This window comes from Cyclopterus lumpus, chromosome 8, assembly GCF_009769545.1.
Source record: "Cyclopterus lumpus isolate fCycLum1 chromosome 8, fCycLum1.pri, whole genome shotgun sequence".
NCBI lineage: Eukaryota > Metazoa > Chordata > Actinopteri > Perciformes > Cyclopteridae > Cyclopterus > Cyclopterus lumpus.
Genome location: NC_046973.1, coordinates 21,584,421 through 21,704,420, shown reverse-complemented (window position 1 = coordinate 21,704,420; position 120,000 = coordinate 21,584,421). Strand labels below are relative to the sequence as shown.

General features: G+C 44.9%; 12 protein-coding genes and 1 non-coding gene across 21 annotated transcripts in view; 3 read left to right on the top strand and 10 right to left on the bottom strand.

Annotated features, from left to right (window-relative positions):
- Positions 1-1,215: 1,215 nt before the first annotated feature.
- Positions 1,216-10,973, bottom strand: cacng4b (calcium channel, voltage-dependent, gamma subunit 4b). The gene is made up of 4 exons (XM_034539683.1): positions 10,673-10,973; positions 2,987-3,070; positions 2,013-2,153; positions 1,216-1,742 (listed from the first exon to the last, which is right to left on the bottom strand). The coding sequence occupies exons 1-4, from the start codon at positions 10,887-10,889 to the stop codon at positions 1,216-1,218; spliced, it is 969 nt and encodes a 322-aa protein (XP_034395574.1). The 5' UTR covers positions 10,890-10,973.
- A 1,672-nt stretch (positions 10,974-12,645) lies between these two features.
- On the top strand, positions 12,646-15,420 carry zgc:161969 (uncharacterized protein LOC569044 homolog). The gene is made up of 2 exons (XM_034539367.1): positions 12,646-13,039; positions 13,327-15,420. The coding sequence occupies exons 1-2, from the start codon at positions 12,824-12,826 to the stop codon at positions 15,037-15,039; spliced, it is 1,929 nt and encodes a 642-aa protein (XP_034395258.1). The 5' UTR covers positions 12,646-12,823; the 3' UTR covers positions 15,040-15,420.
- Positions 15,421-17,014: 1,594 nt separating this feature from the next.
- aimp2 (aminoacyl tRNA synthetase complex interacting multifunctional protein 2) lies at positions 17,015-20,814 on the bottom strand. Of its 2 annotated transcripts, none has more exons than XM_034539369.1 (4): positions 20,539-20,814; positions 19,094-19,312; positions 18,441-18,675; positions 17,015-17,879 (listed from the first exon to the last, which is right to left on the bottom strand). In XM_034539369.1, the coding sequence occupies exons 1-4, from the start codon at positions 20,551-20,553 to the stop codon at positions 17,491-17,493; spliced, it is 858 nt and encodes a 285-aa protein (XP_034395260.1). In that variant the 5' UTR covers positions 20,554-20,814; the 3' UTR covers positions 17,015-17,490. The 2 variants fall into 2 exon arrangements, with proteins under 2 accessions (XP_034395260.1, XP_034395259.1); XM_034539368.1 differs by having other exon boundaries at positions 20,425-20,808.
- Positions 20,815-25,816: 5,002 nt separating this feature from the next.
- Positions 25,817-27,282, bottom strand: pvalb8 (parvalbumin 8). Its single transcript, XM_034538932.1, has 4 exons — positions 27,222-27,282; positions 26,591-26,723; positions 26,202-26,311; positions 25,817-25,842 (listed from the first exon to the last, which is right to left on the bottom strand). The coding sequence occupies exons 1-4, from the start codon at positions 27,280-27,282 to the stop codon at positions 25,817-25,819; spliced, it is 330 nt and encodes a 109-aa protein (XP_034394823.1).
- Positions 27,283-29,002: 1,720 nt separating this feature from the next.
- On the bottom strand, positions 29,003-29,074 carry trnaq-cug. Its single transcript has one exon. It is a non-coding gene; the product is annotated as a tRNA-Gln (tRNA).
- Positions 29,075-30,526: 1,452 nt separating this feature from the next.
- Positions 30,527-31,344, bottom strand: LOC117734690 (parvalbumin beta-like). The gene is made up of 4 exons (XM_034538931.1): positions 31,281-31,344; positions 31,056-31,188; positions 30,655-30,764; positions 30,527-30,552 (listed from the first exon to the last, which is right to left on the bottom strand). The coding sequence occupies exons 1-4, from the start codon at positions 31,342-31,344 to the stop codon at positions 30,527-30,529; spliced, it is 333 nt and encodes a 110-aa protein (XP_034394822.1).
- Positions 31,345-33,574: 2,230 nt separating this feature from the next.
- On the bottom strand, positions 33,575-34,700 carry LOC117735456 (parvalbumin beta-like). The gene is made up of 4 exons (XM_034540092.1): positions 34,640-34,700; positions 34,281-34,413; positions 33,877-33,986; positions 33,575-33,600 (listed from the first exon to the last, which is right to left on the bottom strand). The coding sequence occupies exons 1-4, from the start codon at positions 34,698-34,700 to the stop codon at positions 33,575-33,577; spliced, it is 330 nt and encodes a 109-aa protein (XP_034395983.1).
- Positions 34,701-37,345: 2,645 nt separating this feature from the next.
- pvalb5 (parvalbumin 5) lies at positions 37,346-39,980 on the bottom strand. Its single transcript, XM_034540091.1, has 5 exons — positions 39,873-39,980; positions 39,318-39,394; positions 38,226-38,358; positions 37,855-37,964; positions 37,346-37,631 (listed from the first exon to the last, which is right to left on the bottom strand). The coding sequence occupies exons 2-5, from the start codon at positions 39,376-39,378 to the stop codon at positions 37,609-37,611; spliced, it is 327 nt and encodes a 108-aa protein (XP_034395982.1). The 5' UTR covers positions 39,379-39,394; positions 39,873-39,980; the 3' UTR covers positions 37,346-37,608.
- A 1,102-nt stretch (positions 39,981-41,082) lies between these two features.
- Positions 41,083-61,749, top strand: lmtk2 (lemur tyrosine kinase 2). Of its 3 annotated transcripts, none has more exons than XM_034539686.1 (15): positions 41,083-41,132; positions 41,479-41,631; positions 47,750-47,883; positions 48,042-48,195; positions 48,276-48,352; positions 48,721-48,839; positions 49,381-49,468; positions 53,212-53,342; positions 54,813-54,897; positions 56,051-56,172; positions 56,656-56,805; positions 56,920-59,953; positions 60,042-60,171; positions 60,267-60,518; positions 61,084-61,446. In XM_034539686.1, exons 2-15 carry the CDS (start codon positions 41,529-41,531, stop codon positions 61,110-61,112), a joined length of 4,608 nt encoding a protein of 1,535 aa, XP_034395577.1. In that variant the 5' UTR covers positions 41,083-41,132; positions 41,479-41,528; the 3' UTR covers positions 61,113-61,446. The 3 variants fall into 3 exon arrangements, with proteins under 3 accessions (XP_034395577.1, XP_034395578.1, XP_034395576.1); XM_034539687.1 differs by having other exon boundaries at positions 41,097-41,354; XM_034539685.1 differs by having other exon boundaries at positions 41,097-41,631; positions 61,084-61,749.
- Positions 61,674-74,497, bottom strand: tecpr1b (tectonin beta-propeller repeat containing 1b). 4 transcript variants are annotated; one of them, XM_034539689.1, is made up of 25 exons: positions 74,361-74,497; positions 72,243-72,475; positions 71,986-72,165; positions 71,722-71,844; positions 71,515-71,637; positions 70,858-71,032; positions 70,373-70,473; positions 70,196-70,297; positions 69,401-69,528; positions 68,720-69,294; positions 68,397-68,503; positions 68,140-68,295; positions 67,913-68,062; positions 67,630-67,787; positions 67,345-67,448; positions 66,229-66,322; positions 66,032-66,128; positions 65,877-65,956; positions 65,743-65,799; positions 65,482-65,656; positions 65,141-65,276; positions 64,912-65,004; positions 64,729-64,835; positions 64,486-64,605; positions 61,674-64,074 (listed from the first exon to the last, which is right to left on the bottom strand). In XM_034539689.1, exons 1-25 carry the CDS (start codon positions 74,491-74,493, stop codon positions 63,952-63,954), a joined length of 3,630 nt encoding a protein of 1,209 aa, XP_034395580.1. In that variant the 5' UTR covers positions 74,494-74,497; the 3' UTR covers positions 61,674-63,951. The 4 variants fall into 4 exon arrangements, 3 of the variants coding, with proteins under 3 accessions (XP_034395580.1, XP_034395581.1, XP_034395582.1); XM_034539690.1 differs by lacking the exon at positions 74,361-74,497 and adding an exon at positions 73,095-73,490; XM_034539691.1 differs by lacking the exon at positions 74,361-74,497 and adding an exon at positions 72,571-72,836.
- A 103-nt stretch (positions 74,498-74,600) lies between these two features.
- bri3 (brain protein I3) lies at positions 74,601-78,583 on the top strand. The gene is made up of 3 exons (XM_034539684.1): positions 74,601-75,132; positions 75,853-75,961; positions 77,420-78,583. Exons 1-3 carry the CDS (start codon positions 74,982-74,984, stop codon positions 77,550-77,552), a joined length of 393 nt encoding a protein of 130 aa, XP_034395575.1. The 5' UTR covers positions 74,601-74,981; the 3' UTR covers positions 77,553-78,583.
- A 151-nt stretch (positions 78,584-78,734) lies between these two features.
- Positions 78,735-101,509, bottom strand: baiap2l1b (BAR/IMD domain containing adaptor protein 2 like 1b). 3 transcript variants are annotated; one of them, XM_034539545.1, is made up of 14 exons: positions 101,174-101,509; positions 99,619-99,694; positions 99,324-99,410; positions 94,082-94,143; positions 92,831-92,902; positions 92,136-92,270; positions 87,729-87,881; positions 87,048-87,203; positions 86,097-86,211; positions 85,482-85,686; positions 83,216-83,278; positions 82,443-82,656; positions 79,653-79,699; positions 78,735-79,560 (listed from the first exon to the last, which is right to left on the bottom strand). In XM_034539545.1, exons 1-14 carry the CDS (start codon positions 101,222-101,224, stop codon positions 79,488-79,490), a joined length of 1,509 nt encoding a protein of 502 aa, XP_034395436.1. In that variant the 5' UTR covers positions 101,225-101,509; the 3' UTR covers positions 78,735-79,487. The 3 variants fall into 3 exon arrangements, with proteins under 3 accessions (XP_034395436.1, XP_034395437.1, XP_034395438.1); XM_034539546.1 differs by lacking the exons at positions 99,619-99,694; positions 101,174-101,509 and adding an exon at positions 99,509-99,617; XM_034539547.1 differs by lacking the exons at positions 94,082-94,143; positions 99,619-99,694; positions 101,174-101,509.
- An 11,041-nt stretch (positions 101,510-112,550) lies between these two features.
- Positions 112,551-120,000, bottom strand: part of nptx2a (neuronal pentraxin 2a) — an 11,568-nt gene continuing 4,118 nt past the window's right edge. Inside the window, exons 3-6 of the mRNA XM_034539470.1 lie at positions 118,909-119,155; positions 117,904-118,148; positions 115,249-115,428; positions 112,551-114,632 (exon numbers count right to left, since the gene is read on the bottom strand). Of these exons, the coding sequence (XP_034395361.1) occupies positions 114,405-114,632; positions 115,249-115,428; positions 117,904-118,148; positions 118,909-119,155 (900 nt within the window). The 3' untranslated portion in view covers positions 112,551-114,404. The remainder of the gene's footprint in view (positions 114,633-115,248; positions 115,429-117,903; positions 118,149-118,908; positions 119,156-120,000) is intronic.

Below are 120,000 nucleotides of genomic sequence, written 5' to 3'. Positions count from 1 at the left end.
CAGTGCGTTTACCTGGATACGTCCAATGACCACCAAGGCGTTATTATTAAGACATTGTTCAGTAAAATGCTTTGAATCCTCTGTTGCACATTCAATGTTATTTTTATTGTATTTTGATCGACAACTTTACATTACAAACAAACACATTTGGATTTTTTTCACCAAATTGTCCTATAAGTGTTAGACCGACACTTAGAATGGATCATATTGGTGGCTTTCTTCTACATGAGCTTAGCCAATGATATGAAGACTCCAATGAGATATCAAACATACACTAAATACAATCAAATACGACTCTGTGGTTGAGCTCACACACACACGCACACACACACACACACACACACACACATACACACACTCTAAAAAACACACACACACACACACACACACACACACACACACACACACACACACACACACACACACACACACACACAGTGTCCTGACCTGTGCCGTTTTCACAGTTCTGAGCATCTGCTCGTCTCTCGTGACAGGAACACACACACTGTCACATCAATCCGGTGGGCTGTGATGGAAGGATGGCCAACTGATATGGAAGTGAATAAAAGGGCCCATTGAAGAACACAGACATTTGGTTTCGACTGATAAATGTCAAAGAGGAATAAGGATGAGACAACTTGTACAAACCGCTCAAATACTAAACATTCAATACATTACAACTCATCCATTTGACACTGACTCCCAAACCACCTTTAGAAATGGAGCTTGTCTAAAGGCCATACGTTACTCTACAGGACATTAGAGTATAAGGCAAGACCAGTTATGAGGACACAATACTAACTTTGGAGAAGGGTCCACAATGTCAATACAAACATACAAATGCAACACTTTCAAGTTGAAGAGTACATTTAATTTAGCACCGTGTTGAATCATTTACAGGTAGATTACTGCTGATTGGCAGTAACAATGTTTAGTGACCGTGACACAAACAAGGGTTTGAATCACAGACAATGAAACTCTAGTCTGCGTTGATGATCTCTAAAAGCAGATAAATGGTTCTCAGGTTATGATAATCGGCTCATCTTCCATCCAGCAGAGTGTCCTCTCTTCTCCTTTCAGGTCCTTTCAACAAGGACAGCCTCTCCTAAAGCTGTGCCTCTAAGACGGCGGGCAGCCGGGCTGCAACAGGTTAGCCCACTGCTCTCTCGTCCTTCATGTTCCTCCGCCTCCAGGTGAGAGAACCTCTTACGTGCCTCACACTGGCGTGGTCCTGCGATTCACCCCGTCCTTTAAATCATTGGGGAAACAGTTATGGACCTGGAGGAACTCAGCAGCCCCGTCGTGTTCGGGGCTGTACCTGTTCTCCGTCACACTATCCCTCGCCAGGGCGTACATGGACAGCTCGTCCAGGGGCCCGCTAGACGATGGCCCCCCCTTCAGACAGGCCACCGGCGAGTTCCCTCGCGATGCCTCCGTCGAATGAGAGCTGGCCTGCGATGTCCGCCGGCGGTACCGGAAGCTGGGTATCCTGGAGTACGGCGAAGAGGAAGAGAGTGAACGGATGAACTCGCGCCGCGCCTGCCAGCGAACCTCCTTGTTTTTCTCAATGTAGATGTTGATGGCGAGAACAGCGACCGTTTCGGCCACAATGAAGGAGAGGGCGCCAAAGTAGAAGGACCAGCCGTAGGAGTAAGTGTACTTCCTGTCGTCGTCGCGTTTATCACTGGGGTCTCCCGCATTGCTGGAGATGTAGACGATGATGCCAATTATGTTGCTCAGACCTGAGAAACAGAAACGATGAATGGAAAAGGGAGAAGGGATGGCGCGGATGAAATAGTGTGGACAAAACTGAAAATGTCATCTATGACTTTACCGATAACAATGATGTCACTCATCACCACAAGACCCTTAACAACGGGTGTCCTGATCGCTTGTGTGTGATGAATGGAGATCCTGACCTTTACGGGGGAATGAAAGTCATCTTCATGATTGCATAGGCTTTGATGAAGTATATTAAGTAATCACAGGCGCCACGTCAACATGCGGCTCACCTGCAGCTACAAAGAGAATGCCGGCGCTGAGGAGGACAGTGTTGGTCTTGTTGTAGACTCGGCCCGCCCCGACACACAGCCCACCGAGCATCAACAGGATGGTGCTGAGGATGGGGAACACGCTGGATGCGCGGACTATCCCTGCAGGGACGGAGGACATGATTAACAACTGGGTTAACACAATTCATTAACCAATGTTTGATAGCACAATAAAGAGACCGGTTAATAAAAGATTAATACAAATGAATGAATCAATGCATCACCCAATGGATCAAATTGTGAAGCAATTCATAGACATCAAAATACAACAATAATAGATTGACAGCTAAATCTCATTTTAATTATTTAATCTGTGGTTATTTCATCGTTTATACTTTGTGGCTTCGACTTGTGGCTGCAGGATGCAGCGAGAGCAGAAAATAATCACTGTGTCATTTTACACATTTCCAAGGATGGATGAGCGTACTCAATTGTAAAGTCTTTTGTTAAGTCTTTGTTCTTCTCCACATATGAGGCAGATTCTGAATGATTGACGATCCCCATGTTATATCAAGCTAATCAAGATCTATGTGGGATCTTTGTTAATGCCATTTGTAATCAGCTCTCACTAAAAAACCTTGACATTTTACAAGCAGCAGAATGTTTTAATCTGGTTTTAACAAGGATTTAACATGCCTGTCACCACAGTCCATCTCAGGGAGAGCTCACAATATGCTTCATGTAAAACACATTCGGGGAAAATGCAAATAAGCTGCTGATTCTGCACCAAGTATGAAAGTAAACTTAAAACTGCTTTAAAATCATTTGCAAGAAAAGTCCGACATCCAGACAGTCAATAGAAAATAAATACTGAATGCCTTTGTTCTGCATTTCATCAATCTCTGTATAAAGAAGTATTGTCCGTGAAGTCAATGAACTTCATGCATGCCCTTAAAAATAAAGGCCAGAAAAAGAGGACGACTGGGAGCACTTACGCAGCAGGTATTCAGAGCTGTCGGTGTCGTAGTCGTTGTCATCAGGGAAATGGTTTATTCTGTAACAGCTGCCCTGATTGATGCCTGCGAGACAAGAGAAAGTCTCCATGTTAATGATGAATTACAGTCCCTGAGGGGGTATAACAGTCTGATATACAGTATGTGATGTTTAGGAGGCCCGTTCAAACAAAGTTAAACCGGATTTATTTTACGCTTTGGGGTTTGACTTTGATGTGAATCCATCAAACTCCAGTTCAGTTGGTTAAAGTGTGTTGAGTCAGAGCCACATTGCTCTCCACCAAACGACCTCAATGTGTTAAACTCTGGAGTAAGACGCCTCCATCCTCTTGTCTCTGATGAAAGAGGAAGGACGGGGAAAAAACTATACGTTATTCATTTATAGTGTGCTTATCAAAACAAAGTATAAAGTGCTTCACAGAGAGAACAAATAATAATACCAAACTCAGACGGCCTTATTTCCTCGGACAGGTCGTTCCAGAACCTCAGGGTCCAGGCTGCAAAAGCTCTGTTTGCAACCTGGAAACAGAGCCCTTCAGATTACTTTAACTTTGTCTTCTGTTCAGCCAACAAGTGCTATTTATACTGTTAACACAGAGGAAATACATTGTTTGCTCTTTGTTTCTAAAACCTCTTATAGCTTTTGTTATAAACTGGATCCATAAATGTAGCACACAAATTAAACATACGGTATTCTCTCGATCTCATTCAGCTCCCCAAGTTTCTTTCCCCTCAAACCATAATTCAAAAGTACTTTCAGTTTTTAAAGGCTGGTCAGACATGGATTTGTGTTAATAGCTAAAGATCACAATGCACACACATTGTCGGAGGAAAGCCAACGTGAGGAGGGGAGCGTGTTTCAGGGATCAGTGTTCACGCTTTACGGTGGTGGGGATAAGACTGCGTTGCCCAGAGGGATTTGATGGTTGGTGGCGCGTGTCCAAATCCAGCTCAGGTGAATAGTTTCAGGAACAAGAAGCCAATTTGAACAACAACAGACCAGCTGGTGGAATCTCTTAATGCCGAGGTGAGCGAGAACGGGGGAAACGGAGAGCAGGGTGAGAGAAGCATGTCTGTAATTGTGCAGGATTATAAACAGCTTGTCTAGTGAGAGGGTTGGGCGTTCGGCTAATGGATGTTCAGTGCAGTGACGCTGGGAGCGCTTTGTCTCTTTCAGCGTTTGGGCTGTGAATGACCTCACCACTTGAGTTATTCTGCAAACTGCACCCACAGAATCAAATGTGGGCTTAATTTGCATATTTTAACAGTAGTATATCTATGTTTTTGTGTGCTTATCTTTGCATTCGTCTGCATTCTCGGAGTAGGGAATAGCAAGGTACCATTCATTATAGTTACTGTTGCTATGCCTGTCAAGCATGTGGTGGTCACAGCTCATAATGCACTTCACAATGACAACTGTGCCACTTTACCACTGTCTCAATCAAGTTTAGACTCAAATGCAGAAAACCTGACGAGGAGGCAGCTCACAGAGTTGAATGTACAGCAGCGAGTCCGAAAACAAGCTGGGAACAGAAGAACTCACACTAGGATGAACAAAGCCAATGACCTAACACTGAAAGGGGGCAACCACACCGATTAAATACACAAGGTGAACAGGGTGATTACACACAGGTGCAACCAATCAGAGCAGGGCAGACAATCAAACCGCCGGGAACACACAAAGACAAGGAAGTAGAACCAGGCATGAAAACAAGGGCACTGTAAACGGACTAAATCCCAGGACAACCACTTATTAATGTTTTAAGCAACTTGATTTAAAAATCAAAAGGTGGACAAAAGCAGTTGTAGCTAGCCTGCTAATTAGGCTCATGTTAGCTGCATGTAGCTAGCCTGCTAATTGGCCTAATGTTAGCTGCATGAGTTGATTTAATATTGCATCTCCCTGCATGCTTACTGTTTTCGCTAGCTGACTCGTATTTAAATAAATTGTACTTAACGGCTACATACTGTATATTGTGCTGAACAGACTGAGGTTAAAGCTGCATGAACCATAAAGAACCAAACACCTGGCCGTGTAGTGTTACTTCGTCATAAGTGCAAGAAGAAAATGTACGAAAATGTTTCTTTTAATTTTGATAAACCTGTTTGGCTGCTTTACTTTTAGTCATAAACAAGCCATTTTTTGGTAATGACTTAAAGTCAGCCAGACAAAATGCAGAAGACGTTGGGCAGACAAAGACACTTTTTAAACAGTTTTTTACCATCGTGTTTTAGATTTTGGGAGGAAGCCCACTGCACATTAACTACCTCATGAAGAAGTCTATGATTGGATCTCTGTTGCTGAGCTCAGCAAACAGTCAATAGGCTGAACCTCAGTTAAGCTTTGCCTTTCTCTGTAAGACGTTTATCACATCTCAAACAAAGGCCCCTTTTCATCTCTCATGGCCTAACAGGCAGATTGGTGCTGACCGACCACGTATAAATGTCAACCATCCCATTAACTGACTGTGCTGGTGGCCGACTCCATTTCCCAGGTGCCCAAGGGTCAACAGCCATCATCGTCTGGGCCCCGGCTTTTAAGGGCATACTTGCCATTAACTAGGTCTGCTGCTTTATAAGGGACATCAAATTAATTAACGTAAAATCAGTCGGTGCAATGGAGCACAAGTTTCTGTGTCTAGTGGGGAGAAGAACAAAAGACGGTATTTTAAGCAGCGATGTGAGACTTTGTGCCTTGTGAGAAAACCATCACATACAGCTCTTGTGGTTAGATCAAGAACTGTGAAGATATTAAAGACACCTTGGCTGTTCTGTTTATTACTGTAACAACTCATCTGCAGCACCAGAGCTTGTTGTGGATTTTATACAAAAACACATCTTTCACTGTGAAGCTTTTAATTTTGACAATATTTTCTCTGAGTTCAGACCTCAGCCAGTCTGACGCCTCGGTCTTGTCTTCTGTGTGTGTGCGTGCGTGTGTGTGTACGTGCGTGTGTGTGTGTGTGTGTGTGTGTGTACGTGCGTGCCTGCGTGTGTGTGTGTGTACGTGCGTGCGTGTGTGTGTGTGTACGTGTGTGCGTGCGTGTGTGTGTACGTGCGTGCGTGCGTGTGTGTGTGTGTACGTGCGTGTGTGTGTGTGTGTACGTGCGTGCGTGCGTGTGTGTGTGTGTACGTGCGTGCGTGCATGTGTGTGTACGTGCGTGCGTTCGTGTGTGTGTACGTGCGTGCGTGTGTGTGTACGTGCGTGTGTGTGTGCGTACGTGCGTGCGTGCGTGCGTGTGTACGTGCGTGCGTTCGTGTGTGTGTACGTGCGTGCGTGTGTGTGTACGTGCGTGTGTGTGTGCGTACGTGCGTGCGTGCGTGCGTGCGTGCGTGCGTGCGTGCGTGTGTACGTGCGTGCGTTCGTGTGTGTGTACGTGCGTGCGTTCGTGTGTGTGTACGTGCGTGCGTGTGTGTGTACGTGCGTGTGTGTGCGTGCGTGCGTGCGTGCGTGCGTGCATGCGTGTGTGTGTACGTGCGTGCGTTCGTGTGTGTGTACGTGCGTGCGTGTGTGTGTACGTGCGTGTGTGTGTGCGTACGTGCGTGCGTGCGTGCGTGCGTGCGTGCGTGTGTGTGTACGTGCGTGCGTTCGTGTGTGTGTACGTGCGTGCGTTCGTGTGTGTGTACGTGCGTGCGTGCGTGTGTGTGTACGTGCGTGCGTTCGTGTGTGTGTACGTGCGTGCGTTCGTGTGTGTGTACGTGCGTGCGTGTGTGCTGTAAGCTGGTTGCTTCATGAAATGAAATAAAGTCTGAATAGTGGAGGAGGGAGGAAGTGGAGTTTAAACGCGGGACGAAGGTACAAGGAAATGAAACAACAGAAGTGCAGGGAACAGAGGAATGATGGGGATGAAATAAAAGATAGGAGGATGCATTAAAGGAGGGACTCAGTCAGAGCCGGGGATCAACGGAAGCAACGAGTGATAAAGGGCAACATGGGTTTTAAAACGTTGTGCAATAAAGGTCGGAGGACATTTGTGCAACGTAAAGACAAGAGAAGGTTTGCCAGACAGGCACACAGCTGGTCATCGGATTTATACCAAGAGTGCTTATCCACAAATCTGGAGGATGTTACAAGGTGGCTGTGTTGAGACCAAATTGAGAATCAATCTTACATATAGTCAACACATTACATGGGAACTAATGGGTTCCCTGGGCCTGACTGGAGTTGAAAAGCCCCATGCTGAGCATCTCCTCCTCTTCTCCATGGCAACCCGTTAGCCTTTAATAAGTTTATTTACATAAACAATCTCCAACGATGTTTCTGACGTCGTCATTGTATTTTGATCCCCACCCTTTCACACTCAACAGCACATGTAACCACGCAGTCAACATCCAAACACACACTGACACACACACACAAACTGTCCTGGGAGCAGCTGTGGTGCCACCGGCAAAAGGATGATGGACGTCTTCATTATTTTTGTATTAACGCTGCTCAGCCAATAAGGGAGCTGCCTCAGCGGAATACACCAATAGCATTGTCTCGACTCGGGTGTCTTTCCAGTTTTCACACTTCAGTAGCTCTTTAATAGATTGATGAATAAGCCAATCAAAAGTGACTTGAATATTGTATTTCACTAGAACCGTGTAGCTTACAGTGGGTGATGCCCTTTGAATAACGACATCACAGATTTACAGCCAAAAAGGAGCAGCACGCACCATGTTCTGCTTTGTTCTTATGCTCGCTGCTTGACGGAGGTTTACAGCAGGTGGGATAAGAGCACTGCTACTCAGGCTTGATATCACAAAGTCTTAGTGACACATGCCTTTATTACTTCTTTGGGACCAGGGAAGGCCAGGATGGAGTATGAAAGCAATGTGTAATGAAACAAAACCCTCCAAATTTCCGCCCAAGTTGGACAAGTTGGTTAATTAAACTGTCACCGAGCAGCGATTTCTCCAGACACGGCTCTGCCTGTGTCAGAGCCGTGGAGTTTGCTCGCTTTCCTTCTCCTGCCATGTCCCCTGTGGGTCTCTCTGTGTTTGTGCGTGTGGTTCCTGTCAAGCCATCTACCTGGATCTGTGTTCACCTGCACAGCCGCCAGCTATCAGCTCATCACCTCGACAGGGTTTCACTCCCGGCACTGTGAGCCAAACTGGTACAGGCAGAAAGAGGAGAACTTGAAAAAGTCTTGATGGGAAAACAACGTTTAGAACAAAAGGCAAACAAAGCAAAGTACTGGCCAGGGATAAACTGGTAAAAAACACAAGGAAATCAAAGGAAGCGCAGAGAGACTGAGTAAACCATGAAGGGAGAGCGATAACGAGGGACACGTGCAAACAATCAGGGCGGGGCAGACTTTACGAAGGCTGGAAACCAACAAGGGCGATTATGTGAAATGAGACTCAAAGGGGAGCAGACACAAATAAAATAGGATATAATAATTGGAAACAAGGAAAACACATGACAGGTTGGGCTAGTTTCTTATTTCCAGTCTCATTCTGGTATTATAACATTGCCAGCAAATAAATCCCTGTTGCATATAAATGTAAAAAAAGTACTCCAAGTGTAATTAAAGAGGACAAGGGAAATTTAAGGCCTCAAAATATGTTTTTTTAAAGGGTATTGAGGTTCATTAAAAGAAAGTAGATACAAGGAGATGCAAGAATGATGAGAAAGGAGGAGGTCAGTCTATAAAGACATGAGAAGAGAGAGTGCACCCCAAGCAGAGTGACAAGGTGGACGTCGGGCCCTGCTGGCTAATTAGTCGCTTTAATTACAGACTCGTGGAGCATAGTGGGAATGACAAAGTGACCCCCTCCCCCCTCCACAGCCCCTAAAGAAAACCCTCCTCTCAGACACACTTCCACTGTCCCCTGTGCATCGCCAGCTGGGATGTTTACTGTAAATATGTACTATACTTACGAGTCTCCATGACAACAGAACCACCGTCCACCAGTTTGTGTTTTTAAGCAGAGGCACAGAAGTGCAATTATTAATCCTGGACAGAGTTGTATGATGGGCTGGCCTTTGAAATTGGCAAATTATAAATTAAAAAAGAAGTCTCAACCTCATTAACATCGACTCACTCTCTTATGTCATTAATCCACTTTCATTATTACAGCGAAGCACTGATGAAATCTTGCTTGACATAATTGTTGGTTGGCATTTCAAATTTATTTTCATTTCTTGGAGTCCTTATCAGAGGATGCATGTCCATATTTAACACTGCGGTCTGTCCACATTAAACAGGCGCCCGGCTAAGCATGACTCTCAGTAAATTGCAAGTGTCATAACACACCAGGATGTACTTTACATGTGTCTAAAGCGTCCATCTTCACCACAGGACAAGCAAAAACAGTTTAATCATTGATGACTGCTCCCTGTGTGTGGGCTCTGATGACATTACGCCTTAAAAAAAGGAATGAAGATGAGCTCATCCACAAAATCAACTGCAAATATTAAAGGCACCTGATGTGACATTTAAACTGATTTTTAGAACGGCAATTAAAGTATTTAGTGTCCAGGCAAAATGTTCTTCTTCTTCATGTGAGTCAAAGTAAATATGAAACCAGCTGTTAAACAAGACATATTTAGATACCTTTTTTAAATGATTACAAATATTAAAACATTATTAAAAACTCTGACTATATCCACACAAAAGACACGACGGTGTTGACTGCAATGATGATCCAGATATGACAACAAGGCTGTGTGTCACTGTCATAGCAGCTCTGTTGAGGCTGCACACCTCCTTCTGGAGATATGGCCAAATGCCTTCTGTAACTAAAGATAAAAGCATGTTTTTAGATAGAGTTTCACATGACATGCACTTATTGGCATGCACAAATATATTTCGAAGCCAAACTAAATGGGTTGCGGCTGCATTGCATTGCTATAAGGCTGTACATCACATCAACAGGGCATTTGAAAGTATGCTACATTTCTTCGGTTGTTCTGTATTTTCAAAACATCTCTAGACCAATTTTGAAGATGTGTCTTATTTTGTGCGTTCTAATTTATTGGCAACACCTGTTTCCATCAATGTCTGCGTTCTGACATGAAATCCATCCAGTCATCGAATAACTCATAACCGAGGTGAGAAGTCAAGGGGTGGCCGGCAGGAATGGGTCGATGGAAGAGTGTCTATGACGTCACGGTCAGCTTTTCAAACACCAAATTCTTTAAATGGTTCAAAAACACTCCAAATGGACGCAAATATAACATTGGGGATGTTTACGTACATTTCTATAACAATTAGATTTTCCATTTGCTTGGACATGACGTGAACTCCGAGTCATCTATTTTTAAAACCCCGGGCATGTTTCCATAGCAATTTCAGGGATGTTGCCAAGCAACAGCATCGATACAAAGACATGAATGGAAGTAGAAGACCGGCTTCGATGTGAATGGGCTCAGACGCGCCGGCTCAGACTGTAAGCAGCCGTGTTTATTGTGTCCTTGTTCATCTGCTACTTCATGGTGTTGAATGCGCTTTCTCCATCTGACCAATAACCTCTAAAAAAGTTTCAAACGTGTGATTATTTTCCGGTTGTGTTCTCAAGTCCCGATTGAGACATTGGGCGTGCGTAAAGGGAATAAGAAGACTCCTCCTCGAAAAAAGAGAAAAGAGGAACTATTTGTAGGAAAAGAATAAGGAAGCGTGCAATATATGTTAAATGTCCATGCCGAGCCACGGCGCAAGGGTACACTTGGAGCAGGCTTACCTTCAATACAGCAGATCCTCCACAGCCCAGAGTGGGTGAGATCGCCCTTCTTGGTTTTGGGCTGCGTCTCCTCCGTGGAGGCATTGGTGCTGTTGCAGATGTACGCTCGCGAATAAAGCCAGTAGTCCGTGCCGATGGCTATGGTCATCAGGCTGAAGGCAGCAAAAGCCCCCACGGTGGCCAGCAGCGTCTGAACCCCCCGGTCACACCAACCCATGGCGCTTCATACTCGGCCACTCTCACCGGTCAACATGCGCGTCGGGGCGCCGATGCTTTGGTCATACTTGTCGGTTTTGAGTGGGTCCACTCTCTCTCTGCTCCTCCGCTACCGGTTGCCCAGAAAAAGAAGAAGCAGGAATGTTGTCTGAAACGCTCACCTGGTGCTCCGACTGGCTGCAGCTGTGACTGTGAGAGAACACCAGTCGTGCCCTGCACTCCAGAGGCTGCAAAGGGGGTTGAAGCGCGCAGGACAGCACGAGCGCAACACTTGAAACTTCTTCCCCACTTGAATCTTCTGTTTCGACCCTTTTATCTGTCTCAAAACTCTTTTCTCTGTGCGTACTCAGACTGCGCGCTGTTCAAAAATACGTCAGTGGCTCCGAAGTGAGACCCCTCCCTCACCAAATGTTACCAATGGAGGTGCTGTTGATTAAAGAAAGAAAGAACAATCACTGTGACATTACCATTTAAAATGGAACCACTAGATGGGGGTCGGGTGGGACATGATAGGGGTTGACCCAACGGTGCTCCCCTGCTGAACAGAGCATTACAAAGGCCGCTGTTATCACACACTGTGCATCACTCAGGATCATCTGATTTCCCAAGAATAAACCAGGAGAGGATGCTGAAAGTAAATAATGATGCATAGAAAGACAGCTCAGGTGTGCATGGCAATGTGTGTCTCATAGAGCAAAATAAAATATATAAAGTAAAGTGAATAACGTGGCATACAATTTTGAGGGGAAATATCAGTAGTGAGGAAAATATATAGCATGAATAACTTGCCAAGTCTCCATGTCTCACACTAATTATTTATCCTGCTAGCTGACAAATTGGTTTATTAAACATACAAAAGAAACACCATTCATGCCAACCGGATTACAGACATGCGAAATGCATCTCTGAGCCAGATGGAAGGTGTTCAACTCGGGGAAACACTTTATTGGATAGATTCGACTGGCAAGGTGCCTCTGGCTGAAACCTCTCCTGATGGTATTGCCAGCCTGGTTTCTGTGGAATCTGACCAACAGGCTGGTTAATTTCACTCTGCAGTCTATCTAAGAATTGGCTAAATGTTGTGTTTGTCAAATTAGTGTAAATGTGTCAGCATTCAAAAATCAAACCACTGAGGACACCTGATAGGCCCTTATAATACAGGTAAACTAGTCTTAGCCGGTTCCCACATACGTGATGAATGAATGAGCAATACAAGTCAGTTCTAAAGATATTTTAAAACACACGAAAATACTCGACTTGGAATAAAAGTGTGTGTGTTATTTTCTGCAATAACGTTTGATTACCGTGTTACAGATTCTTAAAATGATATCCGCTTCTCCCCCATTGAGTAACTATTTGTTTCAACATGTTTAACTAAATAGACACAAGAAGTCTCCTACTTCTATTTTCAGCCCATTTTCAGTGTGTGTGTCCTGCAAACCCATCGTCTATACTGGACATGATTGGACCTTTTTTTCATTTTTCTGTATTTAAAAATGAAATATACAACTGTGATAGATAATGAACAGTAATATTACTTTGATTCATTTGTTCTGCTTTTTGTGATCGTTTCTCAAACGGTCTTTTATTTGAATTAAAACTGACTGCATGTTTTTGATTCATCAATTAAAACGTCGTGACTTCCGCTGCCCTGATGGTGGCGCCAGAGGAGAGGACCGTGACGTCATGGGCAGAGCGCCCGTGTGCGCGACACGCATGCGCCTCGCTCCTCTGTGGCAATGGGTTTTGCACGCTCTCAATGCGCATGTGCGGAAGTGAGCGGCTACGACGGTGTCCGCTCCCCGTGCGCTGACTGGGCCACATCTGAACAAAGGCCTGCCCCTTTTCACAGGACTTCTACCGCCATCGTTACTTTACGTGTAATCACGATTACTAAATTGGATTACGATACTTTTATTATATTTCGCGACATCGATGACATTACAGATAATGTCCGAGATGGATGTCGCTCACCATGAAAGCAGCGGCGAGATCAAATCGGCCATGCACACTTGGCGTTATCGCCACCATTTCACGTACAAGGCAGATCAAGGGAAGAATATCATCGTGCAGTGTAATCTATGTCTGCCGAGGGTGAATCTGCTTTCCACGTCGAAAACCTCCACGTCAAACCTAAAGAAGCATTTAGACGTAAGTGGCACTAATTCATTCCCCCGTGATGCCGTCCCGTTACCGGGAGGTTGATGCTTGAGAGAGGCGATGAGTGAATACCTCGAGATACATAACGTTACATTGTAGCTGTTGATGAGCAACTCGTGGCTGGAGGCTGTGCGTGTTCTGCTGAAGGAGAGCATTCATAACAAGTGGCATTTTGAGTGTTATCTTTGCATGTTGAGTTTATAAACTAATGGAAACTCAGAACACCTCCAACAAATAACATGACCCCCCCCCCCCCCCCTCGCGTTTCTGTCCTGCAGAGAACCCACCTGGGCTGTGAAGCCAGGCCGGATGTCAAGAGGGGGAGGAAGAAAGAGGAGCACAACGGTGAGGAAAGTAGGCACTGCCAACTGAAAAAGCTTAAAGCGGAAATCATCTCCAAGTGCATGACCCAAGCAAAGATCGACGAGCTGATTTTCAACTTCATTGTGGAGGATTGCCAGTCGTTTTATGTGCTGGAGCAACCGGGCTTCAGGAAGCTGGTATCGGGCTTAACTGAGGGGTTAAAGTCCATGGACAGGGTGACCTTGTTTACAAAGGTGGACCAGGGTTTCTCCAGGATGCGGGAGGAGCTGATGGCGAAGCTGAGCAGCATCCAGTACGTGTGCACCACGGCTGACATCTGGACGGCCAACAACAGGAGCTTCTTCGGGATGACCTGCCACTGGATCGACCGACACACCCTGGAAAGGAAATCCGCCGCTCTGGGGTTCTCGCGGCTGCAGGGCCGGATCACGCACGACACCATCGCCGGACGGATACACGACATCCACGTGGCGTTCAACATCGAAAGCAAAGTTCAGACCACAGTCACGGACAACGGCAGCCCCTTCATCAGCGTCTTCAAGGAGTTCGCCGTGGAAGGCCCAGAGAGCGAGGATGACATCGGGTTCTACGAGAACGTGAGCGCCGTCCTCGAGGGGGAGCCGGAGCAGGACATGCTCCTGTTTCTGCCCACCGTGCAGCGCTGTGCGTCTCACACCCTGGAGCTGATCGTCACTGAGGACTTCTGGCAGGCTGTGTCACAGGGGCCCATGTGCCAGCTGCATTACAGCACAATGGCCAAGGTGTACTCCCTGTGGAGCAAATGCCACCATCTCCAGGTGGGCATGGATGCAGCCGAGGAGATAGGAAAGATGGCCCTGGTGGTGCCCGCTGTCATACGCTGGAACGTGGAGTACTGCGCTGTGCAGAAGATCGTCTCTCTCACGGAGCGGGAGCTGACCGAGCTGTGTGCCCGCCTGGAGGTCCCGCGCCTGCAGCAGGAGGAGATGGCCTTCCTCAAAGAGTACGTGACTGTGTTCCACCCGCTCGCTTTCGCACTGGAACTTTTCCAAGCGGAGCAGAAGTGTTACCTGGGTCTGGTCATCCCGACCGTGCTCAGTCTGAAGAACAAGTTAAACGAGCAGAAGGATTCGGCGACTTACTTCGGCGACGTCATCGGCGCCATCGCGGTGGCCATCGACGTGCGGTTCCAGGAGCTGTTTACCAGCACGGAGGCGAAAATTGCAACAGCGACAACGCCGCAGTTTCGTTTGTGGTGGATGGCCGCCTCCGACAGGGAAGAGATGTGCTCCCTGCTGGCCACGGAGGCGTCCCAGATAGACCCCGGCAGCATAACCGAGGCAAACCCCAGCCGGAATGTGACGACCATCGAGTCCGAAGACGACTTCTTCAGCTACGGGTCCGTGAAGCCCGCCATTCAGATCCAGCAGCGGGGGGTGATGGACGAGATCCGCAAGTACGTCGAAGGAACGGGGAAGAGCCTCGAGTGCCTTCAGGACTTCCCCAGAATGAAGCATCTTTTCCTTAAATACAACACCACGCTGCCGTCCACGGCCCCCGTCCAGCGTCTCTTCAGTCAGAAAGGAAACCTGGTCACCTCACAGAGAAACTTCCTGACTGACGACTACTTTGAGCGCATTCAGCTTTTGAGATACAACAGTCACGTGTGTACTTTGCTCACTGAGTGAAGCCTTTTAATTCATGCAGAATCCAACCATACTTAAACCATGACCGTGAGCAATATTTTACTTCAGACAATTTAGCCCGTATGTGTTAATATTCTTCCCTTATCTTATAGCATATATCTACGATTCCTGAATGGCTAAATGGAAATACCTTAATTGACAATCATGGACAATGACATTCGAGGACTGCATAAACTAACAAAAGCATCTTTCTATCTGTGCTATTGTTATGATTTGAAGTAGCCACAGGGTTAAACTGAAGTGATTTTGCCTTTCAGTTGAATTAGTTTTTTCTACAGGTGCTCAATGAGAATGCATCTCCTGTCTGTATGTTTTATATCATATATAAAGAGACATGGAATGAGCCTTGTTTTGTCTGCGTCTTTTTTTTTACTGATTACTGTTTCAAAGAAGCCGTTGTCTGTTTGAGGAAGACGCAACGCACCCCAACATCAATGCTTCCAGTGCTGCAGAGTCCCGAGTGTGTTCACGTGTGGTCAGACAGCTGCCTGGAGACCAACAGGAGGCGGTGAGAGCATCCAGACACATGAGGGCCCAGCTGTCCAAAACACGACACTTCTGAAGATGACCACCCAGATGGAGTATGTAACGGCCTGAGATTTGCCTTTTCTTCTTTTCAGCATCATTCCATGTATGCATCTTTATGTGTGTATTTATTCAAGTTTCTTTCTTACCAGAGAGATTGAGGCAGAGGTTTAAAACTCCCCGGCTCGTCTCCTGGAGAGACGGGGTACTGACGTTCTATTCAACAACCCGTCGGCTGATTACGGGAAACAGCAGCTGGAACTACTGGTTGCAGAGAAAGGAAGCAGTCAGTGTGTCCAGCTGAAGGACTGCTGCAGCATTACAGTACGATACAGACATCAACCAGCTCACAACTGAGTGGGCATTTTCGATGGAAATTGCACAATGCTCAACCGGTTAAGAGAAAGGGAAATAAACACACTAACTGCTGGATGATGAAATCACATTCAAGGTGAAAATTACTTTTAGGTCGTGCATGCAAACATATTTTACAGCTGAGAAAAATAATCTGGCTAATTGTGTTGGAAAATGAGAATTCTTCAATATCCTCAAGCTTTCATTTTTCCATATTACAATTAGAAAACCGCTCTGTTACCATTAGCATGTAAAATATGCTTTTTGTAAGTTGATATCTGCAATCCTGTTGTGTTCTTCCATTGTTTTATAGGAAATAAAGTTAGACCAATACAGGATTTTTGAGACAATACCGATATGGAAATCTGTATTTAAATAATCCAACAACAAATTACAATACAGTATGGTCAATGAGCAATACTGAGCTCTTACAATTGTAATCATTCATAATACATTTTAGAAAGATGTACAGAATCGGTCCACATTCTACCACAGGGACATCAGAGCGTTACTTTCCCCGGGTGAAAGCCTGTAGCCTTCATATGGATTCTGCCTGATAAAAGGTCTGAGCTAATATAGTGATGCAGGATTCTTTGGTTATTTTTGCATGATAAAGGTCTCCTAACATTTCTGGTCTGACATACGTATGCAGATATAATAATATCTCTGTACCGAGCGAATATAGTCTGATGTATGTCAGGCTCTTATATGAAAGCTCGGTTTAAAACTTTGAGCTTAATATTCACCATTTTCAGTCATACATATTCAGTTAAAAGATTTGGACATCGACCCATAATTCCATATCTTTGCATTTGCTTGAGCCTCCTCTTTGCTGTGTTAATGTGTAATTTAGTCAAGGGGTTCCCTACCTTCCACTCCTTGTATGGTGGGACGAGGTGCAGCTCTCTGGCTGGATCAGCAGGGGAATCAAGTTACTGAATGACTACATTATGTTCAAACTATATATGAAAATCTGCCACCTGTTGGACACAGAGGTGCACTTCAGCAAACGACACGTGTAGTATTCTTTAGGAAATGTACTATGAAAGTAATAATAAAACAAAACCCCAGGATCCAGTTCAAAGTTTGATCCAAAGTGGAAGTTTTATTGATTGAAAATAAAACAACAGTGCAAAGTATTACCCAAGAAAACACCTAGTAATACCTGTCACCACACACATTTAGATCAGGATCATGTTAGGCACAAAGTGGGCGGAAAGTGTACCGAGTGTTTTACTTCCGTCAGCAACTTTTATTTAATCCACCACCAAGCCCTTGTCTTTACAGTCCTCCCATGCTTCCTACCTTAAAAAAAATACCCTTAGAATCCCTTTGTTATACAAAAGCAACATGGCAGAGACACATATGTTACTCTGATCGTCAACCATAACGCTTTTACTGAGTCTTTGTCAGTTCAGTGATATATTACAGTAAGGAGGAAAGCATTAGAGGGTCTTCCAGACATGGCTGGGATATTTTAATATTCTAATGCCTTTCTCTCACTTTGCTCGGGTAAGACCCCCTTCTGGTCTCTGGTCCCGCAACAGCCCCCAGTCACTTCAGGAATAGCTTGGCAGGGCTGAAGTGGCCCAGGTTCTCACAGGACTTGATCCAGCGCTGGACATTGGTGGGAGTAGAGGAGGCGGGGCCGCTTTGCAGCACGCAGCAATAGCAGGCAATGTCGGCCAGGGAGAACTCCGGCCCGGCCAGCCAGGGGCTGCGGCCCAGAGCTGAGTTAAGGGCCCGCAGGACAGCAGCCCGCTCCTTGGCACTGCCCTCTGCCAGCTGGAAGAAAGCCATGTCCACCCAGCTGTCCACCAGTGTGGCCACAGCGGGGTCACTGGGGTAAGGAGACAGGAGCTTGAAGAGGAAGCGCGCCACGTTGGCCTCACCCTCGACGGGACACATGTTCTGGACACTGAACTTCATCTGCAGTTTGGGGACTGAATTGTGAAAAGGACAAACATGTTTGCTGGTAAACAAGGACAGAAGCATTTACCCTGCCCAGACCATGTCAATATGTTATTAATAACATGAACACATTCAAATATATTCAATATATATAATGAATTAAATCACTTACAGTAAAACAACCGAGTCCCTACTCAAAAGGCTTCATGCAGTTGTTGGTTAGCTGTGATTATTTCAGCAGGGTGAAAGGTATTTGTTTTATAATTCAACCACCGACACACTTTCACAAAACATTTCACCTAAATTGTCCAGCATTGTTGTGGAGCACCTTTCTAGTTCAATAGTTATTCCACTTAGCCAAAACAGCTCGGGTCCGATTGTGGCTGTAGGACCTTTGCTTCATGTCATACAACTCTTTCTCCTCCTTTTCTAGTCTGCCTCTACGCTGTCATCTGTCTAATAAAAGTCGAAGAAAATAAATGTTTAAAAAACTAAACCAGCAGTTTTTGTTTATCAGAGCTGCGTGGCACCAGCACATAAACCTGGTTTAGGTATAGTATGGACACTGTTTGTTTCCATTGACTATTAATTACCATCTTTCCATATGAGTGTGAAGCCCAGCTGGAACATCTGGCGGGCATAGCTGTCTGCATGGCGTGGGCCGAGGCAGGACAGGAGCTGTGGCGGCACACTGGCAGCTGAGGAGTGGACGTGGACGGTGGAGAGCACTCGATAGCGCTGACACAGCACACTATGGAGCACCAGCAGGGTCAGAGGGGGATGTGCCGGGTTGGCGTTTATGACGATGTCTCGGAGAGCACCGAGATCCTTGTGACATGAACAAGATAACAAAGTAAATAGGTGAAGCATATAATATCATAATAAATAAATATAGTATAACAATATGTATCTTGTCTAACTAGTATAATGCAGCATGCACAAACAGGCTATAATCAGTCCGCACCATTCATATGTGCTTCAAGTCAAATTCCAATACAAACAGGTTGTACAGGTTAGCATGGTTAGCATATTAACTTCTAATGACAGGTGTGATGGGTGTGGGAAGGAACACATCTATAGGCTGCTGCCACAGAGAAAGTCAAAGTACGTCAGTTGCAAGCAACTCTGGTTCTGTCAGTAAATGTTTCATGAAGGACATCATTTGAGAATAATAATGACATCACTAATAAACACTGTCCAGTTTACTGGATGCAGAGCTCACTAATGTTGATGCCCAGATTCCCACCTTGCCCATTAGCGTGTCCAGGTCTGTGACGCCTTTGAAGGTTGTGGAGGTGGGGCTTTGGGATGAGAGGCTGCTGCTGACTGTCAGGTCCAGATCGGCATCTGGGGTGGTCACCGTCTTGGCCAGACCCTCCACCGCTGCTTTCAGCTCATACAGCTTTCTCATGATCTCATCCTGTCGGGCCTCCAGAGCTTTGACTGCAGGGTCCACTTCGCCATTCTGGAGGAGACAGAAAGAGTCGCTCACTTTTGCTGAAACCACAAACGGGAATTTGATGGTGGAAGCATTCACTGTTTTTAAAAATTTGAGCACAATCCTGCAGCAGTTTTACAAGCTGGGTGTTAGCTGGTGTCCCAACATTCAAATGCCCTTGCACAGATCACAGAAGCAGTATTGAGAACATATTTAACATATCCCAGGTCTAGGATGTCAGATTGGGTTATACAGGCTACTGGTAACTTGTGCCACGTCTACCCCAGATGAAAGTTTACACTGAACAAATACACTGCAGGGTTAGAGGAAGTACCCACATACAAGAACAAAAGCATCACTATCAGACTGTAAACATATTACTTGCGTATCAAATGTAAATGTACTCATGCACTTTGATTTACAGTATTAATATTGCTGATGCCGTTATGTGTAAGTAGCATTTTACTGTAGTAATTGTATACAACGTTACCATCTGTTATCTAATTTAACCTATAACAATAAATCATATTGTATGTTCATTACAATGCTTGTAGTAAGTAACCATTCATAGCGGTCACATTAATGCATATTAAAGTATAAAACATCGCGCTAGGTTAAATTTAAGTGGGGCGAGAGTAGCAAATGGCATGAAATTGAAATACCTAAACCTAAGACAACTGTATTCAGGTAATGTACCAGAAAACAAGATGACAGATCTTTGGATTGAATTTAGCAGCAATGGGCTTCATGCCATCATGATGTGCACTCAGTATTATTAACAACGACGATGGACTGATGTACTCTAACATATTAATAAACTAAGACTATATTAACCGTTACACCTCTGAACAGTGGAGACGTGCAGTTGTTGCATCAGCCAGAACTGAGATGGCTCATTTTCTGTCCTAGCTAGCTTGGTCAAAGTAAGCTAGCTTGGTCAAAGTAAGCTAGCTTGGTCAAAGTAAGCTAGCTTGGTCAAAGTAAGCTAGCTTGGTCAAAGTAAGCTACAACACCGCGCGAGACGCGCATGCGTCACTGCGCGAGGAATAAAAAACAATTGCGGGCAACAACGAGAGCAAAATACAACCAGTTGAAAAAAATAAAAATAAACCTCGTCGAAATGAAAACGGTTAAGTTACCTGGAGCGCGTGCTCGGACGTGCTGCTGCCCCCTTGCTGCGCGTGGACATTTGGTAACCTGTACATGCAGGTTGGTAACTCGGTCTCCATGTGGCTCCCGCAGACGGGCTTTACCTGGTACATGGGCATGATGGAGGGCCGCTGGTGCTCCGTCAGACACTGGAATCAAACACCGACGCAGACGTGTCCTCGAGCCGCGGTGTTGACAGGCAGCAGCAGCAGGAGCGGCGGCGACCGACGCTCGCGTTCACACCGGAAGGAAGGAGGCCGCGGTGACCTCACATCCGGTGAAAGTAAAACGCGGTTGCGAGTCGTTACACGGATTCGTTTGGGACTCGACAATGAAAGCACAATTCCTATCATGCATCGTTTTAATGTTCACACGGTGGCGTGAAGACAGTTACATCACGCGCAGACACATTGGTCGCTGCACGTGCACTAGAGGGCGCTACAGTATAACTGCTCACAGTGCGGCAGAGGAGTTGGTCACCTGGCTGAACGAAGGCAGTGACGTTTAATGGGTGGAGTTATGCATATTGCCTGGTCCTTGCAGGTGGTCCGTTTAGCTTTCAGCACAATGGACAATATATACTTTTTATAGATTATTTTTCTATTTTAGCATCAAGCTTTTGATGAACCATTTTATGAGCAGGCCTTGACCTTTTACCACATGTGACAGTGAACATGACTGTCCTGTTGTTTTCCATGCAACTCACAAAGACCTTCTATATAAAACTACTAATATTTCAGTCCAAAAACTTAAGTAAATACATCAAAATATGTTTATTTGTATGTATTTATGTGATATGTAGTCTAGTCATTTTAGTGTCGCTGCTTTAGGGGCATATTAGGAGAAATATAAGTGAGAGATATAAAAAGAAAATCTGATATACATTACTGTAGTCTACGGCAGTTAATATGTAGTAGTTTTGTACTTTGTGACTCATGCAGTCTGTCTGCTTGTTGTTTTCTTGTGTCTCGCCTGACCTCAACATCACTCTAATCTCTCGGGTTCAAGTAGATAGACAACGTTTTTTTTAGATGTGACCGCTTCGGTTCTACAGCAGTCAACCTGTAACACAGAACAAAATCAATTAGCTCAGTCTCGCCTGTGTTATTCAATCACAAGGGATTGAATCAAACCTGACAGCTCTGCGGATCTGATGGCCAGAGTAAGACCTGGGAAAGAAACTGAGACTACGGAGGGAGCTGAGACCTGTTCACAGTCTCTAAATCATGTAGGAACAAGGGACGTGGAGTCAGTCCTGTCTGGCTGTAGGTAACAAGGGTGTAGGTTGGCCTTGTAGGTGCTGTCAGTCTTACTGGGTCACTGACATAGATAAACAGTGTGTGAACTGATGCAACGAATACTTTACGTAAAGAGTTGACGACAGGCCTTCGAGGAATACAGTTAGTCATTTTGGGAAATACACATATTTTCTCTCTGGCAGATGGTTGCATAATATAACTGATTCCATTAAATATGAAGCTAGCCAGGATCCGGTTAGCTTAGCTTAGCACAAAGACTGGAAACAGGGGGAAACAGCTAGCCTTGCTCTGTCCAAAAGTAGAAGAAATGCCGGCCTATACCAGCACCTCTAAAGTTTAGCACACTATATCTGGTTTGTTTAACTTTGTAGTTTTACAGGTTTTATGGGCCAAACTATTTCTCAGCTGGGATTCATAAGTTCCTGGAGTTTTCTTCTGGTTACCATGAAAGCTTTACGCTCGGAAATACTCCCAACTGGTCAAACGTTTGCTTTGTACACATTGTATGTGGTACACAGGTTCAGTGCCATTATTAATTACATCTCATTAACTTGAGCATTAATATCACAGTTAAGATGACTGTATATATGAAGTATGTGTTTACTGACCAAACTCCACGAGACACAAACATCTAACCATCTTATCTTATTGTGCCTTCTCATTTCGAAAAGTCAGCAAAGTACCCGTCTACCTCTCCATGACAGCCATTACTCAGTCTGAGGGTGAGTCAGCACATGTGACAGCTGTTCAGGGGTTTAGGCAGGGTGTGGCTTTTAGTTGCACACTGAAGTCTAGTGAATAGATGTATATATATATATATATATATATATATATATATATATATATATATGCAGGGTAGCAATAGATTTCTAGAAATCGCCTTCCCCGAAGGCGCTGTGTGTATCAGGGGTGGCCATTGATATGTGCACGGCCTATCATTCATTAATGAAGGGAAGACATCATAGGTAGAGGCTTAGGACTCATGCTTGTTGGGGAACAGAGGCAGTGCTGTCATCTCCTGCATTATGGATGGAGTTCCTGCACAGAGCTCACAAAGCCCATTCAGTCATCCTAACACGGCAGGTAAATCTTTCACGACGTTCCTCCCTGTTCAGACTATCCGGTAGCAACATCTCGAATACCTCCAGGCTCCAAAAGACTGGGAGTGAGTCACAATATGACGAGTGTTTATCACAGCAGATGCTGGACGCACAGCGGACGTCCACATGGCTCAACTCCCTTTTACCATGTTTGCTTGAGCACTTTCATTTGTTATCAGTTGAAGGTGAGGTGCACATTAAAGTTTCACACAGACTTAATCAGTAAGCTGAGCCGGACACTCCTTTCTTGATATGAGTTTTTGGTGACAATGAAGCGAGGACATTAATTATTGAAGAGAGAAGCAGGCAAGGCCCATGTGTCCATCCTCAAGTGGTCATCCAGACCAGTTTCATGGTACAGCATTAGCAGTCCCACAAGAAGGTACAATATAAAAGTAGTTATGTTCTAGTCAAGTTCAAGTAAGTTAATCGTTAAGTTTGCTGGCTTACTTTATTTCTTCTTCATCCTTTGTTACCTAATGCTGCATCCTAACATTTCAAGGTGAGTACTACTGCTGCTACTACTGTGGCCACTACCACTTCTACTATGACCTGAACCACTGAATGCAGCCCTGTTGACATTTACATTGGAGTTTTGTAACCTTAATTCTGAAATGCAAAATAACCCCCTCTCTGATCATATAGATGGTGTAGAATAGATTAGTTGTAGGGTAAGGAATATTCTCCATCTCCAAAATATATTTTCATGGAATGAACCCCAGAACATGTACTTGGATTATATTGCTTGAAGTTACACTTGATTACAACAATGTCTGTTAGGCCATTTTATTCAGCTTTCAAGGAACTCAGCTTTTAATGTGTGTTACATCTTAATTGTTGTTTCAGCCCATGACAGATGATAGAGACATCTTATTGTGAAAGAATATCAACACCTCCTTAATGTCCAACTTTCAGTCCAATGTGAGCAAACTGTTTTGCTCTTATTGTCAGACCCCCAGGCCTGTTGGACATTGTTGGCCTGTCAGAGCGCCGCTGTCCTGGAGAGAGACGGAGCGAGCTTTCCCTCGCCCTTGAGCCTTGAGTCCAGGTGATCTGCTTGTCACATTATCTTGTCCTGCTGACCCGCCGCAGCACATCCAGCAGTCGGTGTCGACCTGTTGGCTCACATTTCCTTCCTGTTTACCACTCGCTTCTCTTCTCTGCTCCATTGGGTGTCCAGTGGCTTGTGTTACCTACTGGCTTCCCCAACCTTGTCCCACTTTCAACCATGTAACCCCCCCCCCCCCTGTTCTTTCTCACTCCTCCACCCCATGTCTGCAGATGATGAGAATCAGAAACTGGTAGCAGCAGATATGGATACATGTAATGTCAATGTCCTTTTGTCCTGATAGACAACTTTGTGTCCTGTTGACAGCCGTGTGGAGGCTACAGATGTGCTCGACATTTTGGATTGAGCACTTTTAAGTCTTTTAGTTACATGGCTGTACTTTGATTGCAAAATACTTAACAATGTACACAAATTACATGTTTATTTCATATAATAGATTTTTTTTCTTCTTTAATCTTAACATGTTAAATTGCGTATGAATCAACATGGCTTTATCACATTTATATCACTTCATCGTGACAGTGAAATGTATTATATCCAGTATAAGGACACACAGGCCGTATGGACCTGGCTGAATAAGCAACACTATCATTATTACAGCACACCATGCTAATATCAGGGTATGCCCCATAGCTCTGAGTAGCAGGTGTCTGCTGTAATAGGCAGGTTCCCCCTGTAATATACAGGTCATTGAAATGACACAAAGATGGCACCATTGTATCTTGGCGCCTCTAGTGGGTGGGTAAATAGGCCAGTAGTTGTTAATGTTAATCTCATGAATCCTGTAAATGCAGTGCATGAACAAGCGGCGTGCTATTTAAAGTCTCTCGGAGGGAGGATGCGGAGCTGTTCGATGGTCCGTCTTCTGTCCGAGAGTTTAATAATTATTTTTTTTAATATCCTGGGCAAGCTCTCCTGAGCTATCAAGGCAAACCTGGCAAACGAGTACATGTAAGGCTAACAACCAAAGCTATGGCCTTCTGAAGAGTTCATCTTCTTCTGTGCATCACACACATGTACACCCTCACACTGGTGCATATATTAACAACCACCCTGATGTGGGCTTATGTGCTTCTTTGGGATTATGTGGGCTCGCATGTCACACCGTCTGTGTCTGATCTCATATTTGATTTTTTCTAATTCATTGGGATGTGTGTGTGTGTGTGTGTGTTTTGTTTCTCTAGCCTGAGACACACCCAGGTTCAGATGGGTTTATTTACATAGCTGAGGTCAGGTGTCACTCGATCCAGCCGCGGTGACACTCAGGTGGTCATCAAGGTCACCTCCTCTGCTATTTCCCTGTGCTAGCTCTATGAATCTATCCACTCTCACACACAGACACACACACATACACACACCTGTACTGTATATACACCTCGATAAGAATGTTTCACTTCTCATATCAATCACGCTTTGTGGCGTTAAGTGAAGATATAAGGACACCACAGAACTGTAAAGAAAATGGCCTGGCTGTGTGTTTGTTTTGGGCACATCTGGATCAGTATGTGGATATACGGATTCCCACTTCATAAAAGTTAATTAAACAGTCTTGTGCATATGGAACAATTCAACACCCTTGACTACATACTAGTATTTCTCTTGCCATGCCACAGTGTCACCTCAAAGCACACAGAAGACATACAGAAACACACAAAGATGTTGAATAGAAATAATGAAAAATAGCCACAAGATTTGGATTTTATTCTTTTATTTTCTCAGTAATTTGGTACATTTTACATTTTATTTGGGGAATACAGCTTCATGATATGTTTAAAACGAATGAAAAAAAAAGAAGAAGAAATTCAAGTAATGGTGTGAATGTGGATGACTGTGGACCGGAACGAGTCTTGAATAGAGATTCAAAAGGTTTTAACTAACCAGATGGAAAATTATAAATCAAATTAAGTGAGCCCTTGAAGCAGTGTGGGGGGTTAAGGGGGGTCAGTCCCGTAGTTTAAGACAAGACCATGGCCTGGAACTCTGTGGAGAAAAGAAACACAACGTATATGACCCCTCAGAGAGCATGGCGCTGCTCTCAGGTTAACAGCATTACATCACACATGTTCAATAGAAACATTCTTGGAGTGTCAGTTTTTAGTACCCGTGGAATAGAAAAGAAGTGTATTGTGACTTGGAGCGGATATTTATGATGGCTGCTTGTCTGATTCTATTACTAGAATATATAACTGTCTCTCTTTCAAGCACCCTGAAAACACTTTGATTCAATCGGCATTTTATTGAAAAGGGTAAAGTGTGTAGCATTGTTTCCTAAGCACAATCACACAAACACACACGCATATCTTAATATAATAATATGAAATAGGTGCGGATCCACTCACCGTCCGCTCCAATCCGGCCGTCACTATCGTCATCAGCAGCGCACAGGAACTCCTTCGTCTCCTTGTCTGTCAGAATGCGCGCCCCAGGGGAAAACCTCTGGAGGAAAAACCTGCCGCACACAGGGACACAAGTTAGAGGTAACAACAGCCACGAGGCCAGATACGAGGAGCTAACACTGAGGCCCAATCTGCTGCTGCACAGCCAGAGAATACAACTCATCAATCCCCCGTTCAGCCCTGTAAATGGTGTGATGGACGGCCACACCCTTCACCAAAATGTGATTCTTTTCCACGAAGACATCTAAACTCTACTCTTCATTTTAGGATCCTTTGCATCCCGGGCACAAAATATAAATGTCTATAGTTGGTGAACCGGCTACTTCACTCACTTGAGCTCTTCCTCCTCAACAAAACCACTGCCATCATTGTCCAGGATCCCGAAAACATTCTTCACCTCCTGGGGGCTCTTCTTGGTGAGGCCACACAACTGGAAAAACTTCCTGGGGCAGAAGGAGTCCGGTGCTGGGGGACAATAGAGAGAGCAGAGTCAGGAATTATAAGATTTAATGTTGGTTCACTCAACTAGAATTAAGGCAAAGTCCCCCAGAACATCAGCAAAACCTCAAGGAATGTTAATGAGTGGAAACAAGACCATGACTGACGTGGTATTGTGAAGTGTGAAGTGAGATACATAGTATGGAGAAAATATTGCTCCTGAATCCGTGTTTTTAAAGGTTTGAGATGCACATTTTGAAGAGTCTTTGTCCTCCAGTGTTAATACTAACAGGGTCGTATAGTCTCTCTTTAGCTCGTGGCTTGTGCCCCATTGATGCTCAAGAAATCTATTCAGCTGCATCTCAGGTTATACTGTACTTCATTTTAATTGTCTACATTTTGAAGTCTTCCAGTTGGCTATCAAGTAGAGTGAACCGTATTGACTGAAGAGACTCCAGTAGAAAGTCTGTAGAAGAAAAAAGATCTAACGAAGAGAGCAATAGTGATATTGGTGGAAGACGATACCTTGGCAGTCCTTGATAGCACTGTCGATGTCATCAGCGGAAAGGATGGATGAGAGCGACATTTTATTCCTGTAGGAGGAACAACCATGGTGAATTATTAACATATTAACACACACAGGTACAGACGCAAACCCTCTCACTTGACACTGATGGAGAGCAAAATGTGTCCGGGTGTCAACACACTGACACTGAGAAGTCAGTGGCCATTCAAAGGCAGCATGCACATTAATCTTTCTTCTCTGTCCAATAATGTCTCATCCAAAGGATTCAAAATGATAGAAATAACTTTCATGGAAATGCAATAGTTTCACCCGCCGCCTGTCTTCTCAACAGCTCTGAATACACAGGAGCCAGAAAATCCACATCTGCAAAGTCTCTGAAAGCAAACAAAAGCCACTTCCCATCAGAGGCTCTCTGGATCCACACAGCAACCTACCGTGTTCAGGGGGTTCTCGTCCGGTCGGTGATCCAGCAGAGAGGTAAGCTATGTGGTGCCTGCCGTACGTCAAGGAGGATTTATATAGGTCTGACTGCACTGACAAAAGGGATTGCTTGAGTTACCTGTCTATGGATCAAATTCTAACTGCCCGCCCCTGATCCAATTTCCCAGCTAACTAATTAACCTTTACTATTTATAACGCCCAGGGGCAGAGAGACCGGACCGTGGAAATCTGTAGCACCCTTGGAAATTGCAAATTAAGTTAAAAAGCGTGTTCTTCACCTCATCCACCACTCCCTCTTCTTATCCCTGTGCCCCTCCTCCTCTCACCTCTAGAATTATACAGTACAGTAAATGCAGGGAGGCTGTAATGTAACTACAATCTCTCTCTCTCCTTTTCTCCCTCTCTTGCTGTTTCTGCCCCCCTCCTCTCCATCACCCCGCCCCACCCTTACCCTTTCATGCAGATATCCATTTACAGGCAGCAGTCCCAAAACGAGCACATCTGAGCCACATCCCACTGCTTCTATCTATCTAGTGAGTTATGGGAAATAAAATGTCAACTGACATTTTTTCATGACATATTTGTTTTGCAGAGCAGTGTCTCACTGTAGCGTCTCACATTAATGCATTCTGTGGTTTTCACCTGTCCAGATCTGTCTGGACACAATAACAATTGTTTAGTTGCTCAGACGCAGATTATTTCCAATCAAAACTGAAATAACACTAAACACACAGAACTGCTTTATAACCTTCTCACTCTCTCAAACTGACAGGGGGACGGCCTCGCTAAATTGCTTTGTCAACTGTGCTGATTAAGGGACCCGAGGTCACCCTCTGCTGTCGGTGTGCATCCTGCCTCAATGGTGTTGATGATGCATAATGTCCCAGGTATCCACACGCACCATTTAAACAGAGGTAAAGCAGTCAGAGGTCACTCAGGGCTGAGCACTGGCTTCATTTCTACTGGAGATGGAGAAACCATCCACTTTGTTTTTCCCTTTGTCCGCCCAATTGGTCCAGTTGCAAAATGACCAGGTTGACTCTTCCGAGGGCATCGTGGCCCCGAGCGGACACATGCAGGGTCATTAAGCACATTCCAGACGGGGTGTTCACTGCAGCAGCACGAGCACACACACACACACACACACACACACGCACAAACACACTACATACGCACGCGCACACACACACGCACACGCACACGCACACGCACACACACACAGGCACAAGCGCACGCGCACGCACACACAGGAACATGTTATTTATTTCCATGATGTATAGTTAGTTGTACGAAGAGTTTATGAGTGAACATTCGTGAAATTCTTCATAAGAAAGAAAACAGGTCCCACCGAGATTTGAACTCGGATCGCTGGATTCAGAGTCCAGAGTGCTAACCATTACACCATGGCACCGGCGGTGCTTAGGGCTCGAAGGAGCAGTCACTTGATAGCTCATTATATCCCTGAAGTCTTTTAAAGGCACAGTAGCCCCCCGGCCGGCGTCTTCAATTTGGAAGTCTTTCGGCGCGTGCCCGTGTCTCGGCGCGTGCCCGTGTCTTGTGGAGCCCACGCGACCTGTTGGCAAGTCCACTCATGAAACTCTTAAACACGATTTAAAGGTCTGAGCGCAGAAAACTACATTATTCGGAAATCAGTTGTCTTATGAGTGATACACGACCGTGTTTCGGACGTGTATCACTCCCTGTCTTCTTGTATCTCCGGTAGTTTGTCATTGCATGGCCAGCCTTCCTAAACCGAATTGTGGCCCCTCAACAAGTGATGTGTGGAGGTCTTATTGAAGGTGGACTCCTGGTCCTCAATCTTCTCCTCCAGAATATGTGTGAAAAAGAGCCTGAGGGTCGACGCCTTACTGTTACTGGGTATTCATTTAAATGGGAGAATGTTTTTTTACGAGCATTATAGTCTCACAATCAATATTGGAATCATGTGTTCTTAATCACTTTTCAAATTAGATTATAATATTTTTTACTGCAGTTTTTGGTCCCAAATAATGAGCATTAATAAAATAAACGTTAGACTGGAATGAACTATAATATATATATATATATATATTCTTTGTTGTTATTATTTTGTCACATGCATGATGAGTTTCCTCACGAGCCAGCCTTGAGGTGAGAAACGTAAATGTCCAAACAGCTGTCGTGTTTTATTGACAGATCATTTGTGTCTGTCCCAACTTTTAATGACGTAACTCCATCTAGTGGCTGCAGGATGGAGCTGCAAGTTTGTGCGTGTGTGTGTGTGTGTGTGTGTGTGTGTGTGTGTGTGTGTGTGTGTGTGTGTGTGTGTGTGCGTGTTTGGTTTGTAAGTGAGTGAGATAATTCAGTAATCTATTATCACCAGTTTGTAAGTTAATTTCTATTGCTTTTCTTTACCTCTATCACTATTACAGCTACATGTGTATGTATATGCCCTATATCATGCCAAAAAAAGCTCATTGAGATTTAGAGAGAGAGAGAGAGAGAGAGAGAGGATGTGAATATATTTGCCCTGTTGAGTTTATATGTACTCCTTTTTTTTAGGAATTGAAAAGAAACAAATCTGTAAGTAAGTCAGTAAGACCGCAGTAAAAGAATATTTATTCTTTTGTTTACCGTTTGTACCTGGAAAGTGCATCATAGATTTGACAGTATAAGCAAAATTCATATTTAAGACATGAACACAGCTGAGCGACATTCAAAAACATCATTTTTGGACAATGTGTTGCATAGGAGGAAACGTCTCTTAAGCAAATGTATAAAAATCCTTTATATTCAGATGAAAACGGGGGGGGGGGGGGGGGGGGGGGGGTCGACGTGGGCTTTGTTGTTCCATCAGAGCAGGTGTTGTTGGTCAGTTGCCACTTTATTGTTTAACCATGTCAGCGAACTCTGTGGAGACACAAGAAAACACAGTTTGGCATCTATTTTCCTGCAGAAAAAACCAACCAACCAAAGAATGATGTAACCACTTGGCGTGGGAAGAGTCCGTACCGTCACAGCCAATCTTGCCGTCACCGTCGGAGTCGCCGGCCTTCAGGAATTCCATGGTCTCGGCGTCTGTCAGTGCGCGTGCACCTGCCTTGAAGGTCTGCAGGAACAGCCTGCACACACAGTCGGTGGTTAGTTCTCAGACCCCAGCTCCCATTGGCTGAGACACACTTCATGTTACATATTGAAAGCATTAGATATAAATAGAAGGCTTATGTAGTGGCTGAAGATAGTTTGGCCCTGTGGTTTTACACTCATTCAGTCCCCATACCCTGAAGAACAATTCACCTATAACCTCCATCATTAACTTCATTATTGCTTCACGCAGATGTATCAAAACAGAAGATGCAAGAATGTGATTTGTGGACATGTGTGTCGGACAAAGGAAGTGGCGAGTGTCTTACTTCAGCTCTTCCTCCTCAATGAAGCCACTGTTGTCCTGGTCAACGATGAAGAAGGCCTTCTTGACCTCCTCAGCAGACTTGCTGGACAGGCCGCACGTGTGGAAGAACGCCTTGTGCTTGAATGTGCCGGCGTCTGAAATGAATGCAGGTTGTTACTGAAGTCACGTACAGAAGCACAGTGATGCTCCAAACAGGGAGCGCTGCAAGTGCAACTCGAAGAGTCACCTTTGCACCCTTCCAGGGCTTTAGCGACATCGGGATCCTTCAGTCCTACACTTGCGAAGGCCATTATGATCTGCAGAAATCAGGTAAAGGTGGTTATTATCTTTCTAAAGTTGGACACATTGTGCGATTATTTTTTCAGAATCAGTAATCAATCGCATTAAATGGACATGAATGGACATCTCACTATCATTAAAACAACAGAGCAGCACTATTTGCACAATAGTTCTGTTATTGGTGCCAAGTGGAACAGAAATATATTTTAAATGGAAATATTTCAAATTTCAAAAGTGAAATTAGTCAGTCCCTTTCTTTGTGTGAGTGGTATGATGTTGCATTTCCCAATCCGGTTCAGGAGGCTGAGATTAACACGTGTGCCCTACTGCAACTCTACGGATGCTGGGAGGTCTGACCGGTAATCCATGTGTTCATGCACACGACGCTCAAGAAAAGCCCCAAAAACTCTGCAGTGCAAAGTCCAAATGTAAATCAATGTTTTCTGAAGCAATACGGGATGCTGAGGCTCTGTCTGCAAGGATCCCATGTTTATTTTCCATTTTCATTTAAACTCACCTTTCTGGTGTCTGGCTTTGTAGACTACAGATGAAACAGTAAGGACTCGAGTCGGCTGCAGTGATCTTCCCCGCGCTCCCGATGACCTTTTTATAGTTTCACTCCATCGAAATCTGAGGCATAAGATAACTGACACCGCAGAGAAGGGGGTGGCGAGGATTCGTCCTGCAGCCAGTCTATTTTAAGTTTCACAAATGAAGACGCTTAAAAGGTGCGTTTGAAGAAGTCTTTAATGTCCCCTCAACGCTAAGAATAGGCGTGTGCACTGCTGAGGAGGACAAACTGAAAATGTTGCTGCCAACACACAACAGTAGGCTATTCAAGAGTATAAGAGTGTGCATTAGGGCGGCCGCGAGGTGGTTGTTTCGCCTCTTTTGGTGTGACATTGTTGATTTTGGAAGGCATCGACTATTGTATTGATGACTTCATGAGAGGAAAAGCCTTTCTTTCATACTTATGTATTAGATTTAAGTCTTGAAAATGTATAGTTTCTTCTCTATGTTTGACATACATGATATTGTCCACCTGAGAGTGACCTATTCACAGCCACAATGTGTCATTCTAGTATTTTCAAGTAATTTGTGTCTACTTACAATCAAATAAAGCAAATTACTGACATGATTATTGTGCATGAAGACAGTTAGCACTGTCACAATCAGTCACATTTTGGCTGGAAAGTCAACAATGCATTTATTGTTGTCCAGATTAGTCAAGATGGACTGAATGATATTTTCATCCCTGTTGTTTGTAAATCAATGCAGCCTCCCATTTGTGTTATTCTAGGAGCTCAATATGTTTAAAGCACACGGGAATGCTCATGCAGGTGACATATCTTTTGTAATATCCGAACAAGGTAGAGGACAGAAGTTGAAGGATATTCTGAATGATGCATCTTGACACTTCTATCGCTTGTAATGCTGAGAATATCTTTCACCCATAGGTGGCAGCATAGGGTTAAGGGGTTACATATTGCTGATTTGTAGTTCCCTTAGCACTCACAAGTGTACTTTGTTTTAAATCTGACTTATAACCTATTTGAATTCATTTGTATGCTAACACGTGGATTTAGAATATGTCCCAAATATAGGTGGCACATTCTAAACACTACGAGAAAACTGACTGAATTGAAAAGGAACCCCTCAGCTCACTGAAGATGTGCGTCAATGCAGCAGATTCAAAAGTTCCTGCCGACGTAACCGTGGCTGTTAATAGGCCTCCTGTTGCCACAGCACATCATCTAATTGTCTACTCAGCACTGGGTGTAGAAAAAGACCTTGGAAGAGACCTCCTCATTACACCATGGGTGACCGGTATCCATTGCAAACCTCCCTGGATCCAGGAAGTATTTGAGCAGAGAGGGCTATTCCCAATGTGTCTGCCAGCTTGAGCACAGCTATCCTCCCCATCCCATGAGCCATGATCAAAACAGGCTCAACGCACAGTGCAAAGACGACTGACCTGAAGCAGCTGACGTTAGACCAACAGAGTATTTATTCCTGGTTTTTCACTCTTCCTCAAAAGTGTAGATGGTGTTGTACAGTTTGTAAGTCATTTTCAGATCATTTGAGTAACATTCACAGTAAAACATGCATTCCATGTTGAGAAATAATCCGCAGGCAACTCATAAATAAGATATAAAAAAATGTTCTTTCAGCTGGTGGTGACGGAATCTTGCAAGGAGTTCGCAGTTCCATGAAAAGAAGGGGATCTTGGGTAGTGGGAAGTTATGCCTTCACAAGAAGAGCGAACTCTGTGAAAGGAGAATGAAACTGCCGTTAGCAGTGAGCAGAGTGCCATCATGCTGGGACGAGCTCGGCTAATTGGACCCACTTTCTGACCACGGCGTTGATGTATGTGAATGGATATTGAATATTTAACTGCAATACAGATACATTGAGAGTCCATTGCCAATAAGTATCAGAATTGACCTTGCATGCATTTGCTGTGTTCTGCTATACGTTCAATATATGTAGAAAGTTGTAAAAAAGATGTAAAAAAGATGTACAAAAACAGAAGGAAGTCTTACCATCGACTCCGATCTTGCCATCACCATCCTCGTCACCGGCGGCGAGGAAAGCCTTGGTCTCCTTCTCAGTGAGAGATCTGGCTCCAGCAGAGAAGTTCTGCAGGAACAACCTGACGGTGGACAAAACATGAGCATCTCAGACTATATTGATTGAATGGACATCACTGTGCAGAATGAGGATCATTTAAGATGCTTCATAAAACCTGCAGGCTTCATTAAACGTGACATTTCTATAGTTTCTTTATTTTAGTTGGAGCTGCACATTAAAGCCAAACTAAGGCAAAATGTCCAAAATTAAAATAAAGAGTAAAGTTGTCCCTTGATTATTTTTCCTAAAAATCTAAAATACAGTACAGTAATATTGCATCTTGTTTGATTAAGTGAGAGTTGCTTGAGTGTCCTACTTCAGCTCTTCCTCCTCAATGAAGCCGCTGTTGTCCTGGTCGATGATGTAGAAAGCCTTCTTCACCTCCTCGGCAGACTTGCCGGCCATGCCGCATGCCTTGAAGAACTTCTTGTGGTCAAAGGAATCAGCAGCTGGAACACATTTTAACACCACATTAGCACCGTGCCAAGCAGCTGCTCAGTTATTAGGATAACTGTGTCTGGCAGTTATCTGTAGATAGATATCAATTGATATCATTTGTTTGTTTTTTAATCAACTTTGCATTTGCAGGGAGAATTCATAATTTCCAGGTAATAATAGTACGGATGAAGTGAGTGTGTTAACTGAATAATCTACTTTGAGTTAATGAAGTCTCACCTGCACAGCCGTCCAGAGCGGCTTTGACTTCGGCTTCAACGAGGACACCAGCGAAGGCCATTTCTTTATTCTGTGGGAGGAAAGAAGAATCAGAGTGTATAAGCATCACAAATCCCACACAGCAGTCATGTCATTGCATTGCAAATGTCCTTCTTTAAAGCAATAACTACTGATATCGTGTACTTAGGTGGTTCTCCTATTCAGAGGGCCTGAGATACAGAACCCTCAGAGATATTCAGAGGGGTTGTGAGCCTGAAATCATGAACTTCTCAGTATTAAACGAGGCTATTCCTCCTCTTGCTTCAAGACATGAGCGATGCAGTAACACTGTCTTAAAGAATCTAGAAACATACACATGTCCAAAGCCTCTTGTTTGTTTTAGTCGCTAATTATATTTATTTATGATAATTCATTTGGCAAAAGCTGCCCTGAGTGTCACCGCTTGTCACGCAGGCCCGGCCGTGTTGACCCACGCTGCTATGACACCAAATAGAACTCCCGCTGAGAGGCATGTCACGCACCATGATTCACGGCACACATGCATGCTGCAGCTGGGGAGACGCAGTGACGTCACACGCGTTCTTTCTTTCTTTTTTTTGGTGGTTCATCTGGTTAAAAGACAATCGCGCAATTATTATCCACAAACGCTGATCCGTTGAAAACCACATGGCCACACTGGGCCTCCTTTTCGCATGGATTGAGTCGTCCTGTGGTCCGTGTAGGTTCTTTTCTATGTTGGTTCCATGTCTCTCTAAAGTTATAGTCCAAGAGGTTCTCCTCGTCTCAATCCCTTTCCTCCCGTAAAGAAGTCAGCGTGGCCATCGAAGGGTCACGTCCCACTCACCTTTGGGTTGCGTTGAGGCGAGTGAAAACCAGGCAGGACTCGAGAGTGAATGTCTCCCGCAGCTAGCCATGCTTATATATCCTTGAGCAACACCATTTACAGAGATTTGAGTCTCAGTATCGGGTACCAAGATGCATGGGTTTCGAAAAAAATGTGTCAAGTAGTCTCAACCTATTTTTAGGTGAACAAATGAGGATGCTACCATGTGTGCTGAGGCCTATAGCGTGGACGTGTGGAAACCCGAGCAGGCCTGCAGGACACGATGCCTCCATGGCCTCAAGCATTCGACATGTTGATTCTGATGCTGTGCATTTAATGTGAGAGTATAAATGAAATGAATGTGTGAGAGTGGCTATCTAGGCCAAGGGTCATATTCCTGAGGAAAGCACTTGGAGCCAGATGCCACATGAATGAGCTCCAAGGGCTGCCAGTTGGAACTGGCTACTCAGAGGTTGTAAATATATGTGGAAGGACTGCTTGTACTGCCTCAAAGGTTGTTGGGTTTTATCTCATGTCTGATACTAGATGTCACTCTGGGATCGACTGCTTGTAAGACTTCTGTGGAATCAGTACAAATGTTGCCATATAGCCATTCATATGCATTTGCGTCGAACATAATACCATATTACCTTATTTTATCTTTACCAGTAATATTTGAAACTCATGCATGCAATGTCTGTGGCAGTCTGCTCAGTAAGGAATCTACGTCATTGCTTGTCTATTATAGTTAGTATGAATTATTGGAGTCAGGCTTTTGATTCTTTCATCTGAAGCCTCTGAGCTGGTCTCATATGATACATATATGTGCTGTACTGTAACATTAACTAGCTCATACAGCTACTTAAAATACAGGCTACTATATATTTCCATATGGTCCATCTGAACTCTGCAGTGGGTCGAGTTTCAAGCGAGTGGCCAAGCGGGTCTTTGGGGCCTGCACCACCGTGCATGTCCTTAGTGGGCAATGCATCCGGCAATCAGACTATTATTTCTGTGCCGTGTGTTTGCGTGAGGAAAAGTGTAACAAGTTATGTTATATGTTATGTTATATTGGCATTATACTGGTTTAACTCTGACGTGATGCCATGGCACACAACTCACATATTAATAACTGTATAAATGCAGATATAAACGTCCCCTTTTCTCAATGTTTTTGTCAGCCACGTGCAACTAATGGGTTTGTGTTTGTGCCCTTCATGACCTCTTTAAGAAACGTTCAAGCGAGACTGTTAACCAGTAGGCCATTTAAACCTCAATCCCTCGATTTCTTAATTAACCATAATTAAGATGGTTATTTCTACCTGTGTCTCGAGGAATTCAAAATCAGTCCAGCAGAAGGCAGTGCTAATCCTAATCAGGAAATAGTGGTGAATTTCTTTGGAAAAGCCCATGTGTCTGAACATTTGAAGAGGGGTGCCATCATCTTTTCCAAAGTGGGGGTATTGGTGAAGTGTTCAATAATCCCACTATCAGAGGTTCTAGGTTATACGATTATCTGCAGCACTGAATCAGAAAAGGCCGTTTTGACTTGTTATAGAAGGGAAAACACAGATATATAAATAGCGGAGTCAATGAGCACTCAGAAAACATTTTCCTGAATAGTTCTTGTTTGATTCCTGCTCATAAACTAAATGGTAATCATTATTTAATGATGCTATGTCTTTGCACAAGATAATTTGTTCAGAAAGTCTTAGTTTATCATATAGAAAACCTTAAGGGATGCAGGGACTTCACATGGATATGTTGATTTAAATCCTAAATTCCTTGGATGCCATTGCAGTAGTTTAAGTTGTAATGTTAAGGACTGTGAGACATGTCATGCAATATCCATTTCAGGGGAAAAAGAGCAGTACACAGTGATATCAGATCTTAAATACATTTATTAACCCATTCCAGGTAACTGATTGATTAAACACACACACACAAACACACACTATAACATCCATCTTAAGCCGTCTGTCCACCAAACATCTGTCTTGGATCACATCAACAGGGAGAGCAGCAGGCAGGTAGAGAATATCCAAGGTTTCTGGTCTCTGCATAAATCAATCTGGAAAATCTGGATTTTCATACCAAACCCATTCACTTAAAATAGGGAAAAACAACACAAAGATGTTTATCCTCTTTATTCCAGGATGTCACAGAACTCTGCGGGGGAGAACAATGTATTCAGTCAGATATTCCTATTAAGCACAACATTGTTCTCCACACAAGTCATTGTATAACAATATTACGGTTAAGCACGATAGCTAAACAATCAACTCATTATTTGGTGTATAATTTTATACTGTTTTTATGTGTGCTTTTTTACAGACTGCCGTTTCAGCACTAAGTAACGGACAGCTCTTTCAGATGTTTTACATGCACCGACCTTCCATTCCGATCTTGCCATCTCCATCCTTATCGCCCGCAGCCATCAGAGCTTTGGTCTCAGCCACAGTCAACTCTCTCGCCCCCGGAGAGAAATTCTGAAGGAACAGCCTGATGGGTGCGCAGAAAATATGAGAGAAAAGTTGAGGCTCATATCATCATTGACTATATATTTTCTGATGCCATTTTCTACCCTGCAGGCCTTTCTGACCAATCCCCCTTCCCATCACTCACTCACAAGCCCTCCCCCTCATATATTACTAAATTCATTCATACAGAGACGTCTGCATGTGGGCCAACACGCACAAACACACGCACATCCGTATCCTTGCTCAAGCCCGTAAACCCCACACAGACACACGCTGTCCTTACTTGAGCTCCTCCCCCTCAATGTATCCACTCTTGTCTTGGTCCAGGACCATAAACACTTTATTTCTATCTGCCTCGGAGGAGCTGGTCAGTCCCACTTGAGCAAAGAACGACTTGAAGTCAAATGTGCCTGGAGCTGCATAGGAGAGAGAGGAAGTGAGCAAAAAGAGAGTAAGACAGATGTGGAAGTGAGAGTTCTCAGTGTGACAAGAACACAGGAATGGTGAGGAAGTGAATAGAGATGTCGCATGGACTCATCCGCTCAGATGACTTTGATTCTCCCACCGATGACATTTACCAATACACACCCTATAGGCTTTGTCATTATGCCATTGAAACATTCAAAACACACTGAATATCGCCCATAAGCCCCTTTTTATTCAGTTGTTTGGAGAGCCAATTCTCATCTAGGATGAGTTACCCTCAAGTACATCACAATCATTCACTGAATAAGACTTACAGCGACAGAATGAGAGATTAGAAGATTACAAAATATTCATCTTCTAATAAAAGACAGGAAATCGTAAAACAATAAAAAAGAATCCCTAACCCGAAGATAATTTGTCTGATATGCCCACTTTAATAAAAACATTTTAGTCCTTGAAATTAATCGTAGAAATACTATCTCCTTACAAACATTCACAAGAATTAGACAAAGCTTGCATGTTATTTTGCCTGAATCATTGCTAACAGGGGGGTTCTCTTGAAAAAAGGACTGACATGTGGTTTTCATCTGAGGGTTTGTGCTGTGTCTGCGTTGTCATGCACACATAGAGATGAATGACTAAGTGCTTTGGGAAGTGAGGGCTGTCTCGCTTGTGTGATTTGGTCCTCTCTTTGTGAATGCTCAACGTTAAAAACACTTTGGTATCTGGGTGGTGACTGCTCTCCTGCTACATGGCTGCCTGGTTACCTGCAGGCTTCCTGTCCCCACTGTGAGCAACGCCTCATGGTCTCCCCAGTGGGACTGCATGGGTTCTCACCAACACACTCTGCAATATGTGTGTGGATTTATATTCACTAAGTGTAAAGTATGTGTTCTTGTGTTAACGTGTGTGTCTCTCTGCGTGCAAGCGCGCACACTGTCTGACTCACCTTGACAAGCCTGGACCGCAGCCTCGATGTCCTCGTCGCTCAGTATCCCTGAAAATGCCATGGTGCTCTGTAGCTGCCTGAGGGGGGTTAACACACATGTATGGAGGAAATGCAAGGTGACAGTCAATAAAACAGACTCTGTCAGATAGAAATGTGTGGATTAAAGCACAATCATTCCTCAATGAGTACTCTTTATACACAAAAACTAATGTGCTGAGTTGTACCTTTATCAGTAGGACTGTGCTATATTGACAGCACGGTACAGACAGATTAACAAAAGATTTCACCCAGAGAGAAACGTTTTCTTTTATCATATTGACATGATTTAAATCATATGAGAATGGTTTGATGACCCACGCTTTGTTTTACTAAATGAAGGAGAAAGTAGTTGCAACTGGAAGGAGCAAACAAAAAGATTTTAACTTCCTTTAATAAAACATATGACCCACTATTTTAAATCAGAGATGCTTCAAGGCACAAAATCACACATAACCGCCAGCAATCATCACACAAACCATTGCCGAGCACATCATTTGCAAAAAGCTTGATACTCACCGTTCCTCGGGTCAGGTTTGTACTGTCTCAGCCTTTGATGGCAGATCGTTGCTTCTCTTGCTTTGCTTGCCACCAACACTCTTTTGCTGCTTCGTGATCCGGAGTGCAAGAAGCAACGTATCTGTCCTCAAACCCACGGAGATTTCCCCCACGCCACACAATGCCTCCTCCTCCTTCATCAGTTAATCAGAGCAGATCTTTTCCTCACTCCAATTGTTGTGTAAACTTGCAGGCACAGTAAATAACAATGACACTCCAGTCTGATAATAATCAATCATAAATATTAATGTATTTTAACTAGTGACATTTTTTTCATATAATATTCAACTATCTACTGCCTTCGCTGCTATTGCTACAACTAATGCTTATACTATTGTTTATATTAATATTAATAAGGAATAATATTATATAATACAGAGGCAAGTTTACTCAGGTAAAGCAAAATCTTTCATGAGATGAATGTCATAATTCAATATCGGCTGTTTAGATTTAATTTGAGACATATTTATGATCATTTAAAAAAAAATAATAATAAAGATAATTTGTAAACAGATGAATATGCCGCTGTCATATTGTAAGTCTTAGCTATAAATAACAAAGGGGAAATATGTGATATTGTCTTGTTAACACATACAGAGTATTACAATAATTCAATCTGGTGATATATTATTTATTAAGATTTTATCACAGCTTGTAAACAAATCTATTACCATGTGCTACGGCTTGAAAGTAATTAAAAAGAAGAAAAACAAGATACGTAGAGGAATAGTCTTTAAATGAGATAAATAACAAGTTTACTTTTCAAGAGCATCATTCCTATATTGCTAGCTATTAAAACCAAAATAGAGTTTAATTTATGTTTATGCTGAGTATTTCACAATGTTTCCTGGTAAATCTTACGCCCAGCAACATGAAAGAATGAAAATGAAAAGCAATCCTCAAGATATAGTTAATGGTCCATGCACTCCATTACTGTCACAACCTATTAAATGCTGCTAGGCAGTTTATGGTTGGCCATAAATCCAAAAATAAACATATATTGTAGAGAAATCATTATTGCGTGCCTCACATGGTAGGCAAGTGACTGGATGCATAAAGCTCTCTTCAGCTTTCATACACAGCACTAAGCTCGAAGCGGATTGGCTCTGCCTGTTTCACGCGAAGGTATTCTTCATCGTGATTGGCTTGATCGCTTGTCAATCATTTGAGGTTTTACGCCTCATTTCGTGATGTGACGTTGTACAGGAACATGGCGCTTTGGTGGGTAGCTGTTTCATGACAGTCGGGGCTCTTGTCTAATTGATCTGTGTTAACTTAAATATCACGAAGCTATAGACATCAAATATGAGACGTCGTCACGGCCGAGCGCGCAGCTGCTCTCCGTGGACACCGGGACACTAACGTCTCGTAGCGGTGTTTGCTGTCGTCAGCTGAAACTGTTAGCATTGGCATGCTAGCTAAAGCTAGTTAGCTGGTGTGACAGTAAGTAGCTAACGTTAAACATAATATAATATAATGCTTGTTTATGTAGCCCACGCTGACGTTACACTGGCTATCAATGATTAGAATACGCGGTTGGGTATCAACACAGACATTTATTGTTCAGGACGACGATTCCAAATAGCTAACATTTGTGTTAGCTAAGCCAAGAGGAGGATGAGGAGCCGCCACGGATATGTGTTGTTGCTGGTCGGTGGGATTCTCCTGTCGGCAGTCTGGCTGTCGGAAGCTGCCCCTCTTCAATTTCCCCACAAATCAGGTGAGCTGGCTGGCTGTGGAGCTGAGACACAGCTATTGTGTGTTCACTCACTACTCCTGTCTATGTAGCTGCTGAGCTAGCAAGTGTTTCTGCTAATCAGTAGCTAAAAGCTAACAACACAACAACTTGGCTGCATTTCCTGTTAAAGACTTTCAGTGCACGTAGCTACATTTGTACTGACTGTTATTGTTTATTTGATAACACGATGTTTCTGTCTTCATGGACTGGTGCATATTTTAATAATGTTTATAATGTAAAAGTAACAACATGTCATCGTTAAAACACTCACACCACTTTACAGTTGTCCTGAAACTGAACTCAGAAGATACTAATTAATCTAGTCTAGTTTAATTCTGACTGATGTTTATCTCAAATGAGTTTACCTCCAGGGAACAGTAATGTGTGTGAGTTAATATAGTACAGCCTTGGTAATCTGTCAGTGGGGTTGGTCCAGCCATTGACATTTAACCAGGTTTATGGGACAATAGACTGGATGTTGGCTTACCAGCATGGAAACACTGTTTCCTCATCACAGGTTGGGTCACAGGTGTGACCATTTTATTCTTTGTGGATGATTCAAAGTGTAGTCATGGAAGAAAACGGTTTGACATAGTTTAATATGCCAGTGTGATAAAACACTTCACAAGTTGATTCAGAGACTGTTGTTCACGACAGAGTTGCAGAACCAGGAGGAAATTGAATGTATGAAGCAATTTAATCTGTTTTGTAATTGATAGTTGACCAACCCAAAACTAATTTGTGACAGTAATGATGATCTTAGTATTTTGTCATTTATACGCATACATTTCGTTACATCTTCTCAGACATCTCAGACAAGAAATGGTACAGTAAAGTAAGAAGATGAATCAACCACACAAATAGTCACCTGTTGCAACCTTATGTTGCAGATGCCAAACATCCACTTAGACACAGGGATGTTTTAGCATGTCACTCTTTTTGTTGTCGCAGCTTTTCAAAGCAAGATGCTCAGTCAGTCAACGTGCTTCCTCGTGATGCATTAAAAGTTGAAGATGTAAATTTAATGCTCTCAGGGTTGGTAATGTGTAACCTTAACACATTCCAATCTTATCGGCACCAGTTAATGATTTGCAACAGTGTTGTTTGCTAATTATTCTACAGCTTGCCAGAAAGTTATGTTGCAATTATACAAGTATGCTTTTATTACAACCTGTACTTTGCCCCACTTCCTCAATCTTTATTTTCCAGTGTGTCCAGATGTGATACAGTTTTAGATTGTTATTATAGAGTGGGAGTGAGATCCCACTTGTAAGAACAGTAACTGGAAAGTCACTTGCAAAGCTGGTCTTTCTTTGACATGTGCTGTTTACACACTTCCTACATGAGTAAAGGTAGATAGTTAAGCTTTAATGGAAGTGTCAATGTTTGAACTGCAGTAACCGCCATGTGACAGTGGCCTGTTTGGTCTGTTAGTCAAGGTGGACGCTTTGGCCGTAACCTTCCAGTACATTGCTTTCATTGTGATGCAGTGATAACCACCCCAGGCTGTTGGGGATGCTGCTTTTACATGCTGTCTATGAAGTGATATTTCTATTGTTTTGACAGTGGAAAAAGGACTAATTTAAAATGACAACACACGCTTATCCAATATGGATTCCTACCCGGGCAGCCACAAGTGTTGGCTCTGCATTTGATTGATGAGGCGTAGTGCTTCTTATAACAGCCAGACAAATCCTAGTAAAATCCAAACATGCCAGCCAGACAGTGTCATCCCTCATCCTCTACATAACTGAAACATCCACTTGTGCACACTGGTGGGTACAATTTGCAAAAATGGGTCAGCTCCTCCTCTGAGTGAATGCCTCCTGAAATATGCAGTGGAACCGAAATAAGATCTGGCAGCTCCCTGCCGTATTGGTCCCAAAAACCAGTTGAGTAATTTGGTGGGGCCTGCCAAGTTATAATATGAACCCATGACTCAGATAAGGCCTAACCGAGGAGAACTGATCCCATGCAGCACTGCCGTGACCCAGCTACTGTGTTTTCTATCTGACTGCTGCTGCAGCCTCTCTGGGTGTCCTGCACTGCCTGGAACCCTGTTGCCCCGTTGCCCCGTTGCCCCGTTGACCTGTTGACCTGTTGCCCCGTTGCCCCGTTGCCCCGTTGCCCCGTTGCCCCGTTGACCCGTTGCCCCGTTGCCCCGTTGCTCTGTTGCTCTGTTGCTCTGTTGCTCTGTTGCCCCGTTGCCCCGTTGCTCTGTTGCTCTGTTGCCCCGTTGCCCCGTTGCCCCGTTGCCCCGTTGCCCTGTTGCCCTGTTGCTCTGTTGCCCCGTTGCCCCGTTGCCCCGTTGACCCGTTGCCCCGTTGCTCTGTTGCTCTGTTGCTCTGTTGCCCCGTTGACCCGTTGCCCCGTTGCCCCGTTGCCCCGTTGCCCCGTTGCCCTGTTGCCCTGTTGCCCTGTTGCCCCGTTGCCCCGTTGACCCGTTGACCCGTTGCCCCGTTGACCCGTTGCCCCGTTGCCCCGTTGACCCGTTGCTCTGTTGCTCTGTTGCTCTGTTGCCCCGTTGACCCGTTGCCCTGTTGCTCTGTTGCCCCGTTGACCTGTTGACCCGTTGACCTGTTGCCCTGTTGCCCCGTTGACCCGTTGCCCTGTTGCCCTGTTGCCCCGTTGCCCTGTTGCCCTGTTGACCCGTTGCTCTGTTGCCCCGTTGACCTGTTGACCTGTTGACCCGTTGACCTGTTGACCCGTTGCTCTGTTGCTCTGTTGCCCCGTTGCCCTGTTGCCCTGTTGACCCGTTGACCCGTTGACCCGTTGACCTGTTGCCCCGTTGACCTGTTGCCCCGTTGACCTGTTGACCCGTTGCCCCGTTGACCTGTTGACCCGTTGCCCCGTTGCCCTGTTGCAGCCAATATCTTTCACAGGCTTGTTGTGAGGTTGAGCCTCATTAAAGCCGATTGCTCCGGCCAGTGACTGATACGCACGCTGTTTGCAATAATTGCAGATGGAGATGGTGTTTTGTGAAAAATAAGCAGCTTGACATATTTTGGATCGGACGAAAACAGGGATGTACATTTTCTTTTCTTTTTTTTTTATCATTCAGCTCTCTTTGATTCATGATGTTGGAAAATCTAGAATGATGAAATATGTATTTAATAAAAAGATGGTCTTATGCCAAAATCAGACTACATGGTATCAGTTTTATATTAGTTTGATCTGATGGATTTGTAGTTTTGGAAACTATTTAAAGCTTTGGGAAGGAAGAGCCAGTAGAAGACCCGTCAGGGGTTCCCTCTCTATGAGGGTGTGGGGGTAGTCGCCTGCATGGCAACCAGTAATGCATGAATGCAGTATTCATCGTTTCATATTCTAAATGTTTATGGAGAGTTGGTGTTTATCCAAGCTGTATGTTGAGACCTACATTTGATTTCTTAATGTATGCTAAGGTAAAACCTGTTCCTCTCACTGAAGGTCACGCATTTTTACTGCTCTTACTTTATATTTAGAAGGGAAAGCCGGACCCGAGTGTCTGGGACTCCATCACGTGGACCTATTATGACGTGGTTTCTTCCCCCCAGCGAATGATAATTCTTCTGTATTGCTCCCTGCATATATTTTCCTCTTCTTGTGTTGCAGGTGTGTTGTGCAGTCTGTGGTTTTGATTGATGCATGTTAAGCAGATTTAAGTTGTTTGGGCAGTGTCAGCTACCAGTAGTCCACCTGTGCCTTCCACTTATAACTGTAGCTCAGAGGAAGTATAACCTTCAGCAGATGCTTTCATGTAACCGTTATAAGTACACAGCTCCATGGAAGAGGCCGGTGTCCTGATGGCGGATCCATTTAATCTTTAATTCCTCTTCTCATCAATATTTCAACGCAGACACTGTTTCTCTCTTATAATCTTTAGCACAGAGGAGAGATTAGTGGATGTAATCCTGAGGAAACATCCATTATTTAGAAATAAGGTAACATATCAGTTTGGTGTATTTCCACCTTTTACAGTTGGTACTTTTTACCGAAGGCCAGGTTACATGTGACGTCTTTGACCGAGAATGATCTATATGTGTAATGTTGTGTGTTTTGATCATAAGTAAAAAGACCATGTTGGGCAATCCTTTCTATCTTTATCGGTGATAGCTTGGCGTAGTCTGGTAGACATGAAATTAATCTCAATGGTGGCTGAGACTGGATCATATCCAATGCTCCCCAGGGAGATCACGTGCTTACTGCTCATCGCTCTGCCCCCGGATGTATTTATTTACAAGATGGGGAAGGGGAAGGCTGACAGATTTAATAGACTTTTTTAAATTGTGCACAAGACCTTTTGGTACTGAGGTTTGGCCAAAGTGCACAGTCAAAGGTTTGGGCCATGTCTAAAAGTATTGTTTACACCTAAAAACAACTCATTTGTTGGAGATCCCTGCAAACTGAAAAACATGGCAACATCTTCCACTATCATTTGGTAACAGACCCATCAGCAAGGTTTCAATAATGCAGAACACACGATGCACTCATTTACATTCAGTCACATTTCTACAATCTGCATTGATATGAAATAGATTTATCAAAGAAGTAGCTTGAGATAACAATAATTAATGTGCTGCTGGCTGCACTAAGAGCATTGATCAGTTCACAATTGTCTCTTCAAGCAACCTAAATATAAATGCAGATTAATGACGACACATTTTCCGTGGGTTAAGCTATTCAAAGAGATTTGGGGACGTCAGAAATTAAGATTTTATTTTTACATTCCAGGACTAGACCGTGTCCAACCAAGCATTTGTTGTCATTTTGAGAAGATTTGCATGCACACTATAATGCAAGGAACACATTTATATATATATATATATATATATATATATATATATATATATATATATATATATATATATATATCTGTTTAGTCGACACATTGGCCCGAGTCTGGTTTCTCGTTAGTTCCAAAGGGCTTACTTCTTGTATTAGTCATACTCCAAGTCAGTTTTTTCTCTCCTCCATTTGCTGCTGTTAAACCAACTAGAAGTAGGTTTGTAGTCTGGATGTATTCAGCACCGCCTTCATCTGTCAGGAATGTGTAGTTCAGCAGAAGGAGACTCGGTAGGTGTTGCTTTCCCCTCCAGCAGAAAGGATGTACCTGACAAGGTACAACCAGTGGGAGACAACCAGTGGGACACACACACACACACACACACTGAGATTACTTTATTACAATGTGATATGGCAAAAAGTGAAATGACTAAATATTAAAAATCAAATCCACAAAATCCATGTAAGTGGGACTGACTTGAACGTCTTCTGACGTGACTCACGCCTTTCTAATGAACAGTGACATCATCAACATCTGGTGTAAATTAGTTTTTGCTGTCCACTTGAGCCCACTATTATTTGCTGTAACAGCACATTATCCATGTAGATTACAAGAACAGATCACAGGGGTGAGAATAAATTGGGCCTTTAATAGTTAATGTGCATTACGTGTGAAGCCGTCTCCAGAACGAAGATGCTGGTTGCACTAAATTGGAACGCCTCGTGTGTGAGTGTTGGTCAGCAGCAGCTGAGCAGCGCAGTGGGTGTGTTGTGAGGCTGCTGTCAGCCTGACAATCGACCTGACTGCTGGGCCAGCAGCATCTCCACCAGCGCAGACTTAACACATGCTGTCACCACTGCTGCCCATCGGCTGCTCATCAGCCAGTAGACACCCACACAGCTGTCTCTCTGAATGGCTGATGAGGGGTAGAGGTTGGCTGGTTTGGCCTGAAGAGCCACAATTGTCACGTCATGTTTGCAGAAATTGTACACCTTTTTAAAAAATAAATAAATAAAAAGAATTCACTGTTTTGACATTTTATAAAATCAAAATGTATTGATGTTGCTCGGTGTTAATAGTGAAATGGAGCAATACGCTCTAGAAGTTGCATCTTAATAGCACTGCAGTTCGTTTTTGTTGTCGAGCTTAAATGAACCTTTTTGTGGGTGGATGTAGAAGAGAAGCCAGTAGACCACTGCTGCGTGGTGTTAGTCAAAGAAACACGTCGAGGCTTGCATTGCTTGGTGCCGACTTTTACCCTCTTCATTAATTCTGAAATGATGCACAGCTGTGACGGTGAATAATTCAGCATAGTTTCTGTTTTTCTCATTTCAGGTGGAAGCGAAGGGGACACGCTGCCTGTTTCTGTCTCGCTGTCCCTGCTGGTTTCGCTGACGGCGCTTTTGGCCTTGGTGGTGTTGCTAGTGAACTGTGTGACCTGCTGCAAGGAAAGGGAGATCAACTTCAAGGTGAGAGTCCTAGCAGGCAGGTAGTCACACAGACTCCACCCGCTCCCACCTAATGAATACACGGAGGGGATCGATCGGAAGGGACAGTGAACTTAGGCTCTGTTGTGAAATATATGCCCTGCCGGTTTTGGATCCGCTCTTGATTTGTGTCGATGTAGGAGTTTGAGGACCACTTTGACGATGAGATTGACTTCACTCCACCAGCAGAGGACACACCTTCTATGCAGTCCCCGGCCGAGGTGTACACCCTCGCTGTGTCCCCTGTGGCCCTGCCTGGACCCCCACACCTCCAACCTCCTGTCCGTATCACAGGTCAGACACAGAGTTTGACCAGATGAAACTTGTAAATTAGTACAGTCTTAATTAACATTGTTTTGCGGTCTGGTTCACAGAGGGATCCACAGGCTTCCAGGTAGCGCGTCACAGTCTCAGTTATATCCAAGAGATTGGCAACGGCTGGTTTGGTCAGGTAAGATTGGTTTCGTTAACTTGAAATACTTTTTTTTAATTTTTTTAAAACAACTGAAAATGTTAAATTTGGGTAATGTTTGCTTTAACGCGTTTATTCTATATGGCCTTAAACTAGAGGGTGCTACAGGTGGATATATTCTCTGAATCGGTTATAACTGAAGGTTTAAGCACAAATCATCTTCCCTTTTTTTTTTTTTTTTTTTGCAATTTACATTTGTTTGTAGCATATAAATTAAACTGGTACAGGTACTAGTAACAGTTTTTTCAGCAGTTGTTTTGCCTCTTTTTAATATGTTCTACAGGCGTACATCTTCTATGGCTGTTTTCTCTGTCTTGTTCATCTAAAGTATCGTCATGTACTATCAGGTCCTTCTGAGTGAAATCTACACTGATCCAGGAGGAGCCAGGGTGGTGGTGAAGGAGTTAAAAGCTAATGCAAGCGCCAAGGAGCAGAATGACTTCCTGCAGCAGGGGGATCCATACAGGTAAACGGAGACACATTCAGGCTATTATTTGTAATCAGGTGATCTATAATTACGATATTGAATATGCATAGGGCTGCAACAAACGGGTTCAAATGAAGATTATTTTCTCGAATAATGAATGAGTTGTTTCGTCTGTAACTAGTGTTCTGAAATGTCCTCTTTGTGCACAACTTAACATATTTACTTTATTGTCATAGAGAAGAACCAAAATGTAATGTAATCAGAGAATTTTGACATTTTCTTTTTGTCTTAAAAAATGTCTCGTACAGATTATTCAATTATCAAAATAGTTGGAGATTAATTTAATAGTTTCTAACTTGCATAAAATAAATGTGTGGAAGGACATGCATACAGTACATGCAGACACACATATCGGCATGACATCGCTGTAAAGCAGCTCCCTCTACCTTTCCTCATCCATATTGTATCAGATCTAATCGCTCAAACCTCACAGATATTATTTTAAAGTATTATTTTAAAGCTTATTGCAGTCCTCATTAGCATCAATATCAACATGCTTTGTGTTATTTCATCTATTCAGAGTGCTGCAGCACCCAAACATCCTCCAATGCCTGGGCCAGTGTGTTGAGGCCATTCCCTTCTTACTTGTCTTTGAGTACTGTGAAATGGTGAGTGACCACATGCTCTTCTAAATGTTATTTATATATTATTATTATGTCATAATATATTCATGGGAATTAAATAAATCAGCCGTGTGCAATCCTATTTTTCTTTTCCCCATTTAACATGCAATGTGTGTGCACTAGTGTCGAGGAATGGAGAGATTCACGGCTTGCTACACTTGGAAGGCTTCTTTAATTGAGATATTTAAAAATGATCTCATGTCCGCTTGTTAAGCTCACGAATTCATAGGGCAAGGCCTCTTTTAAATACTGTGCAGCGTCGCTGAGCTGCGTGTTGGAAGCCTGCCGTCTCAATCTGAACCTATTGAAGCGACTCAGTCATGGCAGCATTCATCTGTTTCTCTTTACCTTTCTGTGTGTCCCTGGGAGCACCCGGCCCTCCCTCCTCCTCGGCTCCTCTACTTCTGCCGAAGTTGCATAGCTGGTCTAACTAAGCCTTGGACTTCTCACATTCCCACTCCACCCAGTAAAGGAACAGGCTCCATTTACGCTCCTCTGGTGTCAGCTCCACCAGTTGCTGTGTTTGTACATTTTCATGGATTGCACATTGTGCGTGTTAAGAGACGGTTGAGTTCAGTCTAAACTAAAGAAACCTATCGGGGGAATGCAAGGAGCCCAAAACGTCACCTAAAAATATACACATGTACCGTGGCGTCGGTTTGATTTATGAACCGGACAAACCTTAACGATGGGAAGCACAGTGGCATTTTGCACCATGGACTTAAGTAGCCAAGAAATGATGAACACTGCACATTGTAATGCAGTGCAACCTGTAATACATACTCGTCAGTCTGACATTTGAGACTGTAAAATGTGACGTAGCCTAATTGCAGCCTCAAAACATACCTTAGAGTCAGAATTTCGTCCACTTAAATAGTCCCTGCATGTCACTTCTAGTCTGTAATAATTACTACCGGTTGACTTATTGTAAGGTGTGTGTCAGCAGTATTTATGTGGATCTGTATGAGGGCGTATTAAAACTTCAGAATAGTGGCAACTAGTAGTTATTTACCTCATTCTTTAAAGCGAGTTTCGATGTCCGGTCTGTAGCTGAACCTTTAGTTCTCTCATGGTGGTGTGTTGGCCGCTGGACTTACTGCCTGGTGCCAAGATACAGAATGCCCTTTATGTGGTTAATTAATACAACGCGAGTCATGAAGTTCATCACAGTTGTTTTAGAGGGAAATGTCACATCCAGCCGGTGGATTCAAATCTGAAATCTATCCAACTTATTAGTTGCTTGTTCCTAAATGTGCAACGTGGTAGATTTTCACGTGAGCCACATTTTATTTGCTCGTAGGAAAAAAGGAAATGCATTTCTGCTGTTTCGGTGACAGAAACGCTCCACCCCCACCTTCCATAAGGTCCACTTTGTCTCGTCTCGCCAGACATCGCATCACGTTGTAACGGTATTGTCCAGCTGCCCGGGCCTGGACCGGGGGCCTGGACCGGGGGCCTGGACCGGGGGCCTGGACCCGGGGCCCGGCATTGTGGTCTTTCTCAGCCAGCTCTCGTAACGTTTCTGACAGGAGATGGAAAGGACTCATCACAGGTGTGTGCGAGTCTTTTGTATGAAGACCAAGTCCTGTTGGAGGTGATAATGTGTGAGGGTAGAATAACTGAGTGATGTCTATACTCGATCTCCAGCTGGATTAAGAGTCTTTAGGACTTCATCCAAGTGGGATTTTGTTTGGCACATTACTTGATTCCTTTCTTTCAGTATCTACCGTTCATGTTCCATCTGCAGGACCTGCATGTAACATGAGCCCCATGTCGAAGGACAGGGTTGAACCTGCGTTTATGTCCTCTTACCACTCCAGGCCACTCAATCATCCTCTAGGTGGTCAAGGTGAATCCCAAAAAGCCACTGTACTGTGACCTTCCCTCTGTTAGCCGGGGGAGGCCTGTGCCGATTAACCCCGATGCAGTTTACAGAATGCATCAAGCAACTGGTGCCGGAGCCACAGACTGTCACATACCAGAGTGAGTGACGGCTTCTAATGCATAGGTCTTCTGCCTGGTGTCTGGCTGAGACGTTAGGCAGACCCTTCTCTGGTTCAGGGTCTCGTCATGAGCCAGCTGACTCCTGGCTTTCGAAAGTTGATGATCTCCTCCCTTTATTGCAGTTGTTAAAGCAACAAGCTTCGCAATGTTATGGAAGGACTCTTTATGTTGCTGTCATGCTGTTTTATTAAGTTAACATAACTGACTCGGCCCATGGGCATGTTGAGTATTATATTTCACCTTGTGGGTGAAGTTGTCTTCATGTGGCCGATGTCCTTTTTGACACATACAGACTTATTCTTTAAAATGTATTCAACTGTTGGTTTCACTCTTTGCGCTTACAAAAACCCATCAACGGTCCACTTGCTTTATTTAGCTTCCAAGTATGCATGCTAACAGCAGTATTGGGCAATAACGTATTTCTCAGAATCTTCATGCGCACCTTTCTAGCAAAAGTAATATAGTAATAAACCGACTACTGTAACTAACTGCTTGGTGTGACTGAGAATGTAATACAGTAAAGTAACTAATTCTTTTTGATACCAAGTGTTGCATAAAGGAGTAATACGTATGAAGTCATTTGAGTCACTTACTCAACACTGGCTCACAGTAAGCAGCATATAGCCCACTTTTAGTATCCACTGGTAGCATAGAGGAATTAAATAACTCCATTTCTTTCTTCCTTCCTTACATAACTTGATCATGTGATCGCTGAGCTTAGTACATTCTTGTTTATTCAGGGGTCAGACACAAGGCCTAATTGTTTTGGCCTTTCACAGTGAATGTAGTTTGATTAGCAGCAACTCAGACCTCATCACCTGCTGAGAATCCATCACAAATAATGACGGGCAGAGGGTATCTCTTACCATACATTGGATATAACTCCTCTGTGAAGACTGCTTCTCAGAGGTGTGTGTGTGTGTGTGTGTGTGTGTGTGTGTGTGTGTGTGTGTGTGTGTGTGTGTGTGTGTGTGTGTGTGTGTGTGTGTGTGTGTGTGTGTGTGTGTGTGTGTGTGTGTGTGTGTGTGTGTGTGTGTGTGTTGTGTGTGTGTGTGTGTGTGTGTGTGTGTGTGTGTGTGTGTGTGTGTGTGTGTGTTCTCAGTAGCTCATTCCTCAGGGAGGTCCGTTCTGTTGGCTAATTGGGAGTCTCCTTCGCTGCAGCTCTAAAATGTCCTCTGTCTCAAGTTGTGTGTGAATGATATCCGCTGTGCACTGAAGTATTGTGAACCTGCACACAGCGGACTCCCTTGTTGTGCAGCCCCTCTGAACAGAGGTGGACTCCGTGTTCAAGAGCTACGGTCTAACCTAAGACTCCATATCACCCTGTAACCATGTGTGTAGGCATGCTGGTGTGTTTAATGTGGCGCAGTCAATCATCTCAAAGAGCCTTGTCCTGCTTTGCTCTCGGGACACCTCGTTGTTTGCTCTCCTTCACTCGGCGGCTCCCGACACCCAAATGGACACTAGCACAGTTTATTTCACTGACCTGAGCTCAACTCTTTTATTTATAAATCTCTGAGCCGGTATAGAGGTCCATTAAACAGTGATACCCTTACTTGGTCCTCTCCCACTTCCGCAGTAAGAAGTGCTGAGGAGTCTGCTGCCCCCGTGTGGCGGTCTCTGGTCAATGCATTTAACCGACACCGCTTGCCCAATTCCTCCTGTTGCTATAAAACAAATGGGATTCCTCTGGATTGACTGCATGTTTCTGTGTGTTTCTGCAGGGTGATCTGCGGGGCTATTTGTCTCAGCAGGACTGGCTGTTCAGAAATGCTGAGTTGCTGCAGCTGCAGAGGATGGCCTGTGAAATCGCTGCTGGTGTCACTCACCTTCACAAACACAACTTCCTGCACAGGTAACGCATCAGGCTTGCAACACTCGTACGAGCTCACAGGTTTAAGACGCACTAAGGTGAGCATTGGGTGTTTGTTCATGGTGACGCTCACTCTTTCAGTGACGGGCGCATTCAATTCTGTACAATTTACAACCTAGTATTTTGTGCTTTTCTGCCCCAGGTCAATGTATTAGATTAGTTGTTTTAATTGAATAGGTACTTAATGTAGTTCTCGTTACACTCTTTCTTTAATCAGAAAGGATGGGCGGTGACTGTCTTAACTATTTGGACGGTGTCATTTAGCGTTATAAGTATTTGTGCTGACATTTCAGCATTTTAATATTGTGTCTTGTCAACACATAATACACATGCATATTGCATAATGTTTGAATCCAGATTAACACTAATATAACGTTCATGGTATAGAATAAATTAATGTCAATAAACTCTAACCTCATACAATAAGATGAGTTCTACTTGGGTGCTTACTGTCCAACCAGTGTCAGGAGTACCAGTGTTCTCCAAAAAAGGTGTGCACAGCAGAGAGGCTGCATTTCATTTTTACCCCAGCAAGTACAGGACGTCTGGCTGCTGGTAGCCAACTGGGGACAGAGGGTGTTTGTGTGGCTCGGGGTTACATACGATGCTCAGCTCATCAGCTCTATTTTGCATGCTCAGAATAAGCTCGGAGGGTTCCAATAACACAGCTCCCATGCATAGCCACAGTGTCAGCTGTCCGCTGCCAGAGGAATATGATGATTCTGCTCTTTGCTTGTAAGAGATAGCCTCATATTGGGCGTTGTGTTTTAATCCTTGTTACAACTCAAAGGGAGTTCGACATGCTCCCCCCCCATGCAGACAAATTTCATTTGCAATCGTAAAAATATTTCCGTGGTACTTTAGTTCAGATGCTACACAAAAAAGAAAAGGGGAAAAAAAGGTGAATGATGAGTGCAGCCACAAGCTGAATGAGGTGATTTATGGTGCAGCTCCACAGACGCAAAACCCTCAGGGCAACTGTGTGTGGGCCGATATCCAGAGCTGAAACCTCAGCTGCAACACGTCTTGATATATTCTCATTCACAAATTGTGAAAAGTGGTTTTCTTTGACGACATGGTTTAGGGATTGCGCAACATATATATATATATATATATATATATATATATATATATATATATATATATATATATATATATATATATATATAAAGAAGTTGGACCCATTTCCTTACTGTATGTCAGGCCCTAAGCCAACGGCAAGTTTAAAATAAATCTCAATTTATCTTACAGAGTTTTGCTTAATGTGCAGAGACTCTGAGCTCCTTACGCCCTCTCCTGGCAGCGTCACACGATGCGTGTTTCCCTCTAGAAACTATATCTTTCTGCTGTATCATGCTGCTGCCTGTAAGCTTCATAATCTACTATGTTTTTGTACTTTTGATTTGTGTGAGTATCTAATCCCTCCCCATGTTGTTTTCTATGCTCTCATAGTGATTTGGCTCTGAGGAACTGCTACCTGACTGGAGATCTTACTGTCAAAGTGGGAGACTATGGAATTGGACCCTACAGATACAAAGTAAGCAAAAACCTCAATTTCAGATATTTTCCGCATAAATATTTTGTTAATTACTGTATGGAACTGCGAAGACCAATCATAGTTGTATTCCTAAATAGACATTGGTTTGGGCAATCGTCTAGTTTCATAAAGTCCAATGGTGGTTACTCAAGATCTTCGATAGCAGGATGTGGGTGGAGTCACAGCACACCAGTCTGACTGTAGTAATCTAACCTTTAACTGAAATTGCTTGCAGAAAGCTGTGTTTGTTTTTCTTTTGTCATCACTAAAAACATGTGCATTAAGAAGTAGTTTCTCAATCTGATTTTAGACACACACATGGTAGGCATTATAAATATAAAAAAGAGAGATTTATCAACAGCCCACAGTGCCTCCCACGCACCAGCAGCCCGGTGATGCACAGTCGAAGCAGCCTGACTGCATCTTTGTGTAGTGAGAGAAACTCACACTGGATGTGTGGAGGAGACTGGGCATCCGTCATCCAGCCGTCTGTCCTACAACATAGGTGCTGTTGTAATAGTGTGTGTATATATTGAAATTAGTGGTGGTTTGCAAAAATATTACGCAAAAGTGTTTGAGACTGCAATAGCACCTTGCATTAAATAGTTTTTCTGCCATTTTCATGAGAAAATGTCCTTAAATTCTTCCACAAGACACATGTTATTGAGACTTTAGTAGTTTGAAACCGTGCTGTTGTTTTTTGTCCAAAAGGAGCTTTAATTGACCAAAATCAACAATATAGTTACAATGGATCAGAACTTCTCCTGTTTATTTTATTAGTCTGTTTATTTGTTGTGCAGCCTGCTCCAGATGACCGTCTCAAAGAAAATAAATATCTTAGTTTTATTGGAGGCTGTGCAGGTGTTTGCCTGTTTCACTGAAGATTCATGGTTGTCTTGTAACTGGACACGCTGTCTGCTGCATTCCTTAAATACTGCTGATCCGTCAGTTTGCCTGTCTGAATTTAATACTCGAAGATAAGGTCACCCTGTAAATCTATTTGTGTAAAGAAAGGGAACAAACAGTCAAACGCCTCCTGTTGCAGAGCGCTGTCGAACGAGCACAATTACTTAATCTAGAATGTTACAGTTTGTAAAAGTAGCAAATATCAAATATCGTGTGTGACTGATTTGATTTGACTATGTTACTACAGGAGGATTACATCATCACAGAGGATGACGTGTTTGCGCCCCTTCGCTGGTTGGCTCCTGAACTGGTGGGCGAGCGCCATGGGGGTGTGGTCACGATGGAGCAGACCAAGCCCAGCAATGTGTGGTAGGTACCAAACTGCAGCTCTTTTTAAACCCGTGACTCATAATGACTGAGTCAACCTGAAGTTCTTCCAAATGCATTTCAAATATTTCCATTCAAGGTCCCCTGAGAGAGAATATATATATTTCAGTATACATGACATTTAGAATATTTGGAATAAGACAATAAATTGCTCTGCAGTCCACCTCACGACTCATTGCCCAAATGCATTTTGGTGAAAGAATGCAGAAATACGTCATGTAGTTTGTCACAAGAGATTTTCCCCTTAAATAAAAATGTGCTGAGATTGAATGTTCCCAAAGTTGCTTTTGTTTATATTTGGCTTTTACTGTCATAGCTGCTTGTGAATAATTACATGTATTTACATTTACAGTAATGTGGTGTGAGGGAGGGTGTTCAAATGGAGTTTAGGGTCAAGAGGTCAAGGTCTTTTGCTAAATTCAAATTGTCCTGCAGTAAAATCCAACAGCTGTTTTGTCCTCGTAGGGCCTTGGGAGTCACATTGTGGGAGCTCTTTGAGAATGCTGTCCAGCCGTACCCACATCTTACTGACCGGGAGGTTCTCAATCATGTGATCAAGGATCAACAAGTCAAACTCTTTAAGGCACAGCTGGAGCTCCCTTATTCCGACAGATGGTGAGTTTTTGGAATCGGCCTATTGGCACAAATCAAATTGAATACACATGTAAAATACAAATATATGATGGTGGTTTACCGTTAAAAAGACGTCTGATCTCCTTGTTACTGCAGGCATGAGGTCCTGCAGTTCTGCTGGCTGTCTCCAGACAAGCGGGCCACCGCAGAGGAAGTGCATCGTTTGCTCATCTACCTGCGCATGCAAGGCCAGAAGGACATAGAAGAAGACTTCGATCAACGCTGGGACGCTCTCAAGCCGAACCCTTCCACACGGCAGACCACTGTTAGCCACTCGTCGTACCCAATCTTGGAACAGTTTGCTGACGACGCCCTGCGACAAGAGATCGACGAAGTTCTTACTGTCACTGAAACGAGCAAAGGTCTCAGCTTTGAGTATGTTTGGGAGGCAGCCAAGCACGACCACTATGATGGCAGCCATGGGCGCTCAGGCATGGACACGACATTGAACTATCACAGCATGTTCTTTCCTGTTTCCAGTGAAGACATCCAGGCACATTTCCCTGATCCCGTTGCCAGAGCAGCGGGCACAAAAAGTGGTAACACTCCTTCGGGAATTCCTGGAATTGTACCAGTGTTTGATGCACAAAAAACATCTAATGGAAATGAATATTACATACAACTAGAAGAACCAGGGGAGAGCACTGTTGGGGAAGATAGGAATAGAGGGCCAGACATGGACTTCAGTTCAGGCCGGCAAGACTTTGTTGTTCTCCAAGATGTCCGTCTGGATGAGTCTAGTACCGATGCTGATTTCTTCCACCAAAGTATTGACTCCAAGGATTCCTACTTACCAGACAGCCATATCTGGTCATCTCTTGAAAATGACAGTCCATACCACACCAACATTTTCACTGACGGGGGGTCCAAACAAGAGGACTCTCCTTCCTGGAGGCAGAGTTTTATGGAGCTTCCAGAGCGCAATGGGAACCCTTTCCTTCAAGGTGCACCTTTAGAAGTCCAGGAGGTGGATATAGATAAAAGCAATGATGATTCTTTTTTCGGGGATTGTTCAGAAGCCTCTTACATGGTGGATTCTGTGCAAGAGGAGGGGGAGAACACAGATGACAAGAGGCTTCTGAACACTGAGAAACTAGCTGACAACTTTATGTTTCTCAAGGACCACAGCCTGATGAAAGACAGATCAGGTTTCTCAAGTCCACAGGAGAATCTTCTTCTACCTGGTCGAGCCCACGAGCCAGAGGAACGGTTCAAAATGAGTTCTTGGGACAACATCGAGAATTTAGGTAGCTTAATCTCAGCAGACAATTATTTAAAACCTTCAGCAAGTAGCACATCCTCAAGACAGGAACTTTTAGACTCTCCAAGTATCAGCTCGGGGGAGTTATGTCCTTCTGTGGTTGAAAGTAAAACACTGGTGCCTTTCATTACGGTGGTCACAGAAGATGATACAAGCAACCGGCTGGCAGTTGGAAATAGTTCTTCCACAGAAGACCTTGGTCTGATGCAATCCTCTGACACAGGTGCAGACTCTGGTTTTGATTCTACCTCAAAGAGGTTTGAGGTTATCGTCGGTCAAACTGATGGCCACACCCCTGCAATCTCTGAAAGTGCCACTACAGACTCATTGTGCACAGATGCCAAAATTCCCAGCCTTGAAGAAGACCGTAGAACCTCTCAGAATATTGTCCAGCTCATAGAAAGTAAAATGCCTGAAAACCTGCAAGTCCAAGCATCGTCCTCGGACAACGGACACAGTGAAGACCTCACAAGTAATGATCTGTTGAGTGAGCTCATTGAGGATGCAGAACTGGAAAGCGCTCTTTCTGACCACGAAGAATCCTTTATGGACACTGATGGGCATCCTGTTGTCGGATCTTCTCTGTTGGTCTCTCGGCCGTCTTTGGACCAGATCAGCCAGGACAGTTTACTAGAAGACAGCATGTCCACCACTCTTCCCACTATAGATGATTCAGCCGAGACCCCAGACTCTTTAGACTCTCTTGACATCCACAGGCTCGGTGAACAAGGAGACGAGCTGAATGCTCAAATAGCCCAACACAAACTCCAGCCTCCGTACAAAATATCCGACAGTGGGTACGAGACGGAGAACCTGGAGTCTCCTGAGTGGAACTCTCAGCCGAATGAGAAAGACGATTCTCCTGTCAAAAACGGCCTGAGTGTTGCCGAAGAAGAGGAGACGGGGGAGCTCACAGCTGCTACAAATCTGGTTCCACCAGAAATCATCATCTCTGAAGTAGAGGGTGTGCTGGATACTCAAGGTGAGGATCTCTGTGAGGTCCAACAACCAGCTCCTGAAGCTCCTGCTGAGGAGCCCTTCATGGGCAGCAACTACAGAGACTCCGCCTATTTCTCAGACAATGAATCAGAGCCTGAGAAGAAGTCTGAAGAAACGGTTGCGGGAGGTTCTGGGGAAGTCACGTGGCTGAGAAACTCTACTGAGGTGACCAGCGCTGGAGGTCCAACACTGGAGGTCAACGTGGAGAGGGATGCAGATTCTTTAATTTCCCAGCACGAATCTTCTGTAGCTGCCGAGGCTCATGGAGAAGAGCCTCGTGCGGGGGGGGGCATATTATCGGATGCAGATTCTGATGTCGCAGGAAAACGCGAGACGGAGGCGACGAAGTCTCCCAACAGTCATAATGAAGATGGAAACAAACCGGAGTTGCTCAATGATGTCACATCTCCTGATCAATCAGAAGATCTAGAAACATCAACTCGACTCCTTCCTCAGCTTCCTTTTGTCCCTCCAAAACCGGTGCCAGAGAGCTCGGGTCATGCAAAACTAACCAGGACCTACGCGAGTGACGGACATAAAATAAAAGAGCCAGGCATGGAGGGGCGTTTCCTGGGGAGGCGGGACGGACAGGAAGACGACGTAGACGCGGACGAGGAGGACGAGAACAGCGACGACTCTGACGATGACATCCGTGGATACCAGCTCCACAGCTCCAGTTCGGAAAGCGAGGATGAAACCGTGCATACGGTGCCACTTATCGTCTCCGATGACAGTCGTGCAAAGAACCTGAAGAGCTTGTTGAAACGCAGCGCGCTCAACGTCCAGGCGTCCTCTCAGAGTTGCAATGCCGATAACTCCAGACGAGCCGTGTCTTTCTTCGATGATGTCACTGTCTACCTGTTTGACCAGGTGTTGTATTATCTATGTTGTTGTGGTATTATAGGTGTAACACATGTCTGTGGCCATGCTAATTCACATCCTACTCATTCTGATGTAGGAGACCCCCACCAAGGAACTGGGTGACCACTCCTCAGGCTCACACAATCAGGCTCCAGAGTTCAGCAGCCCGGTGCCCAGTGCCAGCTACCTGAACCGGTTCAACTCTGAAAGCTCCACTGATGAAGAGGGTAATGACACCACAACTACACCACTAACTATATATGCAGCGTTTGCTAATTGTCTTTGCCATTGCATGCCGGACTAATTCATGAAACCCCTGCAGGTGGTGGTTTTGAGTGGGATGATGACTTCTCCCCGACGCCTGCCTTCCTGGCCAAGACGGATAAAGGCTCCGTATCAAAGACCACGTCCTCATCGGCAGCGTCTCGCTTTTCCTCTTCGCCACCTGCAGCAGGCCGCGTGCTCGAGCCCAGCTGGACCAGCTCCTCAAACTACTCCCGTTTCTCCATCTCGCCGGCCAGCATCGCAAGCTTTTCCCTGACGCATCTCACCGACTCTGACATCGAACAAGGAGGCAAGTTAAGCATGCAGCGACTCCACCCTGCACGGGGTTTACATGTTAGATTAGAACATGGACACCACTCATCTCTGTGTAGTTAATATAGAGCTATGACTAGCTTAGCATAAGCTAACGTATCCAACAACATACTAGGATGTAACTGCACCGGGACAAAGAAATGGTCCCGTAACTCGCTGTAAATCTACAAGATGTTGTTTTTTACTTTTTCACAAATCTAATTAACGTGAAATACGGTGTTAGTTGTTTAACTCGTAGGTGTGGATTTTACCTTTTGGAAAAAGATAACTAGCTTGTTCCAGTCCTAAAGCTAAGCTAAAATTAAAATAAGTATATTTCCCAAAATGTCAAACTATTTCTTTAAAATTAGTTAATTTTCATTGCATTCTTAATATCTTCATATACTTTTCTTGGTGCAAATGTATTAATATATTTAATTTGATCAATGTTCTAGTTCTCCTCTGCCTACGGTTTGCAGAGTTGCCTCATGGGGCCTTTACATTACATGACATCGTCCTGTTGGAGTAATATTTAAACTCTTCGTCCTCTTGTGTTCACCCAGGAAGCAGTGAAGATGGAGAAAAGGACTAGTGTGATATAAATATTACCATCACACTATTGAAAAATGAACCTAAACGCACTTTTTAAGAATGGAGACCAGCTGAACAAGGACACATGATGCGGTTTGTGGACGCTTCTCTCAGGCAGAACTTTTCCTACACGAGATGTCCACGAGAACAACGACTTTCAGCCAATGAGACGGTCCCGTTGAGCCACACCTCCTCCATCAGTGTGTGGTTTGAATTCAGGAGGAAAGAAAGAGTTTCTAAATGTTTGCTTTAAAGACTTATCATGTGCATTCCAGGTGTTTGGCTGCTTCTTTTTATTGTGTGTCCAAGTGCACTCATTTTCCAGGACTTTCACCAAAAAAAAAAGAAGAAAAGAAAAAGACTTTTTATGCTCTGAATTCAACACACTGGGCTGGCAAAACTCGTCACTACAGCCAAATAGGAATAAGCTCTTTGGTTTCATCAGACCTAAAACTGAAGATCCAAGCTTTTTCTCTAACTTTATTACTTTTGCTCTTTCATGTTGTGCGATTATTTCAGTGGTTGCCTCTTCTGGAAGAATGATTTATTTTTTCGTAACCTCTCATCAGGTGTTTTATGTCACAATCTCCTCATTGGAGAGTCTGTGTGTGTGTGTGGTATCCTTCTGTACAGCATTTGAAGAAGAAGGGTTTAAATGTACCGTAACTAAAAGAAAACGTGAAACACTGAGTGTTCCTTTATTTATGCTTGAAAGGAACATTTGCAGTAAGTCGTTTCATATAGTTGAGACAGCCCAGTAAGAATGGTTGGCGGTCTGAGACACACCGAGTTGAGACAGTTATTCATTTAATGCTTCATTTGATGCTCTGATGGTTTTGACTACTTCTCGCGGTGCCTGTGATGCTGTAAAGACGGACGCACTCCATTTACTATCACTGCTCAGTCTAAAGTCACAGAAGAAAAGGGGGAGATTTTATTTTTAAATGTCAGAATGAAGAAATGTGCAATGAATTTAGTTAGAGGTGAACTTTGAGTTCGTAGGCGACGCGAAGCTTCAAAACCACTAGAACAAACTGCTGTGTTCATGTTCCACAGTTTCTGCCTTTTTATTTCATTTGTTTTAACTGTGTCAAACTTACACAACCGGTTCACATGGCATTTTCTTCCATTAGGACCCTCGTCCTGTTGCATTTTTTAGGTGTGAGTGAGTGAGAGAGAGAGAGAGGGAGCATAATGCAAACTGTTATGGATCAAGATATGCTTTCCCTCCAGGGTTTTCATGTACAGCTATAAAACAACCACCTGTAGGTTATGCCGTCACCGACCTGCTGCACTTCACCTGTTGGCTCACCTCCCAAACAGAAGGCACGATCTTAGAACGTGAACCTGTTAAAACCAGCAGTCTGTGTTTCAGTTAAACTTGAACATTTATTTAAGAAAATCTTGTTTTTATTTGACTACAGTATACATTTGCTTAATCTTGCACATTTGAGAAATGTAACTTAATGTTGAACTGTACTGATGTATGTAAATGTAATTATTTTTTGTCTGTAAATGGGAAATGATGTAACTCTTGAGTTCTAGGTATGAGGTTTCATTTTGTAACGTAAAGCTGAGTTGATGAACATATCACAGTCGGCTAAAAGCAGTTAAATTAAGACACAAGCAGATGTGAAGTCATTCTGTCCTTTAAACTTGTAGATTTCAAAAATATTTTTACGTCATATTTATCATGCTTAGTAATTGAATGAAATGTTTATAATTACATTGTTTATTATGAAAATAAATTCAAATGAACTTCTAATTTGTACTGCGTTTGACATTGGGAGGAGGAGGAGCCATGTTTGAAGGTCATACGGCTGTTTGACCTTCTGGCACAAACCTTAATTAAGCGTAATCTGCTGTTTAATATCGGCATGTTTTCAAATACTGTAATTATTATGTTGAGTACTCCAACGTATTGACTCGTTGGAGCTTTCTGCCACAGCCGTCTCCAGAAAAACAAAAGGCTGCATGTTTCCCTCAGAGGTCAGTCAAGTGATGGAGACCCGAGTCGAGAACTACTTTTTATTTATTGAAAAAAACTAAACATCCAAGTGTGTGTGACATCAGGTGTGTGATCGTCTGCTCTTCAACCACAGACTGAAATGATGTCCGGACATGAATCCATATTTTTAGACTTATTTCAATACCCTGGTAAGATGTATGTTGATGCATGGAGACATTCAGAGAGCTGCTGTGGAGTTACAGCACTTCAGTTATGTAGATGATATAATACTGACGGGAATAACTTTCCTTATTGCAGGAGGATGGAGAGGTGTCTTTTAATGGAGACTGAATTTTCCACGTTGCTCGTAATTTTTTTAAAAGCCTTAAATATTTGGAAGATTTATCGTAGCAATATGGGCGAAAAACACTGCAAACATGTAACAGACCAAAACATGGAGAAACAAAATTCAACAAATGCATAATTAATAAATAATTGAAAGCACATGCACATGTATAACAGGCAAACAAAAACCAAACAAGATTCTAGTAACAGACTGGGATCATGTGTTTGGAGACGAGTTAGCTTGGTAGCCACGCCGCAGCCCTTTATCAGAGTCTCGCCCTCTTTTCACAGGATATCGTATAGACGAATAAAAGCTATTGCTAGATCCCAAAACACCCAACAGCCAAAGCCTAGTTAGAGAACACATGCACTCACATCTACACTTCTGTCCCACATCACGGCCCATTAAATGCTCTCGTGCCCCTCATCCAGCGATCAGGGGCGTGGTTGTGCGTTCCCTCGACACGAAGGGATGATCAGGGCCCGTGGGATGGTTTGAGGAGACGAAGGTGGATCCAGGCACAAACGGGGCGGCGGGGGGCCGGCGCTACACGCCCACCGCGGTCCCGTTCACTTGTGTTGGGGGCGGCGGGGGTCCGACAGGAGGAGGAAGGGGGGCGCGAGGAGCCTCTGCTGAGTTCCCCCTCACACTGACGTGCTCCCATCCTCCCTGAGGGGTCAAACACGAAAGACAACAAATGACTTGTTTGCACATTACTTAACTTGTGCACTAGAGGGCAGCAACAGGGCCACAACATACTGGAAACTAATCTAAATCTCAAAGAATGAATCAAAAATATACAAAACGAGCAAATAAAAATAGTTCAATGTGTAGCTTGGTGTTGGTAACTGAGCCTCTGCAACCTTTCATATCTGTATCAGACATGAGCTGTTTTTAAAGTATTGAAAGACATCAACATTGTTGTTTTTGACCAAAAGAAAAATATATATTTCTTTAAAAGTATATAGCTTTTTTTCAATTCCTTGAGTGCTGGCAAAAAAAGTGTTTGTTGTGTAACTTTTCCTTTGTTATTATTTAAATGTGAATTCGAGGGTGTCTACTTAATGATCGTGGACTCACCCCTATACCATAGTCCCAGGACTGGCCCTGGGGCTGCATGGGTCCGACCCCCAGCCTGTGGCAGACAGCTCCGGGACTCTCAGCCGAGAAGCCTGGAACTCCCTCTGCTATGATCCACACCTGGAGAGACAACAGCCATTTATGGTTTATCAAACAGATTGATTATGTATACATATCTTTGTTTTCGATCCATCTAGATAGATCTCCTGTCAACTGCTGATAAAACTACAAGAGGTGTCGGACCTGGTCTAGCGGTCCCACAGACACCTTGGTGACGTTGTTAGAGATGAGCTCCCAGGCTGAGCCCTGAGGGTAGCTGGGCGTGAGGCCCTGTCTGATCCACAAGTTACCTGTGTGTAGATAAGAAGGGTTAACTGGATTTTCTAAAGAAGTTTTAAATAAAATTGTACGTCTGCTGGCACTCACTGTTTTCATCCACAGCAAAGACAGAGGTCCTCCCAACAGACAGCTGTCTCAGACTCTGCCTGGGGGGAGACGGGATGTGGTACCAGCATTCTCCTGTAGGGGGACGAGAGCGCTGCAAAGTTTACCGGGTAGATGGTATGTTTGATGTGCTGCACATTTCCCATAAGAGCATTTAGACGTTTGCCGTGCAGGTACGATGCGTGATACCTGCTTCACATCTTCAACAGACCTGCAGGGCTTTGTGGGGAGACGGACCCTCTGTAGAACACAGCGCCGTCCTTTGCGATGGCCCACACCTGGTTGGCTCCGCCGATAGAGATGGACTTAAAGGGCTGGTCTGTGCCAACGTGCAGCCAGGAGCTTCCCTGTGGGTCAGACACACGAGTTGGAGAGAAGACGTTTGCAGAGAACAAGACGAATACAAACACTGTGAAGGAATTACAATGACGTCATAAGAATCAAAGTTCGAGGAATATATTCAGTACATCTAGGAATAGTTCCTGCTGCACTCACTGTGAATCTCTCTTAAGCTCTAAAAGCAACTGCATGTTTAGAGTCAGCAAATCTCACCGCAGGATTTTGGGGGCTGGCACCCAGCCGACACAGGACGTCTCCCTTGTCGCTGAGGGCCCAGACGGGGACCTGCTCCATCCGGCTCTGGGCCAGGCACGGCATCAGAGAGATGTCACTGAGACGGATGGGCGGGACCTGCTGCCACGGACCTCTCAATGTGATCTTACACTTCCTGCACGCAGAATATAGGATTGTTTTAAAAAGCCAAAGAAACTGAGTTGCAAACCACAGAAATGTGAGTGTGTGTGTGTTGATTACCTCGTCCATCTTCTGCGCCGGACAAAGTCTTTCATGGTTTTGTGGCCATGAAACGTCCTGTGGGAGGGAGACCAGACAAATGGAACACCTCCGTTTCTGACAACGCGGATCTTTTAATAATAATAAGAACGTACGTGGGGAAGTCTGCCGCGTACTGCCAGCCTTCTTTGTCTGTCCCTCCAGGGACGTTGGCGTCCACAGCCCACTCTGACACCTGGAAGACAGATTAGTGGGGGAGAATAAGCCGGGGATGGAACAAGAAATCAAATGCGGTTTCAATCACACCTACCCAGGACCACTGAGGGGAGGGCGGGTGTGTGTTTCCTTTGCTGCACTCCTTCAGGCCGCTCTCATCACTCCACATAGGCCGGTCAGTAGGAAGTCCTCTGGAGGAAAAGCAAACAGAAAGTTGATGTTTTCAGGAGTCACAGACCCGTCGACAGCTGCAATGATTAAGGACATTTGTACAAGATGAAATGTTCCTACTTGTCTGCATATCCGGTCATCGGGTTCCACCTTTGATTCTCATACACGTGGACACTCCTCACATCCGTCTGCTGCTGCAGCTGAGCTGCAGCTCCTGGCGTGAACACACGTCAAGCTAGCAATGACTTAGCTACAGATGTGGTGCGTCTCTACAGCTGCACACACAAGCTGATTATGTCTTATGTGTTAGCAAGTACATCATTATATAAGTGACATACCTTTGATATTTAAAGAAAACAGCTGTTTTCTTGTACCAATTATAGATTATGGATCAAGCAAATGTAAAGTAACATGGAATCTAACCGTGAGAAGTTTTACTAGCAAATATTTTCCATGTTTACTTGATACATATTTAAGCAGTCACTACAAATTGTCACAGATCAATTTTACCGCGCCACTTATAAAAATGATTTCTACACACACACTGAAAAAATTTAACACTTTTCTTTTTGCTCCCATTTTTCAAGAAGCTGAAATCAAAATCCTTATTTGTCTCAAATTGTGTGAACAAAGGAGCTTGAATGGGTGTTGAAGACTCCCGTCCACCTGACAGGTGTAGCCCATGAGGACACAGGTGTGCCTCGTCACAATAAAAGGCCGACATGCACCACCACAGGTTTTAAAGGAGCTGCTTCATGAGTTCATGTTAAAGATCCTGAAGCCCGTTGTTGGTCCATCACCTCATGCTGACCTCTGTACACAACGTCTGTTCACAGCAGCCTACTGGGCACATCGCTGCAGGGTAAACACAGGTGTAATCAATAACATTATTAATGCGCACATCTGTTCCCTGGAAGGACTGTGACACACAAATCAAACAGTATTGGGACCATAATTACGTAAATTACACCTGTTGGCCCTGCTAGGAAATGTCAAAATGACTGCTGGGAAAAAAGGTTTCTTCCTTGGAGCTGAACACCAACAGCAGGTCTCTTAACGTGACGAGCCACACGTGTAATGATGATGCTGTCAAGTGCTCACGAACAAACATTTATTCATCTAGACCTATTATTTGCACTCGTGATGAATGGTAGCAAAAACCAAAAGTGTTTATATCTTTCCTCAGGTTCTGAATATCAGGGAGATGATTACATAGAAACATAGGGCTAAGTTTACCCGGGCTGTAGACCCAGGCGGCGCCGTCCCACCCGATGCCCCACACCAGCCCCAGACTGTTAGACTCTACACAGCGCAGGTGACCCGGGACCTGCCGCCAGAACCTGCAGCACCACAGCAGAAGCACCCGGTGTTAGCCACGTTATTGACAAGGTGCTGCAGTGTGTTAGCATGTTAGTGACGTGCAGAAGAAAGACAACGTAGGCACACAAAAGAAAGCTGATCTACCGGAAAGAGAGCGAATGACAACAGGCAGACCGAGGCTACATTTGGTATCAGTCTCACATGAGGTCACAGGCCAGTGTGTGTGCAGCGGCTTCCAGAGAGAAGGACGGCTCGTGGACCATGACGTCTCCCTTTGAGGTTGTGGCCCACAGGGCCTGTCTGGATGAGGGTCCTGTGATCCCTCGACACTCGAGGCAACAGTCAGTCAACAGGCACAGCTAAACACACAGACCCAGAAACCACGTCAATACCACTCGAGTAAAACATGAAACAATCGACTTAACGTGCAGTTGCATTTCCTCTGTGTGCTTACAAAATATGTGTTTGTCTGTGCAACTGTTACCCAGTCATTCATGTCCTTTTCAGTTTGTGCTGCCAGAACCAGAGGCCACCTCTGTTTGGTCCTCTGGGTGGTGTACACAGCAAAGGCATAGTGGCAGTCCATGACCACTGGAACCAGCGCTGTCACTTCATGTATAAACACATGAAGGTACTGGGAAGAGAGACGAAAGATGAAGAGAGCCAACAGCCGTGAGCAGACAGGTGAGAATGGAACTGACCGGAACCAACCTTTTTCTCATCATACTGTGTGTAGTAGACAAAGAAAATGCTGTCCTTCCTGCCGTCAGACTCGCTGGACTGCTCGAGAGCAACGGCCACATCCACCCAGCGCTGAGGCTTCCAGTCCCTCCACCAGCGCAGCGCCCCTTTACGCACCCACACCGACTGGCCAGGGCAACGGGAGGATGTGACCACACGGAAGGAGGCATGATTAATCCGAGTCGGAACGTCTGCGTTTAAGAGGAAGTGTCAAACACGTGTCTTACGTGGCTTTTCTCCAGCGGTTTCTTGCTGATCTCTCGGTGCTGCTGCTGCTGTTCGCTCCACGCTGCCGACTGCACTGGAGTCAGAGACAGGGAGCTGGTGAGAGGACCTGACAGACAACCAGAGAGGTGACACGCACAATCCATCTCTATACGTGTAACAGTACATGTCAGATGAACAGATAAGACTACATTGACATGCAATAAGCCATCAGCTCACCTTCACATTTTACAACATGCAGTTTTTTTGGAGGATTGTGTGACATTTATTTGTCGGTAAATTTACATAAATACTTAAACTCCCTGCATACTGGCTGCCCGTGTACCTGAGGGACTAAGCCAGCTGATCTGTGAACTTGCGTCCACATCGCAGCCTCCACCAGAGATCCAGGTCCACACCGGTGCGTCCTCTTCTCCAACACCCTGAGAGGTCCCCAGAGTCCCCAGGGCGCCCGTCGAGGGCCCCGCCGCCTGCGCACATCGAGCTGCTTCTGCTCCCTCCAAATCCACATTCATCCAGGGGACGTCGTGTCCTGCAGCCTCGGGGGTCGGGAGGATCGGAGCTGGGGACGGCTCCGTGACTTCTTCCTGCGGTACCTTTGTGATGGGGGGTTGGGCAGTGGAGGTTTTGTCCCGGTCTGACACCAGGCTGTTGATGAAGCTGTCGCTTGCAGGAATAAATGGTTTGGGGGCATCCTGTTGTAAGGCCGAGGGACGGTCCTCTGTTTTCAGGGGAGGTGGAGGTGTGTCGTTTCCCCCTAAAGGGACAACAGAGGAGGCTGCAGCCTGCAGGGCCGGGACGTCTTCAGTGTTTTGTGGATCAGGAGGACCAAACTCAGAGTCGGAGTCGGTGCAGCTCAGAAGGGAGCCTTTTGAGGCCTGAGCCAGCTGGCACTCCTTCCTATGAAACACAACCGCATATGGACAGAGCAGGAGAAGATACGGGATATAATCAGAGCGGTTTCATTACACGATTCAAGGAGATAAACGTGATCGTTTATTCAGACCTGGGCGGGACAACCTCTTTACTGTTCCCCCATTGGGCAGAAACAGGAATCCAGCCGCTCCCACTTGGTTCAGACTGCGTCACGCCCATTCTGAAGTACAGGCCTCGGTCCTCACCGACCGCCCACACCTGACGGAAAGAGAGAAGAAAACTATGTCCAACAACAAAGGGGAAACACAACAATCACACCATTCAGTATTAGCATCAACTAAAAACTAATAGGATATAAATGGCAGAATCCTGTCCGATAAAATAGAACAACACTTGTCTTCCCTCTTCAAAGGTGCATCAGTGACACTAGAAGGTCAACTGTAGCTTTATAAAGGCCATATACTGTAACACTGGCACCTGCCACAAGCTATATCCATAATTATCCATATCCAACCCTGAAATATGAAATATGGGATATGATGACGACGGCTTGGCCAGCTTCTAATGAGCCAGGAGGAATATCGTCTGGGGATATATAAGGCTGGGCCTGAGGAGGTGTGAGCTGTGTGTTTGCAGTGCTAGCAAAGTCTTCAGCAGTGAGACACAGAGACCGGCGCCCCTGACCCCAACCCGGATCTGGATCATCCTGAAACCAGATCCAAAAGCTGAGGGTAAATGAATCAGAGGGGAAGCAGCTAGAGGGACTGGAAACATCCTCCAGTAACAACATTGTTGAACCTACATGTTTGTTAGAACAACACAATTACATTCAGTGGCTTTTGAATTAGATCTTAAAGGGGAAACTCAATATATTGTGAGAAGGCTCTCATCCAAAAGGTGAAATGATCAAGAGAAATCTTTTCACCTGCTCATTGAGTCCGACATCCACCACCATCATCTCCCCTCCGATGCTGATCCAGCCGGAGCCGCGAGGGTTGTGTGAGTTCACGCCACGCCTGAACCACACCTGGACACACACACACACACACACGTTACCATCACAATGAACACCAGCTAGTCGGTGTGAGGAGTATCCATTCACCTTGTAGTCTTTGGTGACCACCCAGACCACACTAACTCCAACGGCCACGTGAAGCGCCTCAACCTCCTTTCCTGGTGATTCCACCTCCACCCACGATGTGCCTGGTGGAAGAGAAATGCTGCCTGTTTACTGACATGGAGGTAAGATCGTACCTCAAGCTGTCACCTTTACTGTGTAAAAGGTTCTGCTCTACAAAGCCAAACCAGGCTTTAATGACACATTTTGTTCAGGTGACGTTTAAGCTTAAACCATCAGATTTGACTTATTTTAAAAATGTAACGATGTATTGCTGCTGGTATCTTTGCGGGCTGTTTATATCGAGCTTCTTTTCTTTGGTTCCCACATGACAACACCACAGGCTGGTGAGACTTGGGTTACAGTCAATGCTGAAAAGTGTCCAATTTCACAAAAAAAAAAAAAGGAGCAAAGATTAGACTTAGTGTGAAATAATTTAGGTGTAAATGTGAATGACAGTGAATGCTGACCAGTCGGGCTGTCCAGGCTGAGGCCAGTACGGACCAGCAGGTTCCCATCCCACAGTAATGCCCACAGGAGGTCTCCGGGGCCGGCCGATAACTGAGCCACCTCCTTGGGCACTTCTACCTCCTCCCATCCGGAGCCCTCTGGGACCCGAGGGTGGATGCCCTCCCTGAACCACACCTGCAGGGTAAAGATAGAGTCTTAAGATGGGACTGGGTGGGGTCTGGCATAGCATGGTCCATAAGGAGGTATCCATATAGATCATTAATAGAGCATCAAATGGATGCATACTTTTATACTATATGTATACAGGATTCAGAGCACCTTTAAGTTTGACAATGTCAGTTGTATGAAGTCATACTGCCCTCTTGTGGACAGAAATGTAAAGTGAACTGCACTAAAAAGCAGCTTGTTGCTCGAATATGTGACTGAGACCTACATTAGAAGCATGTTATCTCATGTTAGCCTGTATGAATGGACTGTTACAGCAGTGTAGAGGTCGTCTAGAGGGGAATACACACAGTCGGTGCTGCATCAACTTTTACAATCAGAACACTGAACACTGTTTTCTAATAAACCCCAGGGGAGCATGGAATCCTTCACTCTAGCTAAGTGTACTTCACATGCACTAAAACATTGGACTGTTGGTCCAGCAGACTGACCTCTCCTTGTTGGGACACGCCCCAGAGGTAGGGATACCTTCCAGACTGGTCGCTCATCTCCCAACCACCACAGCTGATGTCACAGAGCGGCAGCGGCGGCTTCCTGGGATAGTCCAGGGGGATCTGCAGAAACACAGGGCGTGGCTTGAATCTCCCGTCGGACCTGTGCTCAACCTTTTTATTTCTAGAACCAGAGAGTGTCCACACTTTGGCCCAGCTGCCTTGTGCTGTGTATCTCCTGTAGCGGATCCACCGTCTGCGACGCACACAAGAGTTCCACTTCTTGTCGGGGGAGAAGTTGGCGGGGAAGTCGACTGCATACTCCCATCCCTAAAGAGACACACAAACCGAGCTGGAGTAGGACGTCAAGTGTGGTAACACACTTTATAACACGTGCATCAAAATTAGAAAGACAGAAAGCAAGATTGATGCATAGACATACATTACAAAGGACTGCATGTTGTTTCTTACCCCAGTCGGGTTGGGTTCTCCACAGCTCTGATCCACATACCAGTCTCCCTCCCACTCCCAGCTGCGGGAGGGCAGCTCAAAGCTGTGGAGCGGTTGAGGAGTCATCCCGGTCACGTCGCTCCACGGCCAGCGGTCGGTGGGCAGCAGTGTGTCGGTGAAGTTGTCCACCGGGTTCCACCTCTGGAAACACACACATGAGCAACAGCGCTTGAGCCTTAACGACACACAGCGTCTACTTCGTAAGTGTCTCGACATACCTGGTTTTCATAAGTCTCCTCCCGGTAGCGGATGGAGGTCTCACTGGGCATCATGTTGAGGTAAACGTGGTGGTCGCAGCCGATGCCCCAGCAGCGCCCCTTACCCGCGGTGACACGCTTCAGCTCCAGCAGCAGGTCGTCTGCACGCTCCCAGCGCTGGCCAGCGGTGGAGAGGCTGTACACCCTGCCATACACATCCACGGCCCACAGCAGCGTGATGGGCATGGTGGCCCCTGAATGGAGACAGCAAGACAGCACTCATCTTTCCAAGCTGTCCAATATGTATTTTATGCCCTTGAGCGTTATTTATATCCCGAAGGGCCCCAACCTTGAGTAAAGGCTGCATTTACATTTAGATGTACCTGTGAATATGAATAAGAAAGAGGATTAGAGACGTACAAGACATGTATATGTAATGCGATGTCATATCGTCAGAATTATGGTCATTTTCTATTATTATATTCCAACTTTACTCTCAAAGTTTGAACTTCAGTCTTGAATTTAGTCTCATACTGTTTTTTACCTTACTTTTTCTCAAAATTGTGAAATTCATTTGGGAATGTTGTCACTAAAACGTGGCAACGGGCTTTTAACTTGAAATCTCTGACCGGAAGTGTGCCGTTTATTCTGGCTGCCTAACTTGACACTAATCCGCTACAATATTGAGTCGCTGCGCCTCGAGCGGTTTATTGACATGCGATATTAATGATTGTGATCTCCAGCGTGAACGTCATCCTCATTCAACAAGAGGACACGAAGCCCTTCACATTAGATGTCTTATCATTAACTAAACCTTTGCGTCTGCAGTGCATCTTTACACACGCGCACGCGCGCACACACACAGCACGTCACCTGAATATAGGTGTCCGATCCGCGGTTGTCGAGGGGAAATCAACACACGCGACGTGACATCAGGTGCAGCAGCCGACACCTGCCGTGTCCCGAGGCGCACGCGACGACACGTTCAGCCCGGTTAGCGACGGAAGTTAAAACGTGCAAAGCAGCGGCGAAAACTCCGACATGGAGTCGAATGCCGCAAAGTGGTCTAAGCTGTTTACACCTCCGAGGGTTCAGGCACCGGTCCGCGGACCCTCGGAGGCCTTCAGCCGCTCCGCCGTCACTGGCACGAGGCGCTGTCGCGAGCAACACTTTGGAGGCGAACAGTCATTCACGCGTGTTGCGGCTGCGGCGTTTCATCCCGTTCCGGGACCGGAGGAATGCTCCGGGTCGCACTCCCGAGACCACAACAGGAAATGGAGGACGCGTCGCTCTGATTGGTCGAAGCGCTTGCAGGAGCGCGTGATCTCGTGCTCCTATTGGTGGAGCCCGATGAGCTCCTGATACTTTTTTTCCGACACCCCGCTGATTGACGCGCATATTTAATAATTTATTCAGCGCTAGATGAATTATTGATCCCGAGGTTGGTTTTACATGTTAGGCTACAGACAACCGGACGTTTGGGTCCATTTACAGAGGACTGGCCCACTCGAGTAGGTTTGCAGGGACTTTTTTATTTACTTGAGTATATGCAACCGTATAAATCTGTATAAACTATACTACTCCACCTCAGAGGCTTTTCACTTCACTATGTTTGTCTGACAGCATGTTACTTTTACTTTTCACACTTTTTATTTTACATTCCTGTCAAAATGTGGCTATATATATATATATATATATATATATATATATATGAGGTGTTCTTAAATAAACTGAAGGATAAAGTGCTCCTTTGTGTGTTAAGGAAACACTTCTTAAGATAAATAGAATATTTAAAAAGTCTGAAAATAGAGCTTTTTTCCTAAGTGGACTTTTTAGAGATGATATAATATGATGCATTGCTAACCAACAGTATATAAGATAGCTCAAATTAGCACAGCAACAGCACTCAAATGTAGTATACATAATAATCCCAAAACATCATCTTTAGGGGTGAACAACGAGTCCACCGGACAGCTCCCTCGTCCTTCGGGGTCCCAGGTCATCATCAACAGTCATCATATACATAATATTTATTATTATTACATATTATAAATGTACATCTCTAAATCTGGGGACGTGAATCCAATATTATGCAACATGAAGGGTAACCAAGTCATAATGAACACATTAATATCTAACCTGATGCATTGCATGTCGCTGACTTCATTACGTGTGTACCATCGGGCCCGCCCGCCTGCACCGGGAGGTCACGGTGCGCTGCTTGCGGCTGCTGCATGCGGCCGCATGCAGCAGCCGCATGCAGCAGCCGCATGCAGCAGCCGCATGCAGCAGCCGCCGCATGCAGCGGCCGCATGCAGCAGCGCGCCTGTCGCTTTAAGAAAGCGTCCCGTGCGCAGAGCGCTACAGCGGCTCGTCACGTGATTCTTCTCTTGTGACTTCCAGACAGAAGGACCGCCTGCTGACTTCCAGCCGAGTTAAAGACGCGGTGATGACCGGTTGCTGTCGTGTTGTGCCAACGGACTGACCACCGGGAGCGGCATGGCGTTGAGTTAACTACAGCCAGAGAGACTCGGGCCTTCCCTTCTTTTAAAGTGGACATTTGCGAAATATTGAGGGTTGTTGCGCCAAGGAGGACCAAGTTGGCGCATGGAGAGGGACGAAGTTTCATTTGTGCGCAGCGTCGTTCCTTTGTTTGTGTCGCCACTGCGTGTGTGACGTCACACGGCCGAGTCACCGGAGTTCAGCGTTGCGGCCGAACAAGTCAAAGTTCCGGGCAGACGACGCCGCCCGTCGGTCGAGATGGTGGACAGCAAGCCTCTTCTCCGGGACAGACCGCCCGCCTACGCCAGCGTCCCGGGGGCGTATGAGTACGGCCCCCCGCCGCAGCCCGGCTACGGGGCCATCCCCTCGCCGGCGCCGCCGCCGCCCTACCCGTACCCCGGCGGACAAGGCAAGTAGCCCCGTTTACGGTAGTAACGTGTTCCGCATTTACCGGAACGTGCAGCGAGAGACGGGAAGACCGCTTTGTTGTGACTCGGGTCTCGCAGAGTCCCTCTCTTGTGGTCTCAAAGGGGGCTCGGTTTGAACCGCCGAGTCCGACTTGAGGAGCACAAATAAGTTTCGTTTATCAAGTGCTACGCATGCGCAGTAGAGCACGAGCCATGTTTGGTATACGGACCCGTTTTTGTTTTAAACGTGAATATGATTCACCAACAATCACCACTCGGCGTTACTATGACAACACAGCATGTCTGGAGGTTTTAATGGGACAGCCGTGGATATTATGTCTGCTTTTCTTCTTCTGATTGTATAAGAGCTGCAGCCACAAGGAAGTCACTCTGTCCTAATATCAAGTCTCATTGTTTGTAACTTCCTGGTTGATAACTTACATGGTGTTCTGTGAAGATGACAGGAGCGATTATTATAGAAGAGTGCACGTATTTATAGAGCTAAACGGCTCCATTAGGAGTGGTAGTGTTATGTCTCACATGTTATGAACAAGCATGCTTATGGTATCAAAGTTGACTGTCACACACCAACAAAATCAATATGCCCAGAGGGTCAGTGAACTTGTGAATGGCAACACAGTCACAAAAAAGCCAAACATGATGCATGATATGTTGACATGTTTGATTGTTAAAAACAAACCCAAATATGTTCTCAACCTCAGGGTTCCCACCCGCCCACATGAACCCTGCCATAGCTCAGCAGCCCTACGCTGGGACTTACACCATCTTACAGCCGTCTGTGGTGGTGGTAGGGGGCTGCCCGGCCTGCAGGTGAGTACGCACACACACACACACACACACACGTAGATGTGTATGGAGCTGTACTTCAGGGTAAAGATGTTCACTGTGACTGAAGTTCTGTCCACTTTGCGGACGTGACTTTCAGTTTTGGAACATGGTTTCACTGAGTCGACTTCCTGTCAGATGATTTCAGCCTCAAACATGTGACTGGGCAGATCCAGGCCAAGGTGGCTACAGGACGCAGTTTACAAAAACAAAAGCAAATGAGAATAAGATGCCCTCCCATCCACTTGCTGTATGTGAATAATAAAATCTATATCCACTCCAGGGACATACGGGAGCCGGCTTTCATTCTCGTAGCAGGATAGGTGGTTGTTGTCACGAGGGGAATGAATCCTTCTGTTCACATGGTTAATATGTGCCTGATCGTTTACTGTTATACATGCTGCTCCCTGACATTTGATATCATACACACCAGGATGCTGTTTATGACCACAGTACGTACAACATTCAGAAGTCTTGAGTGTCTGGTAGAGTTTTAGTCTGCTGGCCATGTTTACTCGGTCAGTAAAAGCCACAGTTCCTGGCACCAGTGTACAAAAACATTGTGTACATACTCACTAGCGGCACGTGGTGCCGCGGTAGATCAAACACTGTCTTATGTAAGCATGCCCTGTTTTAGTGATTAAGGCCTATTTATCAAGATTATTTCTATTGTATCTACACCCCAAATGTCAGAACTTCATATTTAAGTGAAGTCTTTTTTTACTGCTGTCCCATCTCTCGAGGGTCTAGTTTGAAACTTTGCATTTGTTAATTCCTTCTTGAGGCCTGCAGCAGATTTACTGGCCGTCCCGATTGGTGCGGAGCGGTCATGTGACCGTGGTGTTCACTGCTCGGAGAGCTTCAATACTGGTGGCTTCATGTTCTGACAATCTTTTGTTAACGTTGGTCTGAATGTCACAGGAGACGCCCCCCCTTGCTACTTCTCGACCTTTTGTACCTTTTTTAAAAGGACACGTGTTTGCACACTTTAACCGCGGATGATTTCAAAAAAGGACAGCAGTAACGAATTGGCCAATTTAACTTTGAGTTCTTTTAGGTCAGGACATGGTTCAGGTTGGAGATGAGGAGAGACTTCAGAGAAGCATTCAGGACCTTCCATCACAATGTGATGCTGCTCAGACCGTGGCCTTCTATGACCTATTAATAATAATAAACTGTACATTGTTTATTCTGCAAGACCCGTACAAACGTCCCAATCTTGTGAACACGATATTTCAGGAACTCACAAACGTCCATTTGGACTTAAGGATGAACTGATTAGAATTTGGTGGTTGAAAGTCAGTTACCTCGCAAAACACGTTTTTGGCCATAACTCGATAATTAATATGCTAATTCTGACAATGTGACACTAATGTCTCACTGGATACAAGTATGCAGTGATGACACTTCAGACAGACATTGATGTGTGTGTGTGTGTTGCAGAGTTGGTGTCCTGGAGGATGACTTCACTTGCCTCGGGATCCTGTGTGCCATCTTCTTCTTCCCCCTCGGTCTCCTCTTCTGCTTCGCACTGCGTCAGAGAAGGTGTCCCAACTGCGGCGCCACCTTCGGCTAGAGGGACCAAACTGCACCTGCTCGTGCTCCCATGCATACACACACATAATCCAGCATTTATGTCTTTTATTTTCTTTTCTTGTCTTAATTTTGCTGTTGCCGTCATGTACAACAAATTATCAAGATATTACCGTGAATTATGTTTTATTTGAGGAAAATCTATTTACATCTGCCAGTTGAGGATATATTCTATCTTAATAAGTGTCCAGCTGTTGTCAGTGCCTTCACGACATGCTGAGTGATCAGTCATGATTCCTCCTGTAGATCTAGCTCAGTTATCAGAGGATCTGAGCAGATTCCTTCATGTTTTTTTCAAGCCAGAATGAACGAAAACACGTGCTTACCTTTTTGTTTTGGTTGGCACGCTGCGTACTGCATAGGATGCTTTGCTTTTTACAGAAATGGAAACTTTTTTTAAATGTTTGTTTTTGGCTGTGTCAAAGGAAAAAAAGCATACTTCATCAAAAAGATGTAAAGCGATGGACTCGTTTCAGACACAGCCTGCACCATTATGTCTGTTTGTCGATACGATTTCTAGGGGCCATATTTGCACTGATAGTTTGACTATTCTGCTGGGTTGTGCTTTTCCAGGGCCAATGCAGACCTCAGGTACACACAATCTGAAACGCCCTCCACTTTACAACCTCAATCACTGTTTTACTTCGGACTTCTACCTACTTCGAGGACTCCTTTAATCTGCAGAGTTTCACGTCGAGGAAGCATGCTGAGTGAAAACTGAAGAAATCTGTGTAACCTCTGGATTTTTATCTTAGTACTCTGACAAGTCACCCTGCCCCATTCCTCCCAACCAGACAATCAAGTAGAAGGTCTTTGTCCCTGTATCTGCAGCGTGTCCGTGTCCACGTCTTCCATCTCAGCCAGATGTTCTAGAACCGTCTTTGGCAGGAGAGAGAACTGTGGAAGTGATTTTAAAGAAAATCTTGCTTTAGACAACACACTACGCACGCTCTTATGATTGAGGTTCTTACTTTTTATAGATCGGTTACTGTAATTAAAAATGAATGCTACTCATGTTTTTGACTACTTGCTTGATTTCATTTTTTTTTTCTCAAAGGAAAGAGTTTTTTAAAACTAAAATATGATGTTACTTCTCATACGAACAAAGGAATACAAAAGAGCAGACACACTTTGTAGACTTGTGCATGATAAAGAAAACGGCAAATTGAAGAAATACATCTTTATTTTTCATACAGCAAATTCTATTAAGATTGTAATGTGGGTCAAAAACAAGTCTACAGACTGTGGTCTTAAAATTGCATGTGCAATGATTAAAGCAGAAATGGTTGCACTGCCAATGTGAAGATGAGGCGGTTGTCCACAGTTTGGAGAACACAACAGTGAACTGATATTTCTTTACAGAAGTTCTGTTTGTGTCCTTAAGGCGAGCGTCCTGTCGAGATGGCAAAGGACTGTTGAACAAGTGTATATACAAGAGGGACCAAGGATTTTTGGAGGGATTTCTGTCCTTGCAGCAACAACATTTTAATAAGGACCTGAAGGAGCAATGCAGAGATCCTCTGAAGTGCGCTCTCCTGCTGTCCTGTGGCAACCGTCAATGAACAAGCAACATCAGCATTAATACGTCGCAGTATTTCCTTTGACCGCTTTCATTCATCCATTTCTCAAGTGTCGGTAAGCATGTGGTCCTTCAAACATCACCACCACAGACGGAGGGACAACATAGGCAAAATATATATCTATATATATCTTAAATATGTGAGCATCTGTTTTGGAAAATAAAACGGTCCCAGAATACTTCAACGTGAGAGTAGCAGTGAGGGGATCCCATTGTTTCGTCTGTGCTGGCCAAGTTCTGCCTGGTTCCAGACCAGTGAAGGCGGAGCGGCACGTCCCCGTCAGATGACGCAGGAAGGCGGACAGGAAGTTGTGGTAATGGAGCGTAAATGTGGACCGATCAGACGACCGGTGCGGAACGGTCGTTGGTGACCGTTGGACGTAGCCGGACTGTGGAGAATGGGTTCCCTCCCCTGTGAAAAGGCAGCAGAGATGAGTGATGAGTGCATGTCTGAGTGGGAGAAAGGAAGGCGCAGCATCTCGGGCGCGTGCTTGTGAGACTCACGCGAGGTAAGCAGGCTGAGGTCTTGTGGTGCCGTTAGGCTGCGCTGCCTGTGGAGAGAAACACAGGTTCACCATCATCAAGTACATCACACACACACACACACACACACACACACACACACACACACACACACACACACACACACACACACACACACACACACACACACACACACACACACACACACACACACACACACACACACACACACACACACACACACACACACACACACACACACACACACACACACACACACACACACACACACACACACACACACACACACACACACACACACACACACACACACACCTCTGGAATCTGGACCTTCTGGAAATTCAAGTCACAATTAACCACAGAAGGTTTTCTTATGACTTTTAGGGCGGGGCTAAACCCTGAAGGTGAGGAGAAATGAGGATATAATTATCCTAATTTCTTCACAGAAATTCAAGTTTCACACAAATGGATTAATTAGGGTCCGAAATCTCCATTTACTTCAAAGTATACTAGTCTATCATACAGGGAGCAGTGAATGACTAAACTAGGGAGTCATTTTGGACACTGTTGCGTAAACTGTTCCCTTTGGCCTTTTCCTCGTTATCAACCTGCAGTACTGCAGAGACTCCACAAGAGGTCAGAGGAGGACAGAGTGACTGACGTCTGTGGACAAAGTGGTTCAGTCTTTAACTTCCTCTCTCATCACTCTCCCTCCCGTTTGCCTCCAGCCTCGAAATGCATTCATTCCTGGGAGTTCTTTTCCTTTCCTCCACGAAAAGCACAGAAACAGTGAAACATTTTTCTTTGCTGGTGCATTACAGGGTAACCCATCCTCTCTCCTCCTCCTCCTCCTCCTCCTCCTCCTCCTCCTCCTCCTCCTCCTCCTCCTCCTCCTCCTCCTCTCCTCTCCTCTCCTCTCCTCTCCTCTCCTCTCCTCTCTCCTCCTCTCTCCTCCTCTCTCCTCCTCTCCTCTCCCCTTTTTTGTCTCTGGACAAACCCACAACAGTGAAAAATAATTTCCAATTAGTTTGACGTGAAGGGAAATCTGTACATATAGCTCTTGTACAGATGATATTTTAGAGTGACTGACTTCCTCCCAGTATCAGTGCAGAGGAAACACACTCTACCACTTGCCCTTACTCAGTTTGTGATGCAGCACACGTATCATACTGACAATAATGCCCATGAATGTTGCAACCAACAAACCCAACAACACAAACATGTGCAGACAGCTTCAGCCGCCCACTCTGAGCATGAATTATGAGTAGTATTACAGAAGTCTATTCTGAGATCTGCGTTTGTGAGGAGTTGAAGCAGCAGAGAACGAACGGAGGATAAACTGAAAGGAGATGCTTGAAGATGGAGACAAAAGTACCGATGTTGAGATTAACAGACAAACAATGACGGGAGAAACTGAAAGGAGGAAGAGAGAGCGGCCGAGAGGGAAGCCGGTATCGGGTTCACCGGGAGTGGAATCCCACCACAAAGCAGAGTCAGTGGTGGAGAGATGTAGACCGGATGTGTGTGCGAGATATATATATATATATATATATATATACATATATATATATATATAAAAGAGAGCGAGAGAGAGACTGTTGTCAGTGTGTTTGGTTGGAAAGCTTCAATAATAAACACTTTTTATAAAGTATATAAATAGCTTCAGGGCATAACAATGGACAACTTGCAGTGACTTCTATCACCCAGAGTGTCAATTCTAGTCCATATGGTAAACTTGTGTATCATTGTACAATATATCTCTTAAGTCTTCCAGCTGTTCGGGAACTGAGTCTCTATTAGATGGGTTATCAGCCACTTGACTGAAGACAGTTTGTGTGAGATGTTCCAAACATTTTGAAACATGGAACTAATAATGTATAAACAAGTGCAACATGTCATCAGAAGTCTCCAGGTAGACTAGAGAAGGGTTATGTGTTCATTAAATGAGGGTACTGCTGACCCAGAGTCAGTTCTCTGTCTCCAGCCCCAACGACCATGAGGAGGAGCAGAGAGAGAGGACCCACATTCCTGAGTGAAGCTTGCATTCGCCAACACAATCCAGATATTTTGTCTTTTTGTCTCCCACACAAAGAATATTTATCTAAATCTATGGTTGGTTACTATGGTGATGTTTCAAAATCCATCCTTCTATGTTCTATAACTGCATGTCCTGTTCAGGGTCACGGGAGCTGGAAAGAACCAACAATGCTTCTTCATGCATTTACACCTATGGATAATTTAATGTCTATAATCCCGACTGGAGGTTTTTACATAAGCAGCAGTTTGAGCAACGTAAACCTCATAAGAAAAAGGTAAACAACACTGTTGTTGTCTTCATGATAAATGAGTCATCCTCCAATATTATCTACAACCTTAGCCTCAAATGAGCCTAATTGCCATGAAAGAAAATAAGCTTAAATCAGCCTTGTATTGTTTGTACAAGCAGAGATTGAAACATAATAACTAGTAGTTAAGTATGTGCCTCACATGCATTTGAAGATATTCACTCCATAGAAGTCGACAGCAAACTCAAACAGTCCCAGAGTGTATCAGGCTGTGGTCACTCACACACACACACACACACACACACACACACACACACACACACACACACACACACACACACACACACACACACACACACACACACACACACACACACACACACACACACACACACACACACACACACACACACACACACACACACACACACACACACACACACACACACACACACACACACACACACACACACACACACACACACACACACACACACACACACACCGTGTGGTGATCTGACGAGGAGGAGGCTGCAGAGGGCGTTGGGGAATGCTGGTGGTTGTAGTTTGTGGCGATGGTGCTGATGTTGTTGACGGCGGTGCGCTGCGAGACGCCACGGTAGTCCGCCGGGGGGAGCACCATGGTCGCCTCGTCGGTCTCCGTGTCCTGATGGTGGAGGTTGACCACACTTCTACTGCGGTACGGGACCCCCGACACACTGTGGAGGAGCAGGCGGGGGGGAAGGGGGGTTACAAATAGATATATGAAGGAAAAGAAAGGATGAAAGATGGAGGTGAAGAAGGTTGTAGGAGAGGGGAAGAATAAAGCCACTTCATCTTCAAGGGCTGTATCTTAAGTTTAGGGTTTGGCTTATAGGCATAATGATAAAAATAAGGTTAGGGGCAAAAACTAAATGCAGTCAGTGGACGGTCCCCAAAAGGACAAAAGGACCAGGATGGTGAATTTATGAGCAAACTGTCTTTTTTAGGGTGTATAAACACTTTAAAGAATACATCCCTCCCACTGCGTTATATAATGCAACACAAAACAAACATCGTTTTAAACGGTTAAAAGATTGAGGAAACAGCAGGAATCAAAGGTTGAGGAACGGGAGAGTCCCCATAAGATTAGAAAGGTTATCACTAACATGAGTAACTAGAGGAAACACTGCCAACAATACAGCTGGCTGCAACACAACACCTGCTGGTGTGTGCGTGTGTGCGTGTGTGTGTGTGTGTGTGTGTGTGTGTGAGAGCTGGAACGTGGAGTCTCCTTACCTGTTGTTATTCACGAGAGGCTCGGAGAGAGCACGGCAGTAGGATGAAGGGAACCAGCCCCTCCTGCAGCACAGACACACAGAAGCCAAGTTAGGGATGGTTACATCCTCCTGACAGGAATCTAAATGATTAGCAACGACTTCCTCCATCTCTGGACCAGAAGATAAAGAAACACACTATTGAGGAGATGCGATGGAGGTCTTACACTTCTCTGTGTCATTGTAGGAACTGTGTGGAGGTCTTACTGTGGGAACTATGGCAGCAAAATGCTCAGGAATGGATGCCTCTGATTTGTAACCAGAGATCAAAGGGTACCATTTCAAATGGCTTTATCTTGATGAAAGTAATCTTCTCCACAGCTACTCTCCCCGGTTGGTCAGGGACGGTTTAGATATAACAAGCAAAGGAAATCAAGGACTTCAATGAATCCTTGTGGAGAAGGTCTCATCTCGATTCGTGTTTGTTTGGAGCTTAAATGAATCTTCGTTTATTAAATGTCAGGCTGCAGAGATCCATGAAGGTAACTGAAGTAAGACTCAAGCAGCCGTGCGTGCCCACGCAAACACACGGTAAAGAAACTTCCTTCAAGACTGCAGGTGCTCCAGCAATCTTTCACCTTGATCTGAATCTTAGTTAAGCTTGAAAACACATTCAAAGGAATGTTCATTCGACTCTCTCAAAAGCTCAGACCAAGGACTGTGTGTCATTGTGCTGGTGTGGCACAAGATTGTTCCTAATCACTAAAAGTACACAAGTGCATACATGTTAATATTTGCACATCTGGCATGGAAAATGGGCGTTACCTTTGTGCACCTGAGATAAAAAAAGACTCCTACTGGAAAATACACGTCACTCAATCTCACTCCTATTAATAGCAGCTTATATTTATCAAAGGAAGAGTTTCCGACTGGAACTCTGAAACAACTTTAATGAATAAAAACCATGTTCAAGGACAACTCGCTCGTGGTGCTAACGTTCACCGGCCGTTTGAATAAGAAGAAAATGTGGTCAAATTCATCCCGGAAAAGTGACCATGATGATTATACACGTCATCATTGGTCCATCACTCAGTGCCTTGCTGACATTCATCCCTCGGTCCATCAACAGTGTGTGTGGGTATCTGAATCTGCCTGGTGTTGCCAGGCAAGTTGCCGGGATACACTATCAAAGCAGATATCAGACAAAAGGGAGAAACCCAGGGAGAGACCTGCGGGACACGCAGCTCGTCTCCTCCGACCAACATGATGACGTAGACGTTTTAAACCTTTTTATTCTCGCCCGGCCTGTCCGCTAAGCAGCATGACCAGACTTTAACTCACTTCCTTTCTTCTCTTGACGGTGATAAGGATCAAACCCGATGAATAATTAACATTTTAAAAACACACTTGTCAGATGTCAGATCAAATCCCTGTTTAAAAAATTAGAATCAGACATCAGAGAAATGGGCAGAGCGGGCTTGGTTGGTGCCCGTCTGTGTGGGAGAGCAGGTGGTACTCTGTGAGCATCCCTCCAGTCCGCTATCCCACATCCCACCCTCAGGCCATACTTTACTTTGATTATCAGTGAGTGTTCCAGCTCGGGCAGCACTCGGTGAGCCTGGAGCTGTGTGAGTGCGTGCACACGGTCAGCATAACAACGTGACGAGGGACCATCTGGCCAGCGATGTCCGACTCTTATCAATCATGTAAGCGATTGGAGGGCGGAGGAACATATTGAAAAACCATCTATGTTGAAGTGTAGGGGGGATTATGGTAAATCCACATATTCTGTGAAGAGAGCTGAAGTATACGTTGGTCACATACATGCACTGCATCACAAATGTACTGTATGAACAGCAGGCCTCTCCTTATTCGTGTAATCTTAGTCTTTACTAACATCCATCCATTTTCAATACCGCTTATCCTCATTAGGGTCACGGGGGCGCTGGAGCCTATCCCAGCTGACATAGGGCGAAGGCAGGGGACACCCTGGACAGGCCGCCAGTCCATCGAGGGCACATGTAGGGACATACAACCATTCACTCTCACATTCACACCTATGGGACATTTAGAGATCAATTAACCTGCAGCATGTCTTTGGACTGTGGGAGGAAGCCGGAGAGCCCGGAGAGAACCCACACTGCCACGGGGAGAACATGCAAACTCCACACAGAAGGACCGCTCCGACCGGGAATCGAACCCGCGGCCCTCTTGCTGTGAGGCGACAGTGCTAGCCACTACACCACCGTGTGAATTTACTAACATATTCAGACAAATGCAACACTCACTTTCCACTCTTCTCCAGCTCGCCGTACATCCAGCCGTCTCTCTCGTCGGGGATGAGCAGGGCGATGACGTCTCCCTCTTCGAAGCTCAGCAGCGTGTTGTTGTTGCCGGCGTTGTGGGGGAAGATGGTGCGCACTCGCGGCCTCTTCACTATATTGTTGAGGCCAGTGGCGACCGACACAGACCTGGCGAGATTGTTCTCCTCGTCTGCGAGTGAGGAAGGAAGAAAAGTGAGGAGCAACAGTTAGCGTACAAGTGGCATCCTAACATGCTCACAAGGACAACGTCATGAGCCATTAGCAATCAACATAAGGGTTCTTAAGATACTTCAATATAAGACACGTATATCAACGTTGTGGTCGCACCAAAAGGGAAAGTCAACAGAATGAATCCTTCTGAATATCTGTAGCACACGACAGCCCATCCAATGCTAAGGTATCTCAGCCAGAGGTGACACACAGACCTACCACCATTTATTATAAACATTTATTTGATACGACCATCCTGAAATACGTATTCTCCAATCCAAGTGAAACAAAGCGCAGGTAAACAGTGTGTAGCACTGCTAAGGGCAGAAGTCACCAAAGAAGACACAAATGAATCCCATGCCATATTACCTATGCTGTTGTTGGTAGTGCTGGTGCCAGTGGTGCTGTGGTTCTCCTGGGTGAACATGTTAGCCAGAGGACTGGTCTGAGCCTTCAGCGGAGGGGCCGGAGGAGTGGACATGTTCTGCCACAAGAACATTAATGAAAGCGTTAGCATGGAAGTACGGTGCCAAGAAAAAAGAACCCTTTGGAACTACCTACATGTTTGCATAAGTCACCGTATTATAGACTAATGTACTCTATGCAAAGTAATAACACAGATAATTGTGCTCTAAACGGCCCTTTGAATACATTTAAATCCTGTGAGACGAGCTGGAGGGAGTAATCAATCCAAGACAACAGTCGAGTTCCTCCTGATCGATGTGATCAACACATTCAGGAAACATCTGCTGCAAAGTTCAACTGGTTACTAAAAACCAAGGGTTCACTTTATGTTTCCAACTTGAAGGTTCAAGCAAATAATTGAATAAACACATCAAAACATGCCGGTGTTTTTATGTTACTATTACTATAAACCACATTGTGTGACCAAGTTATGCAAAAATTCAGGGCGATCCTGCATATCGTCCCTATCTTCACCTTCTATTCCTAGCAGCACTTTGAGTCCTGTAATCTATATTTGACTGTTTAATGATCGCACTAGTGGCTAAACATTAACCGTCAGCATATTTAGAGACGCTTCATTTAACAATCTACTAAAAGTCACCGATCAAACAAACCGTAAGAACAAGAGTCATTCTAACTTGCTATTGTCATAACATATTTTGTTTTTGGTAATCATTTTAAAGAGCCCCTTGATATGCAAAGTGCTCAGGAATCACATCGTCTAACCTGTAAGGATGTAATCGTTTCCCTCATGAATCATTGCTGAGATATTGAGTTGTACCACACAAAGGAGACGGAGCACTTTGAAACAAGGCAGCCCCGTATGGAGCACGAGGACGCGGCCTCCCTTCATACCATGCTGTGCCGGGACGGGGATGGAGAGGGCAGAGGGGTGATGCAGACGGGCGTGCGCAGTCCCTCGATCATGGACATGATGCTGTCGGGCATGTCGGCCGCGTCGTTGCACCGGTCCTGCCAGCTGTTTAGCTTCGCCGTCAGCATGTCTCTGGCCTGTCCAGCAGGGCGTGGACACGAGGAAAGATGTTAACAAAGAAAACACGGTGCACACATTGTCATCACTATGGCAACACGATAGTCTCGAGTTGTTCAATCTAACGTCTTAAATCGTTGAATGTGTTTTCCCGTTGGGTATAATCTGATGACTAGCCTATGTATTACTGTCATTTAACATTTGCCCTCTGCTTTGCTGAGAACTTGTTTTTAAAACTGTATCTAAAAGTGTACATAGTTCCACCTTTATGTACACAATACCACCTTCTGTGTAGTGTTTTTTATATTGTTCTATCTTATTATAGTGTGCTTTTATTTCCTAAACGGTTGACTCTGAGAGGCCTGCACAAGAGTTCCTATGTGTCTGGACTGTTGGTCTATCCAGATGGAAAATAAAAACCTTGAACCTTGAATGTACTTAAGTTAAAAGTCTCGGTGACATATTTGGAGCCACATTAAGTCCCACATAAAGGAGCTTTACGTAGCCTGTGAAGCGTTTATACCATTAAAAGCGTGGCTTTGTACCTTCTCGTGGAAGGAAGCGAACTGGTAGGAGAAGATGCAGTGTTTGTCCACCAGGAAACAGAACCGTCTCTTCTCCTCCAGCAGAGCCTCCTTACAGCCGTCTGCGATGAACAGCTGGATGTCCATCTGACGGCTGGTCAACGTCTCCAGGCACTGACAACAAACACAATTCAAGATTAGAATAATAATATAATGAGCAAATATGAATGGATTGAAATCCATTCATATGTCTTTTGTTATCCGCTCACTGACAAACTACCATCTTTAATAGATCATCTTATCTTCCCCAGCACACGGTCTGAAGCCATCTGGTCCCTTTCACTGCACATCTGTACACAAACCCAACTGGGAAACCGATATGCAAGGAGCAGGCTTCCTTTCTAAATGTCCTAATCTCTCTCTCGCAGGGGCAACGGTATTATTAGACTACAGTTCACTGCATTGACAGATTGAGCAACAGGAGGAAAGGTAGGGAGGGGATGTGTTATCGACACCGACAGCCTGGGATCATAAAAAAAAAGGATTTTTGACTAGTGTGTGTCCTTGTGCATGCATGTGAAAATAAATGCACACTGCCTTTAACTTATCATCTTGGTTTATTTGATATCATCATTTTGTGAGGAAGAATGAACACAATGCTGGTTGTGCTTTCAGAAAAAAGGAACACACATAATGGATTGTATTATATATATATATATAACCAGGGCTAATATTACCTACATATAATCATTATGTGGCTCATAAAATGCATTAGTATGATTTTCTAACCAATCGTTAACATACCACATATTAAACTCTTCTCAAAAAGAGTCCCTGCACCTCTTTAACATCATCTTTTGTCCTTGATTCCCGTTTAAAGCTACACCTGAGATGTCGTCATCCCTATCCAAGTGCCTGGAATTGCCCCGCCCATAACGGTTGTTGATACAAAGGCACACGCCCTCTCTATTCAGCTTTTACAACTGTCCTCTTCTGATAAAGCCTTAAATCGTCGAGGGCTTTATTTACCAGGAAGCTGTGGTGGGTTTATGCCCGGAAACATGGACATGTGCCAGCCACTTGGTAGGAGAACGTTGGTTAGTTCACCCAAATTAATGTGAACTGCAAAAATAAGTCATTAAATAATCATTAAAATGCTTAATTCCTATTTAATCACCTAATCAAAATGTTTGTAGAAATGTTCCTCTGGGTGCCCTCATAACTCAAACAATACTACTGAACTATTTCTAGATAAAGTAGGAAAAAAACATGACCTTATGCACACCTGTGTGTGCATTCAGCGGTGACATCATCCTTGTCCAAACAGTGATGTCTGTGAATCTGTCCGTCTCTCTAATTCCAGGAAGTCCTGACATGAACTTCTCCTTTTAGAGTTGCTGATATCTCCGACAGCCAGAGTCATAAAACGAGGTTCTCTGCGGCTACACGTCAACAAACCAGGACATGCACAATCTGAAGAAAACACACACATCCCATGATCTCATCTCTTTAAAGAACATAATGTGTAACCCCCAAGTCAGACTGGGTTTATGAGGACCACAGAGACTCACTGGAAACCTTAACTGGCCTTAAATGTTTTCCAAAACTAATCGAAAGCATAGTTATGCTTTGCCGACTTCCCCAAAAAAATCCTTGCAAAGAGGAGCTCGGATGAACAGTCGTATATATGCTTCTTTGTGCATGTGTGCGTCTCCTCTTATCAGTGAGCATGCGGGTGGAGCAGAGAGGAAGGCATGCGGGTGGAGCAGAGAGGATGGCATGCGGGTGGAGCAGAGAGGATGGCATGCGGGTGGAGACAGAGTAGATGGCATGCGGGTGGAGCAGAGAGGATGGCATGCGGGTGGAGACAGAGAAGATGGCATGCGGGTGGAGCAGAGAGGAAGGCATGCGGGTGGAGACAGAGAAGATGGCATGCGGGTGGAGCAGAGAGGAAGGCATGCGGGTGGAGACAGAGAAGATGGCATGCGGGTGGAGCAGAGAGGAAGGCATGCGGGTGGAGCAGAGAGGATGGTATGCGGGTGGAGCAGAGAGGAAGGCATGCGGGTGGAGCAGAGAGGATGGCATGCGGGTGGAGCAGAGAAGATGGCATGCGGGTGGAGACAGAGAGGATGGCATGCGGGTGGAGACAGAGTAGAAGGCATGCGGGTGGAGCAGAGAGGATGGCATGCGGGTGGAGACAGAGAGGATGGCATGCAGGTGGAGACAGAGTAGAAGGCATGCGGGTGGAGCAGAGAGGATGGCATGCGGGTGGAGCAGAGAGGAAGGCATGCGGGTGGAGCAGAGAAGATGGCATGCGGTTGGAGACAGAGTAGAAGGCATGCGGGTGGAGCAGAGAGGAAGGCATGCGGGTGGAGCAGAGAAGATGGCATGCGGGTGGAGACAGAGAGGATGGCATGCGGGTGGAGCAGAGAGGATGGCATGCGGGTGGAGACAGAGTAGATGGCATGCGGGTGGAGACAGAGAGGATGGCATGCGGGTGGAGACAGAGAGGATGGCATGCGGGTGGAGCAGAGAGGATGGCATGCGGGTGGAGACAGAGAGGATGGCATGCGGGTGGAGCAGAGAGGAAGGCATGCGGGTGGAGACAGAGAAGATGGCATGCGGGTGGAGCAGAGAGGAAGGCATGCGGGTGGAGACAGAGAAGATGGCATGCGGGTGGAGCAGAGAGGAAGGCATGCGGGTGGAGCAGAGAAGATGGCATGCGGGTGGAGACAGAGAGGATGGCATGCGGGTGGAGACAGAGAGGATGGCATGCGGGTGGAGCAGAGAGGATGGCATGCGGGTGGAGACAGAGTAGATGGCATGCGGGTGGAGACAGAGAGGATGGCATGCGGGTGGAGACAGAGAGGATGGCATGCGGGTGGAGCAGAGAGGATGGCATGCGGGTGGAGACAGAGAGGATGGCATGCGGGTGGAGCAGAGAGGAAGGCATGCGGGTGGAGACAGAGAAGATGGCATGCGGGTGGAGCAGAGAGGAAGGCATGCGGGTGGAAACAGAGAAGATGGCATGCGGGTGGAGCAGAGAGGAAGGCATGCGGGTGGAGCAGAGAGGATGGCATGCGGGTGGAGCAGAGAGGATGGTATGCGGGTGGAGCAGAGAGGAAGGCATGCGGGTGGAGCAGAGAGGATGGCATGCGGGTGGAGCAGAGAAGATGGCATGCGGGTGGAGACAGAGAGGATGGCATGCGGGTGGAGCAGAGAGGATGGCATGCGGGTGGAGACAGAGTAGAAGGCATGCGGGTGGAGCAGAGAGGATGGCATGCGGGTGGAGACAGAGAGGATGGCATGCGGGTGGAGCAGAGAGGATGGCATGCAGGTGGAGACAGAGTAGAAGGCATGCGGGTGGAGCAGAGAGGATGGCATGCGGGTGGAGACAGAGTAGAAGGCATGCGGGTGGAGCAGAGAGGAAGGCATGCGGGTGGAGCAGAGAAGATGGCATGCGGGTGGAGACAGAGAGGATGGCATGCGGGTGGAGACAGAGAGGATGGCATGCGGGTGGAGCAGAGAGGATGGCATGCAGGTGGAGACAGAGTAGAAGGCATGCGGGTGGAGCAGAGAGGATGGCATGCGGGTGGAGACAGAGTAGAAGGCATGCGGGTGGAGACAGAGTAGAAGGCATGCGGGTGGAGCAGAGAGGAAGGCATGCGGGTGGAGCAGAGAAGATGGCATGCGGGTGGAGCAGAGAGGATGGCATGCGGGTGGAGACAGAGTAGAAGGCATGCGGGTGGAGCAGAGAGGATGGCATGCGGGTGGAGCAGAGAGGATGGCATGCGGGTGGAGACAGAGAGGATGGCATGCGGGTGGAGCAGAGAGGAAGGCATGCGGGTGGAGACAGAGAGGAAGGCATGCGGGTGGAGACAGAGAGGATGGCATGCGGGTGGAGCAGAGAGGATGGCATGCGGGTGGAGACAGAGAGGATGGCATGCGGGTGGAGCAGAGAGGATGGCATGCGGGTGGAGCAGAGAGGATGGCATGCGGGTGGAGCAGAGAGGAAGGCATGCGGGTGGAGACAGAGAGGAAGGCATGCGGGTGGAGACAGAGAGGATGGCATGCGGGTGGAGCAGAGAGGATGGCATGCGGGTGGAGACAGAGAGGATGGCATGCGGGTGGAGCAGAGAGGATGGCATGCGGGTGGAGCAGAGAGGAAGGCATGCGGGTGGAGCAGAGAGGAAGGCATGCGGGTGGAGACAGAGAGGATGGCATGCGGGTGGAGCAGAGAGGAAGGCATGCGGGTGGAGCAGAGAGGAAGGCATGCGGTGTTGGTGGAGCGGACAAAAGAAGACAGACTACTGTTACGCTGTCGTTGACGCGTCTCGGTTTGCGAACGAGTGCGTTTTGTGTGTAATTCTGTCTGCGTGCATTTGAACATGCAGAGCGCGCGATGCGTCACGTGTGCCTCCGTCTCACCTCGCTCTCCTTGTTCTCGTACTTGTTGGCGTTCTTGCCTTGGCTCTTCCTCCTCAGCTTCTTCAGGTCCGACTGGGATCTCTCCAGAGAGTCCTGCTTCATCTTGTGCTCAATCTGGTACCTCTTGAACGTGGCCTGCAGCAGAGGAAAGAGGAAACCCACGTGAATGCAGACCCGCCGACCCGATGTCCATCAAACGCCAGGAATAACCGGCTCAATTTCAATTCAGTGGAGTAAAGTTAAGTCCATATCTCATTTTGAAGTCATCACTAGACATAACATCATGTTTCACATTATTATTATTATACAAGTGAGGCTTTATAGAATAATTTATCTTAGTGTGAAATTGGTTCCATCTGCCATTTGAAGACACATTTAACGTTAAGACAGTAATAACTTAAATATGTCTTGACTTTGTTTCGTGATGGTAAATACGTGTTGCGTAATAACTCCTATTTGGGCATGAAGTAACCACGTCAGCAGTCATAATGACAGAAAATTATAGCACCGATTGGCTGCCCAGGATCAGAGTGCCAATGAAACCCTCATATTATTGAGTTTTCATCCAACTGCTCATGATCAAACTATCAATAATCAAATGTTTTAAACTGAAGCCCTTGATTTACAGTCAAAAACACAACAAAACATACTTTTATAGGGCAGTGCGTGTTCTCATGAGGGGGAAGGACACTTACTGTCATGTATTTGACATCCATGTCAGTCTTTCTCTCCAGCTCGGATATTATCTCCCTGTGGAACCTCTTAAACTTCAGGAGGAGGAGGCACCAGAGAGAAGAGAGGGGAAGAAGATGATTTAAACTTGATGAGGATGAAGTGCTGTGAGTGTCTCAAAGAGAGAAAAGTAGGTTCAGAGAGTATCTGTGCGAGTGTGCGGGCGTAGAGCCAAGTCCGAGGTTGCGCTTATGAATGAGTCAGACACTAAGCGTGGGAATGCCCACAGACTTCTTTCCTTTTCTCTCCCGTTAGTGTGAGGGTGTTGGAGTGGACCACCGAATTAGGAGACCCCATTACTGAACACACACACACACACACACACACACACACACACACACACACACACACACCCCCTCATCGAAGCCTCTGGAAGGTTTTTCTCTCTGAGCCGACTTGATGCTGTGACTCACTGGAGTCCATTAACAAGTCAACCCACTCACTGATGCTGTTAGCAACAACGTCTCAGAGGAGTGCCTCAGATTTAACAGGTTATTTTCAAACTCTGGCATTATGTATTTTCCCAAACAAATCGCTCGTGCAGTAAAGATCGCGTGGGGCGGGGACAGTGTTTAAAAGACCAATTATTGTGGTATAATGATGAAACTATTTATCAATCCGTGGACCATCAGTTATCCGTTTATTTGTCATTTATCCAAAGAAAATGTCAAACATTTCAAACAATGTGACATTTTGCAGCATTCTGTCGACCTCATATCATCACAAACCTTTTGAGTTTTTAACTTTCTGAACTTCTCATAACCATCTGACCGCTATCTTAACACAGACAACAAAGCAACTAAAAGATGAATGAATAATGACAATAACAGTGTTTACTCTGTTGTAAGCATGAACCTGAATTAGGCTGCAGCTGCTCCAGCTGGTGCTTTCCAGAGGCATGTTGAGGCCTGCCCCCTGTTCTCAACAAGGAAGGAAACCAACAAGTGCTCCTACAACCCAAACCTGTTGTTTCCTCATCAGACCGACATGCCGGTCCAAGTGGGCGGGGAAGGAGAGAAAGCACCTGGCTGACTGTGTCATTAAATGGCGCTTAGCGGCTTGAGGCTTTACTTGCGCTTGTCTCGAGTAACAGTTTCAGAGAGTGACCGAAAAGAGTGCGTTCTGGTGAGGCAACGCAATTAGTGAGAACTTATGTTACACAGGAATTTTTCAGGAAGATTGCGCGCAAGCACAAAAACATATCCAGCACTCACATTTTCTTCCAGCTCAAGATGAACCTTTCTGTGGACCTCTGAGATGTCCATGAGCACTACACCTGTCACACGGAGAGCAGAGGAGCAGGAGAAAGACATGGATACTGATTATATATGAATATGTAAACATTATATAGACACGTCAGAAGATGGATAGGCTGGCAGTAACCTCATCGTTTGCTTTCTGAGCATAAATACACTGAGTGTACAATGACAATAAACACAATGTAAACATAATATGTACAGTTTATGATGAGCGTCGCTGAGAAACGATGTGTGTCACTTTTAAAACCATATATATATATATATATATATATATAATCTGCTACAGATTATGTTACAAAGGTTTTCCATCACTGAAATGAAAAATGTTTTAGGTAATAAAAAGGAGCTCAGGTGGCGGAAAGCCATAGAATACGACATTCTGCCGTTGCATGTTGCTCACGAGGGCAATCAAATTAGGATTATGGAGCATTATGAGGAAAATTATAATTACATTTCCTAATGACCTCCCCACAGTACACACCTTTAGTGATCATAAAAACACCCCAAAAATGAATTTGTAAATGAAAACAAACAAATAAATACCTTCAAAACCACTAAATAATGGAAACAGTAAACTTATGTGTCACTGCGTTGCAGCATTATGAGCCAGATGGTCTTCATTCCGACTGTCTGTTGTTAACATATCGTCTGTGGCCTGGATAGCACTTCTCCCAGATTGAAAAGGTGTGTGTGTGTGTGTGTGTGTGTGTCTTGACCGACACCATTTTTTAACACCCCTCAGAAGACTATGAAGGAACAATGTGTGTGTTTGCAAAGATGTGTGTGGGCCAACGACTCTGATGGAGGCTTTGAAGAGAAAGACTGATGGAGAATCAACACACTACACTTATCATTACAGAAAGTGAATGAACTCTTTCTGTGTGTCAGTGGGACGCGTGACAAAAGGATGACTCTCTCTCTCAGCGGGATCATCATGTGACGTCTAGATATAAAAGCAGGATGCAAATGTTCAGAATGGAAACTTGAGACCGGATGTTATGTATTCTTCCCGCAGTGAGCTTTTCCCCATAAGAGTTTCATTTCTGTGTGGTGAAAAAATGTCACGACAAAAAAAGAAAACATTCTTCAGTAGCCAACCGAGTGTACTGCAGAGAGGGATGTAACCTTGAGCCGATGCTCAAAGCCACATTTTACACAGTGGCTTCTGATTCAAAACTAGCTACTTTGTATATGAATAGAAGACCTGGGCCATCTCATAGTGACTCAGTGAATAAATAAGTCTTTAGTCATTCAATAAATCCATGTTTGTAGATGCTGTGTAGGCCAACATTGCACCATATGTGAAAAGGAGTCATCCACCTCACCTTGCTAAAGATTAAAACACGGGGACAGCTGTCCTTGTGCCTTGGCAGTAATTATTTCTGTTAAAATTCAATAAATCAACCCATCGATATAAAATCATATCTTCTTTTTCTCAACAGCGTTCTCAAACCCCCGACTGACATTCGACCGGCTGCTAGTCTGATGCACCACTGAGTCCTGTTGGTTGTAACACGGCCCTTCCCCACTCGGTCTCTCACTGCCACACCTTGGCGCCGTCTCTCAGAATATAGATGGAATGAAACTGGATAGTTTGCTGTATGCAAGTAATACTGAAGTGGAGATTTCTGGGTCAGAGCGTGAGATTAAGTTCATTACTCAGAAGGACGCTGTGCTCACTACCCAGGACTGAAGGCCTGACACATCTGACCTTAAAGTTTCCTTATCTTCCATTAAACACAATGCAATCTTAGAAACGTCCCGAGGTGTGGTGGAGAGTCAAATACCTGACAGACTGGTTTATTCGTTGGCCCCAAAGTGAGTCATCAACATATCTGAACAATGAAATCAATGCAAGCGTTTTGACACAAAGCTACAGTAACGTCACAGTAAAAAACAGCAGTTCACACTCATTTGTTTATTGTTGTCACGGCTGGTGCAAAACGTTGCCGAGCAACAGGCGCTCTCGACCGAGCGAGTTGCGAGGGCAAAAGCATGACATGATGTGGATTACACCGCCAGCAATGCATCCACCGCCATTAGCTAACCGAGCCGATAAACCCACAGCACAGACCTGTTCACCGGGCCGTGAATGAGTCTGAGTCCGGGCTCACTCGCTGTGCTTCCTGGAGCCGTTTTCCATCTACATTACGGGGCTGACAGCTGTTAATCACAGACGGGAGCGTCTGCAACTCGGCAAGTTAAGTGCCTGAAGTTGAACTTTTCACTCTCATGAGCCAGACAGTATGCGAAGAGGTTGATGGTCGGAGACCGAGCCGTGGCTATACTGGTTCCTCTGTTCCTCCAGTGATGTGAACAGAACAGCTACAGTAAGCGCTGGTGTCCTTTAAAGCATGTAGGCGACGCCATTGAACACTACCGAGTGGTTTAAGTCAGATGACCTCGCCTCAGGTGAAGGCGTAAATCATGAGAAAACATGTCACACAGCACGTGACACAAAGAGGAAAGACGGGTCATGCTCTTCATTATGAACGCAGGCTGCGATTGCAACAGTTTAAACAAAATTAAGAAATGTTATCAACTTCATTCTCGAGCCATGAGCTGTGTAGCTACTGCGGGGCAGTGATGACGCAGAAGAAATACAGTAAAATAAAGTCTGTTCGCTTCAACAGAACCGAACGTGTGCAAAACATAGAAAGAGGAACAAAGAACACGTCGAGCTGATTTTGTAAACACCACGTCGCTGGTAGCATGCAAAGCGGCCCACAGTTCTTCCACTGTTTTTGACTGTGGGAACAATAATCCTGGCATGGGAGAGAGCCACCTGACACAGCATGCAAACATGCTTGGATTATGTAAAGTGGGCCTGAAGCCATTTGATCGTGTGTGTGTGTGTGTGTGTGTCTCTAAAGTAAAAAGACAAGACTGGATGGGGTTCAATTCCCTGCGGATAACACAATGCTCCAACATCCTGGAGTATTCAGATCGTAATTCTTGCTCCTGGCTTGACCAGCGAAGGAAACAGTGAGATGCCTGAGTGCTTGAATGAAAGAGCTGTTGACATTTGAACTCTGGCAGAGGAGGAGGAGGACTAAAGGAATTAGAGGAAGAAGGTAGGATGATGAGGTGCACCGGTCCTCCAATGCCTCTCAAGAGTATCTGGTTTCCGGCTGGCTACGCGTCACTGGAGCTCAGGTTTCTGACGGGGCAGCTTCACTACATCCGAGTCCACAAGGTGTAGATATTCTTTGTGAAACACCTCATGTTTCTAGCAAGGAATTCTGCTTCCTTATAATTCCTATAGTTGCCTTGAACAACACCTTGAAAAGGTCTCTTCCATGCTGGCCGGTCATAGAGACGTGTGGTGCAGACTCCGGTTACAATGCATTAAAGGCTCATTAGTCTGTCGTGCGTCTTTAATCACCCGCTGCTCTGCATAATCCTCCATAACGATCATACAGGGATTAGTGGGCACTGAGAGACTTCACCGAACAATAAAACTGGTTTCTAATGTTATGTCCACGTCATCCCTCGGACTTATCAATTCTGGTTGTAAGTTTTTTTTAAAAGAGGAATTGATGCGTTTATTTTGAATAGTAACACGGGTGGTTTGTTTCATCTCTCAGATGGACACTGATAATATCCAGCAGTTTGTTTCCTCTTCACTTCCTATTACAGGAAGCATCATCCAAGAGGCCACAAGAGGACCTAGTTTACTGTAGACGCTCTAAAAAAAGCCCTCTCAGAAAGAACCAACAGCATTGTTTGCATACATGTGGACACTTAATCCAGAATAGCTTTCTTTACGCAATTTGGTTGTTTTGGGGTAAATAGAATAATAAAATAGAAGGCAAGGCGTCATGACATGCTGACGTGCATCACCTGCAATCGAGTTCATTTTATGACCTACAGATGACACGCATCGGTGTTTCTGCCAAGTCATCATGTTTACGTGGAGAGGATATTATTTATTTCTACAGTGTGATCACAGACTGTAACTGAACATTGAGATTTAATTTGATTATCAAATGACGTCACGTCTCACTTGTCCATATTCTCATATGCTGCAGACACTCAAGTCTTCGTAGCAGAAACTACGACTTGCTGAACAGATGGAGGGACGGAAAGCTGTGATGTGGATTTATAGGCACACTGTTTTGCACAATGTGTCACAAGTAGAATCTGGAATTAATCTGACCAGCCACATTTCTTCACTAAGAAGGAGATTACAAATTGTTACCCTTCAAGTATTCAGGAAAGTTTCATGTTTTTTGGCTGTAGATGTACCAGAAGAACATCAGGTGTCTCTTCCCGTTGTGCTGCTGAATTGAATTAATAATCCTCAGGGGAGCTGAGAGACATACCGTGGTTTTATCAAAGTGTGCCACTAGTGGCAGCGAGTTAGGAAGCCAGACATCTTTGGACTACAGATGAGCTCGTGGGAACTGAAGCCTGGGGAGTTGGTTCGAAGCAAACAAACCCTGCGCTACAGTGTATTGAGCTCACCGCACGCACATCCATCCCAAGCGTCACGCTGGCAATAATCAAAGGTTAACTGCTGCTGTCTTCAAGCTACACTGGCCCACTGGCTTGTGCGGCTCAATAATGAAACAAAAACCGGGACAATAATTTGACGAAGAATTAGCAGCCTTTAACTGACGAGTGTTTGTAGATTAAGTTTATTACTTTGCATGGATCTCTCGCTGTGCTGAATATCAAGATAATTGTTTCTTTATGAGACTCAGCGCAGCCTTGAGGTCCTTATTGCAGGTTCCTCCGAGCAGGCGGAAGAAAAAGCTGCCCAGGTTTGGCTATCGGGACTTTTTGGGAATTTGCTTACCTGCACGATGAGCTCAAGCTGGCAGCGTTGTAAAACAATGACGGGAGGATTTATATTACCTTTATCTTGCGTTTATTACCGTTTACCTCATCGATTAGTCTTTTACTTTTTACGATTGTGAAACGCTGCTATGAAAACACTAACACATTTTACAGCTGCATTTACATAAAGGGTAGAATGAGGAACTGTTGACGTCTGATGTCTAGAAGAAGTGATCCAGACAATGCCCTCTATAAATAGACCTACTCTGTATAAATGCAGCCCTGGAAACCAACGTGAAACGCCTCCGGGTCCTACGTGAGACCAACAGCTGTTTCAGGTAAGAACTATATCCACTCTGCAGATGTCCTGCAGTAGCTGTAGGGATGCCGAGGACAGGGCAACATGGAGACTTACCCAATTCTCTGGAGACAGGAGACACTGCAGCATTCTCCCCAATCTTAGACATTGCATCAAAATACAACTTTCCCGCCAGGATCATTGCTGGGAAAACGATAGAATGACATTAATGTTACATTGGCTCCTTAAAGCATGTTGAAGACCATTGAACAACAACCTAAATATTCTCTATAAAGGTATACCTGGACCCCAGAAAAGGCCTGTATTGTCCTCTCCATCTTCTAGTTACAAGCATTAGTTTTTCTAAACTCTGAGTTCCTGTGAAGGTGTAATCATGTAGGCACATGCTCACCAGCCACGGCTTTCTCATAGTTCTTTCCCAGGTTCACCAGATTCCTCAGTCCCGGGTTGAACTGGTCCATTACACTCTGGGTGGGTGGAGACGAGCGAGACAGACAGTTAGTCATGATTTCATTCAAGGTTATAATTGTTATGCTAGTGTCACGCTGCTGACTCAGCGGGTGGGTGACGGTCCAACCTGACCGAGTGACATCAGACGTGAACACGGACACACACCCTGTTGACTTTGACCTATGACCTTCAGGCAAAAATGAATTACATGCTAGGCAAGCAGCAGCTTAACAAATGGACGTCAATACAAAAACAAAAGAATGAGGAAGAATAAAAGAATAAAATAATGCTAATGAGAGGAAACAGATAAGACACATTAGAAGAAAAGAAGATTTTTCCGACAAATCATTTTGGGTGTTTTACATATAAAGAACATCCAGAAAGTGGGACTATCGTCAGTAATGACTTCTTAGACTCTTGTCTGTTATCGAGCCGTTGGTTCTCCATGTCACACATCGTGATGTTGTCTTAGGTTCACACCCAAGACCAGAATCCAGGAAATGGTTAAACTTTGGTGATCCACCTCAAGTCACTCCTGATTCAGACCTTTGTCAATAAGTGACACATAAGCTGTCCATCTCAGTATAGAAAAGTTAACCGTTGATCCCCTTGTTTCATAAATTATGAAATATACACAAAAATCTTTTGGCTACACAATTTCCCACAAACTCGCTGCACCACTCAGGTAAACATACGGCTCCTGTTGATTATAGCAGCGAGCCGGAGGTGATGGCTGCGAGGAGCTCGCTGTATAATCTTACCTCACAACTCACTCAGCCAGCTAAATTATTAAACCTTAAACCGAGTCTTCTTCGTGCATTTCATCACACCGAGGAGCTGTGGAGGCTGTCCTGAGAGGAGGCCAGCGGGTCAAAGCTACTCCAGAAGGCCAAGTACCCTCACATCCATTCATGCATGGTCTTTTTACTCATTGGTCAGATTTCTCTTTTAACCCTCATTAAACCACAAAAAGTACTCCGCAAAAAGCAACTGACAATTGATTATGTTTTGAGGGACACTTCCCCCAACAGAGCAAGTCAAAGCATCCACTTATCTTTAGAGTATAAACTCAAGTCCATTCCTGGATGCCACAGATGCCAGAGAACACTAAGGAGCCCTTCACATGATGCTGATCAACCGAGGAGGAAACGGAACTCTTAGGGTGGATCTATTTTCTTCAAACCAGTGGTCCAAACTCACTAATGGGCTGTTGAAGCCACTCCAAGTAAGATCAGTTGATGACTGAACAACTCAACAGCCAACGTGTTGAACGTTCAAACCTATCATGAGATATTATCACCAGATGCATATTAGCCAAACAAGCAGGTACAGAGTCCCGGTCCAGGCTCCCTCACTCTTTTCCTGCACTCTTAGTGAACACTTTAATATTCAACCAGCCGTTTAAACTCCTCCAGCTGGTAACCGTGAACGTTGAACGGTGTTTGAAGAGAGGACGAGGTTGGAGTCTCACCTGTTGTCCCCCACCAGGTACCCACCTTGTATGTGCTCTCGGTGAGCTTGTTCACCTCCTCCGCGCTCCTCGACATGTTTCACTTAGATCCTCTACACCCGATTACGAATAAAAAACTATATATATAAATAATATATATATACAACTAAAACGACGTCAAAAAAAAAAAATCCAACAGGGAAAAGTGACCAACACCTAGGGACACATGCAACTCCTCATATCCAGCAGGAGACGCGACGCACACATGCCGACACAAAAGATCAAAGCTGAGCGCGAGACACGAAGGAGATCCGCTGCGCGTGAGCACGAAGAACACGGAGCGGTGAGTTCAGAGGAGGGCGGGCAGGCCCGTGGAGGTGGGGAGCTATAAGGTGCACAGGTGTCAAGCCGAGCCGAGTACAAGAATAAAACACTCTTCCGGTTGGCTTTCAAATTAAATCCACATTATGTTGCAACTTTTTCATTGGTGGAAAAAGTATTCAAATCATGAACTTAAGTTAAAGTAGTGATACCACACTGTGGAGATATATTGCTATACTAAATTACAAAGTACAAAAGTACTGCATTCAAAATTGCACTATAGTAAATTATTATCTGCAAATTGGGGCTCTACCTAAAATATAAAAAGTAAAAAAGTATAACTTTTTGGGATGCAGCGATCGTACTTTCTCAGTTCCAATCATGATAACTGGGTATTGGTTGATACCAAGTGGAAACATTAGGCTTGACAAAAACTCTCTGAAAAACTAAATGTAACACATTACACCTTTGTCCCATCTTTCTCACAATTGTTTGAAACTTAAAACGTGTTGACTGAATGACAAATTATTTTAGCGTCGCTCTCCAATATCTCCTCATCTGTACACAACTATGTTTATGTATGGTTGTCTGGATTCACCTCTCTTGATTCCACTGAATATTTTTCGTCCTTGTTTTTTCCGCTTTTATTTTGAAGGCCAGTATTGTTCCGTATGTATTCCTGTGTGGCTTGACTCTCTGTAGGCAGGTAGAACCGGTGGGCAGTGAGTCCAGGAGACGGGCGCTCCCTGGAGGCAACGAATCCACAAAGAACACACTCATCACGGTCTGCGTGGACACATGTTCACTAATTAAAGCGCTTTTTACCCATTTACTTCTTCCTTGTGTAAGTGTTCTGGTTTAACTTCATGGAGTTGTGTGTCTACATTAGCTTATAGTGTTAAAGACAACTTTAAAAACATAGAGACTAAGTATCATGTAAAAGAGTGCAGTAGAAGTAACAAGTGTGAGGCGTCATGAACTCAACCCTATTGAGGAGGTTTCATGATCTACCACTAGATGGCGCTCATGGGCAGAGGATTATCTAAAAAAACTATATGTGCATTAAACACCTCGTGTAAAGTTATTCTTATTTCAATGCTCACTGTTTGTTATATATTTAATTATCTTTCACATCATCAATACCAATAAATTACCAATTCAAACTCACACAGGTCCTAAACATTCTGCATTTATTTCGACACCCAACAAATCAAACAATACAGTGGCAAATATCACAAGTGTCAACTTGCGAGAGCAAACATGCAGAGCCTTTGCTTTGTAAATGTCATTTGATGTTAAAACTGTGGAAAGCTCCGTGCAGCCATGGGAGCCACAAAAGGAGCTGAATGTAAAATGAGATTGTGCCCTCCGGCTCTGAACACATAGCGCTGCTTTCGGCACTCAAAACACTACACGGAAGTGCCACATACAACTTAATTAGTCTCTAAAGACGCTCTGTGAGGGGTTTTCTACTACCTCTCAGTGAATGATGTCACTGTAGGCATAAATCAATACTTATGGAATATTCGGATAAATAAAGCACTATACAAGGGTCAATTCTGAAGAGCTGAAAAGTAACGTCAGGCTTTCACTAACTTTTATTTGCTCTTAGACGAATGTTCTTACGTTTTTTAGCACTAGATGTCAATTTAAATCCAATTTCAGTACCTTCTGCTAGTCAGCTGTCAGTATTCATGCCCTGTCACAGAATCTTTTGGACGTTGAATATCTACTTTAACCAAAGTTGACCCGTTCCATCCATTTTGAGAAATTGTAAAGCACAGCTGGGCGCAGCGTGTGCTGCTATGAAATAGACTTTGAAAACACCACGTGTCTCCCATCATCGCCCATTTGACTTCATCCGTGAGTTGACCACTCGGACAATCTAACACCTGTCAAACTGTCAAATGTGACGAAGTAATTGATGTCAGCTTTGGGGCCGAGATGAGAAAGAGAAGAAACTAAGCAGGAAAAAAGAAGCACTGCACGGCATCCCTTTGAATAAAACATCTCATACTACTAGAAGTCCTGCATGTACTGTACTTGCTGCAGGTGTTGTCCGAGCTCTTTGTGACCTCTGGCTCTTTGTGACCTCTGGCTCCTTGTGACCTCTGGCTCCTTGTGACCTCTGGCTCCTTGTGACCTCTGGCTCTTTGTGACCTCTGGCTCCTTGTGACCTCTGGCTCCTTGTGACCTCTGGCTCTTTGTGACCTCTGGCTCCTTGTGAGACCTCTGGCTCTTTGTGACCTCTGGCTCTTTGTGACCTCTGGCTCTTTGTGACCTCTGGCTCCTTGTGACCTCTGGCTCTTTGTGACCTCTGGCTCCTTGTGAGACCTCTGGCTCTTTGTGACCTCTGGCTCCTTGTGACCTCTGGCTCTTTGTGACCTCTGGCTCTTTGTGACCTCTGGCTCTTTGTGACCTCTGGCTCCTTGTGAGACCTCTGGCTCTTTGTGACCTCTGGCTCTTTGTGACCTCTGGCTCTTTGTGACCTCTGGCTCCTTGTGACCTCTGGCTCTTTGTGACCTCTGGCTCCTTGTGACCTCTGGCTCTTTGTGACCTCTGGCTCCTTGTGACCTCTGGCTCTTTGTGACCTCTGGCTCTTTGTGACCTCTGGCTCTTTGTGACCTCTGGCTCCTTGTGACCTCTGGCTCCTTGTGACCTCTGGCTCATTGTGACCTCTGGCTCTTTGTGACCTCTGGCTCCTTGTGACCTCTGGCTCCTTGTGAGACCTCTGGCTCCTTGTGACCTCTGGCTCTTTGTGACCTCTGGCTCCTTGTGACCTCTGGCTCCTTGTGACCTCTGGCTCTTTGTGACCTCTGGCTCCTTGTGACCTCTGGCTCTTTGTGACCTCTGGCTCCTTGTGACCTCTGGCTCCTTGTGACCTCTGGCTCTTTGTGACCTCTGGCTCCTTGTGACCTCTGGCTCCTTGTGACCTCTGGCTCTTTGTGACCTCTGGCTCCTTGTGAGACCTCTGGCTCTTTGTGACCTCTGGCTCCTTGTGACCTCTGGCTCTTTGTGACCTCTGGCTCTTTGTGACCTCTGGCTCTTTGTGACCTCTGGCTCCTTGTGACCTCTGGCTCCTTGTGACCTCTGGCTCATTGTGACCTCTGGCTCTTTGTGACCTCTGGCTCCTTGTGACCTCTGGCTCCTTGTGAGACCTCTGGCTCCTTGTGACCTCTGGCTCTTTGTGACCTCTGGCTCCTTGTGACCTCTGGCTCCTTGTGACCTCTGGCTCCTTGTGACCTCTGGCTCTTTGTGACCTCTGGCTCTTTGTGACCTCTGGCTCCTTGTGACCTCTGGCTCTTTGTGACCTCTGGCTCTTTGTGACCTCTGGCTCCTTGTGACCTCTGGCTCTTTGTGACCTCTGGCTCCTTGTGACCTCTGGCTCCTTGTGACCTCTGGCTCCTTGTGACCTCTGGCTCTTTGTGACCTCTGGCTCTTTGTGACCTCTGGCTCCTTGTGAGACCTCTGGCTCTTTGTGACCTCTGGCTCCTTGTGACCTCTGGCTCCTTGTGACCTCTGGCTCCTTGTGACCTCTGGCTCCTTGTGACCTCTGGCTCTTTGTGACCTCTGGCTCCTTGTGAGACCTCTGGCTCTTTGTGACCTCTGGCTCCTTGTGACCTCTGGCTCTTTGTGACCTCTGGCTCTTTGTGACCTCTGGCTCCTTGTGACCTCTGGCTCCTTGTGACCTCTGGCTCATTGTGACCTCTGGCTCTTTGTGACCTCTGGCTCCTTGTGACCTCTGGCTCCTTGTGAGACCTCTGGCTCCTTGTGACCTCTGGCTCTTTGTGACCTCTGGCTCCTTGTGACCTCTGGCTCTTTGTGACCTCTGGCTCCTTGTGACCTCTGGCTCCTTGTGACCTCTGGCTCTTTGTGACCTCTGGCTCCTTGTGACCTCTGGCTCCTTGTGACCTCTGGCTCCTTGTGACCTCTGGCTCCTTGTGACCTCTGGCTCTTTGTCTCTGCTGTGCACGTCCTCTCACGGACGGCCTCCCATTCGTTGTGACGGAATAGTGCAGCAAGGCATTCAAAAGACGAGTCTTTTTCCGACATATCTTCCCTGGCAGTGCTTCACAGAGGGGTGGACAATGGAGACGGCTAAGAATGTGCTTTTTCCCCTCGAAGATGTCCTCGTACATGCTCTCGCAGTCACAACCGTGTGATAAAGAACAGTTTGCAAAAATGTTAACTTCAACCCTCACTCACGCTGTTCCTAAAATACTGCGAAGACAGAATCAAACTAAGGGAGATAAAGACACATTCATTTTGACCAACACTTGGCCCGATGTGCTATAAGACTATAAGACTGGAGCTCATTACTTTCACCAAGCAGATCATACCTCTAGCTTTAATCTATTGGGCTAAGTGAAGACCTGAAGACAGAAGACCAATTCTCATATACAACGTTGTGTTGTTTCTAAGCTTGGCTATGGAAGCTAAACATAGGCACAATAGGCTCTTGTGGAAATCTGTAGTTCGTGGAATCACTGCATGGTGCATTTAGCAGAACATGTCTCTGTCTCACTTTAGTGACACACCAGCCTCAGAATATCCATAAGATGAGCCGTCTTCACAGCGCATGGCACAAATCATCAGTAAACACCTGAGCTTCAGCAGGCTCATCGTGATGGGCACAGAAAGTGGGATTTGAGCATCTTTTGGGGTTGAACTGCACAAAATCATCCAGGACATTTCCCAGGAGGCAGGCATGAATCTAAAATAAAACTTGAATAGATGATGATGTGCTGGTGCCTGGAGGAGGCTGGAAGAACTTGAGTAAGGGAAAAAACTTCATATATGAAAATAGATTTTTAAAGGAATAGATTTTAGAGGGTCAAAACTATTTCACGATGATTTAAAGCTTAATTTTAAGGGTACCACAGAGAGACAGACAACATGTACATGTAGTCGTTCCTCAGTTGTAGAAGCATTTTTCTAAACTCATTCTTATTCTAAAGCGATAAGAACAAAAGTCTGAAATGGTCCAATAACTTTATCTTTTAAAGGTGAGAAAGACATTTAATAATTGATCATTCTCAGGGCGGAGAGCCAGGTCTGTGTTGACCTTGTAAAGGGGTGAAATACATCAGGAAAGTACCTCCAGTGTCGGAGGTGGAGGAAGTGTGACTGGACTTCTGTACGTCCCACACACACACACACACACACACACACACACACACACGCACACACACACACACACACACAGTAAATAGGCCCGGGCATGCAAGGGTACACAGCAGCGATTGTTTGCTCCTGATGATATTGCGGTCAGCAGTGTGTGAACATTTAATAACACCGTGTCGGGTAAATCTGATGTCCTCTGCCATGAGCTCTCCATGCTTCACTGACGGTACACAACATGGACAAACAGGAAACAGAGCAGCTCCCTGCATCAACAACAAGTGGTCGTTTCATCCATCAGGAGGCTGCTTTTCTGTGCACTGTCCCACTGAACATTTCAACAGATCTGGAATCAGAGCAGCAATCGGTAAATGTCACGGAGGAAATGCACTCATTAGTGATGAAGGATATGAGGCAACGCAGCAGCAGAGGGGCCATGCAGCCCTGTTTCTCACCTTCTGTTGACCTGCAGTTGTAGCATCCTTATGGGGCTAATCAGTGTAATCTTTAAAATGCCACACAAATGAACTTCTTCTCCAGGGAGGAAACACGTGGATAATGTGATGCGGCCTGGAGCCGGCTGCAGGGCGTAGATTCACATTTAAACATGCAAACAGTTCCTATTTTGAAACTCACCTCCACCCGTTGGCGGCGGGCATTTATACGAGCATTGATCCCATAATTGTGTTTATGCAAAACGTTTTGATCACACCAAAGTCACATCTCCAAGCTACAAAAGCTCGTAATGCTGCACTGAGAGATCTCGCCCACAAACCTTGTCTGAATGAGACAAGAGCTGTCATCTCTTTGCTCCGAAGCTCGGTGCTCGGGACCTTAACTGAGGGTTTGAAGGCTCGTCGCACACAAATACAAACGCATGCATACGCACTAATTGCTATTTCTGTCATCACGATTGCCTTCCCTAAATACTCAAGGTTTGCATGTGGGTTATGAAGATTCAGGGAGACAATTATCATGCATTTTGTATACAGAGGTTAAAGGTTTGTGCTTTTCTCTACAGCTTATTAAACATGGATGTGTAACTCACCTTTGAGTGGGTACATATTTACACAGGCTTTGAAACACTCCTCAAAGGGCACCAGTTAGCACAGTTAGCAGTGGAAATAAGGCAATGTCCTCCAGCCATTTAAGCATCATAGCATGTGGCTCTAGTTCATAAATCCCACGAGAGGAAAACAGAGATGTCAGGATTTGGTAAACTTAACTTTGGAAATCTGCTAGCTGAAAAAAAGTCCATAAACCACATGTTCGTACTCATAATCCAGCTGGATCACATCCGGAGCTGAGGATGCAATCCGTGAAGAATAGGATGGCTTTTGCTATCAATTATGCAACATGTACTGCTGTTAATGCGAACAACCTTGAAACTCTTTGGCACAATGAGTCAGTGGATCAATCCACTGAAACTCAGGGACAGTCTCCTGAGTGCCTGCCTCTAGATCTCCTCCCACTGTGCATATCGATAGCATGTCCCCGCCTCCCTAACAGAATGGATTAGTGCTTGATTATTGAATGTTGTCGTCAGCTGTTCATGACGCGCCGTCAACAAGAATTGAATTGCGTAAAAAGGCAGAAACACAATCAAATTATGCAATTCTCCGTTGATCCAGTTCATTGCCTCGTGGACTTTCTGTCTGTGTCCTATTTTGCAAAGCATGCTTGTGTGCAGAAAACTCTCATTAGCTGTACATCTGTTACGACTCCAGAGTGACAAACATCTTACAGAGCCGGAGCACAAATCACGGACCAATCCAATCCATCCGATCCCCAACAAGGTACGCTGTGTTCAGACAGCATGAGCGCTCATTTCTATGACACTTTTCCTCTGTAAAGCACATGTGCTGTAGCTTTACCCAGCACCCTCTAAGCCACGTGGAGGCTGCCAGAGGAAGATGTGGGTAACGTGATGCTACTGACCTTGACAACGAGGCTGTTGATCTTAGCCGCCTCGCGCTTATCCTATAATAACCATTCCTCTCACACCACTTTTAGACACAAAGATGCTTCTTTTTCATGCTCTCTGTTATTCTGCAGATCCAGTGCCCCCCCCCCCCCCCCCCCCCCCCCCTTAGTTGAAACAAACCTCAAACATCCAGCTAAAACTATTGTTTTGTTTAAAAGACTAGTCACTGAAACATGGCCATGTTCCCCATCTGTTGTGGACTTGTAGCCTCTTCTCTGTGAGTAATCAGCTACAGCTCGTTGATCCAAAGCAGGATGCATGGGCTTACTTTCAGCCGGAAACAGGAAGCTCACGTTCATAAATAGTACGCTGCTCTATAAATAGAGCCTGCATGGATTTATGTCCACACATATAAGGTTTTATGTCCCCAGATCCCTTTCCTGATGAAAGTCACATGATCTACTAATGTCAGCAGAGAGCAGCGGCTTAGTCACACAGCAAGAGTGTCTGGATGTACGGGAGGGAGGGTTCCTCTCTGGTGGTGGAATGATCTAGATAATACACTTATCCACGGCACCTCTGGGGGAAGGCGAGCTGTCGACATCTGATTAGATTCCACAAAGATAAAAGGATCATGAAGAGTCACATGTCTGGTTTATGACTGGCTGACTTTGAGAGTCCACATCTGAGAGTAAAGTGATGACTTTCTGTGTTTAATCTCCCGTCAAGAGGCGCTGATTTGTTTATCGCTCTTGCGTTCTTTAGGTGAGTTTCAAGTCAGATCACATTTTGTTCTTAATTTCTACATCATGACAACTGAGAAACAACTGATTCTCACAGCTGTTCATATTTCCTTTCAGCAGCATCGAGGAATGTGTCAATGTGAATTTCCCATGTGAATGAAATATGACCCAATGACATACGGTATATTTGAGCTTAAAGGAGTAGTTCGACACTTCGGGAAACAGGCTGATGTTTAGAGTGATGAGAAGACTGATACCACGCTTGTGTTCTTACTGTGAAGATGAAGCTAACCGGCTAGCTTAGCGTAGCACAAAGACTGGAAACAGGGGGACACAGCTGAACCCGGCTCTGTCCAAAGATAAATCCAACAAGCAGTCTCTCTAAAGCTTCATTACTAACATGATTTAACTTGTTTGTTTGTCACGAACTGGAAACTGGAAGCAAAGATACAGTTAAACCACAATGCGTTGAGATATATTGAGTGAGTCTTTGTGCTAAGCTAAGCTAACCTGCTACTGGTTGTAGCTCCATGTTTAGTGTATAGTAAAGACATTGGTATTGAGCCACAATGAAAGATACTGAAGGATATTTACTGACCTTGAAAGTGAGCACAACCCTCCAGGTTCACACATTTCCCAGTAAATGTTTCACACAAAGCATCTTTATGGCCCACACGTGTTGTGGATGAAACAACGGAGCACATTCAGCGAGAGATGTGTAGCTGCACAGCGTCTCGTTGAAAGACAGAAGAGGACTGTGTGGAATTTGCAGTCCACACAGGTGCTAAAGAGATTGTGGGAGAGATCCATGCTCTCATCCCTGCAGATGGAACATTACAGCCTGTCTTTCAGATTCCTTATTAAAGTTTCTTAAGCAGAAATTCCCAGATATTGTTATAAATGTCTCTGTTGGAACAAATACATGATATCATCCTCTGAAATAGAGGACAGTGTGTCAGTGAAGCTTTGTAATCTGAGCAAGAAGACTGAATATCTTCCGCTATACTTGAAGATACTGTTCATTGAATAAAGATGAATGTATATCTTCATCTAGCATCCACAGGCTCTTTGATCTTCTGTCATACGGCAGCTGTTTCCTTTTCTTTACTCATTCATTTGTTTATCCCTCCCTCCCGTCATCTATGCCTTCTTATTCTCAGCGCATTAAAACAGCATTTAAGTTTCTTTCTTCTGCCTCTTGAGCATAAATATGTAAAACGTGAGGTAGAGCAGGGATGTTGAACGTCCTCTCTGTGGATAATACTTTACTGATTATAATAAACAATGTCTATCTAGAGAACATATTGGACATTTTGTCCAATAGAGTCCTTTGTGTCTGATTTTAAAATGGCTGCCGGACAGAATCAAAGATGGGAACAGAATATAACATTTTTGATGCATAATTTTATAAAGACAGCGATAAAGGCTGGAAGGGGGTTTGTGGGTCTCAGTAATGGACTGTGACATCCAAGAAAACAGCAGTTTTCAAAAGCCTCGGAGAGCTGCGCCTTCTGCACAGGATCTTCCTCCATCAGGCTTTAATTACCAAGCCAACGTCTCAATCCTGAAACTGGTTTTTCTTACAGTTTTTAACTGCGCTCTGTCTGGGGCTCCATGGGGACCCGGTGTGTGTGAGAGAGAGGTTGCTATGGCACTTTAAAATCTACCCCTCACCCCACACCACCCCCTCCACCCGCTGCAGATCACCACGTGTATCCAACGGCAATCAAATTGTGATTTGATTTGATTCGTGGGATTTTCACACACTTTAAAACAACCTTGGGCGTTGTTGGATCATCTCAATGACGGAGAGAAGAGCGCACGGACGTGAGAGGAAGCTTCCATAAAAAATAATTCTTCACTGCCATGTGTAATGAAGGAACGGCCAGTTGGAATTGGTCATTTGTTTTAAGTGATGTTATCATTACATCTGCAGCAGCTGCTGAGATCATTTCTTCACGAAGCCCTCCAGGATTTCCCTTCCAGACTCCACCGGAGTGGGAGAAGAACTCATCACTTGAACAAATACTCTTCCCCAGTAGTCACTGACACGTGTTGTTTATCCTGAATCATACCATCCTCGTGTAGACAGATGATGTGGTGTCTTCCCACTTAGGTTTCATTAGTTCCATCCAACACCTTTCTGAAAGATAATTTGTCTCATGCCGAGTTAATATTCAACAAACTTGATGGAGAATGGCTGCAATTAAACCATGAGGTGTGATCTGTCAGCAACAATCAGTTTGTCATAAACACCGTCACGTATTTATCATCGGGTGACACGGACCCCCCTCTTCCTCCAACACACATGCTTCCTCTTGTCTGCGTTGACAGCATGACGGATGAATTAAACCCTCAAACACAGAACAGATTTGCGGCTCCACGCCTTGCACGGAAATAAGAAATGATTGTAGAATTTGCATATGTACAATTTAATAATTGTGTTCTTGTATCAGAGATTGGACGAGGAAGCACATCGTGTTTTACAAATCAGCCCACAAATGATATATTCATCAGTCTTTTGTTCTGCAGGCTTCTGAGGACAATATGCAATATGTTTCATTTATTTAAACACAAGTTGAAATGTTTTCTTTAATAATTAATTTGTGCCATTTGAGAGCATCGTGATGTGCAGTGGATGTTACAGCAGCAATGCAATTAAAACTAGAAGTAAAGAATATGCTAAAAGGAACAACACACATATTTCACAATTCTGTTTGTCTATAGGAGGCCTCAGATTGTTGTTAATAAAACATAACAGGCCCCCTGGTGCGTCACCACCAACACACTGCAGCATCAACACAAAGCGTGGAGGAGAATGAAGAAGGCTCACAGTGTCCTACATTGTAGCAGCGGCCATAATCCACACGGGCAGATTATTCATTTCCACCTGGACGTCTGCCAGTCCGAAGGATTTGTCCACTGCTGACAACATGACTTTGCCCAGATGAGAGGACGTATCCTTGCATGTTTATTATGGCTAGTCATACAAATGATATGTCTATACCAACCAGACCAACACAAACATGTCTGTTTGAACCAGACATGTACAACATGTTGATAATATCTATCAAAGAATAAAGTTTCCTTATTAAGAAACATAAATGCTGCATGCCCTTGGCAAGGATGAGGTCAGGTTCAACTCTGACCTCATCACTAATGCAGTGCAATTATATATTTTCAAGCAAACATGTTCAACTGTTCAGACAGCTCATCAGCTATTCTGTCACATTTCTGAGTCGCTGCTTTAATTTCCACACCTGGAATCTGTTCACTCTTTTATTGGGTGCAAAAGAACATTCAACGTCAGAAAGGTGCAACACTTGAATGGATACTGCACATGAAGGTGACTTTAAAACAACGATAGAAACACATGTGTCTTTTTCTTGTGTCCCTCTTCTGAACTGCTACTGAGCTGAAAAGAAAGTTTGAACAAGCAAAAGCACATCTGGTTTTTACAAAAAGGCCATTCACCATATAAACAACGCATTTCTATAAGTACTTCTGCATTTTCTGGGTAGTTTTTCTGACATATTGTGCTGCTAATGGACAAAAATCATGAGCAGAAAGAACAAAAAAAACGAGACAGACGTCTCTTGACGTTACGACATTGCAAACAAAGACACTCAAAAGAGGAACATTCACATCCGAGAAGTGCACCCTCCCTTTTACAACATTCTGCTGTGCAGTAACCGACTCCATCTTTTTATTTCTTTTTATTTCACTGCATTTCTTTCTAAGGTGGATAGAAGCTGTTTAATGGCGTGTGTGCTAGTGTCTGCCTAGTGAAGGAATTCCACGAGGAAGAAAGAAAGAAAGTCTTTAGCTGATAGCGATGTAGAGGTCTTTGTTGCCTCTTTTATGGGGGGGCTCCAGCACCAGGCTTGAAACTATTGTACTGAGGAACAGCATTTAAACCAATGTTCACCACAACATTAAGAACAAAAATCAAGCTGCAAAAAGCACACATTTTATTCACTAAGCTGTTCCAAAATCATTGATTTTCTACATTCTTTTAAAAATAAATACTATCCATGGAACAAAATGAACCTTCTTGTTCAGTGACAGCCGATTAAGACATTCATAATGTCCGTAAAGTGCTGACATCTGCATCTCTAGATTTGATCCGCCTATCTTTATGGCGTGCTTAGCTCCATAATGCTCACCACCATACTCATTCATGGACACAATTACTACACAGATGAGGAATTAAGGATTGCCCTTGAGGGTCAAGCCCAGGCCCTGCCCTCACTGGGCAGTCGGCAGGGCTCTGCAACTCTGTCGATAGGCCAGTCCTGGGCAGCCGTCCGACATCGTTAACCTGAGCAGAGCCAGCCCACCCATAAAGCTGTTGGGGATATGGCAGCTGCTCAAGGGGCAGAGAGGTATTAAGCATAGATTTACAAGAATGAAAAATGTCCTCCCTCCCTCATAATCTCTGGTCTTTTTACACGCAAGACAAGCCATACGCCCATGAACACACACACACACACACACACACACACACACACTCTTGCGTAATGCTGTCAGCACGCTGCATTGGCTTGTTTTGGACGCACCACACACTCTGTATATTGACAGAAAGCATGCACTGTCACTTCTGGACTGACGTCCATTCACTGCTTGGGCTCATGCATACTATTTAGACATTTTGTCACTTTTCAAAGGTTGTTCTTTGTCCACTTTGAAGTCATGAACATTCACCTTATGTTCCTGTGTTTGCTGGTCTTCAAACAGGGAGGGAGCTCACAGTGTGTGGTAATCAACTGCGTAACTCAGGAAACATCAAAGCCTGCTTGAGCTCACATTCACTACGAATACATTGTCAGAAGAAGGAATGCAACCAAAAAGAGCTGTTTTCAAAGAGGAGTCAAATGAAAGCTGATCTACTGGAGGAAAGCTCAGAATGACAGTAAGTCATATCATTACAGTAAACTGATGCAACAGCATATCTTCTTCAGATGAGCACACTCATTTGAAGTCACCTGTAATGTCTTCAGGGTTCAAATTCAATGGGCACATCAACAGATGCACAGTCATACCATATAAATCTGTAAAAATGTTGCACTGGTTCTCTTTGCTTTGGGATTTGACCGAAGCAACAAACAGTCAGATTACTCGGCCTCTCCATCCCTGCGGCGATGCTGAATCCCCTTGGATCAGATCCTTTAGGAATCAAAAGCCCGATCTTCACAGATCTCCAGAGCAGCTTTACTCGCACCACCAAACACTTCCACATTAGCGTCAATCCAAGGAACCACGTTGCCCGGCATGTAGGCTGAGCAGTTGGCCAGACCCATGATGTCCACGGGCCGCAGGACTCGGTCCCACATGTTGAACTGGCTCAGCTCGCCCACAAAGGCCTGCGTGGCGTCAAAACGGCCTCCGACTATGTCCTTCAAGGAAAAGCAGGAGAGGAAAGTTTGTGAGTTCACTTCTGAAGGAATTGTAATACAACTTTAATTAGAACGCATCAATTCTGTTTGATTTCCATCAAAACTGCCAAACAACTGAATATTTTCCAGTGTGCAGCCACTTTTAAATATCCAAGTGTTTACTTTCCAATGCGCTGTGCAACATGCAGCAATCTCACCTTGTGGGAAGGCAAGAAAGCCTCCGTCCTCCACTCTAATGCAATATGACGTAATGTCTCTCTGAGGATATCGTTAATCTGTCACTGTACATCTCTTTCGTATATACATGGGCTGTCATAAAGTTAACTGCTAAAATAACCTGCTGACCCAGCTCCAAAGGGCGTAAAGGTGCACTTCAAAAGTAGACGAATGAGGTAATACAGAAAGGGCCACGATAGCGTGAGAAGAGCCTCGCTACCTTCCCTCCCCTGCTCCCTCCGAAGAGAATACACCCAGGGATCTTAGTGACACGAGGAAACACACACACACACACACACACACACACACACACACACACACACACACACACACACACACACACACACACACACACACACACACCGGTTCTTTACCAGCTAAGCTTTTTCCGTGCTCTCACCTGCTCCTGGCCCAGGATGATTACCCCTCCAGGTTTAATTGGGTGCCAGGGGGCCAGGTTGTCCCCGGTGCCCAGACGTTCGCCATCCTGGTAAGCCTCCCAGAAACCATCTCTGGTCGTCCAGGTGATGCAGATGTGGTGCCAGCGTCCGTCACTCACTGACAGAGGGAGCTGGGCCACCTGGTCAGGAATTCCCAAGAGCAAGGAGCAGGGAGGGGGAGCACAAGGGGGCAAGAGGAGTCAAGAGAGATTTGATATTAATTGGAGCATGCTAGAAACAAGAACATCAATTAGAAGGGTTGGTGCTTCAAAGAGACAGCCGTCTGCAGAGAATTCTCCAGATGTAGCCAGTGCGACATCTACAATGTAGATTAGCCAGGTGACATCAAGGGATGGAACATCCTTCAAAGCAGTTGGCTTGCTAACAGCTAAACAGTGTCCTCTTTGTTCAGAGATCAAAGAAAAACAACCACCCAATGACATCATCGTCCTCTGAGGATACAGAACATCACATGAGATGATGAGTGTGTATCTCATTAGCCTTTTCCTTCTGAGCCTACAGAATTACTTCACACTTGTGTTTTGTTACAGTTTCACTTAAACCTGAAAAGATTGGAAGAGCAACTGGAAATAAAATCCAAGCCACTTGCAATTACAGAGTCAATGGTCCTGGTTGTGGATGCCTGGTGGCATCTTTCCACCACTGGGACTACAAGGAATGCAGTAGTATTATAAAGTATGTCTGCGTTGGAATATGCTAAGCCTCACTGACTGTTAAAGATTTAGACATTTTAAAATGAAAAATATTGTTTTTTTTAAATATTCACCACTATTCAAAATATGACAGCAGTGATGTTTTGTACATAAATAGTTTAAAATGTAAACACTGTATCTACACAGCATGCACCATGAATACATGACTCACTCTTTTTCATCTGAAAGACTACAAATGATCTCAATCTCAAAAATAATAAGTAACATTTTATAGTGAATAAAATAGTAGAAATTATAATTTTCCCACTGGCCTTTTTAGAATGACACTTTTTGACACCTGACACCTGACACCTGACACCTGACACCTGACACCTGACACCTGACACCTGATATGCTTCTCCTGCTGTAAAATGTCAAAATGACTGTTGTGAAAAAAAGGATGAATTTTACTTCTGGTTCAAAAGCCATTTTCTTCTTCCGTTCCAAAAGGCTGGAGATAACATTTTTTAAGAAGGTCATATACTTATGTACTTCCTACCAACAGTCAAAAAGGTCTTGTTAAATATCAGCACACATGTACGGTGTCGAAAAAAAACAAGTCCACCATATGAATGTTGAATGGTATCAGAATAATCCTGTAGTAATCCACAATAAAATGCATAGAACTGCTGAAAACATTTTTTTTTAATTGGGAACATTGTTGATGTTGTACAAGACAAGTTGAATCCATTATAGATTAAACTCTTGGCAGCCACATTTGATTGGAAAATGAAGATACCATAATCATGTGTTTTGGGGGGACACATCGTTTACTGACACAGACAACACTGACTCTCCTGATGGAGATGCTACTTTATAACAATAAAGAGTCCCACCAGCCACCCACAAATATAAAATACAATGCTGCACTTTTTAGTAGTCAAGGCAGCTTCCTGCTTCCCTGAGTATGCAGCCAAATAAACAACAGCATAAGACACTGTGCCCCAGAGGACCCTGTTATCACTGTGAACAAGTTCAACACATGGATGTGCTGCTGCACATACAGTATTTATATTAACCAGTCTGGCCTCGCTCTCCTCCACACTGCTCTCTTTTTCTCGGATGCTTCTCTCCCTGTTACATTATCACTTCCTTTTTTCCTGGTGTCTTCTGATCTTTCGCTCTTTCCCCTCGCTCTCCTCAGCACCCGGTCGCCTCCAAAGCTCTGCAGCTTTTTTACTCCCTCCCCTCTATCTCTCTTTTCCCGTATACTCGCATCCCTTTCTCCCTCATCTTTCTCTCATCTGACGTGAACACATGTATAATGCATGGTGAAGGGGAACGCTGTGAGGAGACCTGCCTGTGCCAATAACGGCCAACGTAAACAACACAGAGCACTAAATCCAACATTACACTGTTGGTGCCACCAGGAAAAGCTATTATTAAAGCATCAACATAACAATTACAGTTATTTTGACTTAAAGGCTAAATGCCATTAAATATTCATACTGCCAAGTCTTTTCCCGTTACAGTAATTGAAATGCTTGTTGACTGAATCCTCAGTATTTTCTGCAGAGAGCAAAGACGGCGAAGCCTTCAAATGAGCACAAGTCCTCTAATGAATTACTGTATGTGTGTGTGTGTGTGTGTGGAATGTCGGTCAATGATATGAAATGTTTATAAGGTGCAACATTTAATATTCAGAGCTGATGGTCAGCGAATGTCCTCTTAGCTGCATCATTTCGTACATACATTAGCTACCAACGTCAAACCTCTGCATTTAATTAGCATCTCTGCTGATCCACTTTTACCAGCATCATTACAGCCAGCGGTGCTGCCAGGCGATCATGAATGATTCTGAGCTTCCCTCTTCAGAAAATCAGGGCAGAGGGAAATAATCAAAGTTGCTCTCCTTCCCATCAACAACTAATTAAAGAACAGTGTTTGTCATTGTGGACCTACCTTATCATTAACCAGTAGCTCGATGGGGTTGTTTCCCCATTCGATGAGGACTATCTCGTTGGCCTGGCCCGGCACGCCATAAGAGAACGGGGTTCCTATGCCGGGAATGGCGCTAGACTTGAGCCACATACACACGGTGAAGGCATACATCTCTGGGAGGCTCTTCTTGATGCGTCCATACAAGTAGTTAGTGCGAAGTGAGAGGGACACTTTGAAATCCTCGGGTGATTTGAAGGCATTATTACCTGTTGATGGACAATGAATGCATATGTTTAAAAATAACTTTGGTGTGTCATAACAGAAAGTCTTCTTCCCATGTTACATTACATTACATGTAATAAACATGGTCCAATGCCACAAGCTGGAGATTTCCATAATGTTCTCCTACAGTCTCAAGCGCAAACTTCTCAGGATCACAGGGTGCTGCACTCTGGTACTCGTCATGGTAAACCCGGAGCAGGGTGACATCATCATGGTACACATTTATTCAACACCTCTTGCATTGCCTTGACGTAAATGTAATTTAATAAGGCTCACAAAGGTAGTATTTATTGTGGGGTTGTTGTATTGATTATATTCTACAGGTGGGTGAGCTGTTGTGGCCACTTCCTGTGAGCAATACACTTTGGTTAAAACTTGCATCCTCAAACAGCCCCTGACTCAGTCGAGTCTCGGGGGACGTGGTTCTCACAGGAGATGTTCAGAGAGCGGTGACATAGTCTTCAAACATAATTTTGCCTTCGGCAAAGATATTCTGTTATTCTGACGTCGGCCATCAAAGTGATACCCTGCAGTGTGGACATCTCTCCAATAGTTCTCAAACTAATTAAACATTCAGTGTTGCTATCCAAGCCTTATTTTTCAAGACCAGGAGCTGCTCTGAGAATGGCTCTGAGAATAAAAGACTTTTCACTTGCATCATCAGGAATTTGCACAGGGATCGACTAATTAGAGCTAAATCTGGCAGACAAAAAGTCTAGCATTACTTCCCATTGTGTCACTTACTTTTCTCAAGCTCCGTGATCCTCTCTAGGAGCGAATTGAGAGCGCTCTCGGTGCGTTGGCGGTGGGCCGCAGTTTCATTGTAGAGCTGGCTCTTCTCCTGCTCCAGATCGTCCACCTTCCGGAGAAGCTGGCTCTCCAGCAGCCCGAGACGCTGCCGCAGCAGCTCCCTCAGCTCTGGTGGCAGCGGAGTCAGAGCAGAGACGCCTCCAGCTGACACGTTTGTGCTGGGGAGACGCAAACTCTGCTGCTGGGAGGCCGAGTGGGGAATATTGCATGGATGGATGATGGAAGGATGACGGATGGATTGATGGATGATGGAAGGATGACGGATGGATTGATGGATGATGGATGGATGACGGATGACGGATGACGGATGATGGATGATGAACGATGGATGATGGATGATGGATGATGGATGATGGATGATGAACGATGGACGATGGATGATGGATGATGAACGATGGATGATGGATGATGGATGATGGATGGATGGATGATGGATGATGGATGACGGATGGATTGATGGATGATGGATGGATGACGGATGACGGATGACGGATGATGGATGATGGATGATGGATGATGGATGATGGATGATGGATGATGAACGATGGACGATGGATGATGGATGATGGATGATGAACGATGGATGATGGATGATGGATGGATGATGGATGGATGATGGATGGATGATGGATGGATGATGGATGGATGATGGATGGATGATGGATGGATGATGGATGACGGATGATGAACGATGGATGATGGATGATGAACGATGGACGATGGATGATGGATGGATGACAGATGACGGATGGATTGATGGATGATGGATGATGGATGATGGATGGATGACAGATGACGGATGGATTGATGGATGATGGATGATGGATGATGGGGGATGGATGATGGATGGATGGATGGATGATGGATGGATGATGGATGATAGATGATGGGTGATGGGGGATGGATGATGGATGATGGATGGATGATGGATGGATGATGGATGGATGGATGGATGATGGATGGATGATGGATGGATGATGGATGATGAACGATGGACGATGGATGATGGATGGATGACAGATGACG

Excerpts from the sequence above, each read along its gene's own strand:
- pvalb5 (XM_034540091.1), bottom strand. The coding sequence starts at position 39,378 with ATGGCATTTTCAGGGATACTGAGCGACGAGGACATCGAGGCTGCGGTC. Across the intron at positions 38,359-39,317 it reads TGCGGTCCAGGCTTGTCAAG|CTCCAGGCACATTTGACTTC; the intron begins GTGAGTCAGACA and ends TCTCCTATGCAG. Across the intron at positions 37,965-38,225 it reads ATTGAGGGGGAGGAGCTCAA|GCTGTTCCTTCAGAATTTCT; the intron begins GTAAGGACAGCG and ends CGCACCCATCAG.
- baiap2l1b (XM_034539545.1), bottom strand. The coding sequence starts at position 101,224 with ATGTCGAGGAGCGCGGAGGAGGTGAACAAGCTCACCGAGAGCACATAC. Across the intron at positions 94,144-99,323 it reads TCCTGTCTCCAGAGAATTGG|GTGTAGTGCTCATGGACATC; the intron begins GTAAGTCTCCAT and ends TCCGTGTGACAG. Across the intron at positions 92,271-92,830 it reads TGGATGTCAAATACATGACA|GCCACGTTCAAGAGGTACCA; the intron begins GTAAGTGTCCTT and ends CCTCTGCTGCAG.
- tecpr1b (XM_034539689.1), bottom strand. The coding sequence starts at position 74,493 with ATGCGGCTGCTGCATGCGGCTGCTGCATGCGGCCGCATGCAGCAGCCG. Across the intron at positions 66,129-66,228 it reads ATGACCGGATATGCAGACAA|AGGACTTCCTACTGACCGGC; the intron begins GTAGGAACATTT and ends CTTTTCCTCCAG. Across the intron at positions 65,277-65,481 it reads CCAGCCCCCAAAATCCTGCG|GGAAGCTCCTGGCTGCACGT; the intron begins GTGAGATTTGCT and ends TCTGACCCACAG.
- bri3 (XM_034539684.1), top strand. The coding sequence starts at position 74,982 with ATGGTGGACAGCAAGCCTCTTCTCCGGGACAGACCGCCCGCCTACGCC. Across the intron at positions 75,133-75,852 it reads CCCGTACCCCGGCGGACAAG|GGTTCCCACCCGCCCACATG; the intron begins GCAAGTAGCCCC and ends TCTCAACCTCAG. Across the intron at positions 75,962-77,419 it reads GGGGGCTGCCCGGCCTGCAG|AGTTGGTGTCCTGGAGGATG; the intron begins GTGAGTACGCAC and ends TGTGTGTTGCAG.
- lmtk2 (XM_034539685.1), top strand. The coding sequence starts at position 41,529 with ATGAGGAGCCGCCACGGATATGTGTTGTTGCTGGTCGGTGGGATTCTC. Across the intron at positions 48,353-48,720 it reads GCAACGGCTGGTTTGGTCAG|GTCCTTCTGAGTGAAATCTA; the intron begins GTAAGATTGGTT and ends ATGTACTATCAG. Across the intron at positions 53,343-54,812 it reads AAACACAACTTCCTGCACAG|TGATTTGGCTCTGAGGAACT; the intron begins GTAACGCATCAG and ends ATGCTCTCATAG.
- zgc:161969 (XM_034539367.1), top strand. The coding sequence starts at position 12,824 with ATGACATTACAGATAATGTCCGAGATGGATGTCGCTCACCATGAAAGC. Across the intron at positions 13,040-13,326 it reads ACCTAAAGAAGCATTTAGAC|AGAACCCACCTGGGCTGTGA; the intron begins GTAAGTGGCACT and ends TCTGTCCTGCAG.
- pvalb8 (XM_034538932.1), bottom strand. The coding sequence starts at position 27,282 with ATGTCGCTCTCATCCATCCTTTCCGCTGATGACATCGACAGTGCTATC. Across the intron at positions 26,312-26,590 it reads GTTGAGGAGGAAGAGCTCAA|GTTTTTCCTCCAGAGGTTTT; the intron begins GTGAGTGAAGTA and ends TGTGTGCGGCAG. Across the intron at positions 25,843-26,201 it reads CGGCCGGATTGGAGCGGACG|AGTTCCAGGCCATGGTCTTG; the intron begins GTGAGTGGATCC and ends TTTTCTCCACAG.
- cacng4b (XM_034539683.1), bottom strand. The coding sequence starts at position 10,889 with ATGGGTTGGTGTGACCGGGGGGTTCAGACGCTGCTGGCCACCGTGGGG. Across the intron at positions 3,071-10,672 it reads GAGGATCTGCTGTATTGAAG|GCATCAATCAGGGCAGCTGT; the intron begins GTAAGCCTGCTC and ends CTTGTCTCGCAG. Across the intron at positions 1,743-2,012 it reads CATTCTCTTTGTAGCTGCAG|GTCTGAGCAACATAATTGGC; the intron begins GTGAGCCGCATG and ends TCTGTTTCTCAG.
- LOC117734690 (XM_034538931.1), bottom strand. The coding sequence starts at position 31,344 with ATGGCCTTCGCAAGTGTAGGACTGAAGGATCCCGATGTCGCTAAAGCC. Across the intron at positions 31,189-31,280 it reads AGCCCTGGAAGGGTGCAAAG|ACGCCGGCACATTCAAGCAC; the intron begins GTGACTCTTCGA and ends CATTCATTTCAG. Across the intron at positions 30,765-31,055 it reads ATTGAGGAGGAAGAGCTGAA|GCTGTTCCTGCAGACCTTCA; the intron begins GTAAGACACTCG and ends CTGTGTGTGCAG.
- aimp2 (XM_034539368.1), bottom strand. The coding sequence starts at position 20,553 with ATGCCCATGTACCAGGTAAAGCCCGTCTGCGGGAGCCACATGGAGACC. Across the intron at positions 19,313-20,424 it reads CGTCCGAGCACGCGCTCCAG|AATGGCGAAGTGGACCCTGC; the intron begins GTAACTTAACCG and ends TGTCTCCTCCAG. Across the intron at positions 18,676-19,093 it reads TGGACACGCTAATGGGCAAG|GATCTCGGTGCTCTCCGAGA; the intron begins GTGGGAATCTGG and ends TCATGTCACAAG.
- LOC117735456 (XM_034540092.1), bottom strand. The coding sequence starts at position 34,700 with ATGGCCTTCGCTGGTGTCCTCGTTGAAGCCGAAGTCAAAGCCGCTCTG. Across the intron at positions 34,414-34,639 it reads CGCTCTGGACGGCTGTGCAG|CTGCTGATTCCTTTGACCAC; the intron begins GTGAGACTTCAT and ends AATGTGTTCCAG. Across the intron at positions 33,987-34,280 it reads ATTGAGGAGGAAGAGCTGAA|GTTGTTCCTGCAGAACTTCT; the intron begins GTAGGACACTCA and ends GTCCACCGTCAG.